At 48.0% G+C, this 117,699-nt stretch overlaps 5 protein-coding genes across 9 annotated transcripts in view; 2 read left to right on the forward strand and 3 right to left on the reverse strand.

Moving 5' to 3' along the window:
- Nucleotides 1-4,071, forward strand: part of bhlha15 (basic helix-loop-helix family, member a15) — a 12,964-nt gene extending 8,893 nt beyond the window's left edge. The window contains exons 1-3 of one of the 2 annotated variants that reach the window (XM_077000267.1): nt 1-1,251; nt 1,503-2,744; nt 3,207-4,071. The exon at nt 1-1,251 is cut by the window's left edge and continues 2,594 nt beyond it. In XM_077000267.1, coding sequence (XP_076856382.1) covers nt 3,254-3,805 — 552 coding nt within the window. In that variant the 5' untranslated portion in view covers nt 1-1,251; nt 1,503-2,744; nt 3,207-3,253 and the 3' untranslated portion in view covers nt 3,806-4,071. The remainder of the gene's footprint in view (nt 1,252-1,502; nt 2,745-3,206) is intronic. The other variant, XM_077000268.1, reaches the window with a different exon arrangement.
- A 51-nt stretch (nt 4,072-4,122) lies between these two features.
- Nucleotides 4,123-19,229, reverse strand: tecpr1a (tectonin beta-propeller repeat containing 1a). Its single transcript, XM_077000266.1, is given in 27 exon segments — nt 4,123-5,622; nt 5,740-5,859; nt 6,000-6,106; nt 6,253-6,345; nt 6,693-6,828; nt 6,972-7,146; nt 7,286-7,342; nt 7,513-7,592; nt 7,809-7,905; nt 8,339-8,406; nt 8,408-8,442; nt 8,558-8,685; nt 9,188-9,216; nt 9,218-9,346; nt 9,462-9,611; nt 9,846-10,001; nt 10,272-10,417; nt 10,538-11,070; nt 11,187-11,329; nt 16,415-16,516; nt 16,612-16,712; nt 16,862-17,036; nt 17,208-17,330; nt 17,458-17,580; nt 17,666-17,848; nt 17,946-18,206; nt 19,072-19,229. Coding segments are annotated over 26 exon segments (3,573 nt in total). The 5' UTR covers nt 18,171-18,206; nt 19,072-19,229; the 3' UTR covers nt 4,123-5,463.
- Nucleotides 19,230-22,095: 2,866 nt separating this feature from the next.
- On the reverse strand, nt 22,096-37,471 carry baiap2l1a (BAR/IMD domain containing adaptor protein 2 like 1a). Its single transcript, XM_077000270.1, has 14 exons — nt 37,003-37,471; nt 35,603-35,678; nt 35,026-35,112; nt 30,215-30,276; nt 29,470-29,541; nt 29,211-29,345; nt 27,404-27,556; nt 26,890-27,042; nt 26,459-26,579; nt 25,945-26,158; nt 24,785-24,823; nt 24,429-24,585; nt 23,113-23,153; nt 22,096-23,041 (listed from the first exon to the last, which is right to left on the reverse strand). Exons 1-14 carry the CDS (start codon nt 37,051-37,053, stop codon nt 22,969-22,971), a joined length of 1,434 nt encoding a protein of 477 aa, XP_076856385.1. The 5' UTR covers nt 37,054-37,471; the 3' UTR covers nt 22,096-22,968.
- A 7,707-nt stretch (nt 37,472-45,178) lies between these two features.
- Nucleotides 45,179-48,250, reverse strand: nptx2b (neuronal pentraxin IIb). The gene is made up of 5 exons (XM_076998593.1): nt 47,692-48,250; nt 46,448-46,667; nt 46,081-46,325; nt 45,736-45,915; nt 45,179-45,569 (listed from the first exon to the last, which is right to left on the reverse strand). Exons 1-5 carry the CDS (start codon nt 48,109-48,111, stop codon nt 45,342-45,344), a joined length of 1,293 nt encoding a protein of 430 aa, XP_076854708.1. The 5' UTR covers nt 48,112-48,250; the 3' UTR covers nt 45,179-45,341.
- Nucleotides 48,251-53,816: 5,566 nt separating this feature from the next.
- Nucleotides 53,817-108,026, forward strand: trrap (transformation/transcription domain-associated protein). Of its 4 annotated transcripts, none has more exons than XM_077000272.1 (71): nt 53,817-53,877; nt 54,788-54,969; nt 55,210-55,259; nt 55,473-55,583; nt 55,723-55,827; nt 55,923-56,006; nt 56,094-56,150; nt 56,240-56,365; nt 57,004-57,081; nt 57,236-57,324; nt 57,422-57,518; nt 58,160-58,298; nt 58,821-58,899; nt 59,611-59,845; nt 60,046-60,385; nt 60,672-60,769; nt 60,943-61,137; nt 61,255-61,446; nt 62,494-62,659; nt 63,187-63,443; nt 63,529-63,729; nt 65,272-65,423; nt 66,466-66,665; nt 66,782-66,999; nt 67,260-67,457; nt 67,553-67,813; nt 68,262-68,423; nt 68,574-68,670; nt 68,792-68,913; nt 69,485-69,655; nt 69,759-69,827; nt 71,131-71,250; nt 71,392-71,511; nt 71,635-71,799; nt 71,888-72,069; nt 72,194-72,392; nt 73,805-73,933; nt 74,119-74,385; nt 74,520-74,726; nt 74,835-74,993; nt 75,092-75,226; nt 75,315-75,425; nt 75,522-75,668; nt 77,067-77,280; nt 77,365-77,490; nt 78,138-78,284; nt 79,841-80,040; nt 80,542-80,663; nt 81,291-81,504; nt 82,800-82,979; nt 83,264-83,410; nt 84,104-84,223; nt 85,690-85,977; nt 86,236-86,373; nt 86,479-86,591; nt 86,899-87,034; nt 87,871-88,062; nt 90,608-90,803; nt 91,136-91,401; nt 91,981-92,081; nt 93,748-93,949; nt 95,709-95,870; nt 97,810-97,900; nt 99,051-99,250; nt 100,002-100,263; nt 102,546-102,771; nt 102,966-103,183; nt 105,191-105,375; nt 105,498-105,701; nt 106,985-107,179; nt 107,598-108,026. In XM_077000272.1, the coding sequence occupies exons 2-71, from the start codon at nt 54,870-54,872 to the stop codon at nt 107,880-107,882; spliced, it is 11,520 nt and encodes a 3,839-aa protein (XP_076856387.1). In that variant the 5' UTR covers nt 53,817-53,877; nt 54,788-54,869; the 3' UTR covers nt 107,883-108,026. The 4 variants fall into 4 exon arrangements, with proteins under 4 accessions (XP_076856387.1, XP_076856388.1, XP_076856386.1 ...); XM_077000273.1 differs by lacking the exon at nt 53,817-53,877 and adding an exon at nt 53,941-54,045; XM_077000271.1 differs by lacking the exon at nt 53,817-53,877 and adding an exon at nt 54,264-54,416.
- The last annotated feature ends 9,673 nt before the right edge of the window (nt 108,027-117,699 follow it).

Here is a 117,699-nt window from a genome sequence, read left to right on the forward strand (position 1 = left end):
CGTACCTGGCTCTGACAGCCAACGAACAGCCTTTGCTTTGTTACACAGAGTTCGGTTCAAATGAGGGAGAAGTCACCGGTCTTCAGAACATTTAAAGCAGGTTTTGCAATTATGGGTGACGATGCCTTTGTGTATGAATGCATGTGCATTTGTGCGTGAGAGGGAGAAAGAGAGAGAGAGAGATGGAAAGAGACAGATGCTTTAACGATTTAAGCTGACACATTTCACCGTCTACCTGCTTCGGCCAGTGCACATAAGAGCCCATTATTGTCCTCCTCTCATTTAGCATCTGCCTCATGGAAAAAGTGACTTATCCCTCGTCCACATTTTATGACGGTGCATGAGACAGGCTTTAATGCCCTGCTTCCTGCCTCAGCTCTTAGCCAATCAGAGCAGAGCAGGACTGATGACATCAGAGACAGTATGACGTCAGTCGCACACACGTAGCCCCTTCTCTCAGATCAGTGGCCACAACAGTCCAGCAGATGTGAAGGACATGTTTTATAATGGCCATCCTTTTTGTATGATTTATATCAAACAGGTCACAGTCAGATCTACTGCACACGGCACTGGCCTTATTGCATACATTCTTTTAAGTTAAAAGTATGTGTCTCTCTCAGGTGAACATTGCAGGTGTAAGGCACAGTTGGAGGAAGGCCTGCAGTATTTGGTTAGCTATTTTTAGATGTGCCCTTGAAGCAAGCCAGCTGTGGGCTTTTGCTCCTGACAGAACTGAGACACCTAATATTTGTTTATGTGCTTTTTCCTAATTGAATTATGAAACATTTGCTCCACACTGTATCCCCTTACTCTTTGTACACAGCTTTCAGTCGTCCTGCAGACGCAGCATGCAAACCGGAAAGTTATCTTTGAGCACCTGTGTGCAGACTGGGAACTTCAGAAGGTGTAATATGTAAATGGCTTGCACTGTAGCAGCCGGAATGACCGGTGATAGTGTGCTTGTGCATATGTCTGTGCTCTTTATCTGACCACTGAATGAATTAACCCTGTGTGTGTCCACAACACTTGAACTACAGCCATATTGCTATATCAGTACATGCATGCTCACATAAAATCTGTTTTCCATAGTCTCAGCTGCAAGACCAGGCTAGATTAAAAAGAACAGGATAAGGAGCCAGGGTACAGGCCTGAGTGGCCAAGCCCTACACACCAAGGACATCAGTCTGAGCTGGTGGAGGTGGGGATGGGGGTGGAGCAGAGCTGGACTGATAGGCCCTGAGAGCTTGGCAGGTGTGTGCTGCACACGTTCCCCTGAAAAACATCTTGGAAACTTTGTTACACCTTCTGGTCCACATATTTATATTTATAATAGGACTGACCGAAAGAGAACAACCGAATTAAGTAATTATTCACAAGATAAAGGGCAAGAGGGGTTACCCATAATGCCACAGTTTTAGACCACATCAGGAGCTTCTTATAGTCATACCCAAATGTGTCCAGCTCTGAACTATGGTCACAGCGTCATCCTGCTTGTATTTCAGATAGTGGTGAGGACCAAAGTGTGGAGTGAAATAGGGGATGAAGGTGTATCGAGAGCCATTACTGAAGCAACCCAATTACAATAGGAGCAACCCCACTAGTACTGAAGAAACACCAGTATAACAAAAACAGTAGAGCTGAACCGCTTCACAATGGTGGATTTCTGGAAGCATCACAAGTTAACTGTGTGGTTTTTTCCACATACATGATGATTAGCCTCTTTAATACACAGAGCAACCCTTTTGCTTTTTCCCCAGATTGCAGTTTCCTGGATGAGAAACAACAGCTATAGGAATTCAATTATTTGCTTTTAAAGCTTTTTCTATTTTCTTTTCTTTCTTTTTTTTTTTTTTTTTACAAATAAATCCCTTCATGTGGATCAGAAAAGTACATCCTTCCCTTCATGTATGTCAGATTAAAAGTTAATAATGAACTGAGAATGACTGAGTTGGTAATGGCTGGTTATTTCTTCTAACGCTATGTACATAGTACAACCTAAAACAAACTAGTGTGTTTGATTTATCTGCAATTAAAGTTTATGAATAGGGTGTTTCTAGTTCTTGTTCCAGTTTTACGAGTTTATCAAGTCCGCTTGTGAGTGAGTAAATGGAATACCGCGTGCTGCAGGATTTTAAAGTAATAGACATTTTACTTAAAAAGTAGCAAGCGTGCTTGTCCCATTTGAAATGCAAAGGTGTAGGCAAATTTAATAACGTTTGATAGCCTACTGCCGGTTTGTTAGATATTTGTAGTAATGCAGTAATCTATCCTCTGCTGGATGAGTTTCTGACCGACACCGCGGGGTAAGACAACATAAAGATTCCATTAGATGTACACACACTACTACCGCTTCAAAATTAAGCGCCAGAATAAATACTTCGTGCCAGACCCGTAACCTAGCGCGCCTAACGTAACAAATGTACAAATAATTTCCCCACTCTTAAATGCCAAATAACTATTTCCTCGCTCGTGAGCGACACGGCGAGCTTTCGCCAGCTGCACACTGCACAATTCAGTCCAAACGGAGTCCGCGTCCCATTGGCGGCTCGAGTGCTACGTGGACATAAGACAGCAACAGGTAAGAGCGCATGTGACCGTTATCGCTTCATTCTAGGAAAACAGTCACTGGCAAGAAACCAGCGTCGTGACAAAACGTTATGGAGAGTGTCATTATCACTCTTCTTTAATGATCTGTCATTTGCACTGGTGACTTTTGAAACAATTCTGAACAATCCGGTTTAACGGTAAGGCATATTTTTCGGTCACTTTCTTTCCCCCCCCCTGTATTTATCAGTTTATCAGCAAAAAGGCTTATTCACAGTGTAGTTTGTGGCGTGTCTGCTTCATCCGGAAATTGCAAGTGTTTTATATTAAGTAACATGTTAAACAACGATATCCATTTATATGTGTTTATTTCACGGGGATTTCACAGAATCGTTATTTTATCCAAATGAGGCAGAGAACTAACGTAGTGACGTGAAGTCCTCTAATACCGTGCGTTTCAGTAGTATCTCTTCCAAATTTCGATCCTGATCCAAATACGATTCAGATACGATCCAAATTATTATTATTTCTTTTCAAAATAAACTACTAACCCTAACTATTTGGCTGATTAAGCAGTTTTCAGTTTGTGTTTGTTTAAGCATATATTCTCACCCAAACCTGAATGGGCACTTAGCGGGGTTTCCATGGTGTTGCTTTGCCAGTCCCCTCACACACCAGGGCCTGCACAGCGGGCGTGGGAGCTTCTAGCATGAAGTCCAAAGGCAAGAGGTCAAAGAGGACGAGGCGCTCCTGGTCAGAGCAGGAGCACCCTGACTTCCCACTGGAGACGGAGCCGGGCTCCAGCGAGCACGAGGGCTCGGAGGCATCCCTGCGGCTGGGGGGAAGCTGGAGGGCGGCGCGGACGGAAGGTGGCGGGGGGTCCAGGGCGCGGCGTCGCCGCCGGCAACACGGCGGCACCAAAGAGCGCAACGTGCGGCGTCTGGAGAGCAACGAGCGCGAGCGTCAGAGGATGCACAAGCTGAACAACGCCTTCCAGGCCCTGCGCGAGGCCATCCCGCACGTCAGCCTAGACAAGAAGCTGTCAAAGATCGAGACGCTAACGCTGGCCAAGAACTACATCAAGGCCCTGACCGCCATCGTCCTGGACATGTCCGGCGGACGCCTGCCACACGGCGAGGGCCAGCCGGACGCCGGCGGGTCCAGGCTCCTGCAGCGCTACCAGAGGCACCTGGAGCTCGGGGACCAGGACGACCTGGCCAAATACCTGGACCAGATCCACGGCTTCAGCCACAGCAGCTAACGGCAGCTTGGGACCGCTGGAGACGGGACTGTACAGGGATCGCCGACTGCGCCTTGGGGCGCAGAGAGGACGAGACGTAACCGGAGAGGAGCTCAGAGACTGGGACGGGGTCAGGTGAAACCCTGTAGAGGAGCTCACAGTGGAACCATTGTGCTGGAGAATTTGGTTCAAAAAGATTATTCCATGTTAAATATTCTTCAGTGCTGAATCACTCCCATAGTGCCTGCCTTTTGTGCCATGACATCAGCAGACATTTCTTCTTCTATTATCCCTGAAAAGGATTTAACTGAATGCTGAATGAGTGAGTGGAAGGTAAACCTTAAAGAATATGGTATTTATTTATAGCCACTTTTATTGAAAGGGCACAGGCCATGCATACATTAACACTGGGAGGGCAGTAATGTGCCTCACAGACATCTGATGGGGATCATATTATAGCTTTTTACAGTTTTTCACATCAGTATTTTTGCAAATTAGCAACACAGTGAGCCTTTCCTCTTCTAAACATTCGCCATCACATTTCTTTATGGAACAAGTGCAGAAAAATGGTGCAAAAATATACAAACATTATTTTAAATCAACATTTAGCAGTACCAACACTTTCAAATATCTATATATTTAGTGATAAAGCCTTTTCATATTATTTACAGCTTTAACCATAAATAATGCCCTATAAATCAAGTTTAAATTCACAGACACTTCACCTTGTAATGCCAAAATAACCATACAGTAGCATTAACCATAATAAAACTGCAACATGAGAAATAAATATTCCTCTCCCTCTCATTTGTGCTACCTTTGAAAACGTGCCATTGTAAGTACCGATTAACTGTATACTAGGCATTTGAAGAGGTTTTAGATTCCTGAGAAAAGAAATATTTCCCCTATCATTGTCTTAATGCTAAGTATTGCACATGTATTTGACAGCTACACTACGAAAGCTCAGATGGTGGTCGGTGTATGATGATACATTCTCCATGTAGTCAAATGATACACCATCTTCTTGTGCTCCTTAGGATCTGATTCACATAGATCCTGTGTTCAATGGTTTAGAGCCTGAATCACATCATAGATCTTGGGTTCAGTGATTTAGAACCTCAATCACATTACTGATCCTGTGTTCAGTGCTTATGCTGAGTAGGGAAGCCTAACAATCTGTTAGCAGTGGTCAGTGAATATATATTATATACAAATTCCTGTGTGTACTTAGTTAATGATCCTTTTCCATTTAAATTTTCTGTCTGTTAAAAATGGTCTTGTCAGTGATACAGTCTGTAAACAAGTGTCTATTTGTGTTTTGCTAAATGTTTAACTGAACTTAAGGAGTACCATGTCTAAACATACACTAAGGTCCTGTGTTCTGAATACACTGTATTCTTTACCCCTCAAATTAAATAAAGAAAACAAAATCAAATAAAACCTTCACATAACCACAGACAATGACCATGACCATAAAAAGACCATAAAACAAACATGTAAAATTTAACACCATCCATACAAAAATACTATGTAAACATAGGATGAACATTTAAACATCATGTCCAACCCCTGACCCAGACCGGGAGCGCACTGCAAACCATGAGGAGCAGATCCACCTAGAGAAACAGAGAGGGGGGGGAGAGAGACACACACACTCTGGGAGGGGAAGATGTGTATCGCTAGCATCCCACAATGCTGCCGTTTATGTCCGTCTGCCCCCTGGTGGGTGGCGGTATGCAGGGAGGCAAAGCCACACCGCTGCCGTCGGTTAGCGACAGCATGTGGATGCGGGGTGCCTCCGTGGCATTGCCCCTCACGGTGATGTGGTCCCAACCACCCTGCAGGGCCAGAGACGAGACATGGACGCTTTAAACAGGTGGACCTGGGCTGTGAGAGGAGAGGGGAGGGGAGGTGAGGGGAGGAGGTTAGGGAAGGGGCTGAGAGGGGAGGCTCACCCCAATGCCGTAGTCCCACGACTGGCCTTTGGGCTCCACGGGCTGCACGCCCAGCCTGCGACACACCGTCCCGCAGCTCAAGCTCTGGCTGCCCTGCACTTTATCCGCAATGATCCACACCTGCAGACAGCAACACGTCATGGCATAACGATCCACACCTGCAGACAGCAACACGGCCCAGCGTGGCTCCGGCACCCGCGGACCACGGCAAAGGGCCGTCCCGGCGAGCAGGGATCGGGACGGGCCGCGTCCGTACACACCTGGTCCAGAGGCCCCACGGACACCTTGCGCACGTTGTTGGAGATGTGCTCCCACGAGGAGCCCTGAGGGTAGCTGGGGGTCACGCCATGGCGGTACCATAGGTTTCCTGCAGACACACGAGCCCAGGCTGAACACATTGGTGGGAGCACAGGCCTGGCGTTTAGTTAGGTGGGCGTGTTGAGAAAGGCACCAGGTGCTCATACGTGAGAGGTCAGAAGGGAATGGACAGCCTGAGTCTCAGGAGGGTCTTACCACTCTCATCCACCGCACAGACCGACGTCCTCCCCACCGATACTTGTCTGAGCTTCTGTCTGGCTGGGGAGGGGATGTGGTACCAGCAGTCTCCTGTGAGCATGTGTGTAGGACAAACGTAGACACCGTGTGAGGATGTGGGCCCATCCACATGTCACATTTGTTTCATACATGTTTATGTAACCATGTATAATAAAAATTTCTTATTCCCGATGTCTCCTGCTCCTAACAATGAACTTTAATCGCTGAAATAACTAGTAAATATAGAAATAGTGAACTGAAAACGAATGTCCCCAGTGCTGCGGCCGTCAGCATGACAAGCACTTCGATGACTCACTACAAGTAGGAAGAAGCGTTAGAATTTGCGCAACCGCGTGGCCGTGAGCGCGGTCATCCTGGCATTCCTAGCGTACCAGCGCACGCAGCCAACAATACAGCACCTGCAGGGCTGTGGGGCGAGACGGAGCCCCTGTAGAAGGTGGAGCCGTCCCGGGCGATGGCCCACACTTGGTACGCCCCTCCGATGGAGATGGACTTGAAAGGCTGGTCCGTGCCCACATGTAGCCAAGATGTGCCCTAGAAGTCATGGGGGTTGCACAACAGGCGTTCATTCAGATGGTCCGCCTTGTGTGGGTGAGCTTTTGTTTTTTTGTGTGTGTACATACTTGGGTGTATGTACGCGCTAGAGGTTGTTTGGGGGTTTAGAACAGACGTCTTACAGCGGGCGTGAGCACAGACACCCCGAGGCGGCAGAGCACGTCTCCCTTGCTGCTGATGGCCCACAGCGGCACCTGCTCCACCGCCGCCCCTGGGCCGCCTGGCCAGATGGTGATGTCACTCAGAGGGATGGGCGGGACTTCCTGCCAGGGACCGGTTGTGGTGAGTTTGCATTTCCTGCCCAGAGATAAAGGAGTGGAAGTGCACAGGGTAAACGGACGGTGAACAGAACGGGGTCAGCTGGGATCTCTGCTTGTGTAGAGAGAGACAGAGAAGAGGGTGAGGGAGGGAGAGAGAGGGGTAAGTGGACACCAACCTGGCCCAACGCCTGCGACGGACAAAGTCCTTCATGGTTTTATGACCGTGGTATGACCTGAAACAACAAATACAAGTTGCTCAACAAAACAGCAAAGGAATTCTGTTTATTGGAGACCTTTAATGCCACCATAAACTGCTACACATCACGTGCCCCGTCAGAAAGCATCAGACGACATTATGTCACTCAGGCATATATGCAACACAAAAGATGATCTGCAAACGTACGCTGGGAAGTCCGCTGCGTACTGCCAGCCCTCTCTGTCCGTTCCCCCTGCCACGCTGTAGTCCACGGCCCAGTCCGACACCTGCCACAAACACACCCCCGCCAGTACTCACCTCCTCACTCCACACCTCAACATTCCACCCCTGTGTTGTCTGTGCTGCTCATGCAATTTTCTTCACATATCAGACCACATTTTTGCAACAAAAGAGAAAAACCACTTTGAATGACCGAGGTTTCTGTTAGGCGCAGTGGCCACAATGTACTGTGAGATAACTTTGTGAAACGTAGCGTGACAGACCCATGTCCAGTGTGGGGAGGGTGGCTTGGTGGTGGTTTTCGTACACTCCTGGAGGCCTGAAGCATCACTCCACATGTAGCGGTCTGTAGGGAGACCCCTGCAGGACACACACAAGTATTGCAGTACACACACACACACTCTCTCTCTCTCTCTCTCTCTCTCTCTCTCTCCTCTCATCTCCTCTCTCTCTCTCTCCTCTCTCTCTCTTCTCTCTCTCTCTCTCTCTCTCTCTCCTCTCTCTCTCTCTCTCTCTCTCTCTCTCTCCCTCTCTCTCTCTCTCACATCTCTCTCTCTCTCTCTCTCTCTCTCTCTCTCTCTCTCTCTCTCTCTCTCTCTCTCTCTCTCTCTCTCTCTCTCTCTCTCTCTCTCTCTCTCTCTCCTCTCTCTCTCTCTCCTCTCTCTCTCTCTCCTCTCTCTCTCTCTCTCTCCTCTCTCTCTCTCACTCTCTCTCTCCTCTCTCTCTCTCTCTCTCTCTCTCTCCTCTCTCTCTCTCATTGAATCACCAAGTCCCCGCAATGCTGCATGCTTACCTGTTGGTGTAGCCGGTCACAGGATTCCATCGCTGGTTCTCGTATATGTACACACTCTTCACATCGGTCCTGCGTGTAGATGTTGTCAGTGCTGCTAGCCAGACCTGCATACAGAAGGAAAGCCTCAGTCACACACACGGGAGCCCCCACGGCCCACGATGCCACAGGGCTCGACGGGAACGCCACATTGTGTTCGAAGGAAGTGCACGACTGTGTTACCCTGAAAGAAGCCTCCACCATAGCCTCCCGTGTGGACCCAGGCGGTGTGGTCGTAGCCAACGCCCCAGACCACACCCAGACTGTTACACTCCACCACACGCAGGTGTCCTCCCACCTGACGCCAGAACCTGCCACACATCAAAACCATCTGTAAACTAAACCACAACCAACAAAATATTTTACTACATCTTTCAGTGCCACCTACATCAAACATGCACTGCTGTTCTGTATATAGTAACCATTTGTTAATTACATCTAACATCTACATCTACAGCACCTCTTGGTGTACTTCAGTGGACAGTTTCTGATGACTGGGGAGGTGGTTGCTGGCCCCTCTCCTGCCCACCCACCAGCATGTTAGTCACCAGTGTGTGGAGATCTGTTCATCACTACAATAACTCACGTTGAAGACCAGTGGTGAGTGGGGTGGTGGATGGCTGCCAAAGATTACATACAGTGCGGTGCCATGTAAATTAGAACCTGATCATATTCAGTTAAGAACTCAGAATGTTCAGAATTCAGGTGTTCAGAGTGCAGGTGTAAGGTAGGTGGGTGTGGAAGAAAATGGGCGCCATGCCAAGAGCGACGGCATTTGAAAGCGTGCCGCTGCAGTCCAGAGGAGGCACTAACATTTGGTCGCAGGGCGTGGGGCTAGGGCGTAGCCTCCAGGCTTGCTGTGGGCTCGCTCACGAATATGTCCCCTTTGCAGGTGACTGACCAGATGGCCTGTTTGGAGGGCGGGCCCCGGATGCCTCGGGAGTCGCAACAGGACACGCTGAGCAGGGCCAGCTGAGGACACACACACAGTCCCTCAAAATCACAGCACCATGATACGTCCTAAGCCATCAATAAAGGGGTCCCCCCACACGAAGATGAAGCCCCGCCCACCATGCTGCAGGCCTACCCAATCATGCATCTCTAACTCTGTGGCTGCCGCCAGGCGGATGGGCCACCTCTGCTTGGTCCTGTCGGCCGTGTAGATGGCAAACGTGTGCTTGGAATCATTCAGCACTGGCACCAGGATGGTCACTTCATTCACGAACGTGTGGAGGTACTGATGGAGGGAGGTTAGGGGGGCAGAGAGAGAAGAGAAGCACTGATCCCACTGCTTCTAAATAGCGTCCCTTTCCTGGGGGGTGCTGTCATGGCAGTATGATATACCGCCTCAATGAAACTATGCTCAGGGTTATTCCATGGAAACTGTGTCACTGCAAAAACATAACCACATGCTACTCTCCCTCACAGTTGGTGTGTGTGTGTGTGTGTGTGTTTCTGCTGTGGAAGACACCTTCTTCTCCTCGTTGAAGGTGTAGTAGATGAAAAGGATGCCATCCTTGTTGCCTTCGGCTCCTGAGAACTGCTCCAGTGCAAACTGCACATCCACCCACTTGTGAGGTTTCCAGTCCCTCCACCACTGCATGGAGCCCTTCTTCACCCAAACGGACTGGATAGGGCCAGGGAGGAAGAGGAGAGAGAGGTGAGTGGGAACAGTTCATTTTACTGCCTTAAATGACACAGATCAAACCATCTGGAGCGGTGATCGTTAGAGAAGCTGATGGACATACTCCGTAGGTAACACTTACTTTGTAGACTTTTGCATTTACTCCTGTCTCGGCACTCTACCATAACTAGAAACGACACAAATGAACCAGAGCAGCCCACCAGTGTCCCAGAGAGCGACCCCTGTGGGGTGACCGCGCGCTTTGAGGGTCACCTGCTCGATTGCCTGCTCGTAGTGTCTGAAGTTGTCCATCTCCCTCCTGGACCTCTCGCTGAGCTGCTCCAGGATCTGCTTGTGCCAGGCTGTGGTCTGCGCGGGCGTGATGGACAGCGGCATGGTCTGGAGGGCGGACGTCAGCCCTGCGAAGAGAGGATGTTCGGAAGAGCAGAGCCAAATCTGCTAAACCAGCCACGCCCGGGCTCCTTTCATTAGCGGGCCGTCAGGACCAATTGTGTCTGCGTGTGAGGCGAGTGGCTGACCTGTGGAGCAGTTGAACCACCCAAGCTGGGAGTGAGAGTCCACTGCACAGCCGCCCCCGCTGACCCAGGCCCAGATGGGCCGTTCGTCGGCCCCGTACGGTTCCTCCAGGCCCATATTGTAGTTGCCGGCGGAAGAGAGGCTGCCGGATTCAGAAGTGTCCGCCGTGGGCCCGGCGTTCAGGTGCGTCTGAGCATCCTCCAGGTCTACGTTACTCCACTGGGGGTCCAGGCCTCCGGAGCGGCTGGGTGTGAGCACCGGAGCCGAGGCTGCAACACACGCCCCCTCTCCCTCCACGGCAAGGTCCTCTTCTGGAATGGCAGGGCCCAGGGTGGCCAGCCCACCCTCTCTGTCGGACACCAGCTCTGAGATGAAGCTGTCGCTGGTAACTTTGGGAATTCTTCGTTTAGGGGCATCATCAGGCTCAAAGGTGAAAGGGGCTCCGTCAACAATCTTTTCTGATCCTGAGTCCACGTCACTCAGGCCACAAGCCTGGGACTGTACATGAACCTCACCACCAAAGAAACAACCAGCACTGTGATACAGACACACACAAAAACACATTTAGTCTGGCCCTAGAACACTAAACACAACCAACATTGGTCCATCCGTCACCCTCATGATTACTTCCTGTGGACAGCATGTCAGCACCTCTGCAGGCTACTGGCGCTGGACTGGGAACGCTCGCCGTCTCTGGCCGTGGTCACGGTCTTCCAGGCCTTCCCGCTCAGCTCGCTGGCCGTCACGCCCTGGCGGAAACACACGGCCCGCTCCTCACAGCTGATCGCCCACACCTGCAGCACGGCCACACGGGTACGAGACACGACGGCCGCAGTTTAGCTAAGTGGTGCTGCAAACAAGGCCAGCTTGGTAAGCTGTACTGAGCACTTGCTTCTCCAAGATTTTTTGTGTTTACAGTGTATCACAGAATGAGTACACCCCTCACATTTCTGCAAATATTTATGTATAAATTTTCATGGGATAACACTGACAAAATAGCACTTTGCCTCAATGAAAGGTCTGTGTGCAGCTTATATAACTGTAAATTTATTCTTCCCTCAAAATAACTCCATATACAGCCATTGATGTCTAAATCATCAGCAACAAAAGTGAGTACACCCCTTAGTTAAAGGTCCTGACGTGTCAATATTTTGTGTGGCCACCATTATTTTCCAGAACTGCCTGGACTTTACCAGAGCTTCACAGGTTGCCACTGGAATGCTTTTCCACTCCTCGATAACGACATCATGGAGCTGGTGGATATTCGAGACTTTGTGTTCCTCCACCTTCCGCTTGAGGTGCTCCAAAGATATTCTATTGGGTTTAGGTCTGGAGACATGATTGGCCAGTCCATCACTTTATACCCTCAGCCTCTTCAATAAAGCAGTGGTCATCTTAGAGGTGTGTGGGGTCATTATCATGCTGGATCACTGCCCTGCGACCCAGTCTCTGGAGGGAGGGGATCATGCTCTACTTCAGTATTTCACAGTACATATTGGAGTTCATGTGTCCCTCAATGAAATGTAACTCCCCAACACCTGCTACACTCATGCAGCCCCAGACCATTGCATTCACAAATTAATCTTGGTCTCATCAGACTAGGGTTGCAACGGTATGAAATTTTCACGGTATGATAACCGTCTCAGAAAATACCGCGGTATCACGGTTATCACGGTATCACAGTTAGTTTGTATATTATTAAAAGATACACTGACCCTTAAAGAAATTACAACAAGTTTTTTTTGTTCAATTAACTATTTATTGTAGAAACCTGGAACTATTGTATACAAAATGCCTCCTTTAAAAAAAAATAAGCTGTAAACATGTTTATATAAATACTGCAAAATTAGAGAAACCTAAATCATGGATTTCAGTACAATTATTTAAGTTTAAATTATTTAATATCTGATAAACTCAGCCTGGGTCAGTGTCTGATCAACAACTGTTGTAAACGTCCGTTGTACTGCCAAGTTAGAATATAACCAGATACTGCAGAAAGAGATGATTTATTTCTGACATGACCCTCACAATAGAGATTTCTATTTTAAGGCTTTCACACCGAGTCTGGTTTTAACATATGAAAAACAGGCACGTTAGAATTTGAAAATGAACGCATGTAAATTAATGGCGTCTTTCACATCCAGTGAAAGCAAGGACCATAAAAAGCTAGGTTTATTCTTTTCACTAGTGACCGTAGCGCGACTCCGCACAGTTCTCTCGTATTACGTTAACAAATACGAGCCTCTTGTAATTCCAGGATGAAACATGAGAAAACGTGAAGACGTTAAGATTGGGCGTTTTGAAAATAAACAACCATTAAATAATGTGATGAAAAAGCGAATTATTTCGAGTATATGTATAAATATTTAACTTTATTAAGTTTAAGGTGCTGGGAGATATTGAAACGGACCTTTAAAGTTACGTACAAGTGCTTTAATTCCACCTTGTAAAGGTGTATGAATCCTGCAAACATGACTTTGTTCATTGCGCTGAGTCGCGGCGCGCGCAAAGTTACAAAATTCGAGAGGTGCACGACCTCGCGAATCGACAGCGCGTGAGACCCTCGCGCACGGGCGGAGCCACCGCGATTACGTCATTTTCGCCGCTGACTTTAGTTTAGCTTTTTTTTGTTAAAAAAATTGTAAAGTCTGATACGCTTTCTGCCATTCTCACCGCTGTGCTGAGTAGCTGAACCAGAGCGGAGTTGCGCATGCGCGGGTTAGTTTCTCCGCTGGCTTGCTTTTTACCGGTAATAAGCAAACGCACACGGTATGATAACCGTGTATTTTAATACCGTGGTATACCGTGAAACCGGTTACCGCTGCAACCCTACATCAGACCATAGAACATGGTTCCAGTAATCCATGTCCTTTGTTGACATGTCTTCAGCTAAGTGTTTGTGGGCTTTCTTGTGTACAGACTTCAGAAGAGGCTTCCTTCTGGGGTGAATGGTCTGAGTACTGACAGGCTGGCCCCACCCCCACCTCTTCAGTCTCTGCAGCAATGCTGACAGCACTCCTGCAGCAAAGACAGCATTTGGATGCGACACTGAGCACGTGCACTCAGCTTCTTTAGACGACCAACGCGAGGTCTGTGCTGAGTGGTCCTTGCTCTTTAAAACACTCGACAATCTTGGTCACTGTGTTACAGCTCAGTTTCAGGGTGTTGGCAATCTTCTTGTAGCCATGGCCATCTTCATGTACCTCAGCAATTCATCTTTTAAGATCCTCAGAGATTTCTTTGTCATGAGGTGCGATGTTGGATCTTTCAGTGACCAGTATGAGAGAGTGTGAGAGCTGTACAACAAAACTGAACACACCTGCTCCATATGCACACCTGAGACCTAGTAACACTATCGAGTCACATGACATTTTGGAGGGAAAATGACAAGCAGTGCTCAATTTGGACATTTGGGGTGTAGTCTCTTAGGGGTGCGACTCACTTTTGTTGCTGGTGGTTTAGACATTAATGGCAGTATATGGAGTTATTTTGAGGGAAGAATACATTTACACTGTTATATAAGCTGCACACAGGCTACTTTTAATTGTGTCAAAGAGTTATTTTGTCAGTGTTGTCCCATGAAAAGATATACTTAAATATCTGCAGAAACGTGAGGAATGTACTCACTTTTGTGATACACTGTAACTCCGTTAACTGGCCAATTAAATGATTGGTAGTAATCAAATTGCCACAGTAGCAGGGCATTTAAGACTAATTATTTGAATGCACATGTCCAACTGTTCAATGTTTGGCAAAATTGTTTTTGCAACTGTTAATGGAAACTGTTAATGGCTAAATTCACAACAGGGATTTGATCCATGAATCAACCAATACATTTCCTGGTTCAATTATAAATGGTATTTAAACAGTCCTCCTCATCATGCTGTTCACATTTTGACATAATTAGACCATGATGACACCTAACAATTGATCAATGGTACCTCACCATTGCAAGGCATCAAACAGGATGTTCTCAGACAGAAGTGGCCACCAAACTTAAGAATGTCATCAGCAGGTTGCAACAGAGAAACATACTGGAAGAGTCACAAAAAGGCACAGAAGCGGAGGTCCGTTGGCCACATCCCACACTGATGACTGCTTCATTGTGAACAGGATGATGAATGCCACACAACTCCAGGCACATGTAACGGAGTTAAGAGGCACCCAAGCGTCATCTCAGACCATTTGAAATTGCTTATATCAGAGTGGTCTGCGTGCTAGAAAACCTGCAAGGATATGTTGGAGACTTTAAAGATTGGTGGCTTGGTGGTTAGCACGTTTGCCTCTCAGCACTGGGGTTTTGTGTTCAAGTCCCTATCTGAGTGGAGTTTCCATGTTCTCCCTGTGTTTGCGTGGGTTTCCTCTGGGATCTCCGGTTTCCTCCCACAGTCCAAAAACATGGAGGTTAGGTAAATTGGCTTCCCTGACAAATTCTCCCAGAGTGTGTGTCTGTGTCTCTCTGTGTGTAAATGAATGTGTGTGTGCTTGTATGCCCAGTGTTGGATGGTGCTCTGCCACTAAGGTCTAAGGCGCAATTGGCTGCCGCTTCTCGCCGGTGTGTGTGTGACTTGTACTTGTATTAAAATTGTAAAGCGCCTTGGGTATTCTGAAAGGCGCTATATAAATTGAACAATTCATTCATTCATTCAATAGTCAAATCTAGTCAATACAGAACTGCCCTACACTTTGTAACAAGCCCATAATACTCGAATAAAATCATCAATCACATCAAAGTGCCTCTGCATGAACAACGCAGGCCTAATTTCATCTTCATGGACGACAATGTTCCAGCTCATTGAGGTCACCACGTAGAGGCTTTCTGTATCTCTGTATCCGAGAACCTCAATGATCTGAGGGCTGCCCTTCAAGAATGGGCAGACATGCTTCATCAGACAATAAGTCAACTTGTAAACAGCATGAGAAGTTGTTGTAAAGCTGTAATTGATGCTCATGGTCACTTGAGTTACTGAGACATTGACATTTTTCGTTTGGGTTATACCCACCACTGTTGTTGGCTTTAGTTTCAATAATTGTTTGAGATTAAGAAATCACCAATGCATGCTTCTACTTAAATGCCCTACTTTCAAGATATAAAATATTACTGTAGTGTGAACGTTTTTACGTTTTCCATGAATTTCATGGCGAAAACCAAATCTCTCTTTTGTAAGTAGTGTATCTACTTGTCAGAACTGTATTATCAACAGCAATTACAAAGTCCAAGAGCAGGTATCACACAGTTATCTAATCTGTGTGAATCTTCTGGACACGTGTGAAAACAAAGTGCCTTCATTCTCCAAATGTTCACACTATTTCTTCACTTTCCCCTAAGCAGCAGGAACATGACAGTTGAGAAGGCAGTTGAAAGTACCGCATATCTAGTTTCGCACCAAACATCTCCCAACATGCAGAATTAGATTAAGTAATCCATGCTGACTTCAGTGTGACCATCTTCTACATGTGTATATAGCATACAGGGTAGCACAAGGTTGGCAGGATACTTTTTTGAGTGTTTTATTTAGGGGGGAGTGTTTAGTTGGTGGGAGCTAAGAGAGGAGGGTTGGTTTCAGCATTAGAGGATCCCATTCGTATCACTCAGCATTTGGGACGATCTCTCTTTCACAACCACACACACACAGAAATTCAACCCTGCCTACTTGGGCATGCAGTGTAGACAGGGTGCCATGTGTTAACAGTAAGAGCAAAGAAGCTGAGACCTACAGCACAAACACACAATCAAACAAGTGCTTCAACTAATGATCAATCAAACAAGTGCTTCAACTAATGTTCCCACTGCTGCATTCCTTAACAAAGCTCTTTTGGTGGTTTTCACCAAAAACAGTACTCTATGGAGTCTGGATTTTCATTGTTTTTTGCCTTACCTGGTCATTGAGGCCGACATTGATCATTACCATCTCCCCAACCATCCCAATCCAGCCTGAGCCACAGGGGTTGTGGGAATTCACACCCCGCCTAAACCACACCTGTTTCAAAACGGCAAGAAAAACCTGTTCAGAACTGAGTGACTGTAGTATGGGAGGGTTGAAAAGGGTGTATGATCAATGACTTATTCTCTTACTTTATGGTCTTTTGTCACAGCCCACACTACGTTGATTCCCACTGCTACATGTATAGCCCCAACTTCTGGATTTGGTGATTCAACCACGACCCATGTGGAGCCTTGCAAAGCAGAAGTGATCTGTTACTGAATTATGGCATGAAGGACACTATGAATCCACAACACATGCGCTCCACCACACCAGAAGAAGAGAAATTGGTGAACTACTGCTGAGCATCACAGTGGATGTAGCATTACGGTGCTAGCTCACCTTTTGGACAGTCTCTGGTGATGCCTTCTCTGACCAGCAGATGCCCCTCCCACAGCACTGCCCACAGCAGGTCAGATGGCCCACAGCTGACCTGCACCACTTCCCCCGGTGTGAGCACCTCCTCCCAGACTGAGCCCTCTGGGTTATGGTGGTGGATGCCATCCCGGAACCACAACTGCACCAAAACACAGCCCAGAAAAATAGTAAACGTCTGTGATATAACACATTTGCCCATTTGTTACAGCTGTTATAACTATCCAAACATACAGCAGAGGTTTTATTTTATATAACCAACATAAGTTGGAAACCCCCTTGAACAGAAAGTTGCCATGCAGTGCCAGCTGACCTTTCCCTGCAGAGAAACGGCCCACAAAGACAGACATCCCTGAGGCTCGTCCGACACCTCCCAGCCGCCACAGCTTATGTCGTTAAATGGGTCGGGCAGAGAGACCGTCTGCTCCATGGGGATCTGGTGACATGTAAACCACCCACCCACCAAAGAAAGAAAGATAAACAAGTAGCGACAAGCTGAACCAAGGTCAGGTGGACAAATTAATGTACCGTGTTACAAAGTGTTTCCACGCGAGACCACGCACCTTAGCCCAGGTGTCTTGTGACTTGTACCTCCTGTATCGTATCCATCTGCGCCGGCGGACACACGAGTTCCATTTCTTGTCTTTGGTGTACGTGGCCGGAAAGTCAATAGCGTATGTCCACCCCTAAGAATTGGAAGGAGGTGGAAGTTACAGCTAGAGGGCGCTCTAGGGCTTGTGGCATGCAGCAGCGTGGGTCCTCCCCACTCACCCCTTTCTCTGTGGGCTCTCCTTCGAAGTTCTCGTCCACATACCAGTCGGCCTCCCACTCCCAGTTCTCCGAAGGGAGCCGGAAGCCATCCAGAGGCTGATGCTGCAACCCGGTCACATCACTCCACTGCCAGCGGTCACTAGGCAACAGTCGATCCGAGAAGCCATCTACGGGGTTCCACCGCTGACACCAAGGAACAACTCAGTGACTGGCCATACGCCTTTCTGCACAGCAACTTAGCAACTTGCCGTATGTGTGGGTCATGTGGAGGGGGTGTTACCTGATTCTCGTAGGCCTCCTCTTGGTAACGTATGGGCACATCACTGGCGTGGACGTTTAGGTAGATGTTGTGGTCGCAGGCAATGCCCCAGCAGCACTGCTGCACAGCGGTGACCCGTTTAAACTCCAGCTGGGCATCGCGACACTGCTCCCAGTGCTGCCCTGCTGTGGACAGGCTATAAACCCTCCCATACACGTCTACTGCCCACAGCAAGGAGCTAGGCATGGTTTACTCAGCAGCACAGGAGAGTCACCTGAAGACCTGAAACCAAATATCCCTTTTCAACTGAGTTCAGACGCAAACATCAATGCCACAATAACACGCAAGCTGTCTTAAATGGTTGTAAATCTAATGTGTCAAGTCGGCTTTGATAGCAAAAGTGCTTTGAATCATCTAAATTCTCACCACTATTCCTAGGTGAAAGGACAACTAGGGTACTACTTTAGTGTCGTTATCAATCCGCGCTGATGTGGCACAAGGCACAATAAGCCGACAAGACCCACTAAGCACCCTGCTGGCCTACGTAGCAGATAAAAAACCTTACACACACATTAAAATGAAAGCTCAGCTGCACCAGTTGTATTGACGATAAACAAACATTACATTAAACATAATTAGCCATTACATCTGCATTGTCTTAAGTCGTAATGCGAATAAAATGTGGCATACTTATAAACAAATCTTAACTGTCGTATGCAACATTAAAGCACCTCCTTGCCAACGTATTCCCTAATAACATTAGCTGGCTAAGCTACATGGTAATACACACTTGTCATTCATTCGTTATGGCAGTTGTGCTGCTATAAATGTCGGGGAGAGGCAAAGTCAAACACGATAACTGGCGAGACAGTTCAAGGCGCCCAATTCCACTAGTGTATGTAGTTGTCATAGCGGTTACTTCTCAAAATATTAACGCGCCGGTTCAAAATGAATGGCAAGACCAATTTGCTATTTAGCTAGCTAGCTAACAGTATGTGTAGCTAATGCTAGCTAGCTAAGTGGCTAAGGAAGTTACCTAGCTTTAGGTAAACAAAACAGGATTTAACAAAAAAGGTATTAATTGGAAGTCCTCCCATTAATATGGTACTGCCTACGTATCATCTTCACTGTCACTTTAAGTGCTTACCTTATTGCTACCTGTCTGTCATACAGTCTTAGCCTATCCGCTGCAATTATCTAATATCATTTACCCAGTGTTTTTAAATCTAACCTGCAACAAATTCATATCGTTACTAGCTAGCTAGCTATTTACATCTCCATCTGCTCTAATGTGAAGCAGGAAGTGATGGGTGTGTTGGGGGTGTTTCTGTACTACAGAGACCGCTAGATGGCCCCTGAAATTGACGACTATGTTCGTAAGTGTGTAGTGAAATCTTAGGTAAACATACTGTTGTGGAAATTCTCCGTCACAACAACCAGGGTCTCTCTGTGAGAAGAGAGTGTCCGTGAAAGCAACACCCAAACTCACTAGTTTATTTCTCACGATGCCTGTACTTATATATCTTAAGGAATGGTCATGTGTTACAAAGTCATACCATTTACGGACACAGATTACACAGATGAGCTATACGTTAGCACCAGTAAATCCTGTCTAAGCACATAAATTCTGCACTCCTAGGGATAACTTACTCGTGTCGGGAACAGGTCTTCTATCTGGAACATGCCTCCATTCCCGTCTTCTTCCTCCTCTCGTCTAATCCCTTGACCACATGGATGGTCAAGCTTCCTCATTCGGTCGCACCCTATGTTTAAAAATACTGTCTTATATCAGAAACTAGCAATTTGGCATTTTCCACAACACTACATAGAATTTAAGTCTCTGACTAAATCTTCCACTGTATATATTGTAACGTTGCATAGTAAACATCAATATTTAAACCACGGACGTAATTTTGGGGGGGACTTTTTCAAAAGCCGGTTTTGGTCCCCCCCAGTTTTTACGGTTAAAACCACATATTTAAATAGCGACGAGTCCATGCCCCCCCCACTTTTGAAATAAAAATTACGTCCATGATTTAAACATAAACGTTTAACATAAATTGTAAGTGTTTTAATGTGTGGTAGTTGGTTGCGGTCTGTTTGGCTGGTAGAGAAGTTGGTTCTGAGTAGCATTTGGGGGTATTTGGTTGAAAGTTAACTGGCTATGGATATTTACCATATTTTAAATTAAATATTAAAAGCATTTCTTGTATATGTTTACTTTTATCCCTTCATTGCTTTTCCTTGAAAAATATTGACAAATTGCAATCTTTATGTATACTTCCCAATGCATTCATATGGATGTATTTTCTTTACAAATTGAATAAATTTCTAAACAATGAAAATCAATCTTTTCCACTGACCTCACCAATTTGAATGTTCAACTCTTCTCTCAATTATATAGGACAGTCACTCTCATTCCTTATTGGACTGTTCTTAGACATATATTGAAACATTTTCTTTGTTATAAAAAATACTCGTGTGTATTATTATGGGTTTAAAACATTTTTGTTACCTGAAGGTTGTCATAAAGGCCACTTATTTAATCACTTGTGCAGATCGTTTCCAGGACTGTCCTTGGGCCACGCCATGTAGCAGTATGAATCATGTCAGTATGCAGTATCTCTTCAAAACTATCAAATCAATTAGTGCTTCCACTAATAGCCATACGATGGCACTCTTTTTCATAGTACAGTCGCCCGACTATTTTATCGTCATATCATTGACAGCGCCAAAAGTTTGGATCACATCTTATATACCTTGACTAGTTTTCTCAACAGCTCGAACCAGAGAGAACAACATGTGAACCTAACAAAGACAATGTGTAAACAACAATTAATGTAACATTGAACCACTAGTCAATGTTACGCTACCTTCAGCCAGTCTCGTTCCACCATTTGTTTCATTGCCACATTGCGCCAGCAGGTGGCGGATTGAGGCGCTTCACCTTTAAGCCACGTCTCCACGTCAGTCTGGAAGTAAACAGTGAAATCAAGCGTAGACACTGAAGCACGCGACAGGGAAATAGAAAAAAACAGAGCCAATCAGAGAGTGAATGTGTGAGCTAGATTTTAGTGGCCATGCCTCTGAGCAGCACAGGGTGAAAGTCCACAAGAAATGAAAACAGGTGAGACACAGATGAGTTTTATGGTCCTTTGATATGACTGAACGGTCCAAGAGGTCTGGATGTTGTACAAAAGAATCTTCAGGTGCAAACTGCCTTCTGTCTCACTCACTCCACAAGGTGAAGCTGTGTCCTTGATTAAAATATTTCATACACACTTCTCTTTGGGGTTACCAATTGAAAGACCAGGCCAATGAAAATTAGATGATTAGATCATAAAAATTAGATTTAAAATCCAAATGAATGTTACAGGCCCTTTAAGTGTGAGAACTGTGGTTATGGCCCATTTGCAGAATACTATACACTGGCCAGTGCAAGTTCTGTTTGTGTTCAGATGCAAGTAAAAGCCCAGCCATCTCAGCCACTCTATATCAAACACAGTTTTTCTATGTTCATGTTCTCTTGACTTGTCCTGAGGCTCACACCCAAACCCAGTTACGAACAGGGAGAGGGTTTTTGTCCCTTTTCAGGACAGTGGCACAGAGGGGCAGGAGTGGGGGAGTTGGGCTGGTGGAGTCATCACACCTCAGACAAGAAGGGTATGGCACAGATGTTTAAAATAAAAAATCAAAGAAAGAAGAATACATCTTGTGACCCTTGTTGAACTCGGGTGCTTGAATGCCTTTGCAACTGTGTGAATGCATGCTGCATGATTACTGGCGCTGCAAGCCTGCTCCATTAATGGCTTTCATCTTGCAGGGAGAGAAAGAGAGGCTTTGTGCAGAGGGCTGTTTGAGCAGCTCCCATAAGCATTACTTGAGTCAAGAATAGTGAGCAGGGAATCGCTCTGAGCACCACTGACCAGGAGCTGTTAATGCTAAATGCAGCTAGACTGAGCAACTTATAATGCAAGTCATGACCTTAAGAAATCTAGTCCGAATTGCCTTAACCCTTTTCCAGTTTCTCGTGTTACTTTTCCTTTTATTAAGAAAACTTAATATATGAGGAATTATATTCCGTATTTAGAATATTCAGTAAACATGTAGTAATCAAATATAACTGGCCATTCCATGAATACAACTGACTACAAAGTGAATGAACACAAGCCACATGAAAATCTTTTATTCCAGTGTCATGTCACTTGACAGAAAAGAGCATAGATATTATTACAACAGACTAAAAAGAGTCACCCCATCCATGTTAAAATAAGACATAATGTGCACATATTGGACAGGAAAGAAGATCGGTCCCCATGTAGAGACACTGTGAATGTGCAGTAGTTTCTGAGTGGGTATAAAGACAGAGCCAGCATAGGAAGCTACAGATGAAGCCTTGTTGGTTGCCCCAAAGTCTACAGCAGGCAGGAGATTCTTTACCATAGGCAGAAATAAGCCATGGTGCAGAAATAAGCCATGGTGCAGAAATAAGCCATGGTGCATAAATGTTTTATAGATGCCTCTATTAAAATACATTTATCTAGCATTTTACACAAATTCAGATATCTGCAATTTACATATGTAAACAATCTCTACAACAGGTATAGCTTTGAACATGCATTTGCAATTCTAAGAGTTCAGTGCCGTTGTGGCCTCAAAAGGTGGCATCTTGGCAAAGGTTGCAGCTGCTGTTTCGAACACGTCAGAAATATTACGAACTCTAAGGGTTTCAACAGCCAAACAGACCAATATGGTCAAACAGTGCATTTTATTTTGGATAAAAGCTAAGAAAAGGGAGTTTTGATCTTTAGAACTATAAAGGAATTGTTTCAGAGCCAAGATCCTATTTAATGATCAAATCTAATTGTCATTTCTCAGGTGAATTTGGGCACATGCAGTTGTTTTTTGGATCTAAAAAGTACAGTTAAAAAAAAAATACATGTGCAATTAAACTTTTCTGCTGCATTCTCCCAAACCTCAACCCAGGCAGCCATGAACAGAGAACCGTAGTGAGGGCGTGATCCTGATTAGGAGTGGCGTGCCATCAGATGATTGGCGCAGACCTGTCATTTGTAACCGTGGGCCGTAATCGGACCGTGGCGAAGGGATTCCCGCCTCTGAGAAAGAACAGGTATTAAGGTCACTCACTCAGCGTCAGATTCAAAGGAAAATCGGAGGTGTTACTCACCCGAGAAAGGAAGTGGCGGAAGTGCCATTTAGCAGAGCCTCCTGGAACAAAGACACCACGGCTGTTAGCAGTTCAGCAGAACGTTCAGACCTCGCTTCAGGTGGCTGACTCAGCCATGGCGAACACCAACCCTGCCTGACTGGTTGGTTCAGGATGTCTGCTCATTGTTCTCTCACTTCAGAAGCTCCCAGCTAAGGCCGTGATGTTGACATTGTGTTGCGTTAATGATTACTGGAATTGGGAATTTTGAAGATTGTGAAACGCTGGGTCACCATGAGAGAGATAATCAATCTCTCTCCTCCCAAATCGTTTTGAGGGTTTTCATAGCTTGATGACAAGTTTTAATGGAGTTATACTTCATTTTAAGGCTTGCCTGCTGAATGACACAGTCTATAGAGTTTTTAGGGAAATGCAGGTAAGAGAACGTAGGGCACAGGTGGGTGATGCATTCATCAAATCTGTCACCCGCACTGAGAAGAGCTCGTTTTTGGTTTCAGGGCAAACCTCAGTGCACATTGCCTCCACTAGGGGGCATCCCAGTGTTAAAGATCATCACAGAGTCAGTGTCCACTAGTCAACAGCCACAGTGCCCACACGTGGAGGCACACCTGCCCACAAAAGGAGGCGTACCCCCGGCATCACGAGGAGGAGCACGTCTCTCACGTGGTCCAGAGGTGGGCAGGGCGGCGTAAGGAGAGCGAGCAGAGCGCCCTCAGACTCCAGGCAGAGCAACACTGCCATGTGCTGAAGCCGTTGAATGGCCTCCACCTGCGCATGGAGGTAAAACCAGGCAGGGAACATTTTTAACATGTCTACGTCTGTCTCTCGCATTCTCTGTACAGTGGCATACAGCGAGTCCTCCCTCAACTCTGCCTTGTTCCCCCAGCAAAAACAAAGATTACATTTTCGAAAGGAAAAAAAAAAATGTCCCAGCAGAGGAGCAGCTTGGTCCTCGAGGTCTTCACGGTGGAATTGCAGAGCTCAGAATAACTATGCAGGTGTGCCACTTCTGGCTCGTGTGTGTGTTTGCTCACACGCATGCGCAGGATTGCAAGGGGTGTTTCAGATTCATCCCCAGAGTGAAACGTGAGCTGTCGGGGATGGCCCCTCCAGGCCCCATTACTGAGGGGGTCTGCTTGAGAAGGACAGAGACTAGACACCGAAACCAGGTCAAATGAAGACCCCTGTCCCCGTTTCATAATGGCATTCATCTCAGAGTGGCCTTTAAGGACCCCTCCTGCCTCAAGGTTTGCAGATTGAGGGTGATGGCATTGTGTGGGTGGAGGAGAGGAGACGAGTAGGTGTGGGTTCTGTACCGTGTTCTGCGGCGAGGGGGTGGGGACCTTCCTGCATGAGTCACTGTAGTCAGGGGGAGGCATCAGCACAGGATGCTCTTCCTCCTCGTCTTCCTCCCCCTCTATGTGCTGCTCAGGGAGGTCCACCATAGTGAGGCTGTGGAGAGGCGGGTCAGCCCTGCTCAGACACATACGTGCATAGACACACGCACACAGAAACAGAGACACACAAACGAGGCTGCATTAAAGGCTGACACAAACGAGGCTCAGATTTTCCCCCCTTTTCATCCAAGTGTCATTTAGCAACAGGGCATTAATGCAGTGGTTTTGATTCAAAGCATGTTCTTCTGCTTCCGTAAGATTGAAGAGCGACTCACACGTATGTTCGGCAATATGATGACGGGAACCAACCCCTCCTGTAAAAGACAAAACCACCTTGCGTGAATAAGGCCTGACCCTACTTTGAACATTTCAAAATTTACTCTTGAAAAACAATGTACAGTGGTCAAAAAAAGGAAGAAATCGAGCGTCATGGTAGAGGTGGGGTTCCACAGCCCATGTGAGACGTGCAATAAGACACCGGTTGCTTAGGAACCGCCTTATAGGGACAGTGGATGTGAACGGCAAACTAGTGAGCCTTAAACTGTGCGTCAGTAATTGCGAGCTGCAGAGGAGAGAGAGAGAGAGAGAGAGAGAGAGAGAGAGAGAGAGAGAGAGAGAGAGAGAGAGAGAGAGAGAGAGAGAGAGAGAGAGAGAGAGAGAGAGAGAGAGAGAAGCACATTTGAGTCTAGATTAGGAAGGATAACCCTGAACAGACACACGGAGGCCAACTACGCCTGCTCTCTCCTGACCCGCGATGGGGAAGTGTTCATTAATAAGTGTCCCCATCTGAAAAAAAGACAGGATGTGTGCAGGCTATTATACCCAAGCTTGCTGTGAGTAATGGCTCCGAAAAGCTCTCTCGCCGCCTTGGAAACAAAGGTGACTTTGACACCAGCGCCCGTCAGCATTGCTTACTAATGGCAGGGTTTTCATTTCTTTTGTCTTTTCATCATTCCGTTGTTTTGAGAATGATGATGGGCAGTTATGTAACACAGCGCGTGGTACACTAACTGGCATCTTTTATAAAAAGGCAGGCTGCATCGAGCACGATACGTTTAGCCCGTGTAAGAAGGCGAGGCTTTTGTTAGCCAAGGGGCCAAGTCATATGACCGACCTCCAACCACAGGCTCTGCTCTGGGCTCCGCTGAAATGTCTGGCATGCCGACCGTGCCGCACCGATTTCTCTGCGCATATCAGAGGCTCAAAAATTGACACAGACAAACACAGAACAAGTTTTTCCACCTGCAGGCGAAGCTGCTAATATGAAAGAAGAGATAAGTACAAAGGGAAGAACAGCCTGGGTAGTTCTGTCCCAGCACATAGAATATATCCAACAGGTGCACCAGGATACAGTCGAACACCCAGCAGGTACAGTGGGACCCCATCACAAACACCAGACCAGCATGACCCGTGCGGGGGACACAGTGGCACTCACTGTCCGGTTCTCTCCAGTTCCCCGTATAGCCAGCCATCTCGCTCTTCCTGAATAAGCAGTGTGATGATGTCGCCGTCATCGAAGCTGAGAAGGGTCTCGTTGTTGCCAGCCGTGTGTGGGAAGATGGTCCGGACGCGGAGCTTCTTTGCCGCATTGGGGTCGCTGGACATGGATGCGGACCTGGACAGGCCGTTGCTGTCCAGACTCTCCTGGTCTGTTGATACAAGGGTGAACATTAGATAAGTGTCCATCACTAAGTGTAGATAAGTGTAGCTCTCCGGTTGTTAATCAGGTTCTAGTAGCACATTTTAATGAAAGCGCTTAAGCTGGGATCAGGAAGGCATGTTCATTTATACAGCACCTTTTGTACAGTAGTCACACAAAGTGCTGTACAACTGAGCAACGGACACATGGTTATGAATGACTGCATTACAGGCTTGATTACAGAGGAGAATGTTGATTGGGTTTAAGGGACCGATGCCTGATGTTTGCGCGTGTGTGGGTTCATCTTTGCCTGAGAATGCCTCAGAGGAGATGGGGCTTGTGGGAATCTCCTGGGAGAACAAGTTGGCCAACGGACTGGTATGAGCCTTCAGAGACGGGGCTGGGGGTGGCACCATGGTGTCAGAGTTGCTCTGTAAATCAAAGAAGTAAACCAAAATTACATTTCAAATAATTTAACAAAATAAATTAGCAATTTGTCAGAATGAAAGTTACATTACAGCAGGAATGTGACAAAAAATATGCCCCCCCCACCTCAGCCCCAAAAGTTTCAAGTCCAAGTTTGGCTTATGGCCAGAAAAGACAAATACCACATAAGAATGATAAGTGTTAATTTCTAACAATCACAGCCAGTTTTATGACGTGACCATAAGCCGTACTGCCGAAAGGCTAATGTGATCATTCTCCCAGCTGGAGGCGGGGCAGTGCCTGAGGCGGACTCACCCCGTCGAAGCGATCAGAGATGGGGGCGGTCTGCCTGTTGGGGGCGTGGCTTCGGAGGCCCTCAATCATGGTCGTCACCGTGTCGGGCACCTTGGTGGCGTCGCCGCACTTCTCCTGCCAGATGGGAACCTTGAGTGACAGCATCTCCTTGGCCTGGGAGGGAGGGACAGTGGGCAGGGTCAAAGAGGGCTCAGAGCCCAGCTACGCCGGTCGTGTACAGAACCCCACACCGTGGGACTAAAAGCATTTCACACAGTTCTCTCAGTACTAACAATGCTGACCGAAGTTGCTAAAGGCCAGTCAAATGCTAGCTAGTGATATGCAAACATGTTCATTTTAAACCCAATGAATGAATGAGTTAAACAAGTTAATAGTAAAGGACCATTGTACACTACCACTGACTGCACTTCACAATAAGGATTGATGTGCGACCTGCAAAAGAATGTTTGAGAGCCAGCACACGCACGCACACACAATTTGAGGAGTATTTGGTTACTTTGTTTCAGAAAGTCACCTTGTCATGAAAAGTTGCCATCTGGTAGGAGAAGGTACAGTGTTTGTCCACCAGGAAGCAGAACCTTCTCTTCTCCTCCAGCAGGGCCTCTCTGCAGCTGTCTGCTATGAACTTCTGCATTTCTGCCTGCCGTGAGGAGATTGCCTCCAGAAACTAAACAAGCAATTAAACAAAATGTAGACGTGAGACTGTGTAAATGTTGGGAAAAAAGCTGGGCAAGCCATATGGGTAAGCCATAATGGCCCCATTAACAGAGATGAGCACGGGCATGTTTAAAGCGTCCCACCCCTCACCCGCAGCCCACGTCCTCGCCAACACAGTCATTACTCGGTGAGTAATCCTGTCTGTGGACGTCCGCTGCCCTCTGTGAAGAGCGGAGTGGAATGCTGACGCCGACAAGAAACGCAAAGAGCTCCACTCCTCCAGGAACTCCCTTCCCCTTATAGCCCTGTGGCAGAGTTGTCATAGTGACTGTGCCGAACGGTTCATCTCCAGGGCGTCATCTCCGACTGTTTGTCTCACATATCTACTTCGCGTCTGCCTCATCTATGGGCAGGAGAGGCCCCCACTAACAATCTCGGCCTCTCCTGCAGGCGGCCATCTTAGGATTCCTGTGGAATTGTAATGAGGGTGTGGGCTTTTCATTGGGGGGAAATCAGTAATAAAGACAGGCTGGACTTAAGTGCTTAAAAGCTTAAGCTGGGATTGTATGCCTACTTTACTCCTGAAGACACAAACACTTTCTCTAAAAGACATTTACCAGGACACTTACACTAAAAGCAGGGTCCCCAACAGCAGCCGATTCTCATCAGTCCTGACTGACTGACAGCCTTTTTGACTTGGCTAGAGCAGATAGTGCTGATCAGGAAAACAAAACACGGAAAAAGCTGGTTTGAAAACCCGAAGCTGGACACACCCGCATTCAGATTCAAACTTTACAGTATTTTTCAGCCTATCCTAATTTCCATCTACCACATTTATAGTATAGAGCTGATAATTGCATACTATAATCAACATATGTTAATTAATAGACTTAGAAGGAATCTACTGTCTTACCGACACATTACAACATTACATTGCTTTTGTAGAGTCCTGACTGCATTATCTGTTTTCCCCCCCCAGAACTGCCTTTTGTAGTGCTACTGTATACACATTCTAGGTGATTACACACTACCTATGGCAAAGGATCTGGAATTAAGGTCACTGTGCTGCTCCGGTGTTTGTTTAATTAAATCTATAGATCATCTGCATAGGGGATGTCTGGCTCATCCTAGGAATTGGTGTGATGGACATAGTTCTGACTTTGCATTATATTGTTACGAGTTTCAAACCTCTCCGGAATTCAACAGCTGCTCATTAAAAACCAGTTTCCCCCCCCCGTTCACATCCAAGTATGAGAGAATGAGTCAGTATTCTTGTGCAAGGTGACTGACCAAACAGTGCAGACAGTATATTAGATTAGGCCAGGAGGAAACAACCACTCCAATATTCCTTTGAGCAGAACAGCGTGGAGGAGCACAAGGCAAAAACAAGGGCAAGGCTGCCTGTTTGACAAACATGGGACACCCTGAGGTGTGGGCGAAGGACACAGGTGAAACATTTAAAGAATGTACATAAGTCACTCGCACAATGTGCCAAGCAAATTAACCCAGCGTGGCATTAGCAGCATTGTGACATCATCAGGCCGACCAGTTTCCATTACTAATAATCCTAAGGAAAGTGCTGAGTGAGAACGTTCTGTCTGCGGAGGCGGTGATGGAACCGGATTGACGGAGGAAGCGGTCACCTATTACATCATCAAGCTAACCTCGTTCTCTTTGATCTCGTATTTGGAGGAATGTTTCCCCTGGCTTTTCCTGCGCAGCTTCTTCAGGTCCACCTGCGATTTGTCCAGCGAGTCTTGTCTCATCCTGTGTTCCGACTGGTAGCGCTTGAACGTGGCCTGGCATGAAGGAAACGCAGGAGCAGAGGTCAGTTATCTGTGGTGCATGCACATGCGCCTACACCGGGCCATGACACACGGGTGAATCCTAGCAAGGCAGACAGAGCCGCTGAATCATACTTACGGTCATGTACTTGACGTCCATTTCTGTTTTCTTCTCCAGTTCCGCCGTGATGTCTCTATGAAACCCTTTGAACTGATAAGAGCAAGAGGACTTGTCATGATGCATACATAAAAGAGTTCGTTAAGTGTGCAACATTCCATGTGCTTTCAGGAAAAATCTTAATCTTATCAGTTCCAAATGGTTAAATATTTGTCCACGCCCCGTAAATGTGGGTACCCAAGATAATCTGATCCTTTTTGCCACTATAAATTCTTAAAGGTTAAGAGAGTGGAAAAATGCTAAACATCTAGGTCACAGTGATTACCACAGCTGCAGGACAGAGCACAGACTGGCATAGATCGTACCACACGCTGTACACAACACACCAAGTTAGGAACAGACTGAGCGTGACAGACCAGTTGTGTCCTTCACCGTAAAACTAGAGGTCTGGGTTCAACAGCGTGCGCTCAGGCCTGTGAGGGATCTCCAAAGTTGGTGTCTCATATCCCTGCATGTATGTCAAACCAAAAGGTATCAGATAACCTTTCCCTTTAAAATTTATTAATTGCCGTTCCCCTCAGCATTCTCTGCTGACGGGGGAGAGTGAGACGGTGTAATAAAATGGACAGGCTGCCTCTGAGGAGTGAGTGCTCTCTCCACTGCACTCTTGGAGGTGTGGAAACGTGAGGTCTGTGAACTGCAGGGTGCCAAGCGAGGGGGGTGGGGTGCAGGTGGATGAATGCAGCGCCTACACCGGACTACTCACAGACTCCACCAGCTCCGCATGGACCTTTTTGTGCAGTTCCGAGATCTCCATCAGGACGACACCTGTCAAGGAAAACATCAGCTCAGTGACAGAGCTAAACCGGTCCCTGCGGACTCTGCAGAAAGTGCTTAGCAACATGAAGACAGTACAAAAAAAGAGGCTTGAAACAGCTTTGAAAATGTGCTTTCGAAATCCATAGGATACGTTTTCCGTTACATAAGCAAATATCCCATCAATGCACACTCCCATCAAAGTGTTGACTACGCGGGAAAACAAAAAGTACAGTGGAAGAAATCATCTACCATCCTGCAGTACCTTTTACTTTTTTTAATCGCTTGCTGAAATACGCACTCAGGACGGAGCCTATGCGACTGCAGTCGGTCAGTATTCATCTGCTCTTGTGCAGCCAATTCAAACGCCAAACCCAAACACAGGTGAAGGGCAGCAGATAGGCGCATACATGTTCGCGCGCAGTGTGCGGAGTCCAGCGCTACGGTCAGTTGCGAAAGTATAACGTAGCCTTTAACTGTGCCACAGCGGCCTAAACATTAGCATGTAAAAATTAGCATGTATTTTATCATGTAATTGCTGGTCTTGCTGGCAGCCAGAGCTCCTCTGCTAGCCTGAAGGTGCTTTATTCAACATATTATCAGCTGCCTGCCACCCACAGTCATCACAACGCTGGCTATAATTGAAAAAAAAAAAAAAATGCATCTTTCTCCCCCAGATCACACTCTTATATTAAAAACACTGCAACTGTTCTCTTCAAGCAGAGGAGGGGCTGCCTCTATGTGTGCTGCTTGTGGTGCTGGAAGGGTCATTGTAAGAACCCGCTGACTCCCCCTCCGCTGACTCCCCTTCCCCTCCTCCTCCTGATTAGCACGCTCTCAGACCTGCCAATCATCCTGACGAGGCCTGTGCTGCTCGCTGCCAGCGAGCCGAACGAGCGGGCCGCTATTCGCACAGTTCGGAAACAATAACTCTGCGCTAACTGAAAGGGCCAAGCGTCTCCATCTCGATATATGGGGTCCAAACATAACGAGAAGGCGTATCAATTTGGATCAGTCATACGAGTACACACGTGCGGTTCCACTCCCAGCTCTTGCTATGGAAACACCATGACAACGCACCTTGGAGCTCGTTTCTGACGGGCAGCAAAAAGGTTTGGTTTCTACAAAACATTACAGCTGAGTGACTCATACCTGAGGTTTGATCTGAAATCACAGATAACACAAACACCCCACTAAAACATGCCAAACTACAATTACAAAAACGGCTACCGGAAATTAACACAGCTCTGGGTGTGGCTTTAGAAGAAACTAAGGCATGAAGTTAACAGCCATATAACAACGTCTGTAAATAACTGAGAACAACAATAACGGTCACTGTCCGTCCTGTACCCAAAACACTGGAAATGAAAAACAAAAAAATAGAAAATGTCTGCTTTGAGAGCATTTACATCAATGTTCGGAGAGCCATACAGGAACCCCAGTCCTCCTCATCTCTCCCATCTCAAGGGCACAATAAGTAACTGAACAATCTTAAATAAAAATGTCACATTTAGTACCACATTTAGTACCACATTTAGTGTCTGGTTGCAAAAGCAATTCCTCTGCCTGCAACCATCAGCAGTCAAACTGTGAATGAAGATGAGTGGGTCAGTCCCACTGACAGGCCCATACCCCTGCAGCGGTCTTTCACCAACGAGGTCGACCGCTTCGCCTCACAAGAGACAAGAGAGTCTTTCTCTCCCCGCACCCTCTCTCTCAGCCTCAGTTGGGTGCAGGTTAAACCTTCCCTCACCAGTACAGAAGAGGCTTCTATGTGCTTCTGAGGTACCTGTAGTACGGCCTGCCTCAAACGATGCCTTGCTTTATTGGCTGGTGAACCAGAATCAACTGGGTGGCTAATGAACTGTCCAACTGCTGGGAGTCCTCTGAACTAAGAGGCCTGTGAATTTGAGACAGGATCACTTACACCGGTCACATATCTACCAATCACAGTAGACTTTAACTTCACACTCAATGTTTCAAATCCAAGGTGACAAAGCAGACAGGCGCCAAAAAAAATATATAATTCACCATGGGCTGCATTGTACTTGAGATTACAGGCTATTCTTTCAACAAAAGAAAATGACTGTTATACAGGAACTTTTTCAAGATCAAGCCCAGAAAGTTAATGTAGGCCATGTTGTTTTTTTTTGCATTATTAATAAATTCTTGTTCCAGGCCTTAGTTAGAAAAGGCAACAGTGGCAATGGAAAACTCCTTGAAATCTGATCAGGAAGAACGCTTAATAGGAAACAAACCATTTTTCAACAATAGCTCAACTTATTTTAACCAGTATGAGTCACCCTCTATTGAATCACTGCTATTTTGTGGTCTTTCTTGTCTATATGCTAATCTTGATACTAACGGCAATAACTTTCTAAAAAAACCCATCTGGAAAAATGATACATTAAAATATGCATACTATATTACACATATCCTGGGAAAATATTTAAATATATTTAAATATCAAGCCATATAATATGAAAAGCATTGGCTATCAACAAATGAAACCTGTAGCAGTGATAGTGGACATTTTCAAACCTTAATGAAATGTGAGCTAGAACCATGAAAGCCGTAAACATCAACACCTTACAAGGCTAGTCATGTATGAAAACTCCACCGAGTCGTCACATTCCTTTAATAAACTCAGTCTGGCCTTTGACTGTGATGCAACGTTCCTTTGTCTTCAGCATCTGAGCACTTCAGGCCACCTAAAATAACCACAAGATGCCTCCAGATAAGAAGCTTAGCTCTTCTGTTCAGGGAGAGGGGTTTCAAATGTCTGAGGAAGTACATGGTAGCGTGTTGCCATCTACGTTCAGGGCCTGAGGGCACATTCAGGGCTACGGCAGCCCGAGGTGCCCTTGTGCGTCACAGAGGCTGAGCAAACGAAACGGCCTTTCTAAAGACGGCAGTGAGAGAGAGAGCGGAGGAAGGGGTGAGGGGCACCTCGGCACAGTACCTGCCCTTTCCTGTTTAAATAAAGCACTCAAACTAAACGACACATCAGAGATTAGACATTCCGCACTTAGTGTGCTCAACCACAACCTGATCTAGCGTCTATACCAGCTTCAATATCAGAGGACATACAAGTTAAAAATAAATAAATCAAATAACACAACAACAAAGGTATTTCCTCATCCTTCATGATAGACTACAGGTGTAAGCACAGAGCAGGGGCCATTCTGGTCACATTCCAGTCCAACAGTTTCAACTGAAGCTTCCAGCTCATCTGACAGGTTATTATACTATTGGGGAACCAACAGGGAAGGAGTGCCATAATATTTCATCATACACTACCACTTCAAGACAACAAGTACGGGGAGGATGGAGGGGGGGGGGGGACAAGGGTCATGGCAGACAGGGAGATGGACAAAAGGAAAGTATCTCACATTGCTCCCTGGTTTTGTAGAGAGATACATTAGAGTTTGTTGCTCTAACTTTTGCCACTATAGTAGAAGATTATAAAATACAAAATAGTGAGGGATTTGTATGCTTCAACTCGTGAAGGGTATCAAATAAACTAAGTGTCTATCACTGGAGCAGCAAAGTAGCAGCATGCACTTTTCAACCACAGATTTTTATCAGGAATGACTTTTTATTAACAGATAAGATTGATGAGATCATGTTACTGATATTGTTTTAACTATTATCTAGGAGTCAGATGTGGAGGGCCAGCGAGTTGTTAAAGACTTCAGATTCTTTGCCTTTAACCATGATATAACAAGCGATACACATCTAACATGGTACTCACAGGTGGTTTGAAGAGGTCCTGGCAGCTCATGAAGGAAAACAAAAGATTGCCTCAGAAATGGGATGTTTACCAACCTAATCAACCTGAGATTACTGATGAAATACACAAGAAAAACATTTTAGGGAGTTTCAACAACATGTGGATATGCCACAATATTACACAGTCGCCACTGGCGATGGCAGACAGATATATCGGCAGTTTGGGAGTCCTGAGAGGGGGTAAGAGATGAGTCATGCCTCACATTTGAGCACTGTGGTGGAGGGGAGAGCGATTAGCTGAACGTGGAGGGGGGAGCACACTATTTGCACAGCGTGTTTGCTGCTGTTCTCAAATCGACTCGTGAGAGATTTCGCACCGTCTAGGAGTCGTCTGGGCTGTCTGACAGGGATTCCAGGAAGAGGAGGACTGCACAGGCAGTCGCTCTGTGCTAGTGGGGGGGGTTTAAGTTACTCTCGATGTGCATGCAGGCAGAGGTTGGTAGCAGCATGTTACACCTGCCAGTGCAAATCACAATCTGATTGCGAAATCTGAATCAATCAGTGTACAGACAAAAGGTGTTTACTTTTTTTCCCTTGCTTCTCCCAGATTTAAACAACACTAATAGCACCATGAGAGTCTCTCCAGCACCCTCAAACCACAGCTCATAAAATCAGCAAGAGTGGGCTTGCATACATCAATAGCATTTACTCAGCCAGAACTAGCACATATTCAAGCATGAAATCCTGCTTAATGGAGGTATACAAATGACAGGAAGCCTCTAAAAACACCTGCACCCATTTTCACCCCCAATGAACCAAGCAGATGCCCAGTCACTGGCAACCAACAACCCGACAACCTGGATGCGACTTGCATTTAAGTCAGTGTGTAGTCTTCCAATAACAAAAAGGCTGGGAGGGGCTTGATTGCAAACAAACTGAAGATATTCCACGATGCTTGGGTGCAACAAATCATGCACGTTAGGAAGATACAAGCGGACTACTGCTCTCTGACCAGTGCTGCCAACTCACCCAGCTCTCTTGAGACCGGCGACACCGCCGCATTCTCTCCAATCTTTGACACTGCATCAAAATACGCCTTTCCAGCGAGGGTCATGGCTGTAACAGTAAATCTCATGTTAACAGACTAAAACTTGCACTCTCGTATTCAGAGAATAACTTTTGGGGAACTGAAAAAATACATTCATAACGTCCTCGCTGCTGGCATAATCAGACATTCATTCACTCAATCACTGTTGTACTTTGTCACAAACTTTCAGGATGTTAGTGGTTTCTGATCATAACACTCATTCTCACTATAGGCGTCATATTTCTCCAGGTAAGCCAGATGCTCTCAACCCAGTCCTTGAGGACCTCCAGCCAGACAAGCTCTTGGTTCTGTTTCAGCACCGCCTAGCTGAAGGGCTGTGAAACTCTTCCTTACCTGGCCCAGTTGTGCCAGGAACCGAAACTCGGCGACCACATGGACAAGCTAAAGGTGGCTGAGGACTGGACTGAGAGCTTCTGTTCAACACCATAATTGGGTGGATAGCAAGACACCCACATGTTCTCACCTGGGCTCATGTGTATGACAAAACGAAGCAGGTACCTGTCACTGATTTCTCGTAGCTCTTCCCCAGGTTCACGAGGTTGCGTAGACCAGGATTGAACTGCTCCATCACGTTCTGACAGAGGGCAGACAGGACGAGATCCAGAATGATTACTGCTGCTGGGTCCTGCTAGCTGGCCATGTACCAAAGCTGCTGTATGCAATTAACTTTAAGAACTCCAGGGTAGGCAAAACGCCAAGCCTGCATGTCTTAGGAGGCACGTTTGAATGGAGGGTGTGGGATTAAAAGGAGAACTCCTTCTTTGGCACAAGTTAGCAAGGACTGCAAACATGGTTAGAGCAGATTTAGGCCTGTCCTTTAACTTGGCTGTAATGGCAGTGGTGATTCCTTTTGAAATATTTTATAGTAGTTTTATAGGACTCAGTCAGTCAAAACCTAAATGTAATTACGCTGAAGTGTGTTGCCAGCTGATACATTATACAACCACTAAAAGTTGATGGTCAGTAAAAATCACGAAGGAGTCACTGAGCTGTGCTAGTCAGTGAGCTGACTATTTACATCATCTTATTAACCAAAAAAATGATGTGCCAATGTTTCTTGGCCAGTATCCATACTTGTGTACATTACAAACGTAAACATTTGGAAAATATTGTAAAATGCCATGAATAAAGATACAACAAAGCTGAAGAGATCATGATGTGATGCATCAAGCTATGTGATACAAATTCATTTACATGGTCAATAAAACATCCCTGTGTTAAGAATGTATGACATCAAACAATGTTTATCCACTTGGAAAAGTAGGTCACAGGTTAGGTGTTGTGCAGCTACAGGTGCAGTACTAAGTCTTTGCATACGCCAAATGTCTAAAACAGAGGAACTGCCTTTTTAAAGAATATAGAATAACATTTAAATGAATAATTTAAGTTAATAATTAACAGTTGTTCCAAATTGAATTGCTCTTCTGGAGCAGATTTGGGGTCTACTGCTCCTGCAAGTAATAAACAGAGAACCAGGCAGTTCCATTTTCAATTCCCAAGGCACACCCTTGGCAAAACAATGGGGCGTCAGGTAAAGTATGCAATTCTTATACGCCAGATAAAACTGGTTTTCTGTAGCCCAGAAACGCAACAGAGTTGAAGGTAGAAAATTTTAAAATAAGCCATTTCAAAAGGGGCAAAATATTCGGTAACTTCAAAACAAACATGTCCATTCAACAAACTATACTAAGTTGAGCCATTACGCCTGATCTTAATCAGATTTTCCAGTAAACAATTTTAATTACCAATATTGCACCTGATATTGCGTCAATTAGGAACTTCGTCATGCAATACAGACTGAAGAAAAACTTTTTAAATTAAAAAAATACTTCCCCATTTTTGTCATTCACAATACATTTACTTTTTCACTCAAAGCAAATCATTTAAAGCGACTTTACCTTATATGTGCTTTCGGTGATTTTGTTCACGTCGTCTGGGTCTCGAGACATGTTGGCAGCAATTCCTCAAACTGAGCGAACGTTCAAAACATCCAAGTTCAAACCCTGCACTTATGCGCTTGTAACCGAGGCTTTTAATGAATAATTAAAGATAATGTCCGTTCCTACAGTCCGATGACTGTACCACTAAAGCTTTTAAAATCTAAGAAACATAACATGTGCGTCGACAACCAAGCAAACGTAACAGAGCACCACCCAACCATGCGCTCCTCACAATCCTGCAAGCAGCACTGGTTTCGGTAATCAAATCACTGTAGATAACGTCGTGCGATGGGCTCGCGCGGCGAAAGGTAGGGGCCGTGACGTCATTAGGCTCGTGTCGCTCAATGAGTTGCCCTAAGTGATTAGGTAAGTCTTATAGGTAAGCAATATGTGAACGAAGTTGTATTTCGACTAATCTCTACACTGTGTCTTTAACTGAAGGAATCCAGTCCTGTTTTCTTTCTGGAAGGGTTGCTGTGAACCGAGTACGCGGAGAACCAAGATAAATAGTGAATTAGACGCTACTCTGTAGGCTTACCTCGTTTATTCATTTGCACGTGGTTAACTATCGAATTTTCTGAATAGTGTTCACAGCCGTATTAATTTTTTTTAAGTAATCGAAAAAGACTGAAACGACACTGAAAAAATCCTTGCTAATTGTTTCATGAGAAAGGTGTACCCACATGGTCAGTTATATTATGGCGTTCATTAATTTGTGCCTGACGCCACCTTATGGTCGTGTGAATGTAAATAGCTTTTTGCCGTTCCCACTACATCTCCGTACTGTGGACTCCGTCTCACAGACTTTGGATTTACGTTCTCTGACGTTGACATTCGCGGTTAAAGTCATCACATATAATCTGTGAGACTACGCTAATGCAGCCGCATAAAGTTATCGGGCCTTAAGCTCGAACTCGTTAAATTTTTAACGTCGATGCCTAAATATACCTGACGCAGTACATAGCCGTCAGACTCGTGTGTACATGGCACTGGGAGGCTTCTCCCTCCAGAACAGGTATGCATTTTATCTTAACACATTCTGCAGAGTAAACTGCACTGTCATAGCCAGTGGATCGGTTGTTATGGAAGACGTTCAACACACCTTTGATCTCCTATGTCACACCTATGTCACACATGCTAATTAAATAGAAATATCTGATCAAAAATCATTCCTCTTTCGTTTGTCATCACATGCGTATTTGGTCAGTCCCACAAGCATTTTCAAAAACGTTTTCATTAGCACCCTTGCAGGATATGAACGGTGAGATAAGACGGCCGCACGACTCTGCAGACAATCTTGGGAATGCAGGTTTGCCTGCACGTGCAAAGAAGACCAGACATTTAGAGCCAACATCACTCTAAAGCTCTCTCTCTCTCAACTCCAAATCACTCACAGATCTCTGTTTACCAGCGCAATATAACTACAGGATGTTTCTTACACACTTGAAAGTTACGTTATGCTCTGTTGAGAATACATCTGATTTTTTGACATGTCTTCTTGTTAAGGGAAGTGATTGTAGGCCCAGGGGCCCATGTGCACTGCAGCTGCACATCATGAGGAAAGTGCACTGATGCTATGAACAGGAGACAGTGTCTCCAGGAAATAAAGAGAACTACTCAGGATCTTTCTTTATTTTTGTTAGGTGGATAAACATAAATAATGCTTGATTTGGTGGTGACTTTTACCAGTTTAAAATGGACCTTGGTGTGCTGAAGCAGCAATTTATTTTCTTTTCCACATGCTGTCAGAAGCAATGGGCTGAAAGAATCAATCGGTTACAGTGTGCTAAAGAAGCGTTTGATCTGTCCTGATTTCTCCTATCTAGAATAGAATAGAATAAACTTTATTGATCCCACAAGTAGGAAATTCAGTTCCTCCGGGGCTACGGTGTAAAGCAGCACGAACCCAGAGCAGCCCCCAGCGTCAGAAACGCGCCGCTGTTCACAGATTGGGGAGAAACATGGAGAGATAAGCATTAGGAGGAGATAAAAAAATATGATCACAGATTATTCTCGCAACAGGACAACAGTCTGTGAAAGTCTGTGAGCATGCAAAAATCCCCATAGCACATATAAGCAGTGAGAGGCGTGATACATCTAGAGGTCCATTATGGTTCATCCTGCTTTGCTGACTGCCATGTGATGTCTACAGTGTGGTAGTCGTCCAGCCATCCTGCAACATGGAGACACTTTATGTTAAAAGCCTCAACCTGAGCTAAACCTTCAGTTCTGTGGCCACTCTGATCAGCCCTCATCACTCACAGTACAGCAGTGAACAAACACCTCCAATGACATCTGTGTGCAGAGCAACAATAAACAGAGCCAAATCTATTTTTCCAATGTACAAACAAAACTGTGCAAACTATCACAGAGTCATATCACTGCCTGGTACAGAAATATACAATATAGGAATATTATTAATTAGGTAAACATGAAAGAAAGTAGCTCATCTTCATACCTCAGTTTTAAATGATGCCATTGTGCCCTTGAGCAAGACTTTAATTCCATGGTGGTACAGCAATGCTATACTACATCACATAGTTTAGAAACCTGTTTCTGACTCTGAACTCCCGCAGCATTCCTGTACACTAGTAAGCAAAGAAAAGAGAGCCTTATCCATTCCGTTGAAGCTCACATTCCTGGACAATGTCAAAGAAACTTTTTTCTAAATGTGGGGCTGAAAACATTTGATCTGAAATCAGCAAGATGATGCAAATATTAGTCAAGAAAATGTCAATGAATAACCCTCAGTTGCCGAGGTGGCATGTATACATAAGCACATGACATCCATTACGCATTTGGGTTTTAGGCCTCTGGAGCTCCAGGGAGCATGTGAGTGGGTTTTGGTCCAGAATAAGAGTCGTGAGTGGCAGGGGACTAGCATTTACAACAACGTCGGCTGTGGGGCTGCTCTGATTCAGTCATTATCTATGCATTGTTGTACCATCATGTATCAGTCAGTGGTAGGTGGAGGAGTGAAAACACAGTGAACATGAAGGACTAAAAATTTATAATACAGCAAAAGGAGTGAAATCTGACAGGCTAAAAACTACTGCAGTATCAAATGATGGTGTCATAACGCCACATTATATTCCAAACAATGAAGTGTGGCGTAGGCATGTACAAGCCTCGATGGGTCTTGAGATGGATGTAGATCAAAAGATGTAGTTCAAAAAGCTTCTAAGAATGGCCATGTTGATGTTTGTTAAGTGAACCCTTTTCTGCTTTTCTCAGATTTATTGACATGAAGGAAAAAATTTATAACTTGGATGGGGGGTCATTGGTTAAGCACAGTGAATGTAGTAAGCAGCACAGCCTAATATCCTTTACCATTTAATGCCATTTTTAAATGACTACACATGGGAGATATTCAAATGTAAAGCATGGTTTTTCATTTTCATTCACAAGAAAAAAGTAAACCTCTGACAAACTCACAGAAGTTTCTTTGAACCCTTATACTAAATAATAGGACTGCTGGATTTCTTGGATGGTGCTGAGAATTTCGACAGACGTTGCATTACACACCTGTGAATGTCACGGTGAGTCACCATAAGCCGGATCGCATCTGTAAAGGGGGGACAGACATAATGTCCCAGACTCCTGATTCTAACTATCGCCATGTTTCTCTTTGAGTGTCATTATCGTCATCTTGCTGTGTGCTTCACAAATTCTTGGAACCAGTATCTTTATCAGAAGCTCAGTAGGCTATCCTCAGCAGGGATCTCTAATGGCCCAGTTACAGGCTAGTGAATCTGAGCATTCGAGTGAATAACATTTCTTTTATTTGTTCAGCAATATGAGCATCAATATTTAATTATCAGGTGTAAAATTGAACCTTACAAAGATTTTACCTATTTTGGCTAACCTGATGTAAAGGTTTTCTATCCGTGTGGCAGCAGTAACAAATTATTTGGTACACTCCTCCTTGGTACACGCCTCACAACTGACCACTGCAGGTCTTCCTGGCATATACACTGTGGGCAGAACACCTGGAGTGCAAACCTAGAACAAGACCCTTCAGAATGTACTGATTGAAGATATTCACACAGCTTCAGAAAACTTTGAAACCTTTCGAGTGGGGTACTGGTGGCAATACTAGAGGCATGACTCCGTGTGAGGAGTTCATGCCCTGTCGGGTACAGTGTTGCTGTGAACGCCGGTTTGGATGTTTGAGGTGAGTAATAGAAGTTGCATGCTAGTCAACTACTTACAGCTTTGTCTCACTGTTCAGAGTTGCGAACCACGAGGTCCTCATTACGGATTCGATGTCATTGCATGAACATGTCCGATTATGAAGTGTTTTGTCCACTAGGGGGTGAACTTGCTAATTGAATGTTACAAGAAGATTAAATGAGCCTGGACCAAAATAGATTGTCAGTCGTCTTGTGAAAAATACAACAGAGAATTAGCAAGACACATTTTTCATTTTCATCTAAAATGTTTTTATGGATGAATGTACTTATTAATTGGTTGTTGTAATTTAGTTTGCTTTTTTCTGAATCGCTGGAAACAATTCTAAATTGCTTTTCTTCTGCAGGCACTCCTGATGGTATTGACTGCCACTTCATCAGACTTAATAATGCCTCGCTGTCTCTGGTGAGTCCACATTATGTACAGAGCTTATTTTCAATAAACGTTTTACAGTTATTTTTTCACCATTTGTTGCGATTTGATGAATAAGCCCGTGTGAAACTGCAAACACTATGTCATGCACTCTGCTCCACTCGCCGACGTCTCTTCACGTCATGTTGACCTTATGGAACTTTGAATGAAATGGCTGGGAGTGTTTACTCTGTCCCTGCTTCAGCATGTCCTGATGTTGTCCTGCGAGGTGTATGGTTGTGTTTTTTGAGAAAAGACCTTTTGACAGGGAAGTTGTGCTCCTTCCTCACAGCGTGGTGAGCTCACCAACCTGTCCTACTCATTTCAGGCTGAAAATGTCAAATGCGCAATAGGTTATGTAAGGCGTCTGCAGAAGACTGGCAATCTAAACGGTATGGAAGTCTGCACAGTTTGACTTAACTGACCATCAAGGAAACACCCACAGAAGCTCGTGTGGTTTCAGAAAGCTAACAGTGCAAGAGGGCAAGCAGGGCTCTGGGTTAAAGAGGCAGGTAGGCAATCCACCATAAAAATATTAGTTGTGCCATTGAGTCCAGCCAATTAACAACTATTCTTATCTTTGAAATGGCTGTATTTTTAAAGAGATGTAATTGGGATTTAATATGTTTCTGAACAAAAGAAATAGAATAAACAGGAAGAATTGTAGGCTGTGGGAAAGGTTGTAATTAGAAGAGTGGTGAATGCTGGATTCTGTCCAGACTGAAACAGTATGGAATCATGACCTTTGTTAAATAACCAAAGACTTCATTTTAATGATGCCGTTTGACGTCTGCAGAATGAAGTGCTTCAAGAAATTTGACCAGTACCTGAAGCCCACAGAGTGTATGCAGGGTGTCATGGGTGGAAGCCAGCACGCAAGTCTTAATGGCAAAATAGAGATTTTAATAACACAGAAGGTGCTCAAAATAAAGCTGTGATAGTCAAATAATAATTACCAGCAATATGCAATATGTAACGACACAACATATCAACACAAAAACAAACAACCCACAGGTGGCAAACCCACTAATGGGTCACACTCAACAAGACAATACAAATACTGCCACTGATGTCAGAGGCAGCCAGCAGGGGGACTCCGTACCATGACACAGGGCAGTGGGGGTTGGAGAAGGGGCGGAGAAGGGATGGAGAAGAGGTGGACAAGGGGCAGAGACAGGCCTTGTAGGGGTTAGTAGATTAGTGGGAGCATTTTTAACTGGACACATAGTAAGACCAGAAGAGCCCTGGGGTGATATGAGCAGACTTTCACGTTAAGAACATTTTTGAATAGATTGTATAGGAAGACAAGCGTAAAAGCACCAGAGTTTCTGCTTTTGTCTTGTTAAGCCAAGGCGTACAATGTTTTGAAGATGTGCAGTTCAAAAGAGAGAGATGGATCAAAGATTGAACACAAATCAGAGATGACAGAACATTGAAGCAACCATCTGATCAAGAGGCAACATGCAATCAATGAAAAGGGCCAAGGCCTGATTCACGTGGCATGCCTTGGGAACCAGTGTCACTGGCAGGTTTATGATTTCCCAAGGACACCAAACTGAAATCTGTTAGTAATACAGGATATGCACCAGCTCAAAGGAGTGTCAGTAATATCAATAGCAGACAGACCGGAAATTAGCTTGTCATGGTTTACAGTATCAAATACAGTGCTTGTATCTGAAAATAAGCTTTAATTTGATTTTGTATAACTGTGACATCTTGCTCATGTTATTACACCAAGGTGGATGAAATATCTCATAATAAATATATGCTTTAAAAGCCCTGCCAGCAGTTTTCAGCATAACTGATATAGATGACATGTATATTAAAAATGAAAGTAAAGTTAAAGTGTAGAGTGTACAGTGTAAAGTTAGGATTGTAATATATAAGGATTGACCTTTACCCAGTTTTTATTTTATTTTGACTTTATACAGAAATTTTCTAATATTCTTGATTACAAACTTGATATCTCTGTAGCTAATATAAAACATTTTCAGCTCAAAAGTTATCCTAGCACAATGGAAGACTCCAGAGTATACTGAGAACTCAAGAGTCTTTTGATCATGATTGTGCTGGCTGATAGATTGAATTTGCATTTCTTAGACAGGGTCAGTTGTTAAGGTCCATTTATCTTAGTAATGCTTTAGGCTGAATGAGCTTTAGTCTTGAGCTTTTCTTAGGCCATTAATAATAGGGTCTGTGTTGCCCTAGCTGGATTTCAAATGGAATCATTATTTCTAAAATAGGATGTAAAATCTATTGCAAGATATACTTCAGAACGTAAGTAGAAATAAGTAGAAAATCTAAAGCAAGCTATCTGTGTTGATGCATCAGATCACAGCTGTAAAATTTGTGAGATTATATCAAATTTAATAATGCACAATCACATGGAGATTTTAAGACATCTTTATTTTTAGAAATTATGTTTATACGTATTGGCAAACAGTCTCATTAGCATTTTAAGCAAACCTTTAAAATGGCACTTGACATTAAAACATAAATATCACTTTATAAAATACAAAACTACAAAATGAAAATGTAACATAATACATAAGATTACAATATAGGTTATAACTTATCTGGAGGAAAAATATAACAAAAATGTCAACAGATAATGTAAATAATGTATCCACCGCACATGTGCAATGCAGATTTGGTACAGTATTACTCGGATGAGTTTCTATAACTGGAACTTTATCTTATATTAATAGTCAATAGGAACCCTTAATAATCATTTAATTACAGCAAATATGCTTTTACATAAACAAAATGAATGAATGAATGAATGAATGAATGTGCTACAGTGAAATTTAATCTGTCAGGTTCTGGAGACAGTTCTAGAGATCACTCTGGTCTGCAGGTAAAATTCAGTGCTTTAAAAGGTCAGTCCAAACTCAAGATCCAAATACAGCAGATGGGCAGACAGATCAATAACAGAACAGAAAAACAGGAAAAATCCAGGATACCCGGTGAAAGTTGCAACAAGAGAACAAGCAGGTAAGTGAACACACAGGAACAGTTCATGAACGTAAGACAACACTAACAAGACCTTGCGACAACATTGGACACAGCATATATAGGGAGACGGAGGCACAGGAACAATTACTAATCAGGAGATATATAATGAACAGGAGGGTTATGGGAAATGTAGTCCGTGAACTGCCTGTCAAATGTAGAGGGCATGAAAGAATCCAACAGCACTCAAATTTTAAAAGGACATTCAAAAAACAAAGCTAGCTATTACCCGGATCCACTGTAACTATAGTGCCTTTCTCACAACACTGCTCTGAAAATCTCTAGGTCTGTGGTCCGCAACCAACGGACCTCGGTCCGGATACGGACCCAAATGCCATCCCATCCGGACCCAGAATAAATTGTTAAAAATATTTTTTAATTTTGACGGGAGAATTAATTTTAAACCGGAGCATTTATTTCAGGGCTATTGAAAAAACGTTCCCCCCCGGACCCCCCGGAGTGTTACGTTCCCCCCGGACCACAGGTCAGAGCTATCTGCCAAATTTGGCCCGCAGAAAAATATAGTTGATTAGCCCTGCTCTAGGTGATCTGTTACAAATCTACTACTAATAGATCAACTGAATACACTGTACAAGCAAAGACCCCCAGCATATCTACCTGAACATCAAGCATTTCGTGCTTGGTTTTGTTTTGTTTAATTTGTTTTGACTTCACTGTAGCATTCAGTTGTCATAGAGCATGTCTCCACAGAACTCATGGGGCAGCTTAGAGGCACCGCCAAACACATCCACGTTGTTGTTTTCCCAGGCAACCACGTTGCCGGGCATGTAGGTGGAACAGTTGGCCATGGCGCTGATGTCCACATGCTTCAAGACCCGGTCCCACATGTTGAAGTGGCATAGTTCGCCCACGAAGGCCTGGATGGCGTCAAAGCGCCCCCCCACCATGTCCTATGGAGGCCATAAATGACAGGCCTCGTTAAACACAGCACATTAACCACGGCTGTCTTCTGATGCAAACACTGCATGATGTGGCCTACTGTGTGATTGCTGCTGTGACAACCAGTGACTTACTAACATGAAACACTTCCTGACAAGCTTCCACTGTCATTCTCACCTGTTCCTGACCCAGGATGAGGACTCCGCCAGGTTTGATTGGGTGCCAGGAGGCCAGGTACTCCCCTGTGCCCCGCCTCTGCCCGTCCTGATAGGCCTCCCACACGCCATCTCTGGTAGTCCAGGTGATGCAGATGTGGTGCCACACCCCATCGCCCAGGTACAGCGGCAACTGCGCCACCTCCATGGGCACAAAAGGAGAAAGGAACCATTGTGAATGATAACAGCAGTCTACATATGCCATTAATCGCTCTGTACAGTGTTGTAGTGCATTAAAAGTTCAGTGCTGCCGGCCGCTTCGTTAAAGGTGAACATGTTAATATGGCAGCGAGGCGTTTATGTTCACCTTGTTGTTAATGAGCAGCTCCATGGGGTTGTTGCCCCACTCGATCAGCACAATCTCATTGGCCTGCCCGGGGACCCCGTAGGAGAAGGGGGTCCCCACGCCCGGGCTAGCACTGGACCTCAGCCACATGCACACCGTGAAGGCATACATCTCTGGCAGGCTTTTCTTCACCCGTCCGAAAAGGTAGTTCCTGCGCAGGGTGAAGGACAGCTTGAAGCCCTCCGGGGACTTGAACCCAGCATGCCCTGCAGCCCAACGGCGCCAATTAGTAACGATTCACATCTGGGGGCAAGCGTGTATTTCACAACAAGAGAGTTTGTGAACTCGTTCTGCACAACGGAGGTCCGGCATGCTTCGGCACCAGTACCTTTCTCCAGGTCTGAGATCCTGTTCTTGAGGGAGTGGAGGACGCTCTCTGTGCGCTGGCGGTGAGCGGCCGTGTCGTTGTACAGCTGCGCTTTCTCCACCGCCAGCTCCCGGTCCTTCTGCTTCAGCTGCCGCTCCAGCTCCCAGAGCCGCCGCTGTAGCAGTTCTCGCAGAGCGCTGGGGAACGCCGACCCGGAGAGGTTGGCTCGCATCCGCTGTTGCTGTGGACAAGAGGAGCCATTACGGTGCATTTAGGTTACATTTGACTGCATTGGGTAGACCAGCGTGATCATTCAGTGTGTAGGGATGCCATTATTACTTTAGTGCCCCACTACACATGTCAGTCAGGGCAAATACATAATACATAGAGAGGGTTTATTTTAACTAAAGAAAATTATACAAATCTAATATGTTTAGGCATGTTGTAAAAACACTCGGCATAGTAACATTAATGTCATGATATGGATATTTTATACATGATTTATACATTATGGCTATATATTATTCTTTAAATACAGGACCTATATTGTGTAAGGGGAAGTAAACTTCTATCAGGAAAAGAAAAGTCCAAATCAAGACAATAAAGCTTTTGTGTCTTAATGTTAAGATTATTTTGATTCATCATTTTCTTTTTACAAGATACATGTCCTTATGTCATCACACATTGCATAACAATGATATTTTGCAAACATAACATATTAAGCTGAAGTTATGAACTTTATATATGATATGAAGTTTACATATACATATTCTAAATGGGAGTGCTTAGATCAGGGACATCAGACCTGATCAGCAAAAGAATTTGATAAGACTAATTTGGATAATTTGAGTTACAATCTCTCTCACTGGGCATTACAATTAAAAGACTAAAATGATCTTTTAAGGGCTTAATTTTTTTATAAAACATATGACTTCGAGGGTATGGGTTGAAAATGGACGGTCTGATTGGCTGATATTAAATCGGCATTAGTCACTTTGTTTACTAATTATAGTGGCATAAGTACCTTTGCTGGAAGGGCGTGGGGACAAAGATAGAGCAATAAACCGGATCATCCCTATAAGCCGCAACATCTCCGTTTAATTACCAATATTGCAAATGACTCAAGCGTAGTAAACAACGTTTACTATGTAAATATATTGTACTATATGAAGTAGGCTACAGGACGGTTGGTTTTGGTTGTAATGTAATGAAGTTATCAGTTCCGTGACAAACATCAAAACATCACATAGTGACTATCGTCTTACCTCTAGATTTTGTAACCTTTCTTTTAAACTCTGCATAGTCCTCGTAAGTGCTTTAATAGTTTCGTTTGGGTCGTTGGGAACGTCATCCATTGTTTGATTATTTTTTCGCCACGTCGTGGAGTTTTTACCTGCAGGCTTACATCGAGAAAGTTTGTTTGTTAGTTCTTTTATGGTGTTCAGCTGATTGACAATCGTCTTCTTCTGCTGTACGACTGTTTCTCGCAGTTGGATGACGGTGGTCTTCAATTCTTCCTCTCGTGCTGAGCTTCTAACAGGCGCGGACTGTAATGGACAGCTCGCTACTTCTCCGATGGGGACAGCCGTACACAGAAAATGGTTTCCTTTGTTTTCTTGTCCGCATACAACCATTAAAGACGTGAACGTGCAGAAACACATCAGTTCAACTAAATGAGTCCGCATGTTTATAAATAAGCGAGGATCACGACAGCATATCTTAATTTAAGATAAATAAGGGAAAATCAAGTTGTTTTCTTTACTTTACTTAAAATACATCATCAAGTAAATCACTCGACTGAGTGCATTCCTTCGTGCACGAGTTGCTGACCATGTCTTCTACTGCAACTTTTCATGCTGCTCCTGAGCATCGCGCGCATAACGGTGCTGAAAGGACAGCTACCAACCGACTAAAGGCTCGCGCTCCCATACGTCACTTGATCTTTACATGTGATTACAAAAGATCTATAACTGCAAGATTGACATTAATTTACATCTAAATACAAGAAAACATGAGCGAGGAGTAAAAAACACCCAAGAGCGTAATCCCAGGATTTGGGACAAATGCATTTCATAACATGAATGGGGAGGACAAAAACATTTCGCCCTTCATCCACAAGACGCCAGATTTAAATTGATCAGTGAGATGTTTGTAGCAGTGGTCAATTACATTTGTATGTAATTACTATTTAACTAAAAAAGAGAATAAGACATTTGATTTAACCTACTGGCCTGAGAGACTGAGCTATGCCTGATTGATACCAGATAATTATCACATCCTTCATATGAGGTCAACTTTGATACTCTACAATTATCACATCCTTCATTAGAGGTCAACTTTGATACTCTACAATTATCACATTCTTCATATGAGGTCAACTTTGATACTCTACAATTATCACATTCTTCATATGAGGTCAACTTTGATACTCTACAATTATCACATTCTTCATATGAGGTCAACTTTGATACTCTACAATTATCACATCCTTCATTAGAGGTCAACTTTGATACTCTACAATTATCACATTCTTCATATGAGGTCAACTTTGATACTCTACAATTATCACATCCTTCATATGAGGTCAACTTTGATACTCTACAATTATCACATTCTTCATATGAGGTCAACTTTGATACTCTACAATTATCACATTCTTCATATGAGGTCAACTTTGATACTCTACAATTATCACATCCTTCATTAGAGGTCAACTTTGATACTCTACAATTATCACATTCTTCATATGAGGTCAACTTTGATACTCTACAATTATCACATTCTTCATATGAGGTCAACTTTGATACTCTACAATTATCACATCCTTCATTAGAGGTCAACTTTGATACTCTACAATTATCACATTCTTCATATGAGGTCAACTTTGCAAGGTTGTCATGTCGGTGACTTTATGACAAATTCTGGCCACGCACTCTTTGTAGCTTTGTAAAAACTGTTTACAAATTTGTTTACAAACTGATAGCAAATGTTTTGTCAACAAGGGTTTTGTCAAAGCTTTGTGCAGTAATGGAGTAGTGGTCTAATGCACACGGCCTGGCCATCTGCAGTGGTCACTGCAGTGAAAGGTGATATCAAACACAGGCTGTTCAGGACTAAGGTCCTACTTTTAGGCTAAATTAGTTTATTGGTGTCATAGCTGAAGTTGTCTTAACTGCAGTGTAACACAAAAGTTAATCTCTTTTTTGTACGGCCAGTGCTTAAAATCATAATCAAACAACTGTCAAAACCCTTACCTGGGGTGACCTGTGGGGTTCCTTAAAAAGTGCTATATAAATATAACTTCATTCATTCATTCATTCATTCATTCATTCATACAGTGATGGTCCCCAATATGCTCTAATGGTTATAGTGTTCGCTCTAATGGTTATAGTGTTCGTCCTCAGCCTTAGCCTGCTTTCTTTCCTGGCATTTATGGTTTCCATTTCCAGAGTGTTTTTCTGTTTGAGTAGAGTCAGCTTCAAGCTGATACACTGACCCACAAATTGAGTCTTGCCCTTTGACATAGCTTATAGTCCTTGTTTTGCAACATAACTCCTTCATAAACAACATACCTTCCAGTCATTCTATATAGATTATGTGTCTCTGAGTGACTCATTCAGAGCTGGGCAACTGAAAAGAAGGAAAATCCTTTGCACTGGTGGGTTTGACATCAGATAAAGGTGAAGATGCAATCCGTTCTACAGAAACCTACAACTGAATCATTAGCCACAAGGTCCGTTCAAGTCCTGAATCATGACACTGATAGCCCCACTGAAGGAACGCATGCTGTTACATGTAACTGAATCACTGACATAATAAGGTACAAATTTCACAGTACATCAACCCACATAGGTATTTAATCACCCCAAATCTATTATTTACGCCTTGTGCTGAAGTTGTTCTTTAGCAGCTGTGACAATAAGGAGAGTAGGATGAACCATTATTACCAGAGTCCATGCAGCAGTCTCGACACCTATGGGGAAGTGAACAGCCTGCAGTTCACATCCCCAGACGTTATCACTCCTCCCTCAGTGTCAGGAGTCATGAGTTCATTTACTGTGATGCCTCTGAACAAGCCTAAGGATCATATAAGAAACAAATAGAGAATGAGCTCCTCACATCACCTTCAACACAGCCAGATATAGAATAGCACCCAAGAAAACTCTATCCAGCTCATGACTGGAATTACTTGCTGATATATCGGAAATTCACTTGGCAAAGCTTAATCACACAGAATTGACCTTGAAAATGGATTGCGTCGTTTTATGGCCTGACTCCATGGCAGTACTGACATGGGTCAAATCAGAAACACGCAGTTATAAACCTTTAATTGCCGACTTCTTAAAGGCCCAGAAGACAGGCACTACGGGGAACCCAAGAGCACCACGGCTGATGATAAGCCGTCGTACAATCTCTTCTTTAACGTTATGTTTTAAAAGTTCTGTGTTCATTAGTAAATGCATAAATGTTGGCCAGCATGTGCACTACCAAGCCTTGACTTGATTCATTAGCAAAGACTATGAGGAAACTTTAGATGAATTCTACCTTGGTTTCTAGGAGAGGGAAATAAAATCTATCATGGCAGCACTTTATGAAACATTAGGCAATCAGACAGTCAGAGACTGAGGGCATACTCATTTCAAAACCACTGCATGTATCATCAGACATGGATCCAGATCCTTTTACCCTGAATACGAGGTTAACAGGGAGGGCTGGGTGCACCATTACCCCAAGTCAGGTATGAGGACTCATAATCGGAGACAAAGGATACAGTTTTCTCACAATCCTACACAATATTGTACATGAATATATTAAATATGCTGAAATAATAGTAGTTATGGGTCAGAAATAGCTGTGGTGAAAGCTTCACCAGTAATGTGTAAACTACAAAAAGGTGACAAGGTGTAAAAACCACATTCTAGTTGTTCTTTTTGTAAGCTACTATTAAAGAAATAGAGAGATCCAAAATAATTAACACCACCCATGTTTGGCAGCCAGACATGACATCATCACTCCTACCACACATCCTGCTACTTATGTCATCAGTCCAATAGTGAGAAACCAGGTAAAGTGTCTTATTGGGAAATCTGAACACAAAGTACAGACCATTCCCAAACCACTATTAGCGATCACCCAGAAGAATGATACTTACGGTCTCAGTTGTTTTGAACAGACAGTGTAACCTGATGTTGTGTACATTAATGATGCCACTGAAGAAGATATATCAAAAGGAACATATTATTTTTAACACATAGATAGATTGATAAGTCAATGAAAAAAGTACAGACAAGAATAAATAATGTATGTTCCTGAGGCTACAGTTACCAGGAAAATTACTAGTCCACTAAGTAATGTTCCTTTTTAAAAGAGCACTTGAATCATTTCCTATATTAGAGTAAGCCTGTTGGATAATATATCTGAACAGACCTCTCCAGGCTGTTCATTGATAGCTCTCTTTTGGGGTGTCATAACAATAACATCCAATAGATATCCAGGTCTTTATAGTGAATGAGCAAAAATGTTATCTGGGAACCTGTGGGACTGACATTTGTGAGTACTATCTATTCTATCACACACTGTAATGGTAAGCAGGGGCTGGTGTGGGATTTGAAATGCTGACACTATGAACTGGTGACCCTCCCTGATAAGACCATGAGAGGAATGAGTCCTCCAGTGTTAAGAGGTATTTTGGGACATTTTGGAACATTTAAACATAACATTTTGTTCCTGATGATCTGGGACAGAATCTAATTTTGAACTGAAATTATCAGAAGAAAAGTTCATTTACCACACTGTGTGCATAAGGAGAGTGTTGCTAGTCCACAGATTCTGGTGCAGATTCTGAGATCTGAAGTCTTTATTTGTTTTCAACATTAGAAATCAAAGTGTCAAATATATGTTTCTGTTCCAACAGAAGGTTATTAAATAGTTTTTTCTTTTTTTCTTTCACTTTAATTTTTATAATAAAGTGTATAGGCCTACATGATTTTATTGAAGTACATTGAACTGTCTCCCACTGAAAAATACATTTTAAAGGAAACTGAAATAACTTTATGTAATTTGTTGTAGATGTTCTTGAAATGACACATTTATTGACCTTAAAATATAGATATACTTTGCATAGAAATATTTGGCAAAGACAAAGCTTATTAAAGAACCTGTAATATTTCATTTAAAATTCAAAACCTAATCTAGGCTTTTGTGATATCTAGAGATTTTCAAAGTTGAGGGCCAACCGGACACCTCTTATTTCCACAGTGATTATTTGATGGTTTATGTGAAACTATCATATTAATCTACTTTCCTTTGAGGCCGGGGGGGGGGGGGGGGGGGGGGGGGGTGAGGACAGGAAGTCATCACTTCATTTCCACAGCTCAACAATGGAGCCATTGAAATGATAATGCAACCTTTCTACCATCTGGATCATTTATTGTGCTCCAGCAGAGTTGGTGTGATAGTACAGAAGATTCTGAATGGCTTGCCTGAATTCATTAACCAAAGACATTGGCTAATTGAAAAGAAATAAACATTTCAGGTCTTGTTTCCTTTTGTCAGTTTTTTAAATAATATTGTCGAATAAGCTAGCTGCAGTCCCAGTAGGCTGACAACGTAATTTACAACATATACTTATCACTATGAATCATCTATCAGATAAGGAATGTGTAGACTATTCCAAAAGTAATTGTAATGTGCAATAGTTAAAGATGAGGGGTAATAATATATAGTACCTGAGGTTTCCCGATAAAGGGTGTTTCTGATACAGTTCCTTTATCAGATGGCAAAGTGCATCGTGTTCTTCAACTCTGACTGTGTGACAACCCACAATGCTACAGCACCCTCATGTGGTATTTTAATGAACTTACATGAATGCAATGCGTAGATTAATAACTTTGCCATTTATTGTCTGAAGCCCACATTAGCTAATAAATTAATTGTAGATTTCTGCTACTTAGCAGAGTTTTGGATATGTACTGAAAGACAATATATTTAAGTTGAAATAACGTTGTTCGTCAATATCATTTCCAGAAAAATATAATTGCAAACATATTTACGCATAGATAATCTACGGTCACGAAAGTTGTATATATTTGCTGTGAAGTAGAAAAGGCAAGAAAGCTTTATCAATCAAAATACAAAGGAAGTGGAAGACCATCGTTTTTGATGGTCTTCTTACTTCTCCTATTTTCTAAGTATCCTTCCGCAAAGAACTATTTTCCGTTGTTTAAAATAATATAAATGCATTTCTGTACACAATTGGCTATCAATTACTGTTAGATATTGGCAGTGTTATTTACAACATACATATATAATTTCGTTTCGGAAATACTAATATCTACATTGATCATTCATCAACAAACAAGCGTATTTCGGGTTTCTTCAAAACCTTCCGCTCTAGTTGACTCGATGTGAGCGGAAGTACAAATAAAACCATTTCCTTGTGCCATTTGTTGGTAAGTCCTTGGATGCGTTTCTTTTATTTAATGCAAATCATGGGGGCATTTTGCACTTATACTGTTCACATGTGCATATATGTGTATTGGTGTATGTTCTCTACTAAGGGATTAAATGGATTTGAATGAGACTGACTGGGAAATTGTTAACGACAGGTTAAGCAGCAAGTAAGATGTCCTAGCTGGCTATGCTAGTTAGCCACAGCGAATTGTGAGCAGTCTGGTTGTTAGTTGCAGCCTATAATTTTAGGGATAGAGTTTTAGAAGGTGCATATGCAAGCAGACTTGACGTCTGTACATAACTACTTTGCACCAACATTTTCCTCATTGCCACTAGCTTTATTTAAATATACTCGCACGGTTGCTTTTTAACTGCAGTGATGTCATCTTAATGCGCCTGACTGCAGTTGCCGCTAGGCTAGCTCTGTTAGCATTAGCACAGCCTTATTTTTGGCGCGTCTGCTGTTTTCGAAAACTACACCTAAAGTTGTTTTAAGTCCACAGGCCTATCTTCTGTTGACGTTTTATGGGGGTTACGAGTAAGTTGTCGAAGGACAACAGGGGTTTACCGTTTGGTCTGATTGTTAAGCTGAAATTAACGTTAGCCAGTCTATGATGGCTATAATACATGTAATACCGCCGCTCGCAGCTATGAAGACACGGGGTCGGAGCTAGAAAGATTACAGTTAGTTAGTTACATTGTTGTTCGTATAATGCATTTTGGTATCTAATTACCGGTACGCCGTTTAATATTAGTTGCAAACAGTTTGCAGTATTGCGAGTTGATGCGCAGAAATAACACGTAGTCAATTGGCTAACGAGTACCTTTAGGTGTATTGGCTTTGCTTGTGGTTGATGTGAAATGCAAGTGACTAATCGTTACATTCTGTTTTGTGTAAACGTCATTCAGGCGGCATGAATTTCAACTGATACCGGTGCAGACACTTGTCTGCTTCTAGCCAAGCGCAATCCTGTCTCTCCCGGCCGCCACCATGGCCTTCGTGCCCACGCCCAGCCCCACTGTGGTGGACCAAACCACCCTTATGAAGAAGTACCTGCAGTTCGTGGCTGCCCTCACGGACAACAACACGCGTGAGTACTTGGAACAGTCACACACCTGGGATGTCATGTTGCATAAGTTATCCGGGACTATGGTGTGAGCAGTACGCTTCAGACCAAGCTGAAGTGTGTGCGGATTAAGTAAGGTCTGGGAATATTCCTGGATATTTGAATGATTAAAAATGAATCCTGAAAAGATCTTAGAAGTCTCCACATGAAATAAACTGAAATGTACCCTGCCTTATCGTCTCCTCTCTCTGATGCAACTTTTAGAAGATGAAACCAAATTGAAAATGATGCAGGAAGTCAGTGAAAACTTTGAGGTAAGCTCTTAATTCACGTTCCCTCAAATGTCTTGTCATTGGACATATTGTCCACTAAGTTTCTTTTCTATCAATGCCTTGATTAATGCTTTAGTCAGTTAGATTTCCTAAATGAAAATTTTCTTAAATATTACAATATTTGGAAAGATGACCTATAATGTTATGAACTGAAATGTCGATGGTAATTAAATGTGTTTTTGTATATTTTTACAGAACGTGACATCGTCTCCTCAGTACTCGACTTTTCTGGAACATATCATCCCTCGCTTTCTCACATTCCTTCAGGATGGAGAGGTGCAGTTTCTGCAGGAGAAGCCCACCCAGGTACCGTATCACCCCCCCCCCCCCCCCCCCCCCCCCCCCCCCCCCGACACCGCCCCTCTGCTGCTCCTCCTGGCCCTCACCCCCTTGCTTGTCTGTCGATCGGGCCCAGTCAGGCTCTGACTGAGATGTTCTGTTGCAGCAACTGAGGAAACTGGTCCTCGAAATCATCCACCGCATCCCTACCAACGAACACCTGCGCCCTCACGTGAAGAACATCCTGTCTGTGATGTTTCGCTTCCTCGAGGTTGGTTGGAGCACGCTGGCACCACCTGAGGTTCTACACCTGTCTTCTTGGATTTAATACAACTGCTGTTCTTGTTTTGGTTGTTTGTTTTTTAGATTGAAAGTGAGGAGAATGTGCTCATCTGTCTGCGTGTCATCATCGAGCTGCATAAACAGTTCAGGCCTCCAATTTCTCAAGAGGTGGGACTCCTGCCGTGTGGCCATCTTCTCTGTCCTTTCGTTCATGTGGTAGAGCAATTAATGAAATTGAGTTTGCTCGCTTCACAGATTCACCACTTCCTGGATTTCGTGAAGCAAATCTACAAAGATCTGCCCAAAGTAGTGGTAAGCTGCTACAACGTTGAGTGCTGTAAGCTCTGGAGTCTGTTCTGTCTGCACTGTTTTTTTACATCATGACCTCCGAACCTCCTTAGACAAGGTACTTCGAGAATCCTCAGGTGATAGCGGAGAACACCGTGCCCTCTCCAGAGATGGTGGGCATGATCACCTCCGTGCTGGTGAAGACGGCCCCCGAGAGAGAGGACAGCGAGACCCGCACGGTCAGTGCCGCAGGCAACACTCCTGCTTTGCAGCCCTGTTCTTAAAGTACATTCACTTTTTTTGTTAATGGAGACAGGAGGCACAATGATGAGGGCGATGTACTTTAACCCAGATAATGGTACGCGTGTGCGTGCACACAAACTTTAAAGTGCCATCAGACCTGGGTGCTGAAAGTAAAACTGATAAGATCTGAGTGTCTCAGCTGCTTCTCTGATTGTTCTTGGACTTGTACCATTACAGCATGTGCAGGTCATGACTGATTTTCATGGATTCTCTGAATGGCTTTTTTTGCTACTGCCACTAGAGGGCACAGTCACCTCAAGTTGATTACCTACTAATGCATTTTAGCGCAACCGCGCTCATGATCTAGTGTGTGAAGCCTAAGAAACGGCATGTAAATTGCATCCCATAAAGCTACTTGATAATCCATTAATGTCTCCGCAGATAGACAATGCAATCATTATGCTATTGGGGGGGGGGGGGGGGGGGGGGGGTTGGAGGCACTTGAAATTAATTAGTTTCTCCGTCATCCTTTATTAGTAACAGCTGGTGCACCTTTAAGCAGCCGGGCTCTGTGCTGTATGTGAGTGATGCCTTTGCCCCAACCTGCTTCTCATTTGTCTCTTTTGGGCTCCAGCATACGATAATCCCGCGGGGGTCGCTGTCGCTCAAGGTGCTAGCAGAGCTGCCCATCATCGTGGTGCTCATGTATCAGGTGAGGCCGCCTGACACGGAGGAGCAGAGAAGGCTCAGTGAGTTTCTGTGAGTTTCTGCGCCGCTTCTGTGGAAACTGTTTTCTGATTGGTTTTGTGTGTGTGTGTGTGTGTGTGGGGGGGGGGGGGGGTTCTTTTTTTTTCCTTTTTTTGCAGCTCTACAAGCTGAACATTCACAACGTGGTGTCTGAGTTTGTGCCCCTGATCATGAACACCATCATGCTGCAGGTGTCGCCCCAGGCTCGGTCGGTGTACTCCTCCAACAACACACCAGCACACATCCCTTCTGTTTGGAAACCAAACGTGCATTCATTCTGGATTTCTGCCTACATCTCATTCCAGGCAACACAAGCTATATAACAAGGAGCTTTATGCAGATTTCATCGCTGCTCAGATCAAGACCCTGTCCTTCTTGGCTTACATCATCCGCATCTACCAGGTACTGTGGGCGTGGCGGAGCTTCAGCCCATGTGCATGTGCTGTTGGCCAAGGAACACCGGCGATGTCTAACATTTCTGAACACCAACTTTTAATGGCGTTTTATTCCCAATGCAGAGAGCTGACATTGATGTATTCACTGTACTGAAAACTGGAATCCAATTACACTAGTGCAGTAATTAACCTAGAGTACCTAGAGTTGAGTATACCCGTGTTGGACAGTCCTGTTAAGTGTTACAGCTCACACACACACCAGTTAATTAACCATAGCAAATAAAATGTAATTGATATACAAATTTTATATGAATGTGGAAAATCTTTTCTTCATATTGTGTATGAATTATATTTGAGATAATTCTAAATTTGCAAGGAGGAGCAAATGCAATCATTTTGCTCTTAATGTAGAACCCTGATGTAATCGAGTCTCCCACTGGAGAGGACTCCTTAATGTAGAACCCTGATGTAATCGAGTCTCCCACTGGAGAGGACTCCTTTTCATCCTCAGCAGCTTTACTTGATGTGATTGGTTGTTCCTGCGAGCTGCTCTGTCATGCTGAGTGAGGTGTGTGTGTGTGTGTGTGTGTGTGTGTGTGTGTGTGTGTGTGTGTGTGTGTGTGTGTGTGTGTGTGTGTGTGTGTTCAGGACCTGGTGGGGAAGTACTCTCAGCAGATGGTGAAGGGCATGCTGCAGCTGCTGTCCAACTGTCCCCCTGAGACCGCCCACCTTCGCAAAGAGCTGCTCATCGCCGCCAAGCACATCCTCACCACAGACCTTCGCAGCCGTGAGTGGCCCCACCCCCGCCACACCCAGCTTGTGCCCCGCCCCCCTGCTCTGGCCACATCCCACTCACACTTCTGTGTTCGTTGCTTACACACCTCCTGTATGCTGTAACAACCTCTCTTTACTCATTCCACGTGACCAAAGAAACACAAAGTTCAACCGTTTTGGACGTTGAAGAACATGAAGAATGGCTTACAGCACTTTCACTTTGAAACAAACTGATTTATTTGGATACGTGAGAAGTCCTGTGAAGACTTCACAAATTAATTGCTAAATTGACAGATCCACACTGGTGATTTCCTGCAGTCTTCCCTGTGAGCTTTAGCTCTCAATCAATAGCAGTTGAAAAAGGAACGTGATACACTCTGCCAAATCATTAGCGCTGTGGAGAATAAATGAATCGATGTCAAGCGCTAACTACAAAGATGCTGCATTGATGTGTTTTGTGGCTCGGGCAATGCTTATACTTTCTGGGATGCTGAGAGAGTTCGATGGCACCTGATAAAGACTATTTGTCTTGCAGAATTCATTCCATGCATGGACAAGCTTTTCGATGAGTCCATACTCATCGGCTCGGGCTACACAGCGAGAGAGACTCTGAGGTAAGAGTGTAAGGCGGGGTGAGGGGGATGGTGATATGGGGGGGGTGGTTACGATTCAGAATCAAAGCTTCTTATTTGAAAACTAGATGGTTGAAGCTTCCTCCATGTCCTGTGTTTACGCTAGAGTTTGCCATGGCCGTCGACGGCGCCTCGGGGTGTTTGTAACTCTCCTCACACGGCCTCTGGCCGCCGTCGCCGTGTCTATCCAGACGTCTCCATGGACAGGGAGGGCCCCAGTGGGCTGTGCTCAGAAAATGTGCAAATAGCCGGCTAATGGTGCGCGGCATGAATCCCCGGAGGGCCACGGAGATCCAGGTGCCCGTCTTAGAGTGGCAGCTTGTCATCGCTGCCACAAAAGGGGTTGTGGTGGACCTGTCACGCCACCGGGCACTGTCCATCAACCTTTCCCAGGCGTCTCGCGGCTCACGGTCCCGCGAGGCTCCGCCATCAGAATCTGGCTTGACTCCCGATCTATCAGAATCATTATCAGCACTTTTTCTGGCTGGCCACTTCAGTGATCTGCCCAGCCTCGTTCCCTCAAGTGTCTAGTCTAGCAAGGTTTTTTTTCCCCCACCAAAGCACTTGTTGAATCAAGAAAGTGAAGTGCTGTTTGCATTTGACCTATTTTTCCTGGTGGATGGACCAGAGTCATAGATTTAAGCAGTGAATGGTCTTGTAATTGTGCGCTCACTAACCCAACTGTGTTTCCAGACCCCTGGCCTACAGCACCCTGGCGGACCTGGTGCACCACGTGAGACAGAACCTGCCCCTGACGGACCTCTCGCTGGCTGTGCAGCTGTTTGCCAAGAACATCGACGACGAGTCTCTTCCCAGCAGCATCCAGACCATGTCCTGCAAGTTGCTGCTCAACCTGGTGGACTGCATCCGCTCCAAGAGCGAGCAGGAGAACGGCAACGGCAGAGACATCCTCATGAGGATGCTGGAGGTACAACCAAAATGGGGCGCGCTGTTTCACAGAAATGTTGCTTAAACCGCCATGCAAAACACTACTGTGTATTTAAAAATTATTTATATATATATATATAAATAAAAACAAGTAATTTCAAAAATTCTTTTTTTTATTTTTTATAATTTTTTGCTATGTGTTCTGGATGAGAAGTTTTTCTGCTAATGTACTTCCACTAGGTGTTCGTGTTGAAGTTTCACACCATTGCACGTTATCAGCTTGTATCCATCTTCAAAAAGTGCAAGCCCCAGTCTGAGATGGGCACAGTGGATCCCGGCGCATTGCCAGGAGTGCCAGCCACGCCCACCACCACCACCACCACCACTCCTGCTTTGCCTCCGCCTGCTCCTCCCACGCCAGTCCCACCGGCTCCGCCCACTAGTACCACTTTTGACCGAGTGGGGGAGAAAGAGGATAAGCAAACTTTCCAGGTATCTGACTGCCGCAGCTTGGTGAAGACCCTCGTTTGCGGGGTGAAGACCATCACCTGGGGCATCACCTCCTGCAAAGCTCCAGGAGGTGAGACTCACCACTCATTTTAGAAATTTTAACATGTGATGGAACTTCACCTCAGAATATGCACAGAGTACGTAACTATCAATCAATCAATCAAATTTAATTTATACAGCGCTTTTTACAACAGTTGTTGTCACAAAGCAGCTTTACAAGTGCCAAGTCCTAGCCCCCAGTGAGCAAGCCATGGGCGACAGTGGCAAGGAAAAACTCCCTAGTTTTAGAAGAATGTGTGACCGTCTTCTCTCCTTTATTGATGGTGAATGGTTACGTCTTTTGGTCTACATTACAGAAGCTCAGTTTATTCCAAACAAACAACTTCAGCCCAAAGAGACGCAAATCTACATCAAGCTGGTCAAGTATGCCATGCAGGCTTTGGATATCTACCAGGTACGACCGTCCCCCAATTACTCTACCACAGGCTGTAAAACTGAGTTATTGCATATGGATGTCGTTTGATGAGAAGATGTGTAGAGTTGTGGATTAGTGATGTACTCATCAGAGGTAATGCTGATGGCGGAGTTCTACAGCCTATCACAGAGCCAGCCCCACCTTTTGCCTAGGTACAGATTGCCGGCAATGGGCAGACGTACATCCGCGTGGCCAACTGTCAGACCGTGCGTATGAAGGAGGAGAAGGAGGTCTTGGAGCACTTTGCGGGGGTCTTTACCATGATGAACCCGCTCACTTTCAAAGAGATCTTCCAAACCACCGTGCCCTACATGGTCGAGCGCATCTCCAAAAACTATGCCCTGCAGGTAGGCCCACGGCTTGGAACCATGCCCTGAAGGTGGTAGCCACTCTAGAAATTGAGGTTTGCTGTCCTTTTTCTCTCATTTCGGTCATGCTTGTTGTGTGAAAATCTCTCTCCTTAGATTGTGGCGAACTCCTTCCTGGCCAACCTGTCGACGTCCGCCCTGTTTGCTACCATCCTGGTGGAGTACCTTTTGGAGCGACTTCCTGAGATGGGCTCCAATGTGGAGCTGTCTAACCTCTACCTCAAGCTCTTCAAACTTGTCTTTGGCTCCGTGTCTCTGTTTGCTGCAGAGAACGAACAGATGCTAAAGGTTAGAAATTGTCCGCTTAACCGAGGTCTGACACTTAACCGAGGTTTGATGCTTAACCGAGGCACTTTTTTTTTTTTTTTTTATTGCTGAAACTTTAAAAGAAGGCATTGAAGAACCAGAGCTGAACCTCTGTCCCGGTTGTTGGTTGGCCGAGATAGCCCCTCAGAGTAGGACAGCTGGACGGGCCACTTGTCCATTCAGTACGAGTTTTTTTTTTGGGTGGGGGGGTTGGCCAATCGGGCTGAGGGATCTTTCCTGCCCTTTTAACCATGACGACACCGCGGCAACTGTGCCAGCATCCTCGCCACATTAATTTTAATGCGCTCTGTCAGCCCCTCAGATGAAAAATGGCAGTTGTGCCTCAGATTGACAGCAAGGACTCCCGTGAAGGTCGTGGGGAAGCGGCTGCGTGCGGAGGAAATCACTGCAGTCTCCGTCCCCACGACTCCCAGCTTTGGAGTTTTTTCCGAGTGTGATCTGATATTCTGAAAAATTAATTGACTCGCTCCCTTAAGTTGTCACATTTCAAGCTGACAACTGTAATTCAGCCTTCAGGTTATTAGTGCCGCGCGACGGCCTCGTAAAGTGTGCTGCTTCCTCAGCCGAAGTGAGAAATTAATTTCAAAGAAAGCTTAGTTGATGGTGATGCCGAGCTTCGTTTGTCCCAGTCTGCATTACGGTTGCCATCATTTCTGGACGTTTCTCTGAGTGCCGCTTGGCCTTCATTCGGAAAAGACTAATCTGTCATTTCCAGTGGCATCGTTTTATCCCTTCATTCTAAAGCCAAAGGCTCAATCTCTATACACGGTTCCCACTAGTCACAGAATGTCTTGAATATCATGGAATTTTAAAAGTCTGGATTTAAGCCTTTCATTCCTCGCACCCATTCAACAAAGATGGCTTTCTCCTCCCCATTCATTACAGCTCATGGAATTTCTGATTTGTAACCAGTGAAAACTCAAAGAATTGAGCATTTGATTTAGAATAGGGTTCATTTAATTTTCTCAGAAGTAATATTGGGTTGGGTTCTTGTTTATCTCTCTCTAGCCTCACCTCCACAAGATCGTGAACAGTTCCATGGAGCTTGCCCAGTCGGCCAAGGAGCCCTACAACTACTTCCTGTTACTCAGGGCTCTGTTCCGCTCCATTGGAGGGGGGAGCCACGACCTGCTGTACCAGGAGTTCCTGCCCCTCCTGCCCAACCTCCTGCAGGGTACGTAAGACACACCGCACACTCTCTTACCCCTCCTGCCCAACCTCCTGCAGGGTACGTAAGACACACCGCACACTCTCTTACCCCTCCTGCCCAACCTCCTGCAGGGTACGTAAGACACACCGCACACTCTCTTACCCCTCCTGCCCAACCTCCTGCAGTGTACGTAAGACACACCGCACACTCTCTTACCCCTCCTGCCCAACCTCCTGCAGTGTACGTAAGACACACCGCACACTCTCTTACCCCTCCTGCCCCCAGCTGCTGATTTAGTGCAGGTTTGTTTGTTTTAACTCCATATCTGTACTTTCCCTGCCTTTGAAATGTGCTGGGCTTGGATTACCAGTTCCAGTCTGACTAATCAACAGGGCGTAGCTAGTTGTAAATAATTTCCCTTTTTTTCATTTCACAGACGGAGGTTTAGATCGATTTAAGTATTGCCCCAGAACTCACACTCCCTCATTCTCCCTCCCTCTCCCGTCCCCTGTCCACGCGCCCCTCCTGACGGGCGGTGTTTGTCCTCTCAGGCCTGAACATGCTGCAGAGTGGCCTCCATAAGCAGCACATGAAGGATCTGTTTGTGGAGCTGTGTCTGACCGTACCCGTCAGGCTCAGCTCCCTGCTGCCTTACCTGCCCATGCTGATGGACCCGCTGGTGTCCGCCCTCAACGGCTCGCAGACTCTCGTCAGCCAGGGCCTGCGCACCCTGGAGCTGTGTGTGGACAACCTGCAACCCGACTTCCTCTACGACCACATCCAGCCCGTCCGCGCCGAGCTCATGCAGGTATGACCGTTGGCCCTTTTGAAGATCAAAAGGACTTTGAGTCTTTTTCTTTTTAAGGAATCTTTTCCCTCGCTCCCCCCCTTAGGCCCTTTGGCGGACATTGAGGAACCCGGCCGAGACCATCTCTCATGTGGCCTACCGAGTCCTGGGCAAGTTTGGCGGAAGCAACCGGAAGATGCTGAAAGAGTCGCAGAAGTTGCAGTATGTGGTGACGGAGGTGCAGGGGCCCAGCATTAAGGTGGAGTTCACGGACTGCAAAGCCTCCATTCAGCTGCCCATGGAGAAGGTAGGGCTGCTTGTGCATGGCTCTCCAACCGGAGTCTTGTTTGTTGACGGGCTCAGATTTGAACCGAACTTTGACGCGAGATGGCTTCCTATTGGCTGTGGGGTTTGGGTGTGTGAGGGTGGAGCCAGGGCTCCTCATATCATGATGAATGCTTGCCTGAGAGGAGGAGGTGGCATGTTCCCCGGGTAATTAAAGACCATCAGGCTGTGAGCTGCTGTCCTCTCAAACCCCCCCCCCCCATGCCCCCCCGTCTCCACTCCGTGCAGGTGGGATTATTTTCTGTGGCTAATGGCTCTTCCCACTGCCGCTGCTTGGCGAGACACAGGCTGTCATTTCTGTAATTGTGTTTGCGCCTCCAAGATGGATGCCTCCCCCTCTGTCCCGCCGCCACAGTGGAATTGCATTTGCATGTGGGCCGGTGGGCGGCAGATGTGCTTGGCCGGGGCCCTGGGGCCCAACTACGTCTGTTTGGATTAGGGAAGGTCTGAGTGTAGTCAAGACCCCCCCACACCCATAACTCACGCTGTCCCCCACAGGCATCGGCCCTCCTCCCCAATAACGTACGTGTGCAGGTAGTTCTCTGCAGGTGATTTTTTGTTTTTGTTTTGTTTTGCCCCAAACCCTTCACAAGGTTTGGTGATGCAGAGCTGCTGTGTGAGCGCTCCAGTCAGGGCTGCTCCTGCACCATCCCCCCCCCTGATTAATCTCCTCCATTCTCTCTGTCGCCTCAGAGGTGTGGCTCGTATTCCTCTTGTCTGAGCACGGCCCCGTTTAAATAAAGTTTAGCTTTCAAATGAGGCAAGCGAGCCTCTGGCCCGGCACGCCACGGGTCCCGCCGTTTGTCTGCTCGGTGCCACGAGGCAGGGGCCGTCGATTTAGCAGCGAAGACGCTCAATAAGGTCCTGCTGTCGTGTGGGGGAGGGACTGACTAAAGAGGCTAGCGGTCCCGCAGCCTGAGACTTTGAGCGGCTGAGAAAAGGCGTGAGTGTTGCAGACAGGTCTCTGGTGGAGCGTGCGTGTGTACAAGGTTGGGTGACCCATAATAATGTCAACAGAGCACAACAGCTCGGATCCCCCTGTAACTGAATTATGGATCCCCCCCCCCCCCCCCCACTTTTATATGCTCTTCAGTTAACCATCAAGATGAATATATTAACTTCGAGGAAGGAAAAAACTTTCAGAGGAACGTTTGCTTTGCTGCTGTCTGCATTGACTTCACCGAGTCGTACAGAGCGCTGTCCTCTAGCCTGGGCTGTCGGACGTCTCCGCTTGTCTTGTGCGGCTTGAACAGCGGTGTTCACCCAGGTGTATTGGACTGGCGTGCGTGATCAGTTCTGAAGCACCTCCACAGAACAGCTCCCGATTCAACTAGGAACGCGCCGTCTCATAGCTGGCCGCGCTCTGGTGTAATTTCCTTCTTCGTGTTTGTTATGTTTGAGCGCCGCCATTGTCCAGTCGAGGGGTGGTTTTCATTTAGTGTGAATGGCCCCCAGGGGTTTTCGTCATTGTCTTTTCCTTTATGTCCCTTGGCATCTTCCACAGGCTATAGAGACGGCTCTGGACTGCCTGAAGAGTGCCAACACGGAGCCGTATTACAGGAGACAGGCCTGGGAGGTCATCAAGTGCTTCCTGGTGGCGATGACCAGCTTGGAGGACAACAAACACGCTCTCTACCAGCTCCTCGCCCACCCCAAGTAAGACCCGCCACACAGCCACCCTCTACTGGTGCAGCAAACCAGTAGCATTTCAAAGTAGGTAACAAAGCACCTGTAACAAATGCAGTCAGAGGTCAGTTCCTGCCCGAGTCTCAACACACAGACCAGGTTGTGCTGTGAGGAAGTGCAGATTAGCTGAATTAGAGTTTTATATGGGATCTTCAGGAGCAGGTTTGGAGACCTTTGTTATGCAGGCTCAATTTAGACTAGATTTAGATTTGGTTTAGGCTGGGATTAGGATCAGTTATGTATGGATTTCTGAAAGCTCTTTGATGCTTTTCTACCAGTTCCCAGCACATACACCATCCACACTTCCCAAAACCCTGGAGTATGCCAGCTCAACCACACACACACACACACACACACACTCCCACAGGGCACCCTGCCGTCACCGTCCGCTTCCTCACAATGGTTAATTACTCAGAGGCTCGTCCCACAGCTGTGAGCGGACTGACGGGGAGGGTCATATCACCCCAGCATTGATCTCCACGCCGGGGCTAATTGACTTTCTTCTCTGTCTATTTACCCCCCAAAAGCCTGCGCCCCCCTAGCTGATATACTGAAGTGTGTCCGTTACGAAGGGGCAGTGCGGTCGGCACTGTCAGTGCTGATTCACGACGTCCCTCTTCCTGCACGCCTGCGCCGGTCGCCATGAAAAGCCTTTTCAGGAGGCAGAACGCTCTCTTAATATCACAAATGGCAGCCTCGCATAATGGCGGCCCGTCCGAGTGGCGTTTGAATTGATCTGCCAATCCCCTCCCTTCTCCAGCCCTGAAGCTGGTCCTTTTAAATAAAGATAATGAAACTGAGCAATCTGTCACTGCCGCCGCCAGCGTGTGCCGTTCTGAGACACCAGCGCGAGCATGGATAAAATACTCGCCCCCCCGGTAGTATCCCCATCAGCTGGGATAAATAACGAAACGCCAGCTCAAATGCCAGGTGACGTTTCCCACTGGACCGCGGAGTTGGGATTGCCCGATGTCTGGCACGAACGTTGCTACAAATGCCTTTTCCTCCTCAGTTTTACAGAGAAATGGATCCCCAACGTGATCATCTCGCACCGGTACAAGGCGCAGGACACACCGGCGCGCAGGACGTTTGAGCAGGCCCTGACGGGGGCGTTCATGTCTGCGGTGATCAAAGACCTGAGGCCCAGCGCGCTCCCCTTCGTGGCCAGCCTGATCCGCCACTATACCATGGTGGCGGTGGCCCAGCAGTGCGGTAAGAGCTCCTCCCCTGCCTCGGCCCAGCGCCCATCCAAGATCCTGTAAGGCGGAGCGACCAGATGCAGGCGGAGGTCACGGCCCGCCTCACCCAGACCCATCTCCCCCTCACAGGTCCCTTCCTGCTACCCTGCTACCAGCTGGGAAGCCAGCCGACCACGGCCATGTTCCACAGCGAGGAGAACGGCTCGAAGGGCATGGACCCATTGGTGCTGATCGACGCCATCGCCATCTGCATGGCCTACGAGGAGAAGGAGCTGTGTAAGATCGGGGAGGTGGCCCTAGCCGTCATCTTCGACGTCGCCAGCATCATCCTGGGCTCCAAAGAGAGGGTGAGGTCACGCGCTGCCCTTGAACATTGGTGTTCTGACTTTATTTTGGTGTGTGTTAACACCTGTGTGTGTGTGTGTCTGTGTGTGTCTGTGTGTGTGTGTGTGTGTCTGTGTGTGTCTGTGTGTGTGTGTGTCTGTGTGTGTCTGTGTGTGTGTCTGTGTGTCTGTGTCTGTGTCTGTGTGTGTCTGTGTCTGTGTGTGTCTGTGTCTGTGTGTGTCTGTGTCTGTGTGTCTGTGTGTGTGTGTGTGTGTGACTCCAGGCGTGCCAGCTCCCTCTCTTCTCCTACATCGTGGAGAGGCTGTGCGCCTGCTGCTACGAGCAGGCCTGGTATGCCAAGCTGGGAGGAGTGGTGTCCATCAAGTTCCTCATGGAGCGCCTGCCTCTCATCTGGGTGCTGCAGAACCAGCTAACCTTCCTCAAGGCCCTGCTCTTCGTCATGATGGACCTCACAGGCGAGGTAGGGCCCCTCCGCCCACGCCCATCTGCATCTGCCCGGTTCCGTCCTCTCGGCTGAGCCAAAACCAACCCCCCACCACACCCTCCCCTCCGCAGGTCTCCAACGGCGCGGTCGCCATGGCCAAGACCACGCTGGAGCAGCTGCTCGTGAGGTGCGCCACTCCGCTGAAGGAGGAGGAGAAGTCTGAGGAGGTGCTGAGCGCCCAGGACAAGTCCTTCCACCTGGTGACGCACGACCTGGTGCGCGAGGTCACCTCGCCCAACTCCACCGTGCGCAAGCAGGCCATGCACTCGCTGCAGGTGCTCGCGCAGGTCACCGGCAAGAGCGTCACCGTCATCATGGAGCCACACAAAGAGGTCAGTGTTGCTGGAGCCTGTCGATGGTAGAGTTAGAGGTCTCCAGTGCTCCACAGTCCGGTGGGAACAGGTGAACTTTGCACATATGTCAGGGATGTCCAGTGGCTCTGGAGATGCAGGAGCTCTGATTGACTTGAATCTTGTGTTGGAACATTGTTGGATAAACCAGGTGTAGTGGTAGTAGGTCTAGTAGATCTGAGTAGAACATTGTTGGATAAACCAGGTGTAGTGGTAGTAGGTCTAGTAGATCTGAGTAGAACATTGTTGGATAAACCAGGTGTAGTGGTAGTAGGTCTAGTAGATCTGAGTAGAACATTGTTGGATAAACCAGGTGTAGTGGTAGTAGGTCTAGTAGATCTGAGTAGACCGTGTTGGCATCGAGCGCTCCAGCTCCCCCTGCTCTACGGGAAATACATGAAAGATTGTTTATTGACTTGTTTGCTGTCAGGTGCTACAGGACATGGTCCCGCCTAAGAAGCACCTGCTGCGCCACCAGCCTGCCAACGCCCAGATCGGCCTGATGGAGGGCAACACCTTCTGCACCACCCTGCAGCCACGCCTCTTCACCATGGACCTCAGCGTGGTCGAGCACAAGGTCTTCTACACCGAGGTGAGGCCTCCTTAGCCCACGTGATACCTCGCTCCAGAGTTCAGCACGGGCTCACGGCGCCTCCGTCGGTCCGAGGTGTCGTGTCCCGTCGATGTGGGGCGTTTGGGCCTTGGGCCGTGGGTTTGACGGGCGTGTTTGTGGCGTGTGCAGCTGCTGAACCTGTGTGAGGCAGAGGACGCGGCCCTGATGAAGCTGCCCTGCTACAAGAGCCTGCCCTCCCTGGTGCCCCTGCGCATCGCCGCGCTCAGTGAGTCTGGCTCCCGCTCACGTGTGTCGGGCCGCGCTAGACCACGAAGGTGAGCGTGTGTCTCACGTGAGTCTTGTGTGTGTGTGTGTGTGTGTGTGTGTGTGTGTGTGCGTGTGCGCAGATGCCCTCGCGGCGTGCAACTACCTGCCCCAGTCCAGGGAGAAGATCATCGCAGCGCTCTTCAAGGCCCTCAACTCCACCAACAGTGAGCTGCAGGAGGCTGGCGAGGCCTGCATGAGAAAGGTGAGCTCTCCCACAGCACTGGTCGGTGTGTGTGTCTCTCTCTCTCTCTCTCTCCCTCTCTCTCTCCTGTCTTCCTACCTTTTTTCCCCTTTTTCTTTTTCTCTCACTCGTTCTCTCGCCCTCTCCCTGCCCCACTCTTGCTAATGAGTTCTGCCAGGAACAATCAATACAGGATGGAGTGAGGCAGGCGGAGGGGAAAATGAACGTGGCTGTGATGCTTCATCTGGCCATGGCTGGCCGGCCCAGCCTGCTCTCCTGCCCTCTCCCCTACTAATGGAGATACAGCGGCCGCCCAGTTTTTCTGTGGCCTGCTGTTGACTGGATGAGGCTGCATGCTGGTTGTGGTTGTTCTTTTTTTTAATGTTTGACCCGCGACCTTCCCATCAATCCCATTTTCCCCCAGAGACAAGACCAATGAGATTCTCTTACCTCTTTTAAAGTCACCTATTACAAGTGTTTGATAATAGCACATGTATTGTGATTAAAAATGTTGACTACTCTGATGTATATGATCATTTAGCCCAGACTATGACAGTAGTGTGGAGTGAACGTGCAGCGTGTGTGTCCTCAGTTCTTGGAGGGCGCCACCATCGAAGTGGATCAGATCCACACTCACATGCGCCCTCTGCTGATGATGCTGGGTGATTACCGCAGCCTGACCCTGAACGTGGTCAACCGCCTCACCTCCGTCACCCGCCTCTTCCCCAACTCCTTCAACGACAAGTTCTGCGACCAGATGATGGTGAGTCCCAGGTGCTCGCCGGACACGCCCAAAGGGCGGACGGTACAGTGCACCTTGATGTCAGCAATGACACTCTCGTTTTGTTTGTTTGGTTTGGTTTCAGCAACACCTGAGGAAGTGGATGGAGGTGGTGGTGCTCACCCACAAAGGAGGCCAGCGCAGCGACGGCAGTGTAAGTACAAGCTGGCGTCTCTCGGGCGCGCCGGGCCGATCCGTTATTGGGAGTTGGGCCGGTGTCCTCGGAGTTCCTGCTTTAGGATGAGCCGCGTGTAAGCGGAGAGCGCTGGCGCGGGCCGAGGTGTCTGAACCACGAGACGTGCCCCCTCCCCCGCTCTAGCGCGTCTCACAGAGACGAGAGGTGCGAGTGGCCGTATTACAATCAATGATTAATTAGGCGCCAGCCTCCCCGGGGTGGGCTTGGTGGCCAGGCTGTGAGCGGGGCCTCGTTATCTGGCGGCTAGATAACCTTGTAGGGGAAAGAAAAGGTGAGGGGAGGCTGCCTGCTGTTTGACACTCCTCACAAATAGCTGCCATTGTTTCCGGCTTTGTCTTTGCACCCAGCCACCCCTGAATATATTCTAATTACATGCAAATTGGCCCCCTTTATCCCTGTACCTACTTGATGTATCTGCCGCAGGGACAGGTCAAGGAGGCGGAGTCAGCTGCGGCAGGGGTGGGGCTTGTTTTTATATATACATATGAGTTGTGTATATGAGTTTGCATGGAGGAGCGATCTTAAGATGGAAGGGATATATTTTCTTTTCTCGTCATGTTTAACTGTAATTAGTGACGTGGGTGAGCAATAACCGTTAGAAGTTCGTTAAGTTGAAACGCGTTGTTCACCCTTCATCGTCTGGGCTAGCACAGGGTTCAGGACTCTTCAGACACGCCCACTCTGTCATGACACGCCCCTCCCCTCATTCACACGCCTCCCGTCAACTAATGTTCTGCACTCCTCTCCTGTGGCGTTGCTGATTGTGTTCGTTGTCTCCTGTTCCGGAGCAGCCTGCCATGGAGGGTGTGGAGGTGAGATGGTGTCAGGAGGCCCTCACTGGCCCCGCGCTCTCCCTGTGCTTGTGGTCCCCCCTCCCCTCCGTCTCTCTCTCTCTCTCTTTCTCTGTGTGCTGGTCCAGTGCTCTGTAACTGTGTCCGTGGTGGTGTGTTCGACTCCTGAATCTCACTCTGGTCCCGAGCTGGGGACTCTCAGTCTGCCATGGTTCTCTTTGAATTCAATGTTTTGTTTGAGTGGAATTGGTGTTCGTTTTACTTGTTGAATTAGGAAAAAATTAGATGTTAAATTTTTCGTTTCTGTAAAGAGCCCGTGAGGGTTTTTCTGTGCCCTTCCTTTCATGTGTGAGGAATTTTCCCAGTGTTCCTCACTGTTCTGTGTGTACCATTGGCAACTGCAAGTGTCCAGTACTGGGTTGCCGGTCACTGACAGAGTGACATCTCTCTTCTTCCTCCTTCCTTTGTAGGAGATGAAGATCTGCTCAGCCATCATCAATCTCTTCCACCTGATCCCAGCTGCTCCTCAGACTCTGGTCAAACCCCTGCTAGAGGTGGTAATGAAGACTGAGAGGGCCATGCTTATTGAGGTACAACTTCATTTTTCTTCATGATGTCTTTATGGATACACTTTTTTTGTGGTATTTTTATCAGATTTTTTTTTTCTTGGTTTTTTTATTTATTTATTTTTTGTCATTGTGCCTATAAATTTGTGTCTGTGTGTTAACCAGGCTGGCAGCCCCTTCCGAGAACCTCTCATCAAGTTTCTCACACGGCATCCATCGCAGACGGTCGAGCTGTTCATGATGGAGGCCACCCTCAACGACCCTCAGTGGAGCAGAATGTTCATGGTGAAGGCTTCAGAAAATCACTATTCATTTATGTCTGGTTGTTTATTTCTGGACACATGTCATGGTGTTTGCCTTGTCCTAAGAGAATTGACAGTTTATTTTGATACGACTTTTTCATTTTAGAGTTTTCTGAAACACAAAGACGCCAAGCCCCTTCGAGACGTGCTGGCCTCGAACCCGAGCCGCTTTGTCCCCCTGCTGGTTCCCGCTGGTACTGCGGCCACTGTGCGGCCCGGCTCGCCCTCCACCAGCACGGCCCGTCTGGACTTGCAGTTCCAGGCCATTAAGGTGGGCCAGAGAGTCTTGCTGCACCCTTCTGAGGCGTGCCAGCTTGGTGCGGGACTCTCCTGTCAGCCATCTCCTCTCTCTCCTTCAGATCATAAGCATCATAGTGAAGAATGAGGAAGGCTGGCTGGCCGGTCAACACTCACTGGTCAGTCAGCTCCGCCGCGTGTGGGTCAGCGAGACTTTCCAGGAGCGCCACCGCAAAGACAACATGGCCGCCACCAACTGGAAGGAGCCCAAACTGCTGGCTTACTGCCTGCTCAGCTACTGCAAGTATGTGTTAGGCGTTCCACCCTCAAACCCAATGTTTATGGAAATGACTACCATTTATGTGTAAGAAAGCAGAGCTTGGCGTGTTGGTCTGGAGCTCAGTGGCCGGCTGCCGTTGCTTTCCCAGACGGAACTACTCTGAGATCGAGCTGCTCTTCCAACTGCTGCGCGCCTTCACCGGCCGCTTCCTCTGCAACATGACCTTCCTGAAGGAGTACATGGAGGAGGAGATCCCCAAGAACTACACCATCACCCACAAGAGGGCGCTGTTCTTCCGCTTCGTCGAGTTCAACGACCCGCACTTCAACGACGAGCTCAAAGCCAAGGTGAGGCACGTGGGGTCCCAGGCTGGGATCTGGGAGGGCCAGGAGAAGGAAGCCCGTCTGGGGTCGCAATGCTGTGTGAGTGGAATCGAGCGTGCGGCAAGAATGGAGACCGGAGGTTGCATCCCCGGGGATTTAACGGGGCTTGGGGACTGTTAAATCGCTGGATGAAAATCGTGCCCTTCATTGTACGGTGAGGTGGCTGACTTTGCCGTGACCCTTTCTCTTCTGCTGGTCTCCAGTTATCGTGGGCGTAAATGATTCCATGACATGGGCCGCCGGTTCTGTGCCCCGTGGACGGCATTCTAATGGGCAGCACCACACTTAAGCCACCGCCCTGTCTGCCACCTTTTGAGTTCAGAGCCCGCCGTCTCCGCGGTCACGCTTCCTTCACTGATCCGCCGTGCATGCCATTCCTTATGAATATGCATTGGGTGAGAGACTGCCAATCAGGAATGCCATGAATATTCATCATCAGGTCACTTTAAGGGCTGTTGCACACAGGATCCACGCTCGTCCCCAGTCAAACCTCTGGACCAGACGGCACGAGCCAGTGAGTTCTAGAGCAGCGTGTGAAGAGCCTTCAGTTCATTTTGGTTATTGTTCCTCTCACTTTACCCACAAACCCTCACCACAAACTTGGAAGCCGCTTGCTACACAGCACCTACTGTAATACAAGTAAGGGATTTGCAGAGAGTGGGAGTTTGCAGAGAGTGGGAGTGTCTGTTTTGAGGCCGTGTGCGCTGCCGTAATAGTGTGTAATAGTCCGTGTCGCTCCATCAGTCATGATAACGGCGCAGGGGCTCATTAGGGTGGTGGATAATGAAGGCGCACCTGCAGCCCGGTGGCCCACCCCAACACCGCCGCCTCGCGCACATCGTCATTTGTTTCTCCACGTGACGCGGATCGCGTGCGGATCGGGGCTGCGCCACATAGTGTGGCGCATTCCCGCCCTCGCTGGAGAGACGGGCGGCGCTGGTTTCGTCTGCTGGTCTGAGTCGGCGTGGAGAGGGTCCGTGCAGTCATTGATAACCCTCTGCTGCGTGAGGTTCCTGGGCTCCGGTGATGTCAGAAGCGTGTCTGCAGGGGCGCTGCGTTTCCCGCACACTTCAAGCGCCGCTCCGAAGGAGAACGACGGGTTCACGCCGCAGCCCCTCGTGCCGCGGTGATTAGTACTTCAGAGCCGTAGATCCAATTCGGAACCAGTTTGTCTCTCTCGCGCAAATAGCCGCGTTATCCCACCGGAGACGCCTTGGTTCTGTCCGCTAAGCAGATTCGACACTCCGGCACTAATGAAGTCGGCTGTACTGTTGAAACGTCACGTCCGTGTCTCTGCTGACCCGAGATGCCCGCGTCAGTCGGCCTTCGATTGTCGTTTAATTGGTGGCTTTTGATTGGCTGTTTGTGCTTGGCAGGTGCTGCAGCACATCCTACACCCGGCCTTCCTCCACAGCTTTGAGAAGGGCGAGGGCGAGCAGCTCCTGGGGCCGCCCAACCCCGAGGGCGACAACCCCGAGAGCATCACCAGCGTCTTCATCACCAAGGTAACCACCCCCCCAGTTCTTGTGACCTAGGGTCCACTGTGTGTAGGGGCTAAAGCCGTGGCCTCAGTAAAGGTTGTTTTGGCTTCAAAGTGATTGTCCCATATCCTTCTGGACAGCTGCCCCCTCCCCCAGGTTTCCATATTCCCGGGTTCTGCTAAACCGCCCTTGGCCCCGTTCCCATGCAGGTGCTGGACCCAGAGAAGCAAGCGGACCTGCTGGACTCGCTACGGATCAGCCTGCTGCAGTTCTCCACGCTGCTGGTGGAGCACGCGCCCCACCACATCCACGACAACAACAAGAGCCGCAACAGCAAACTGCGGCGTCTGATGACCTTCGCCTGGCCCTGCCTGCTGCCCAAGGCCTGCGTGGACCCCGCCTGCAAGTACAGCGGACACCTGCTCCTGGCCCACATCATCGCCAAGTTCGCCATTCACAAGAAAATCGTCCTGCAGGTTCGAGACGTCCCGTCTCCCTCTCGCAGGGCAGAACGTTCTGTCCTCAGAGACCGCACGTGTATCACTATAATTGCGTTTTTACACTGTTTAAAACCTGAGAACCGCGTACGTGTGTGTGTGTGTGTGTGTAGGTGTTCCACAGCCTGCTGAAGGCTCACACCATGGAGGCGCGGGCAATCGTGCGGCACGCCATGGCCATCCTCACCCCGGCCGTGCCGGCCCGCATGGAGGACGGTCACCAGATGCTCACACACTGGACGCGTAAGATCATCGTGGAGGAGGGACACACGGTCCCACAGCTGGTCCACATCCTGCACCTGATCGTGCAGCACTTCAGGGTACGGCACTCCGGACACGCCCACGCCGATCCGGGCGTCTCTTAGTGTCTACCACACTGAAACGTGTGTGTGTGTGTGTGTGTGTGTGTGTGTGTGTGTATGTTTCAGGTATACTACCCCGTCAGGCACCACCTTGTGCAGCACATGATCAGCGCCATGCAGCGTCTGGGCTTCACCCCCAGCGTCACCATTGAGCAGAGGAAGCTGGCGGTGGACCTGGCCGAGGTGGTCATCAAGTGGGAGCTGCAGCGCATCAAAGACCAGCAGGTTTCCACGCCCCCTTCACACGCACCAGCTGCGCAGACACGCCGAGCCTTTCCCACCGTCCCACCGTGACGCCCTCCTGTCTTGTTCTCCCGCTGTAGCCGGAGTCGGAGGCGGATGCCGGCACGGGTGGAGAGGGCACCAGCTCTGCCTCCGCCGCCGTGAAGCGGGGCGCGTCCGTGGACTCCAGCCAGGACGTGAAGAGATTCCGCACAGCCACCGGCGCCGTCGGCACGGTGAGGCCCTGCCCGGCCACCTTCCTACGCCTCTGACCCCTGACCTCCCGCTGGTGTTTGCTGACCACCCGCCCCTCCCTCTCCACAGGTGTTCGCCCGCAGCCAGTCCATGCCCGGCACCGAGACGCTGCTCGCCAAACCCGTGGAGAAGCAGCACACGGACACTGTGGTCAACTTCCTCATCCGCATCGCCTGCCAGGTGGCCAGACTCTTGACTCCGCCCTCCCCCCACTACCCATCAGCCCCGCTAACGTTTTCTTCACCATTTAGTGCTAATGGCGCTCCACTCGTGCAGGTGAACGACAGCGCGAGCGTGGCAGGATCCCCCGGCGAGCTGCTCTCCCGCCGCTGCGTCAGCCTGATGAAGACGGCTCTCCGCCAGGACATGTGGCCCCGCGCCGAGCTGAAGCTGCAGTGGTTCGACAAGCTCCTCATGACTGTGGTGAGGAAACCCGCCTTGAGCTGCTCCAGCGTCCATGTCGGGGGGTCAAACGCACCGTCCCGTCTGGGGGGCGCCTCATGCCGTCTCTGCTGCAGATTGCTAACCGAGTGTTCTCTAAATTCCGTCCTCTCTGAAAGTTTGCCTCCACTCCGTGTCTCCACAGAGTTCTCCTTGTTCTCCTTGAGCGGCAGGCGTCGGCCATCGTCGGCCCTGTCCGCCTCTCTTCCTCATTCCTCCTCATTCTTTCCACTGCCTTTCCAAAAGCAGTTTTGATGAGAGCTAAATCGATACCCTCTGGCTTATGACTGATTTTGCTCTTTCTCTCAGGAGCTCAGGGCTGTGACTAATTCTCTTGTCATCTGCGAGGCTGGCTCTCAGTCAAGCTGTCTGTCAGGGTTCCTCCTCTCTCCCTCACACTTTTTCTCCTTACCCTCGTCTCTGCTGCCCCTCCCCCCATCCCTGTCATACTACCTTCCAGTCTCCCAGATATGCGCAGATATCGATGTCCTCTTCAGGCCCTGACACGCGTGGTCTTCCTCAGGCTTCACTCAGGCCTGTGATTGAAGTGCACAGATGGGGCCCAAATCCCCAGCGTGCAATACGCTGTCCAAGCACAGAGCCGTCGCCGCCCTCCTGTAACCGTAGACTCCTGCAGTTTGGCCTTGGGCTGTCGTGAACACCAGAAAACAGCTAGTTTTTCTCACTCTGCGCTGAATGGCTGGTGGCTGTCCAGGCAAGGGCGCAGTCTGAACTCTGGATCTGCACAAATGAGTTATTTTTGTCTCCCCTGTATTTTGTGGGTGACCTGGATTTTTGTGTGTAGAATTCTTATTTAGTGTGGGCACATGTTGGCACACAGTACTGTTCACACACAGGCCTGTGAGGGTACAGATTTATTCTTACCATGATGAAAAACCAACTTTATCTCTGTGGTTTGGAGGTTTACATCCCCCCCCTCCACCCCCCAAAAATGGCCTCTCTAAAACCGAAACAGGTCAAGAACAGCTTGTAAATGAACGTGGAAAAGCAGTCAAATTTTATTCTTCAAATGGCTTACACTTTAGGCAAAGTTACTGCCATAATAATTAGGCTGTAGCATAAATCCCTCCCCCCCAGCACAATATAAAAACTGAACATATAGAATAATCTACTTACCGACAGTGACTAAGTCGGTGTAAAAAGTGGAGGAAGTGCTTGTTGTACAAGTACTCGATGTATCCTGTTCATTCATTATTCCAGACTTTGTGTTTCCTGCCATGAAATCAACCATGTCCTTTTTGTCCGTGTAAGGGAGGGTCACTGTGGATTGACGGTATCACCAGATTGGTATCACCCCCCCCCATCCCACACTGCTCTTCTCAAATCCTGCAACCTCTTCTCTCCACCCCTCCCCCACAGGAGCAGCCCAACCAGGCCAACTTCTCCAACATCTGCACGGGCCTGGAGGTCCTGAGCTTCCTGCTGACCGTGCTGCAGTCCCCCGCCATCCTGGCCCACTTCAAGCCCCTGCAGCGGGGCGTGGCCGCCTGCATGGCCTGTGGGAACACCAAGGTGCTGCGTGCCGTGCACTCTCTGCTCTCCCGCCTCATGAGCGTCTTCCCCACCGAGCCCAGTGAGTATTGGCCACGCCTCTCCGTCTGCCTGGTGAGAAGGGATAGATTCAGGAAGCACCCAACGTTCCTTTTTGCGTTGGCAGGCACCTCTACCGTGGCGTCCAAGTACGAGGAACTGGAGTGTCTGTACGCGGCCGTGGGGAAGGTGATTTATGAGGGCCTCACCAACTACGAGAAGGCGACCAGTGCAAACCCCACTCAGCTCTTTGGTAAGACACATGGTGCTAATGCCATGGTGGGGGTGTTTAATGCCGTCATCAGTTCAGCATGTAGGAGCCATTTCATGCCGATCTGAGCCATTCAGTAACTTTCAGTGACTCGTGAAAGACTTTTAAGAGCAGTTATATTTGTGAAACTAAGACAAGGGGACGGGTATTTATGCAGTACTAACATTTCCTCTGACATTTCCTACCACACGAAAGAAAAAGAAAACCCACAATTTCTCAGTTTACACACAGCAGGCAGTTTCTTAAGTCCCACAAATGAACAAAAGGCGATAAAACACTATTGGATTACAATCTAAAGTTAGTGGTATTTGATATGGGCCCCGAAATGGCACTGCTCGTCAATAAATGCCTCCCTGGTGGAGGCGTATGGTTACATCCCCTCCGCTGATATGATGCATGTCTCTCGCCGGGGGTGATCTTTACATTTGTCTCTCGCTCTCCAGAGACCCGAAGAAGAGTGTTCCTCATCCCCTCTACACCACCTCCTCCTTCAACTCGCTTTCTTTAAAATGACCTTGTAATGCAAGTCATGCGTCATGAGAAGTTGCCCGCGGCGTCATTTGCCGACCCTGGCGGTACCGTCGCAGTGGTGGAGCTGATGTTATCTGGTTTCTTGCTCCCTTTTCCAGGAACACTGATGATCCTGAAGTCGGCCTGCAGCTACAACCCCAGCTACATCGACCGCCTCATCTCTGTCTTCATGCGCTCGCTGCAGAAGATGGTGCGGGAGCACCTGAGTCCGCAGGCCAACCCTGGAGCCACGGAGACCACCGCAGGTGGGCGGAGCACCGTCGACCCAGGCCACACCCCTTCTCGTGACTCGCTCCTGTTTGATAAATGGGGGCTTGTGGCACGGTGTCTAGTGCACAGAATGAATTTTCCTGCTTTCTCTGAATTCCCACTTTGAGTTAAGGTGATGTTGCGTGGGGGGCCGACTTAAACGCTGACCTGTTTCATAAGCACTTGGTCTCCTTCTGCCACCAAACCATCTGCAGGTGCTCAGGCCTATATAACACACACACACACACACACACACACACTCATGTGACATGTCCCCCATGTCCCTGCTGTGCTATGAAACTGATGCCCCAGAACTGCTCCAGGTTTCTGGCCTCCACACGGTGTCTGCAGGCTTTCCCCGGAGCCCACCTCCTTCCTGCCGCACTGCGTGCAGTCACGTGCTCGAGCTCAGCAGGTCGTTCCCGAGAATGAGCCAGAGCGAGACAAAATCGAGCCACTCAGTACCTGGAAGCAGGATGGGAGGGGGAGGGGGGGGCAGCATGTCTCGCTTGTGCTGGCTGCGATTGACCACTGGGTGCTGCAGAAGGACCAGTGTATTGCCTCTGAAAAAATGGCTCTAGAAAGCTCCAGCGTTGTCCAGCGCATTAGAACCTCCGGCCCCTCATCCCGGACTCCTGACCTTTCTGAGATGCTATCGTGGCGTGTCGAATGAATCAGACACTGTTGTATTCCAGGACCCAGGCAGGCGAGGCAGTGCCTATTCTCGTCCATGTCTGTGTCTCGCTGCGGGGTCACCGTGGCATCGGGGGGTCACCGTGACCGCAGGGTCCGAGACCCAGTGCGGACCCCGCGGAGAGCTTCAAATCAAGCGCTGGCGTGGTTTCCGTGCTGCGACGGCGGTGCTGATCAGCACGCGGCCTTATCCACTCTCGAAATCAAGCGGAAAATGCATTCAGATGCCCGAGCGTGTCTGCAGCCGCGAGCGTCCCCGGCCACGGCCCTCCCCACCCAAACGCTCCCCGGCTAATAGTTTTGCATTTCATGCTTAGCGTCAGGGTTGTCTGTTTTCATTTTTGGATGTTGGGTTGTAGCTTTGTCATCGGGGGGCGGAGGGCTCGTCAGGCTCACGGCTGCATGGAATTTGTCATTGTTTAAATTTGAAAATGAACCTCTAGCAAGTCTGCTTTCATATTCCTGTCATTGAAGTGTCCTGTTCAGATTAGGGCTGCCTGCCGTACTGCATGTTAATCATTTATTTACCTTGTAATACTGATTTTAAAGACTGCTGCCATATATAAATTAGCCACTTAACAAATCTCTTTTTGTTAAACAACTTGTTACTGACTCTATGCTTTGATTATAAATTCATATAATTTATGAACCATAAATCATTTTGGTCAGATATTACAGCCAGTGTGGTTTTTTTTTTATTTATTTATTTTTTAATATATACATTCCTCTGTTGTGCTGTTCTGCCCATCTGTGGAAGGCTCTTCTGATGTGTGTGTGTGTGTGTGTGTGTGTGTGTGTGTGTGTGTGTGTGTGTGTGTGTGTGTGTGTGTGTGTGTGTCTGCCTGCCTGCCTGCCGTAGTGACGAGTGAGCTGATCATGCTCAGTTTGGACCTGGTGAAGACCCGGCTGTCAGTCATGATCATGGAGATGAGGAAGAACTTCATCCAGGTCATCCTCACCTCTCTGATCGAGAAGTCTCCAGACCCGAAGATCTTGCGTGCGGTGGTAAAGATCGTAGAGGAGTGGGTGAAGAACAACTCTCCCATGGCTGCTAACCAGGTAGATCATCAGGTCCAACCCACACTGCATGTTTTAGTAATAGAAGCCCTGTCAGCGGTGTTGCCGGGCAAGATCCACTCTGCCTGGTATTAGATCACCGAAGGGGCATTTTGAATGGCTGATATAACTTGACGCCACACAATTTGTGCGATGGGTTGTACCGTGCCGCTGTTGTAGCTGTGATCAGTGGGCGGCCGGCTGCCTCCACCCGCGCGGCCTCTTGCTCGGCCCAAGGCAGTGGAGCAGTCAGTGAGAGAAAGGGTTGGAGCAAAGGTGTGTGCCCCCCCCCCCCCCCACTTCCCCACCCCCCGCTAGAGGCAAGATAAATGGACTGTATCAATCTGTTCCCCTCCCCCCCCTTCCCTCTGTGCTCCATGTCCTCACGCTTTCTCGCTCGCTCATTCTCTCTTGCTGACTCTCGCGCCCCATCCCTCTCTCTCTCTTTCTTTCCCCGTCTCTCTCTATATCTCATTCTTTCCCCGTCTCTCTCTCCTGGCCCAGATGCCTAATCTCAGAGAGAAGTCCATTCTGCTGGTGAAAATGATGACCTACATCGAGAAGCGCTTTCCGGACGACCTTGAATTGAACGCCCAGTTCCTGGACCTCGTTAATTACGTCTACAGGTAATTATGCAGATTAATCACGGGGTCTGCAGCCACGGTGGCCCCTCCATCCATCGCCATGGCGACAAGGCCACCGCTGGCTGGCGGGCAGCGGAATCTGGCTCCAATGGCCTTGGGCACGCTTTGGTGTTTTAAGAGGCAGGTGGCATGAATGGGTCTGGGCACTAAGCATTAGTCAACAGCGATTCACCCTAGTGTGGTGACCCCTGAACCAAACTCTCTCTTTCCTGCCCCATTTTAGAGACCCCATAAACATCTCTCTCCTGGGTTTTCATATCGGAGATTAAATGAGAATCGCAAGATCTACAGTCACTCGCGTTATTAGAAATGCCTGGCGCTATATAAGGTCACCTGCCTTGTTGGGTCCATTCTGGTCAGCTACAGACTAATATGTTCACAGATTCATGTGCTCGTGTGTTGCCATGCACAAAATTAATCAGCCCTTCCATCACGTATTCTAGTCACAGCGCTGATACTGACCTGATATCTGGGTAGTGGACCATTCCTAATGTAGCAGCGAAATTGACTGGACCAGAGGTGCTAACTGTATTCCTACAAGGTTTCTCTAGTAAATAAAGTGGAAGAATGAAATCGAGCGAGTTCTTCCCCTGCGCTGCCCCTCCCCAGGGATGAGAGCCTCTCAGGAAGTGACATCACATCGAAGCTGGAACCGGCCTTCCTGTCGGGCCTGCGTTGCGCTCAGCCGCTGATCCGGGCGAAGTTCTGCGACGTGTTCGACTCCTCCATGAAGCGGCGTGTCTACGAGAGGCTCCTTTACATCTGCTGCTCCCAGAACTGGGAGGCCATGGGTAGCCACTTCTGGATGAAGCAGTGTATCGAGGTATGACCCGCTTCTCCAGAGATGCGCTCGCTTCTCAGGCACTGACCTTGTCGAAGAGAATGAAACTCTTCTGTTTTCTTGACACAAAAGGACTATTTCTTTTTTTTTTTTTTTTTTTTTTTTTTGTGTGTGCACTACAGGGGGCTTACATATATGAATGCAACAGGTCTCACACGATGTGCTGGAATGTAAAGTAACTGAATTGATCTTTAAGTATGGGAATATGTGCCCACTTTTTTATATATATGTGTGTGTATTATCAGTATGTCGCTTTTTACAAACCTTACAACACAGCAAACGGATCTGAGTACGCTTTAGTGTGAAACCGCAGTTATCGTTTAGCCTATCTTCAGTATTTCGGAACATTCATGACAGGGCTGTTATTTTTTGATGTTTTTAATTGAATTAACATAAGTGTTTGTTTCCTAAATCTTAAAGCAAAGTGTTATCCAAGGCTGTCAGCATTCTGCTAAGATTGTGTGAAGGTTGAAATACGATTATGTAAGAGTGAAGAGGAGATGGCTGGTGTAGGGGGGACTGGGTCGCTGACGTGGCCTTTCACTGGTGCACATTTCTCTTGTTTGGTCCTTGAAAACGGCAACAAAAATTTAGTGTTCCAAGAAGTCCTTGGAACTTGTGGCACTTCATCCTGAAGCATCTGTACGAACTCTGACACACACCATCTGCAGAGTCTCTCTCTCTCTCTCCCTCTCTCTCACTCTCTCTCTCTCCCTCTCACTCTCTCTCTCCCTCTCTCTTTCTCCCACACACACACACACACTCCCTCTCTCTCTCCCTCTCTCTCTCTCTCTCTCTCTCTCTCTCTCTCTCTCTCTCTCTCTCTCTCTCTCTCTCTCCTCTGCTTAATCCTCCATTGAAGACTCTGTGTGATTTCGTCCAATCTCAGTCATCCCCAGCTTTGACGTTTGGTGAGGGGGCACAGCTCAAGCTGTGGGGTGGGGGGAGTGTGGTGTGAGGGAGGAAAAATCCCCATCCTGAGTGCTTGATCAATGCGACTGCATGCTGGTGAATTATTAATGGTGACGTACGGACACACTGTCCCGGTGCACACACATCACCACGCCCCCTACCCTGGTTGCCCCGCCCCCATCCTGGCCATCACAGGTTCAGCCATGTGTTGTGCCGAGTAGCAGTAGCCACGGGACAGGCTTGCAGTGGACATCGATACTGGTTCCCATGTCCACTGTGGGGTGTGAGGGATGGGCGGGTGAGGGATGATGGAGGCGGAGCTTGGCCTGCGTTGACCCGCCATGCGTGTTCTCTGTGGCCCTCAGCTGCTGCTGGCCGTGTGCGAGAAGGGTACGGTCATCGGCACCAGCTGCCAGGGCTCCATGCTGCCCTCCATCACCAACGTCATCAACCTGGCCGACAGCCACGACCGCGCCGCCTTCGCCATGGCCACACACATCAAGCAGGAGCCGCGCGAGAGGGAGAACAGCGAGACCAAAGAGGAGGTGCGCCCCCTTCTGGCCAGGCCACAAGTGCTGCTTCATCTCACAGCCCTCACAGACGTTTATCAACACCACCTGTAGTTTTAGAAGTTGACTAAGTTCATATGACCCACTCTCTGGGTTCAACTGCACAACCCGTCACGGCTCAAGAAGTTCCTCCGGCCATGTATTGTTTCCTAGGTTTTGCGCAGGCAGAGAACTCGAGACTTTAGGAGACCTTGGGTGTTGTCTGCTCGTTGACCGTTTGAACCATCTCCTCCATGTCCTCCATCTCTCTCTCTTCTCAGGACGTGGAGATCGACATCGAGCTGGCTCCTGGTGACCAGACCAGCCTGCCCAAGACCAAGGAACAGGCGGAGCGTGACACGGGCAACCAGCTGCACATGCTCACCAACCGCCACGACAAGTTCCTGGACTCCCTCCGAGAGGTCAAGGTGAGCGGCCGCCTCGGCGTATGTCTCTCGGGGGATGCGTGACTCGGTAAAGGACTGGAAGGAACAGGAAACGTGGGTTGACATGAACCGTGACTCGTTAAGCTGCGCACGCCGTGACGTGTGACCGGCGCGTGTGACTCCAGGGGTGCGTCTCGCTCTAGGGTCTTTCTTCTTAGTTTGGGCTCCCACGCTTCCCTCCGGCCCAGATGCTCTCCTGCGGGCATCGCCGTTAACGAGCACTTGACGAGGGCCTTTGATGAGCTTCTCCCCTGGCGAGGGGCGCGCAGGCATCGATCGGCGGTTAATCCCTGCCACGGATCTGTTTTACACGCACCGCTCAAGCGGATAAATGAAGAAGTGTGGAGTTTGCAGGCCTGACCTGCCCACAGCTCACACACACCTTCCACATGTGCCGAAGTCCAGTTACAGCCTTTTAGATGAGAGAGGATACAGGACCACAGGATTTAGATGAGAGAATTTGCACCTTCTGTTTATAGCATGCAGTAAGATGACTCGTTGGATGAAGGTGGGGGAGGGGATTGTTGGTGCTGGAGTTCTCAGCTCAAAACATGTTTGCAGTTACTACCATCATGTTTTATCAACATTTGTCTTATGGAGTGTGGAGAAACGTGTGCAGGTTAACGCACATCGGCCTAATGTCGGAAGAATATGACCCGTGTGTGCGTTTCTTAGACGGGAGCGCTGATCAACGCCCTGGTGCAGCTGTGTCACATCTCCACGCCGCTGGCTGAGAAGACGTGGGTGCAGCTCTTCCCCCGCCTCTGGAAGATCCTGTCAGACCGGCAGCAGCACGTGAGTCCCGCACTGCCCTGCTGCACCAGGGCTCTCAACTGGAGCTCTGACAACCTAGCAGCGATCGTCCCGCTGCTTAGCACGACCTCCAAGCCTCTAAATGTTTTGAGGAGTCCAGTGTCTGTGGCCAGCTTGGTTGCTGTCAGTAACATTTAGCTAGATAGTGCAAGATGAATATTTAGCTGTTCACATAGTTTTAGTTCCAAAGATGTTGTGTTTCTTTGGGGAAATTGCTTTTATTTTGAAAAAATGAAGTAGTGAGAGAGGAAAAAAAGTAAAAGCAGAGGGTTTGCGGAGTTAGAGTGAATAAATAGAAAGAGAGACTGCTAGAGAACTCCTCTCCATCCTGTGTCCAGTCACTCATACCAAATAACTACTCTTACATTAGCTAGAGTCGCTGAGGCAGGGAGCTAATTTTACACAGACGTATGTAAATCGCTGAGCTGAATTTCGCAGAGTTTCTACCTGTGACTATAAAAAGTTCTAGCTTGTATAGTTATGTTAATGCTACTAGTGTTAATGTGCATCACTAACATTAGTGTTGGTGAGCAATTTAAAATGAAAGATGTATAGGATGTTGGCTAGCTAACAACTTTCCATTTTGATACATCAGTAAGTCCATAAATCAATGACACTGGGTTGTATTTCCCTGGTGTTGCCTTTTAAACAATTCATAGCTAGTATGATATACCATAGGTAATGGCTAGCTAGCATTCTCAGAGGTCCCATCTTCTTTATGAAAGTAAGGTGTAGATCTACTTTTAAGTGGTTTCTTGCGCACAAGAAATAAATCCATAAAGAACAATGTATTACTCAGCATTATTTTAACGGTTTAAGTTGCACATTCAAGGGGGACTTTTAAGTTTGACCTCAGAAACTCAAGTGATCATGATTCATATCGCAGCGTTGGCCGTCCTGCAAGCCCTTTGTTCCTAATGGTGTCGGAGGTCATGCATCTGCCCTCGCACCAATGAGATGGCGAGGCTCAGAGGAGTCAGGCACTCTGACACTCTGCCCTCTTCCACAGCACCTTCACATGTAGGCCATGGTAATGAGGGGGAAATTCATGCATTTATGCTAATTTCAAGTAGTTTAATGGGCCAGATGTCTTAAGCATTAAGATTCTAATTAAATAGCTTTGATTCGCAATGATGAGAGCTATGAATTTTTAAACGGCATCTCCAAATTAGAAACGGCGGTGCTTAATGACTTTGTTTTGGCTAAGTGGCAAGGAGGAACAAGATCAAAGTAGGTCACATGTTACAAGATCTGTCACATGAATATGACACTCTGACAGTCATTTAAACCATGACCTTTTTTTTTGTTGCTGTGCATTATTTGTGGATATGCATTGCCGAAGGAGTTCTTCTTAAAGCCATTTCAGCCGCCTTATCCGATTAACCTCCACCTTCGACTGTGCTCTGTGAATGCTGAATGTGACCCGACGTTGTCCCCGCCCACGGCAGGCCCTGTCGGGGGAGATGGGCCCGTTCTTGTGCAGCGGCAGCCACCAGGCCCAGCGGGACTGCCAGCCCAGCGCACTCAACTGCTTCGTGGAGGCCACGTCGCAGTGTGTGCCGCCCATCCCCATCCGGCCGTGCGTGCTGAAGTACCTGGGCAAGACGCACAACCTGTGGCTGCGCTCCACGCTGATGCTCGAGCAGCAGGCCTTCGAGAAGGGCCTCAGCATGCAGATCAAGCCCAAGCAGAGCACCGAGTTCTACGAGCAGGAGAGCATCACGCCGCCCCAGCAGGTGGGCTACCTGGGGCCCGAGGAAGTGGGGCTCTCACAGCAAGGGGTGATGGCGTGAACTCCCTGCTGCTTTCTTGGGGGGTGTTCAGAATATGCATTGGGTTCTGCAGTGACCTCTGTGCAGGTTCAGGAAAGGAGGATTTTTGGGGGTGATGGTGGCTTAATGCAAATATGGACTTCTAATTGTCAGTTGTGTGGTCTTGCCGTGTGTGTGTGTGTGTGTGTGTGTGTGTGTGTGTGTGCGCGTGCGCACCCTCAGGAGATCCTGGACTCGTTGGCTGAGCTGTACTCCCTGCTGCAGGAGGAGGACATGTGGGCGGGTCTGTGGCTCAAGAGGTGTAAGTTCCCCGAGACGAGCACAGCCATCGCCTACGAGCAGCACGGCTTCTTCGAGCAGGTGAGCGAACACGGTGTACACGCCCCTTCGCGCTGCGCCCTACCAGAAGAGCCAACCTGCAGCCCCCTCGTGTCCTCATTCTAACTCCATTTCCACCGCCACCAGGCGCAGGAGACCTACGAGAAGGCCATGGAGAAAGCCCGCAAGGAGCATGAAAGAAGCAACACCTCCCCTGCCAACTTCCCCGAGTACCAGCTCTGGGAGGACCACTGGATCCGGTAGGTTGCATCACCTCGTTTATTTATTTATTATTTCTTGAGTGAGATGACGTTTGCCTCCATCTGCATGGTGCCTAACGCTCCTCCAGTCAGCAGCTCTGATGCCAGACCTCATTCGTCATCTCTGGAAACGGGCCGCGTAGCTCCAAACTCCCTCTAAACCCTCGCCGGATTTGGCCGGAAACATCGGATTCCTCCCCCACCGAATCTTGCAGCCCGTCCAAAAGATTCCCAGAACTTGACGGGGCTGCGCGCTCGGTCGTGTGTGGATGAAGCCTCACCGTGGTTTCTGTTCGCTCTCCTCCAGATGCTCTAAGGAACTGAACCAGTGGGAGCCTCTGACGGAATACGGCCAATCCAAAGGCCACAGCAACCCCTACCTGGTGCTGGAGTGTGCCTGGAGGGTCTCCAACTGGGCAGCCATGAAGGAAGCACTAGTGCAGGTAACGCCACCCCCACCCTCAACGCCACCCCCAACCCCCCCATATCTTTGGATGGCTGTGACATCCTATGCTTCCTATTCCCGCCAGACCTGGGATCAGTGATCTTTTAAAGTTGTGTACCATACACCCTATGGTTATATCCACCTGTGACTGGAGTTCAGGGTCACACTTGTGTAATGGATCAGCAGAATGGTGCTTCTCACCAAGCACAGGGATTCTGTGCTGCTGTTCATGGCACTTGAGGAGTGTGGTGCCTGCCGGCGGTTCTGGGACTTCACTTTTAGAACAAAGTCAGGGCTGTGGGGTGGAGAACTGGGTGAGGGGAGAGGCAGCGTCATGGAGCTTGACACATTATAAATGGTCTTGGCTCCTGTTCAAGGAAACTTGGATGGCGTCCACTGAGGTTTCTGTCCTAAGGTGGCGTCTAATTAAATTGTCCGGCGGAGCCCACTTCTCCGCTTCCTCTTAGCATTTGCTTTGCATCTAATATTTAGAGATGCACGCTTGAATAATCGCTCAAACATCTGCTGAGAAGCCATTTGTTTCCGCGGTAGCGCGGGTTCCCGGGAAGTCCAAGCGCGTCCCGTTTTTGATTAAAGCGTTCCCGGCTCGCCCGCCACCGTCGGGAGATGGATCAAGGCGTCCGCCGTGCACTCTGACCCGCGGCTGCACCGGCCCCGCTCCGAAAAGTTGGGGGTTTTCATATTTATGAGCGAAAACGTTGCGCTTTTTTGCTTTCGTTTTGTTTGTTTAAAGATTGCAAGCACAGAAATGTTTAAAGGTTTGCTCCTGTGTATCTGCCTGCGTTTACGTGTCTGTCCCTGCTGGTGCGTCAGGTGGAGCTGAGCTGTCCTAAGGAGATGGCGTGGAAGGTGAACATGCACCGCGGGTACCTGGCCATCTGTCACCCTGAGGAGCAGCAGCTGAACTTCATCGAGCGCCTGGTGGAGATGGCGAGCAGCCTGGCCATCAGGGAGTGGCGCAGGCTGCCCCACGTCGTCTCTCACGTGCACACGCCGCTGCTGCAGGTGAGCGCACGCCAGCCTGTGTTTCTGGGACAGGGGAGAGCGGGCACACGTGAGCTCCCCTTCACACCCGCGCTGGTTCACGGTCAGCCGCCAGTAACAATGACTCGATCAACAATCGTGAACAATCGCTCTATTATGGGATGTGGTCAAACCCGCTCCATGCTTGTCGCTGAAATAATTGCTTAATTTTTTTTTTTAACCTTTTAGTGTATTTGTACTTCCTCTCGCCGTTCTGCCTCTCCCTGCCGCCGTGACCTCTGAACCCGTCCTGGAGTGACGGCGCGTCTCAATTGGGCCATTGTGACTGTGAATAGGTGCCCGGTATTAATATTCGGAGCTGGCGGCGGCTTCCTGGACGGCGCAGGCATAAGCCGACAGCGAGCACAATAACGGAGGTGATGTGTGGCGGGAGATTAGCGCCGCCACACTCCTGAGCCACAGAACCAGCAGCTCCGCTCGGCCTGGTTGGAGGGGCTCATCACACCCTCCCTGCTCTTCTGTGCAGTAATTGGATGCTTTAATTAATGGGAGACATGGCTGTCACAGGGCTGCTGCTGCTGTTTGTTGTTGTTGTCGTCTTCTGTAGTCTGTGAGAGTAACTCTGCATTCCAGTAACGACCTGATGGCTGATTCCACGTATAAGTTGTTACATGTGCACGGCCGTGCGTGGCATTGGCACAGAGGCCTCAAAGTGGTTCTTCCGGCCGACTCCGCAGTTGTGAGCTGAGCCACACCCCTCTGGTGCTCACTGCAGTCTTGAATGCCCCGCCTCCACACTCCTTCTTTTTTGGCGGCCACGCCCCTCCCGTTTTGGTGGCCACGCCTCCTCGCCGCTCCGCAGTGGAGGCGTTAGCCACCGCAGGCCTGAGTGTGTTGCTGGCATGCGGAGTGGGCCGCTGCGGCTCTGCCCGGATAAGTGGGCCTGCTTTCTTCCCTCTGCCCAGGTACTGGGGCGGGGGGGCAGGCAAAACGCCTCCTACCAAGTTCAATAAAAGCGATTAAAAGTGACAGGAGAGGCAGGCAGTGGTGGTAAGAGCGTGCGAGCGAGCGCGTGCAGCATTAAGTTTAAAATGGCAGTAATTACTTTTCCTCTCATCTGATAGCGTTTGATTAAATACCTGCAAGAAAATTGCATTTACATGATGAATGGGCAGTCGGAATGGAGGGTATAATGTGGCATCAGCTGATATTAACTGATAATTGTAAAAAATATATATATATTGTATTTCCTAATTTATTTTGTTTCGGGAGCTTTGATTTGGTGGCGGGACTGATTTTGAGACATTTTTATCATTTTAAACATTGTTACCTTTTGAATATGTTATCAGGCCGCTGCTTCACCCCCTCTGTGTTGTGCTTGAATTGGTGTTTTGGTTGACTGATTCATTGTTATGGGGGAGGAGCGAGCAATCCAGCGTTTGTGTAGTAGTCATTCTGTCATGTTGTAAATCACCAAGAGGCTATGTAGCACTTCTACCAGCCTTTCAAAATGATTAAAAAATGTGTGTCTGTGTGTGTCTTTGTGCGTGTGAGTGTATGCGCCCATGTATGTATGTGTGCGCTTGAGTGTCTATGCCTGTTTGTGTGTCTGTCTGTGTGTGTCTGTCTGTGTGTGTCTGTCTGTGTGTGTCTGTCTGTGTGTGTCTGTCTGTGTGTGTCTGTCTGTGTGTGTCTGTCTGTGTGTGTCTGTCTGTGTGTGTCTGTCTGTGTGTGTCTGTCTGTGTGTGTCTGTGTGTGTGTGTGTGTGTCTGTGTGTGGCTGGGAAGGGGCTCGTTTCAGCACAGCCATTAAATCTATCGATTCACAGCATGGTGTGTTGAGAGTAATCAGTCATACACAGACTGTATTTCTGAACCGTGGCATTTTGCAAGTGCACGGCCTGTTCAGATTTCTGCCTCAGTGTTTGGCCTGTGTGAGGATCATTACACACGAGGGCTAAGTACACTGAAGCCTGGGCACTCTCTGTTGCCCCTCCCCCCTCTCCTCAGCGTAAATGGGTTGGAAGACACTTTGATCCGTCCATTTTGCCGAGCCATCTCGGGCTTCATTTTTGCCAGATTTTTTTTTTTTTTTACCTCCTTCTTCGAATAAGTATCATAAGCCTTCAATCTGAACGCAGTAATAGGGTTGGAGATTCTTCCATGTGAAGGTGTGGGTTCTGAGAAGTGTGTGCACAGGCAGAGGGGGAGGGGCCTGTGAGGTGTGTGCAGAGGGGGAGGGGCCTGTGAGGTGTGTGCAGAGGGGGAGGGGCCTGTGAGGTGTGTGTGCACAGGCAGAGGGGGAGGGGCCTGTGAGGTGTGTGCACAGGCAGAGGGGGAGGGGCCTGTGAGGTGTGTGCACAGGCAGAGGGGGAGGGGCCTGTGAGGTGTGTGCACAGGCAGAGGGGGAGGGGCCTGCGACTTGCATGCACAGGCTGGGCTAAATGACACAGCATCTCCTTTTCAGTTCACTTGTTCAGAACCAAGACGTTACTTATTTAACCCCTGCATTGCAAGGCCACACTGCTGGGTGGGGAGGTTTCTCACCCCCTTCTCCCTCATGGCAGGCCGCCCAGCAGATCATCGAGCTGCAGGAGGCTGCGCAGATCAACGCGGGCCTGCAGCCGGCCAACCTGGGCCGCAACACCAGCCTGCACGACATGAAGACGGTGGTGAAGACCTGGCGCAACCGGCTGCCCATCGTCTCTGACGACCTCTCTCACTGGAGCAGCATCTTCATGTGGAGACAGCACCACTACCAGGGTACAACACGTGGGCCGGGCGTCCTGGGTTAAGAAACGTCTCCAGTAGTGCAAAACTGGTGTTTTTTTGGTCCAAGGAGTGTCACAATGTGCCCCATGAGGTTTATCTACACAGTGCACCTTTTAGATCCGTCCGGCTAAGGATGGTAATTGTCTAGAATTAATTGAGGGGCGTTGGGTCACATTTTGTTTGTTTTGTTCCTCAGAGTTTGGCTTGTGTACTGTTGTAAAGTAGTTGCCTGTTTACAGTTTGCTTTTCCAGCACAGTAATGTTTTTTTATTTCTAGCTAGAGTGTTTGAGTGCTAAATTTTAATTCTCCCTCTTGACTGCAGCCATAGTGTCGGCGTACGAGAGCAACACTCAGCACGACCCCAACACCAACAACGCCATGCTGGGCGTGCACGCGTCAGCATCCGCCATCATCCAGTATGGCAAGATCGCCCGCAAGCAGGGCCTGGTCAACGTGGCCCTGGACATCCTGAGCCGCATCCACACCATCCCCACCGTGCCCATCGTGGACTGTTTTCAAAAGATCCGGCAGCAGGTGAAATGCTACCTGCAGCTGGCCGGCGTCATGGGCAAGAACGAATGTATGCAGGTGAGCCGAGCTTGGATGTCAGTCTCTCCCCCCCCCATTTGTTTTCTTGTTTTAAGCGGTCGTTTGGAATTGGGTCCAAAGGCTTGCCTCGACGGCCACGTCATTCCCGTGAGGAACGGTGTTCCAAGCCTGTTTCCGATTCTGTTTTCACCGTTCCTTTATTGGATCTTCTTGCACTTTTGGTTTTAACAAGGCTCTTCATCCAAATAAGGCTACTTCTCTTGCTACTCAGGGAAGGGGTCGGCGTCCCATTGTCAGTCCCATGGAGGTGGGGTTTGGTGGGAGGGGTACTAGAGAAAGAGCCTGGGTGGCCCCTTAAACCTGATTAATGGGTTTGGCCCAGCTGAGCAGGTCATTAAGGTGCCACTGGATTTAATAAGAGGTTGTCCCAAGCCCGGCCCCCATCGCATCACCTCTGCTGCCTCTTACCTGAGCCTCCCTCCAAGTTCCCGACACCTGCAGGGTGATGAGGGAGAGCCTGAACTGAACTTTTTTTTTTTTTTTTTTTTTTTTTCCCCTGCACTGGTGTTTGGTTACCAGTATGTTAATGTTCTGATCTGTTTTTATTTGTGCGCTCAGGGGCTGGAGGTGATCGAGTCCACCAATCTCAAGTACTTCACGAAGGAGATGACTGCTGAGTTCTACGCTCTCAAGGGCATGTTCTTGGCACAGATCAATAAGTAAGAGCTGATCGGTGTCTCTGAAGCGCTTCTGTCTTTCTCTGCTCATCTGCCTTCTTTTCCTCTGTTTCTTTTGAGCTCTCGTTTCACTTTTTTCCTTGCTTTAATTGACTTAGCTCAGGCCCGACTTTCTCTGTTCTCCACTCTTCAAGTCCAGTTTGGATCGACATTAAAGCATTGGGTCGACGGTCTGTGAGGCAGCTCGGTCATTAAAAGCACAATCTTTAAAATAAACGTTCCCAGAGAAGAGGCATTATGGGGAAGATAGATAAACAGCTGTTTCTATTTTTCCTCACTAACGATCACTCCTAAACCATTAGGCCAATAATGAGGCCAAAGCAGTCGTTAACAGCCAATCCGAGTAGATGATGAGTAATTAACCTTCCATTCTGCGTCCCAGGATGGAGATAATGGATCTGGCCTCTCATATAATGATGGACACCACTGGTCAAACTCGTATCTGGAGACATTTTGAGTGTTCACTTCAAAGCCCCAGGGATGCAGTTTGGACATTACCAAAGGTGCTTGGAAATGATTGACATTTACGGTTATTCAAACAGAACTCCAGAATTGCAGAACTCCGAAGCAGCTGCTGTCTGTTCACCATTGGCGTCCATTCAACTTCCTCCCCTTCCATATCCCAATGGTTCTTTCCAAGTATGGGTGTTCATGTCCCATGCCCATACGCCCTCGTCGTGGGTGAAATGGCAGCGATCCTCGAGGGCACTGCTGAATCGGGACGCCTTATTAAACACCCCGCGCCGAATAATTAACTCAGTAGCAATTTGTGGAATCTCTGGGATCAGCAGAACTTTCCCCAGCCTCAGCAGTGCTTAATGTAATCATTGCATGTTCACTCTTCAAATATTAACAGGGGATTTGATAAAGAAATAGCGCTGGCAGAGGCCTTTGGTACTTCATTGAACAGGAGGAATAGCTGCTGGTGCCAACTTGGGGGGTGTGTGCATGTACACGTGTGTGTGTGTGTGTGGCCATTGTCCAGAACGGCAAGAATGCTTCAATGGATCTGGGCTCCCCTGGTTCCCATCGCAATCAAACCCAATCGGATTGCGAGCGGCGCACTCATTACTCGCTCCCATTAAAAGCGGGCGGCGCGGGAGCCGTTTGGCGCCGGGCGCTAGCAGGACAGTCGGCTGGGGAGCGCGGTGTTGAGCGCTCACACTGAAGCTCCTCCCCATCTCTTGCGGTCTCTCATGGTCTTTCATGAGCAGCTCTCCAGCTCCACTCTGAGTGTGGCACTGCAACAGGCACCGGGGAAACGCTCTCCCAGCATGCAAATGGGTGATGAATGAAAACATTGGCTCCGTCTTACAATATCTGTGAGATGTCTACTAGAATCAGTCACTTTGTCATAACAGTTTACCAAGCTCATGTCTTCCCAGTGTAATGAAGTGGCATTTTCTTATACTTGCGCATGCATATTCATACAAGTCGTCGTATTACCATATGTACACAGTTTCCTGTTGAATGCGTTTTTATTTGAGCCATTTAACAGCTTTCATTGATTGCGATACACTTCTGCACAGCCACATTGTAACTGGACACCATGAGCTATTGTATGAACTCACATCAAAGTTTAGTTTACCGGTCCATCCACACCGATCCCTCATTAATTACCGTAACCTCTGTTCTCTCGTGCGTACAGGTCGGAGGAGGCCAACAAAGCGTTCTCGGCGGCCGTGCAGATGCACGACGTGCTGGTGAAGGCCTGGGCCATGTGGGGCGACTACCTCGAGAACATCTTCGTGAAGGAACGCCAGCTGCACCTGGGCGTGTCTGCCATCACCTGCTACCTCCACGCCTGTCGCCACCAGAACGAGAGCAAGTCCCGCAAGTACCTGGCCAAGGTGGGAGCGCTCCGCCTCACCCCCAACCTGCGCTACACGCGTTGCGTCCTGCTCCGTTCCCTTCCCAAAGACCTCCACCCTTCCCTTCCACCTCCTGCGTCACGGTCTCTCTTTGAAGCTTCAGTTCGATGATCTTCCGACTGTTCCAGAGTTGCTCCCTACACATCTTTTGGATCCTACTTTGTACAGAACAAGCGCGCTTTGCTGCTCGAGGTCCGTCTGCTGCAGCTCTGTTGTTCTTCTCTTACATGGCTAAATGTTCATTCTGACTTTAGACCCCCGCGACCCCACTCTGTTACAATTACTCCCACCCCTACAAGCCCTGCTGTGGTCTCCCACCAGCACCCAAAGGTTAAGAGCTTAATTCCACCCCTGTCAGTCCAATCTAACCAGCTCTCCACAGTCTCACCCCGCCACCACACAACCCCGAGACGCCTGCCTCAGTCAATCAATAAAACCCTGTGTGTTCTGCTCTCGGTGGGTCAGGAGAGAGGCCAGCCTCCCTCCCAGCCCTGCCCTTTCACCCCGGAGGGCCATCACCCAATCTCTAGTCTCCAAGTCTGTAGTGTCCAGCAGATACAACATCCAGAGGTCTTGTTTTATAGTTTGGGTCCTTTTAAAATCTGTTTGCAACAAAATAAAACTTGGCAAGAACTCTAGTGATGTGATTTTGGCCTAGCATTGCTGTGACTTGCTTTATCATTTCACTAAATAAAAAAATGTAAAGAACGCACCCCTGACAGGACCTGCAGCTGAATGATTTGTGACGTTGACCTTGAATCCTACCAATCGGATTTTCTCCATTTAATGTGGTGCAATCGCGTAACTTCCATGTGCGCTGGTATTAAATGCACCGTCACCGACCGAGTAAGTTCTCCTGTTTTTGTGAAACGGGGCGCATCTCTCGCCAAACTGGGTGAACCGTTCTGAAATGAAGCCGGTCGCAGGCGAGGAGATGGACCATGGATAATGGATGCGGTTATATTATTAGAGCTGATGTTCAGTCATGTATGAGCAGTAAACACGTCTGCGTGCCCCCGGGCCGGCGCCGTTTGGTGAAGCAGGCTGCGTTACAGAGGGCTGGCGGGGCACGGGCAGAGCGGGTGGATTATGGAGGCGACTCTGCTCCTACATGAAGCTGCTGGCACAGTTTAGAGGTGATGAATGAGAATAGATGCCCAGTGATTATCAGCAATTACCCACAAGCTGCGTGGCCCCGGCAGCCCGTGGTGGGGATCAGCGGTTAATGTCTCCATCATGCCCCCCGAGGATAGAGCTTCACCTGCTGCCCCCGTCCCCAAACCCCGGCCGCCATTTTCAGGAGTTTTCGCTAAGCGGTTGGAGGTGTCGGGGTTCACAGTGGAGCATCGCGACATTAGCCATTCCATGAGCCATTAGGCCCAAGCCCGTTCCATGCAGCCGAGTGCACAGCTCAATTCGGAACCGAATGCGAATGAGATTGGAGCGCCACTGTGAAGATGATTGTGACTCGCTGCTCTAAGGCGTATGCTTGTGAAAAGGTGCTCCCCTTTAGATGGTCAAACGGTTCTTTCCTTAGGGTCAGTTCCACACACACGGATGCAGCACCAACGGTAGCTTCACTAATGTAGTTAACTCATTGGCTTGAGCACAACCTGAGTCTGGGAATATCCATCCCTCGCGGTGTCAAACGCTTGGGTCAAGGCCACTTAAATGTCTCGATATGGTGCTTCTGTGTTGTGAGGACACATGTTCATCTCCGTGCTCTCTTGCCCTGCAGGTGCTGTGGTTGCTGAGCTTCGACGACAAGAACACGCTGGCCGACGCGGTGGATAAGTACTGCATCGGAGTGCCGCCCATCCAGTGGCTGGCCTGGATCCCCCAGCTCCTCACCTGCCTTGTGGGCTCGGAAGGCAAGCCCCTCCTCAACCTCATCAGCCAGGTGCGCACCTCCATTATCCGCCGCGCTAATTCAGCACCCTGGGGGGGGGGGGGGGGGGGGCAGACAGACAGGCAAGGGCTTGCTGCCTGAAATTATGTGAACCGAACAGGCAGGTTTGTGTTTTTTTTTTTTTGCCGTTTGTTTTTAAATTGCATGCGTCCCGGTGCGTTATCTCCTAATACGCTCGCAGGTGTTTGAACTGGAGTGCCGTATCACGGCGCCTGTCCATGTGTACATGCCCATCACTGAACTAATCAAGATTAATTTCTTTTATTCTTTCCAAAGGGAGCGGCGGTGTCCGCAAATTCAATTTATCAAATTTGTCGTTTTATTGCCTTTCTTCCGCCCCCTAATTATTTATGCAAACCACTTATTATTGAGTTAATATTAAACGTTCTGAACCTGCAGGAACGGTGCCTCAAATTAACTTGGGTGGAGTGATTTCCCCTCTTTGATGGAGTATAATTTCTGAGCTATTTATAAAACACCTCAACTTCAAAGAGTGGGCTGCTGGCCCGTGGGTGTTGATCCCTATCCCCTGGAAGCCAGACCAAAACATCTGAGCTCTTAACCCACCTGAAGAGATCACCTTCTCCTTCCGCCGCCTGTGTCCAGGCGTTTAGTATGCAACTGGGCCCCCTCTCCACTCACAAGCATGTATGCCAACACTGTGACTCTTCTAATCTCCCAATTTCAGCTCAAACGCTCTTGCACGTCGAGAAGCCTTTGCCGGGAGATTAAGGCCACTTAAACCGATAAGCACCAAATGAAATGGAAATGTTTGTGTGCCGGCATCTCAATTAAGAGTTGTCAACGCTCGTCCAAGCACGAAGGTTCCTCCCCCCCCCCCCCCCCTAAAAGGACGGCAGTGAGTTTGATCTGGAGCCCTGTCACTGCGTAGCCCTGATGTGGGGTGGGGGGTGGGTGATGGGCCTGGGGAGAGATGCTACATGTTGGAGTGAGATCTGCAGTGAATGGTGCGCCTTCAACTCGGGGCTCTGAATAATTTAGCCACTGCTCTGGTTGGCGGGAGGTTTTAAAAACACCTGGTGAAAAATTGATGACCGTGAGGCATGGGGTACTTGGAGATGAAACAGAAGCAAAGATGGGCCAACTCATTTACACACACACACACACACACACTTTGGAACAAGTGCCCTAAAATATAACAGGCCACATCTCCAGTTATAGGGCTGATCTCTTACCCTTTTTCCTCTTTCATTTTTAATGCACTGCTTAACAAGCTCTTAAAGGTGGGACCTTGGGCATGGCCGTGGAGCACGGCAGCAGAGCCGTCCTCGTGGAAGCTGGTGTCTTTTTACACCTAAAGGCTCGAGCCGGCCCCCCTGTCACCATGGATCCGGTGTACACCCTTAATGGTCCGCTGCGGTACGTGGCCTGCGGGAGCTGAGAGGAGGTTCTGGGGTCGTGCATCGTCTCCTCCGCCTCCTCTACCGGTGCGGGCAGGGCGTGATGTGGGCGGGGCATGCGAAGGTCGAATCTCGTGTGAACCATGCGGGCCTGTAGGTCACGCGGGGCTGGGCTGGACTGGAGCGAACAGGAAGTGCCCCGCTCGTGCGGGTGTGGAGCCCAGTGGGTTTAAGCACTTGAGCCCGTTTGCTCCTGCAGATGTTGTCCTCAGGTGTGGGTGCCTGCGCGGGCCCCCGCTAAGCCTGTTCAAGGGTACGGCGGATCTGCGCAGGAAAAGGCTCCGTCCACACTTGACAGGCTTTTACCGAGCGGCAGATCCAGCCGCGCGCTTAATCTGCCCTTGACGTTTGTCCATCTCGCCACGGTTTCGGTTTTCGGAGAACCTGTCCTATCGCGCAGCGGTTTGAAAACATGTCGGCGGCACTGGGGCCGCCACATCACTTCTGCTCGCTCGTGAGCCGGCCACGCTGGGACTATCTGGTGCCTGATCTGCGTGTGTGTCCCTCAGGTGGGACGAGTCTACCCACAAGCCGTGTACTTCCCCATCCGCACGCTGTACCTCACGTTGAAGATCGAGCAGAGGGAGCGGTACAAGAGTGGTGAGTGCATCGCCCCATGGCCCTATGGGAAATATCTTCATTCTCACTTTAAATGGGACCTTTAGAAATGTTACTCCTGCAGAATGCTGTTTACTCTTTTATGTGTGAGATAGGGGTGTGTGTGCGTGCGTGTGTGTTTTAGGGCTGCCACAAATTATTATTTTTATAGTCGACTAATCACAGATTAATTTTTGATTAGTCGACTAATCGGATCGTACGTTAATTGAATATAAAACGTACACACTAGAATGCAACTGCTATTATATAACCATCATTAGATTTCAGCTATATGCTAACCAAAAATAAAAACAATTAAGATAAACCTTTAATAAAATATGCAGCTTGTTGCAACAATTATTAAAATAAGTATAAGGCACTGGCTTAAAAAACACAAAAATAAATACATTAATAAAGAAATTATTTTTTTAGGTTTTTCTTTCTTTCATTTGTCTCTGGCATAAAACTTAGCTACATTTAAATCAAATTAGGTAGGTACCTGAAACTAAGGAATTATTCACAAAAATAAAGTTTTGGTCTCACTGACGTTACAGAAAACACACAAATGCGTGCTAAGGCTAATTAAACAAATCGCTATCACTAATGTTAACTTTTACAGCTACCACGATAAGTAAGTACCAAGTTAACGCTCTGTTTACGGTAACTTTACAGAGATGACGGTCCCTCTTCATCATTGTCACAATCAGCCACAATATGCTTCAAGTGCTCGTACATCGCGGTTGTGCTGCCGTGGAAGGAAAGTTCTGCCTTGCAGATATCGCACGCGTTTCGGAACCCGTCTACGGAAAATGATCCCACACTTTTGAGTTCCGTAGCCGGGTAGCCATGATACCAGTCTGTATAACGTCCTGGGATGTCGTCCACTGTCTACCCCTGTTTCCACTGCTGCGCATGTGCGTCAAGGACAGAAAGGCAGACGAAGCAGTGGAAACTGCCGCAACAGTTCAGAGAGAGAAAAAACCGCCGACGCATTGACTATTAAATTAGTCGTCGACTATTTTAATAGTCAACATAATCATGACTAGTCGATTGATCATGGCAGCTAGTGTGTGTGTGTGTGTGTGTGTGTGTGTGTGTGTGTGTGTACACTGTTGCTCATTATTCCCTATTTGTCTGCACACGTCTTCCCCAGACTCGGGCCAGCAGCAGCCAAGCTCTGTGGGGGCTCAGAGCCACTCTGCGTCAGACCCGGGCCCCATCAGGGCCACGGCCCCCATGTGGCGCTGCAGCCGCATCATGCACATGCAGCGTGAGCTGCACCCCACCCTGCTCTCCTCCCTGGAGGGCATCGTCGACCAGATGGTGTGGTTCCGAGAGAACTGGCACGAGGAGGTGAGTCGCACCACGGAGTTGCACTCTGTCCCTGGAGAGCTCACGCCTCCCCTACAAAACCCACCGTGATCTGCCGAGGAACCCCACATCGGGGACGGAGTAATTTGAAAATCTGCAAATCTGCAGAAGTCTGCAAGAAATGCTCCGTTTCACTGCCATGCATCTAAACCGTTTCGGGCCTCACGGACCCAAGCGCTACGCTTCCATCTCCATTCAGAACCCACATCACGTGCGATACACACAAAGCCACAAAGTTCCTCAGTTACAGCATTAAATGCTCCTGTAGCCATCTATACCTGGAGGTTTGGTCCCCCCAAACCCCCCACGCTAACGCCCCCTGACACAGCCGTCTGGGCTCGGTGATGCTGAGAGGTGGCTCTCCGCTGCTCGGCCGAGGCTTTTGGTCTGATGCTAATCGGCGAGCGTGGCGCTGTGATTGGCTGTGGCGCTCCCGGGGCCGCACGTCAGGTGACTGAACGGTGCGGGATGGTAGCAGATGCACCGATGCGTGGGGGCTGCACGGGGACAGGTGGAGGCGCTGGGTGGGGACCGGACACGTTGTCCTATGGGACGACGGACGGCAGGGGTGTGGGTGGGGATGGGAGGATGGGTCAGGGAAGGTGTAGCAGACATAGGTGGTTATCGTGTGCTATGGGGCAGAGTAGTGAACACGTGTTTGTGAAGAATGTGTTTGTTTTTTAAACTGCACTCGAAAAGAAACCTCTGACTCTTCCCTCCTCTTCCTCCTCAGGTTCTGAGGCAGCTCCAGCAGGGCCTGGCCAAATGCCACTCGGTAGCGTTCGAGAAGAGCGGGGCCGTGTCCGACGCCAAGATCACACCACACACGCTCAACTTCGTCAAGAAGCTAGTGAGCACGTTTGGCGTGGGCCTGGAGAACGTCTCCAACGTGTCTACCATGTTCTCCAGCGCTGCCTCAGAGTCCCTGGCCCGCCGCGCACAGGCCACCGCTCAGGACCCCGTCTTCCAGAAGATGAAGGGCCAGTTCACCACAGGTCAGGACACACACACACACACACACACACACACACACACTTATTTGGCTTTCTGTAAGTACATAGCAGCCGTGTGGTCTTAAGCTTCTGCCTCTCTGCCTGTGCCAAATTTGAGAGGTCCTCCATTAATGAAAATGACGGAGATGGAGCACCAGCGGTGGAGAAGAGGCTTTAAGTCATGAAGCTCTGAAAGAGGCACAGTAAAAGCCCCTATCGATTACCTCCTGTCTTCAGTATGGACGCCGATTACCATGGCCATACATGGATATGGACAGGGGCCCACTCAATCACACTGATGCGGGGTGGGGAACGGGACCTCAGGACAGCTGTTCATGGCTCTCCTTAAGTGTCTCGTCCAGTCAAGAGCGGCTGCAGTGTGTTAACAAGCCTGGCTCACAAGACAACTGGGGCTGTGAACCATGTTGATTCGATTTCTATGGTGACAGAAGATGACCTCAGGATGGACGGAGGTTGTGAGTGTGGGGCAAGGGCGGGGTGAGTTCAGAGAGTTAAAGGAGTGTTCCCTGTCCAAGTTGCAAATTCGGAAGAGTGCTTTCCCCCTCTTGCCTAGGGAATATCTACAGAATCTTTTGTTGGAGAAACTCTGTGTTCACATAGAACGCCTAGCAACCTTGGTGTTTACCTTTAAATCCTAAATGGCAAATGCCTTTGCATTGCTGAATTATGGCCTACCCCCTCCCCACATTACGCAACGTCCCAGCCACCTCCGTCACACCTGGCACTGATGCGCAGTGAGGCATAGGTGTGACCCGGTTATGTTCAAACAAAACCCAAACTCCACCTGTGCGATGGCGGGTGTGTGTGAGACATGTCCTGAGGGGACTATAAGAGGATCAAGGGCCTGGCGCCACCCTGGTGCCGCGTGGCAGCTGTGGGTGGTGGGGGTGGTGCGGCTGTGATGGTGCTGTCTGTTTATTCACATGAGTGAATGCTCAAGTTTATTCACTCGGCCGCACCTCACATCATTTGGCGAGTGAAACCCTTTAATCCAATCGCGGCTGGCCCATTTGCATGTTTTGTTGTCTTCTCAGACTGACGGGCGGTGCGTGTGCACATCGGGCGCGATTCAATTAATTCGGCTCGTCTCCTCCTCCAGGATCCCCCGCCCTCGCGGGTTTGCAACTCCATCCATCACGGCGCGATAGAACACGGAGCAGCCATTACTGGCCACCGCTTTTTAAGAATCGCACTCGCTCGCTTTGTGAGGAGAGTAATGTTGCGCGTCCGGCGGCCCGGGGGGGGGGGTTATGAAATATGCATCGCCAAAGCTAAGCCGCAACCGTGGAGGTGCAGAGACGTCCCACAGCTGGGGCTGTGGAGGCGGAAGCAGGAGGTGGGTGTAGCGGCAGGGGCGGGGCTGACCTCTGCTCACTCTGGGCCACCCCTCATTCACCCATTGCTCTCACTGACCTGGTGGAGAGCAGCTAGACACACCTTCACCCTGTTTTGGTGGAGAAAACGCCTGACCTGCTTCAGTGCTTAGTGTCCACGGGGCACTATAACTTCTTCACTCCTATAAATCTCGGTCCAGATTACAGGCCACGTTATCTAATCCAGTGGCCGGCAAGATGGGAGGTGCCCATGTTCCTCACAGCAGTTTGCTTCTAAACAAAAATGGCACAGAGAGCAGTCAGGTGTCGTGCGTTCTTTAAGACTTGGCATGACAGTGTGCAGCAGCTGAAGTTCAGTGGACGTACGCAGAGATGACCAACCCAGCTAGAAGGCACTCTGAATTCCACCTCGACCAAACAGACGCGGGGAGGGGGGGGCAAGAGCGCCGTGTTCCCTCCGGGGTGTCTCCGGTCCAGGGGTGTTCTCTGAAACGCGGAGCTGAGATGAAAGGGCGTACCAGATCAGCGGCGCGGGTCTTGACCTGCTGGATGAAGGTGCGGTCTGAGGTTTTCTCTGGAGGTGGGACCATGCCTCCCCATCAGCTGGCCCTTTGCTCCGCCTTCCTCATCCACGGTGGCAGTAGAAGCTGACTTGCATTAAACCTTTAATCCTGTCCCTCTCGGTGCCCCTTAGGCTCTTTGCCCTGACGTCACAAGAACAGCCTCCAAGGAAGTTCACTGCGGCGCTTGCATCCTGCTCCATAGATAACGTGTCTTTCTTCTCTCTCCCCCCCACCCCGATCCTCCTCTCTGCAATTTCTCCCCCTCTCTCTTCTCCCTCCTCCCTCCTTCCTCCTTTGCGATCTTTTCTCCCCTACCAATCTCCCCTCCTCTCTGTCCCATCTGTCGCCGTCTGCCGCATCTCCGCAGACTTCGATTTCAGCGTGCCCGGCTCCATGAAGCTGCACAACCTCATCTCCAAGCTCAAGAAGTGGATCAAGATCCTGGAGGCCAAGACCAAACAGCTGCCCAAGTTCTTCCTGATTGAGGAGAAGTGCCGTTTCCTTAGCAACTTCTCGGCCCAGACAGCCGAGGTGGAGATCCCAGGGGAATTCCTCATGCCGAAGCCCACACACTATTACATCAAAATAGCCAGGTGAAGAAAGATCACGCACCCACCCCCAACTCTCAATTACACAAATACACACACGCGTGCACACACACACTCACTAACTGAAGGATGTTTTAAGGAAGTGTGTTTTGCCCCATAGTTGCTGCCTTGACTCATTGCAGCCCCAATAAAGCCATCCTGCAGCGATTAACCCAATCGGTGTCGCTCACCCCCCACAGGTTCATGCCACGGGTGGAGATCGTCCAGAAGCACAACACGGCCGCCCGTCGCCTCTACATCCGCGGGCACAACGGCAAGATCTACCCGTACCTGGTGATGAATGACGCCTGCCTGACGGAGTCTCGGCGGGAGGAGCGTGTCCTGCAGCTCCTGCGCCTCCTCAACCCCTGCCTGGAGAAGAGGAAGGAGACCACCAAGAGGCACCTGTTCTTCACAGGTACCAGCTGCTTGCATCAGGCTGAGCTGCTTCACACAGACATGGACACTGTGGTCTAGTCAGGTGTTGGTGCTATGAAATGGCAGCCATGCCAGAGTAAGGTGGTTAATTGGGTGGGTGGTTTGATTACTGGGTGTAGACTATATTTGAGGTTAATTTTAGGCCTCATGTCCAGAAGCTTGGCTTAACAGTGTGAAACAAGGACCTTTTTGTAATGTTATCCGAATGCCTAAGAGCCGTTTACTGTTGAATCTTCCAAGAATATACTCCATGTTTGGGACTACATATTCAACTTGAGCCGCACTCTTCCAGCCCAACTCTATGGCCTACTTGCTAGGTGGGTGGGCGGAGTTTGGGGGGTGGGGGCAGATATGGGTGAGAGCGCGGCATGGCAGAAGAATAGCCTGGTTCCACGGCGCCGGGAGACAACGAATAAGAAACGAGTCTTGGGCCTCCCGGCGGAAATGGCCCGAGCGAAGTGGAAACCGTCTTTCTCCTGATGGATGCATTCACGATGAGACTTGCTCAGTTCGGAGGTCAAGGGCGGCACGCATCGCAGCTTCCCTCCCCCGCTTGTGATGGGGCACCTTTTCTCTTTCGCACAGCATCTCCGTCTTTTCTTTTAGTGCCAGACCGCTTCATCATTCTACGCCGGATCCGAGGGGGCCGAGCTGTTGCCTGTCCCTCCATTCCTCTTTGTTCCAGTCGCCTTCCGTAGCGTCTCCTAATGATTTATTTCTCCTCCTAAAACAAACGCCTTCCTGCAGCATGTTGGACGCTTCCCGCAGACAGACAACACCTCCCCTCCCAGGGCGCTCTCCCCTTCGCAGGTGTGTTCTCGCCAGCGCTCTCTGCCGCGGATTGCTTTGGTCTAAAAATGATATGACTGGGGAATTGCATGGTCTCAGTTCGCATGCTGCGTAAATGGGAGCGTTGTATCGACAGAGGGGGCTCCGTGCAAATGTTGAGAGCCTGGATACTGGCCGAGCTTCAGTTTCTGGTATATTTTGCTGCACTGAGATTTTCACAGTCCGTCTTTCCATGTGCCTCAACATGCACCGCCTCGCTAATGCGTCACGCTGCTACGTCGTCAGAAAGCAGTTCAGACATCGTTCTTATATACACCGTTTAGCCAAAGGTAGAAGAGTATGTGGTCGGTTAATCACACCTTTACGCAATAGACCAAAACCCACCGCCCTCATCATCCCATACATGTTCAGTGGGGGAAGTTTGAGCTCCTGTGCCATCCACACCAGTTTCTCCACAAGTTTCTCCACACCAAACGTGTCGCACCATGTCTAAGTACCTTGCAGCCGTGTTTAAACAGGAAAGGACCTCAAACTGTAGCCATGAAGTTAGAAGCATATAATCGACTGAAATGCCTTCGTATGCTGAAGCATTAACATTATCCTTCCCTGGAACCAACCATTATCCTTCCACTAAGCTGATGTTAGCACTGTGTGTTCTGATGGGTAGCGTTCTCTAGGTATCTATCAAACCCGGCTTCGCCCATGAGATTGCCACAACACTGCTGCTTAGACCAGTGGCATTATACCACTGACTCTTGACCTTGTGCGTGGTGGTCTTGGACACCACTTGGTGTCCTCGCTCTGTAGGTTGGTTCATGGCTAAGCTCTTGCTCCTAGACGGTTTCCCTTCACTACAGTAATCATTGGATTGGGGCAGGTCCAGCAGGGCTAAGAGTTCACAAACGGACCTGTGCTCACCAATTTCCTGTGCTAAGTGTATGAAATCAAGCACATGACTCTGCAGTTTCCACAAACATTAGCAGCAGAATAGGTTCAACCAAAGAGCAAACAGGAGAACTCCGGAACTTGGTCAGGGCTGGGGTCCATATATTTTTGGCCTTTCAGTGCAGCCTTGTGCGGAGATGATCGTAGCCGCGTCCTGATGAGCTGCACTACGCCTGTGTGTCGGGCTTCGTGTGCTAGCCCGTCGTCTTCCCTGAGCAGAGCCGCGTCCTGACGCCCTGTGTTGTGCCTCCAGTCCCCAGAGTGGTGGCAGTGTCGCCGCAGATGCGTCTGGTGGAGGACAACCCGTCGTCCCTCTCGCTAGTGGAGATCTACAAGCAGCGCTGTGCCAAGAAGGGCATCGAGCACGACCACCCCATCTCACGCTACTACGACCGGCTGGCCACGGTGCAGGCCCGAGGAACGCAGGCCAGCCATCAGGTAAAGTCGCTCCGGCCCGGCCTCCACGTGGGGGGCCCAGACCTCGCTGTCTGGCGACACGCCCTGTAGCCCTCCGCGTAGTCGGGTGGAGGCACTGATGCCCTCCCTGTGTGTGGCCGCAGGTGTTGCGGGACATCCTGAAGGAGGTGCAGGGTAACATGGTCCCGCGCAGCATGCTGAAGGAGTGGGCCCTGCACACCTTCCCCCACGCCACCGACTACTGGACCTTCCGCAAGATGTTCACCATCCAGCTGGCCCTCATCGGCCTGGCCGAGTTCATGCTGCACCTGAACCGCCTCAACCCAGAGATGCTGCAGATCGCTCAAGTGAGTGTTACACACACACACACACACTCCCTGATACAATGTGCACATAAAAGGTCTCTATGTAAAAGAACAGCCCAATCAGTAGCCGAGGCCATCATGATGTCAGACGTCCTCTCGAAGGCCTGGTGCTTGTATACACTGCTAGGTTGTCGAGGAGAGGCATCCATGTCTGATGGAGTCTGATGGGGCTGAGGTCTGAGACTCGCTGCCGCATTATCGAGTGGCAGATGTGTATATCGCAGCGTGCAGCATCGAGGCTGACAATGGACACGTTCCAATAGGGCGGTGCCACAGAGGAGCCCCGCCCCTAGCAGCAGCTGGAGACTGCCGAGCGCATCTCGACGTCTTTATTAGAGCTATCGTCAGACGGACACGCTGTCCTGCTCTCCTGATCTGCCTCTCCCTTGACAGGCAGCTAAACACCAGCATTAAAGGCCCACGCTGTGTCTTCCACTCTGTAGATCTCATTAGGTGCAGGGAGATTAGAGCCATGCTGGCTGGACTTGTGTGTGTGTGTGTGTGTGTGTGTGTGTGTGTGTGTGTGTGTGCGCGCGCGCACTTCTGTCCACTTCCTGAGAAACTGTTTGGTTTGTGATTGCTTTGAGATTTGCCCGTAGTCAGGCCTGCACAGAGAACCCTCTTTGCAACGTCCCATATTTTGAGGACATTTGCATATTTTGGTTGATTTTTGTTTAGGAAAATATTGGGGAAACATTACAGTACCTGCTCGTTTAGGAAAATGTGTATTACAATAGAATAGTAGTAATAGTGGTGGTGGTTATTATTATTCAGGGAGCCTTTCTATCTGTGAATCCTCCTCCATGTCCAGAGGACATGGCTTTTACCTCCACACTTACCCTACAACTCCATTTTGCCTTTCTGGAATAAGTGCCTTATCTCTGAAATGCTCAACAAGGACTGGCCTAAACACGCAGTCAGTGGCTTACAGTTCCCACCATGATGCGCACGTGCACGCGTGCGTGTATGTGTGTGTGCACAGCGTCCTGATGGGAATGTGGAAGCCACAGTAGCCCGACGGCCTCCACTGCTGCTCGGACATCAAAGTGTATCTTCGAGCACGTTGCTATGCGGTTCATCTCATGTTTGACAGGCTCCCTGTGAAGATTTTCTGGAGTCTGAAAGTTGAATCATGGCATTTATTGTTTACCCGTGGGAAAACCTTCTGGCTTCCCCGTGAATTCTGGACAGAAGGTGTTTTGTGCAGTGTGTAACACTTCCAAAGCCTCTGCCATTCTGAGACGCTGCCGTCTTCCCTTTGTCAGGACACGGGGAAGCTCAACGTCTCCTACTTCCGCTTCGACATTAATGACGCTACTGGTGACCTGGACGCCAACCGGCCCGTGCCCTTCCGCCTGACGCCTAACATCTCAGAGTTCCTCACCACCATCGGTGTGTCTGGGCCTCTCACGGCTTCCATGATTGCCGTGGCCCGCTGTTTCGCCCAGCCCAACTTTAAGGTACCACCCGCTTTTCTCCACATGATGAGGGGACAGTCGTTTGTTCATTTAAATTTGTGTTTGTGCCATATTTTTGTCAATTGTGATTTTTACACCCCAATCGAAATTTGTCCTCCGCTTTTAACCCATCTGTGCAGTCAGAACACACACACACACACACACACACACACTAGTGATTACTAGGGGGCTGTGGATCAAACGTACCCAGAGCGGTGGGCAGCCCTAGCCCGGCGCCCGGGGAGCAGTTGGGTTTAGGTGCCTTGCTCAAGGGCACCTCAGTCATGGCCTGTCTGGGAATCGAACCCACGACCCTCCGGTCACAAGACCAGTTCCCTAACCGCCAGGCCATGACTGCCCCTGTATGGCTTCTGGTGGTTAATAAATGGCTCCCCCCACCCCGTCCCTCCTGTTCCTGCAGGTTGACGGCATCCTGAAGGCGGTGTTGCGGGATGAGATCATCGCCTGGCACAAGAAGACCCAGGAGGACACGTCCATGCCGCTGTCCCCCGCCGGGCAGCCAGAGAACATGGACAGCCAGCAGCTGGTCTCGCTGGTGCAGAAGGCCGTGACCGCTATCATGACGCGCCTGCACAACCTGGCCCAGTTCGAGGGTGGCGAGAGCAAAGTCAACACACTGGTGGCTGCCGCCAACAGCCTGGACAACCTCTGTCGCATGGACCCTGCCTGGCACCCCTGGCTTTAGGCCACCAGAAACCCCTCGCATGGCTGTGAAGCCGTCACTGTGAAGACGTTTGGTTCAACATCAGGGTTTAACGTGTCCCAAGTGGCACATCTGGAAGAAAAAAAAAAAGAAAAACAATACAAAACACCCAGCTTTAACAAGCAGGGCATTTCTGGAGAGAATGATGAAATAATGTACAAACTGTAATTGGGGAAGGAAGGCGAGTTGTTACATTAGATGTGTACTATTGTGATTTATGTTATTGATGTCAGTAGAGGGCTTCTGGGGGAGCGTTTCCTGCAGTGCTTAAATGCAGCTTTGTTCTTGGGCAGATAAAGGCTATTGTTCACCCCATCGTGCTTAGCCGTGTGCTTTTGTTGGGCCTCCTACGGTTTATGGTATAACGTCGCAGCGAATCGGGACACGGCCTGCGAAACCAAGACCTCCAGTTCTGCCGCCTTTTTTATTCCTCCCGGTCAGGGAGGGCAAATCCCAGCAGAGTTCATGCAACGTGCCATGTGATGTCACCGCACTACCTGCCCCGCCCACTCCGACTCCACACTCCGTTAAGAGGGGGCGTCATCGTGGATCGGATGGCCGCTTGTGTTGAGCAGTTTTCAGCTTCACGCTATTTTGTGGTTTTATCACTACTCTGGTTTATAATGACATATTTCTATAAAATGTGCATATGTAGTGCTTCTTTTGTACCTAGACTTTTTTTTCTGTACATCATGCGAGTAAGGTCATTTTATCCGTCTCCACCACTGTGTTGTGTAAGATTCCACTGGTTTATTTTGTTTTAATCCTGTAATGGCTATTTTTGGTGTTTACCCTGTCTGCACTACTGTCAAAGCCCAGCGTCTCAGTTATGCTGTCTGCAGTTTGGCAGGGCTGTATTTATTCTGTGAAGGCAAAGCACATTTACCTGTTAGCATTAAGAAATAAGCAATAGCCTCAAAGACTGGTTTTCCATTTTACCCAGGCAAATGGACCGGATTCGTCTTTCACAATACCAGCCATAGCAGCTAAACACAAAATGATGTAGTTGTCATTCGCTAATATTAAGTTTCCACACTGTCTTTTTTTGGATGGTGCCCTCCTGACATGTTTCTATATTGCTGGTATGCCTAGACTCATTTTTGTATATGTCCCTGCATTTTGTAAAGGTACACAATTGTGCCAATCCAAGGATTGTTACGGAGCAATGTAAATATGCATTTTGTTTTAATAAAATGCTCTTTTTAGAAAACAACAAATTGAGAAGTCAACCTAATGCCTAAGCACTGCATCACCCCGTTTCCAGTCATTCTATTGTTGGCTTTAATCCAAGCATGTGGGCAATTGCTGCTGCATAGGCGGAGTCTATAGAGGTGGTCACCTTAAGATGTGGGATGGGTGGAGTCTACAGAGGTGATACCTGCAGGCTCTGAGATGGGTGGAGTCTATAGAGGTGGTCACCTTAAGATGTGGGATGGGTGGAGTCTACAGAGGTGATACCTGCAGGCTCTGAGATGGGTGGAGTCTATAGAGGTGGTCACCTTAAGATGTGGGATGGGTGGAGTCTACACAGGTGGTACCTGCAGGCTCTGGCATGGGCGGAGTCTATAGCTATTGGATGGGTGGAGTCTACAGAGGTGGTGCCTGCAGGCTCTGGCATGGGCGGAGTCTACAGAGGTGGTCACCTCAAGCTGTTGGATGGGCTCTGATGCTGTGCAGTGGGAAGGTGAGTATCAGCTCGTGGCCCTGCTGCCTCCTCTATCTCCTGTAGTGCCAGTGTTTGTCCAGCGTCCCCGCTGCCCTTCACCAGTGGCTGCATGTCCTGCACCCTTCCACGTCTCCGTGCGCCACTGTAGCCTTCTCCCTCAGCCAGGACGTCTTGTGGCGTCCCTCCTCCTCACTGCCTCCAAATCTTGCTTTGGTTGCCGTTAGACCGAAGCCACTGAAACCCATACAGCCCTAACCACAGTAATGCTGTAGCCGCCCAGGACCTGAGCCCCAGACACGCCCACAACCTCCTTCCACCTGAAATGGGCCGTAGCTATACATACATGACCAAACCAAAATGACTCGAATTGAAATATTTGTATTAAGAGTCTGCCTGCAGCCACTCTGGCTGCGAGGAAGCACAGGTGAGACGCGCGAGGTCCCGTCTGGAGTTTGGGTGTGTCTCCCCAGCCTGAAGATGTCTAGACTGATAACTGAGGAGAGGCTGATTGATGGACCCCCTCGGGGAGAACAGGCCTTCTGATTGGCTGAAGCACTGCTCTCTCTCTGCCTGCGCCAACGTCGCCAGAGAAACGACGTCCTCCATGACCTCATCTGTCTGCAGTCTGCAATTGCATTGAGGTGTTTTAATTAGTTCAAATGAAAGATCAGTTGATACTGATGAAAAGTGATTTGAGGTGAAAGATTATATTTCTGAAGCTTTACAGACGAACAGAGTTCACTTTTCAAATAAGCAATATGATCATTTCTCGAGGGAAACTTAAAGTTGCCGCACAAGTCATTGAAAATTAAGCCGCTAAGTGGGTCTCTGTGAAGGCCGGCTTCGATACTTTGAATGTTGGTGACATTTACGTTTGGAAAGTATTTCTTGAGATTTTGTTACAGTAAATATTCAGACGATGACGTACGTGAGACTGAGCAATTGGCCCATTTTATCTGGGGGTTTTGTTCTTGCAATATGGTGGTGTGGGTCGTTTCACACCTGACTTGACTGCAGGCTCAATTTCTGTCATGCACTTGGCGGACGGCGGATATGTGTCCGTCGGAAGAGCAATCACCGGCTGCGGGACATGGTCTGTGTCCTCCCCGACCTTCCCGCAACAGTCCGGTAACAGGACATCCTGACCCATGACCCATGAACTAAACCAGATCACCTTCAACAAAAGGGGACAACCGGGATAATTACACAAGATTCTCTCCTAGAGGATGAGGCAGCATATGACTTTCATTTATGAATTAATAAGCTGACCTGAATATTGAGGAACCACAATTCACAGACAGCGATTTCCAAGGTGAAACTTCTGCATAGCGTCAAGTAGTGAGTCATTTGAAGGACTGTAGCGCGGCTGAGCTGATCCACGACCGCCGCTTTCAAATCTGAGACGGCTCATACGTCGCTGAGTCTGGCAGGACGTTCTTCACTGAACCATGCTCTCTGATACGTTTGCGGTGGATGCTTGACTGGAGATACCAGGCATGAAATTTCATTTTGGGCTACATATAGGCTGACATCCAGAGAAAATGCCTTTGACTGGACTGAAATACTTTTGCAACTACAAAAGCTGGAAAAGCCTTTCCAGATTTTTGTTTGTATTGTCTAAAAAAAGTGCATTTCTTATCAGACATTTAGTAGTATAGTATTTGAGGATTGCTTTATTTAAATCCCTTAAATAGTACATAGATGCACAGTAACCAAAAATCTGATCGGTAAAAACGGTTCTGTTATGCTGCCAAAATCTGACATAGAGAAATCTGAAGCTCAGGTTTGCACTGGCATTTCCTATAGTGTGTAGGGCTTTCCATCTGTTGCTGCAAGACACTTGCTGAATTCCATCAAGGCACTTAATGGATTTCATTTCATTCAATAACCCCCCAGCTATCAACTTGTATTCACGTCAACATGCAGCACTGACTCGGAGACCAAAGCAAATTGGACCGTTAGAATGCCTCTGTAACAACCGTGACGTGTCATGTCATGAACTCAGGAGCGTTTTTCTGTGTGTCTTATGCCGTGATCCTAAAAACGTCCCCTTTTGTTGTATGCGCTCTTATTTAATGGCGCCATACAGAGCAGACCTACTCCACCGTTTGTAGGCAGGGGGCCAGCCTTCTGCAGCGCTCGTCTTTAGCGGTGTCATGTTCTAAGAAGCTTATGTTTTGAATGTTGGCTTTACGTCTGAGGGATCTGAGCGAATGACGCATCGCGCTGCTTTGTGGCGCCTGACTGCTTTGTTTTCCACATGGTTATATACTGCACGGCAAGACACCCTGCTTAACCGTTGTTTGAAACGAGCCTATCCCACACAGTGTGGAGATCGAGTGTTTTTCCTCAACTGCTGACTCCCCTTGCTGCGGTCTGTCTTTGGGTGCTTGTCAGATACACCTCTCACATCCTAAACCAATTAAGCGCTCCCCTCTTCTAGTGTCCTGATCTCTTGGCAGGTTGGGGGGGGGGGCAGTTGTGTTTCTGACAGGACTGCCCCTCCTCCACCCCACACCGTCCTCCCGATGCTCTGATTTAATTTGTTTGGTAATATGAGGATTGGCATGTTCAGCCCAGATTCGCTGCAAAGTGAAATTGGACAAGGGCATTGGAGCTTCACCATGTAAAACTGTCTCACCTTGACAGCAGCCTGAGTGGGCTGAGAATTGCCTGCAGAGAGCACCTGAACAGACCGAGCACACCAATTCATTTAGCCCCCGCCGAGGGGATTCCAGTCAGAAGACGGCATTATGAAGATTGAGGTAAGTGGGCAAATCCGCACGCTGTGTGGAAGACAGAAGAATACCCCGAGCTGTTAATTCCCGGAACAATTTGACACCAGGGCTGTGAACTTTTTCCAAAACTCTATAGCATTGTGACAATGCAGGCGTTTCTCTTTGTGCTGTATGTATAAGGTACGATAGCTGTTGTCTCAGAGCCATAATTCACATTTGCCTGAACCTCTCTGTTTGCAGCTCCGGAGTGGAGGTGCTGATGTAGCACACTGAGGATGTAATCAGGTTACTCTGACCTGCGCTCCTGAACCCCAGCTTCCATTAATCGGGTTGATTCCAGCTTGTCACGTCCGATGTCTCCTGTCATCGGTCATAAAGCCCTGACTGACAATGATGCGTTCTTCTGAAAATGTGGAGAAATATATATATATTATTTGCTGAGTAGTGTTTGATATGACAAACCCATCAAAGAAGTGGATGAGCCCTGTTTTTATTCTCTCTCTTTTGCTCATTTCTGTCTCACTTTCAAATTTATTCCAGTTGTTTCTGCCATATTTTCTCCAACCTTTCTGATAAGGCAAATGCTCCAATGAAACTTCATACTGGATCATTTTTGATCAACTGGACACACTTTACTGTCAAGTGTTTATAGAAGCACGCCAGGCACACAACTGCACAGATGTCAGGTGGTGTGTCGCGTGACAGCTGAGAGGGCGTGGGTCTCCTGTCACTGACGGTATGTAGCACAGCTGACACTCAAGCCTAAAGCTCATGGCACACCTAACTGACTACCAGTCTCTGCAGATGCAAGGAAACCTCTGAGAACCCATTGGAATTATCTGGATTTCTATATTAATAGCTCCTAGAATGTGATCTGATAGTAAAAATAAAAACTACGAAGAAATATTTAGATCATTGTTTAACAAATGGTTTAAATGATCAGTGTCAATTATGGAAGGAGCATGTGAAACTCAGCGATAAAATAATAAGCCACATTTTTACTCATCTCTACAGACCACCTGGATGTTCCCAAGCACAATGATCTGAGGATACAAGAGACAAATTGTTTTGGTAAACATATACAATTTATAATTGGAGAAACACAAGTTAAAGAGCACCCTGACTTGTCGTTTACAGACCATTTTATTTTTTATTCCAGTTTCTCCATATCCCATGGTGTGATATCGACTATCCGAAGGTGCTATGTCCTCTCAGGAAAGGATACAAGCCACAGTTCCTTTCTGGTGTGGGACTTAGAGAAAAAGGAAACTCTTTTAGTTGCCAAGAATCAGCATATCAAAATTACATGCTGCACAGTCAAATGTCATGACCACAGTTAAAGAAAAATGAATGTAAAACAAATTTGTTTTGTTAAAGGAAATTGAAATGGAAAGAGAACACTAGTGTGATTTAGTGTGTGCCTGCTCTTCTCCCTCGGGGCCTGGCGTGCCTCCATTCTTTACACTCCGTTTCAGGAAACACTACAGCTGAACATGAGGGTAACTGTTATGTCAAGAGTACCACAAGATGATGCTTCGCTGGCCATTAAATATAAGGCTTCGCATAGTTTTTCCATTAGTAACCTGTGTTGTTTAAACCATTTGTTCAGTATGGCTTTCTAAAAATGTTGTGTATTGTTAAATGGGACATTCATTTGTTTTTTGTCTTTGGTTATTATTATGACTTTATCTTCATGAATATCAGATCAATTTCAGGACCCCTTTATGCAGAAATCAAAATAACTTTCCTACTAACCAAAATGTCCAAACTGCTTTATTTGGTCAGTAGCAATAACACTACTCTGTTATGGTGGTCATATAAAATGCATGAAAGCCTAGTGGGAATTGCCCCCCCCCCCCAGGTACAGAGAGGCTGTATGGACAGAGGCGCCGGTGTGGTAGTCTGCCCCTCAGAGGCACACCCGCGGCATCTTAAGTCCGGCTCATTTCCACCTCCAGTGGAGGGAGACGGCCGCTTCAGGCTTGGTGCGAAACTTGGCCCTCAGGAGATATACCTAATCACAGCCAATCACTCCACCAGGCAGATGGAGCGGACAGTTGCTACCTTGAACTTCCTGGTGGTGAGTTTTGTGCTTAGTGGGAAGACACTGGAGTTAATATGGCATTCAGTAGTATGTCATTCAGTAGTATGTTATTCATTAATCATATAATCAACACGCACGTTATATGTTTCGTTGTAGCAAAACAAGCCTTTTATACCACATGATCATGTAAAATTGCTCTGTGGAACGTTTTCTTCAGATGGGTGTGTTTAGTGAAAAGTTTGTCCATTTGAGAAACACTTGCTCCGCATTATAATTCTCAATTCTTATTTGTTTTTATTTTGTTGTTTATGGACTGACTTGATTTGTGTCCTCTTCTTGACCACTAATGGTAGTTTATCAGACACTGTTTCTGATGAAGCATCTTAAGAAAGAATTATTATTATTATTATTATTATTATTATTATTATTATTATTATTATTATTATTATTTGGTTGTTGTCAGTAAGTGAAGTGCTGTTGTATTTGTTTGTAATGTTTTCAGCTCCCATCACCCTGCTGAACCAGCAGGGCGTCGCCGTGTTCACAATCTCCTCGACAACGTTCCCGCTTCCTGGGATTGCGTTCTTAATGAAACACATTCCTCGCCCCATTTCTCTTTACGGCCTGTAATGATTATTAAACATAGCCACAGTGCAGTTGGAAGGCACAATAAAACCTAATGTAGTCACTGGTTTATCTGAGCTTGATCAAAGCACCCAAACCATGTGAATCCGTGATTAAGCCTTTAATTGCACCTTTCATTCTATAGTACGCACACAATCATTTTGCATGGGTGTGCAGTGGTTATAAAGTACCAGGGAACACAGTCACCAGTATTACATATGCTGGTGACACCAGTGTGTTGTATGGAAACCCTGAAATTGCTGCTTTCAAAATGTTACAGATTTCTTCTGTCTTACAGTAGCTATGTACAGTAATCCCCCCCCCCCACACACACACACAGACACACATGGCAATTAGAGATTATGTATATATTTATAATATTAAACTATTTACAAATATCAAGCATGCACGTTTGTGCTGACAATCTGTGCATGGAAAGTGCAGCTCACTTCATCTTGCTATTTGATTTCCATAAAATAAACATCACACTACATCAAAAGAGCACTCGCTGATCTCTCCATATGCATAAACCATTAGCTTCTATTACAAACAATGTATTCAACCTAATGAGCAAAGCATCTCTCCCTAGAGTGCAGCACGAACAACAGGAAAAACAACTAAAGCTCGTTTACAAATTAGCAAGGCCTGCTCGTCACATCTAGGCCAGGCCTCTTACTGCTCCGCGTCAGGTACCGTCTCCACCAGCTACCAGTGCGGCTCTGTCAGCCTGCTGGGGCCAAAATTTGGGATCAGCCTATGATGTTGACAGATCATCTGGTTTTACACAATGCATGACGAATGAGAACAAAAACCTGTAAACGTGACTCGTGGTGGGTACACTACTGCAACATGCTGTGACCCTCAGGTTATCTTACTATACAGTCATGATGAAAACAGTTCAAGGTCAGGCAACCCAGCCGTGATCACTCTCCACCTCTTTTCCTCTGAAGGGTTTGATCCAAAATAAGTGAAATGTACGTTTCTATTTCTAACGGTAAGCTGTCATCGTGTAATGGCATGACTAATGTGATCCCTATTGCCTTGACAGGCACAACGTATTTCCTAATACTCTCTGAGGGGACCGAGCTCAGCGGTTCTTCTCTGTCTAAGTGATAGCTATCCAAGTGCATTCAAAGGGACTTTTAACACATTCGATTTTTAGATCCCTATCTCTGATTTGGTCTCATTGTCGAGGTTCTTTTAAGTTTTAGGTGGTCATCTAGTGCTTAAGCACAGCATTCCCTCATCACCACTGTACCTTATCGTTTTGAGAGCGAGTAGCAGGACTACTCCCATCTTGCAGAGAAACTGTGTGTGCCCTTGGCGATTATCATCAGAGCCGAGCTCTGCTCCGTCTACTCGGGAACAGATGAGAGGTGTCCCCCTGACACCATGCACCTTGTGAGCAGGAGTCCTTTAGCAAATGAATGTCAGACATTTGTCATGGGAAACGGAGGTGGCGGGATTTCATCGCACAGGTGCAACCAGCTCTTAAACTGGCTCTTAATGGTGCTTCATGGGCATTTTCTCCAAAAGTTAACAAGGCGAGGGAAGAGCGGTACCTAGTGAGTACAGACACTTCATCGAAGGCTGGTTTTAGCTTAAAGGCCACATTACCAGACACCTTTGGGGAGGTTGGCGGTTGAAATGCTGGTTGTGCTGAAGAGGTGCAGGCACATGCATCCTGCTTACTCAAACACTACTTCAGTGCAGCACGCATGCCGTCTCCACTCACTATAGCACTGCTGTAGGGCAGGAACAGCTGGAGGACGGAGCTGAGGGAGATACAGCTAAAAATGTCTCAGGAGACTTGACTGAACCGCCCCCAACACGCACATACGCACGCACGCACGCGTCTACTCGCCAGCAAATAGGAAGCGTCACCCTGACACAAGGCACCTTGTAAGTCCCCCCTTTAATAATAATTAATATCGCGGACACACGCACGTACTGCCCTTACACACCAGTTTTTTGTAGGTGCAGAGAGTCCATTAGCTGCTCTAAGGGCTGGGGTTGTTTTTTTTCAGCTGCTTTGCTAGTTTGTGGAGTTCTGCGTTAATCTCACTTCTGCCCTTCAGACCAGTGCTGGCTTCACCTCAGCACAATTATTCAGGAATAAACCACTGCTGCTGATCGCGCGGTTTATGTGAGGTCACTGTATCTTACTTTCTTCAGTTTAGTTCCAAGCTAAAAATGGAGGTTGGCTGAATCATTCGTGTTTCATTCATTTTCAGAATGCTCAGAAAAGCCGCAGAGCTCCAATCATTGCTGAAAGTTTGTACAAAATAGATGAGGTAATGATGCATTATTCGACACAGAATGGACTCTTTGTCAGTAGGGCCAGAATGATGTTATTTAGAGTCAGATTATGGAAATGCCTATAGTCAATTAATACGCTAAAAGCCCTACTGTGGCTACTGCAGCCTACTTTGATTTCTGTAGAGACAACATCCCATAATTCAGGCATTGATTAGGAAGCACACTAGAATGGCTGGGGCGTGCAGATAGTTGGCTTTAATGTGGTGCATGCGGTGTAGACTAATGACTAATCAAAAATGTTTGTTGTTATTATTACAACAAATTCATACAAAAGTCAGTCAGATTATCTACTGGCAAGGGACAGTTTTTTTCTTGTTTCTACATAAGTACTGATATTGTTGCTTAGAACTTTTCTTCCCTGCAAATTGCACAGTATTAAAAGAAAATGAGGTGCCTTAATTAGAAGAG

The sequence above is a fragment of the Brachyhypopomus gauderio genome, chromosome 3 (genome assembly GCF_052324685.1).
Source record: "Brachyhypopomus gauderio isolate BG-103 chromosome 3, BGAUD_0.2, whole genome shotgun sequence".
Classification (NCBI taxonomy): domain Eukaryota; kingdom Metazoa; phylum Chordata; class Actinopteri; order Gymnotiformes; family Hypopomidae; genus Brachyhypopomus; species Brachyhypopomus gauderio.

What these genes read in the sequence shown, in the direction of transcription:
- baiap2l1a (XM_077000270.1), bottom strand. Translation starts at nt 37,053, where the DNA reads ATGTCTCGAGACCCAGACGACGTGAACAAAATCACCGAAAGCACATAT. An exon ending in ATGCGGAGCTGGTGGAGTCT is followed by an intron (nt 29,542 to 30,214) that starts GTGAGTAGTCCG and finishes TGCTCTTATCAG; the next exon opens with TTCAAAGGGTTTCATAGAGA. An exon ending in TCCGCCACTTCCTTTCTCGG is followed by an intron (nt 23,042 to 23,112) that starts GTGAGTAACACC and finishes GTTCTTTCTCAG; the next exon opens with AGGCGGGAATCCCTTCGCCA.
- nptx2b (XM_076998593.1), bottom strand. Translation starts at nt 48,111, where the DNA reads ATGCGGACTCATTTAGTTGAACTGATGTGTTTCTGCACGTTCACGTCT. An exon ending in AAAGGTTACAAAATCTAGAG is followed by an intron (nt 46,668 to 47,691) that starts GTAAGACGATAG and finishes TCTTGTCCACAG; the next exon opens with CAACAGCGGATGCGAGCCAA. An exon ending in GATCTCAGACCTGGAGAAAG is followed by an intron (nt 46,326 to 46,447) that starts GTACTGGTGCCG and finishes GTTGGGCTGCAG; the next exon opens with GGCATGCTGGGTTCAAGTCC.
- trrap (XM_077000272.1), top strand. Translation starts at nt 54,870, where the DNA reads ATGGCCTTCGTGCCCACGCCCAGCCCCACTGTGGTGGACCAAACCACC. An exon ending in AGGCTTTGGATATCTACCAG is followed by an intron (nt 60,770 to 60,942) that starts GTACGACCGTCC and finishes CCTTTTGCCTAG; the next exon opens with GTACAGATTGCCGGCAATGG. An exon ending in CCTGCCCAACCTCCTGCAGG is followed by an intron (nt 62,660 to 63,186) that starts GTACGTAAGACA and finishes TTGTCCTCTCAG; the next exon opens with GCCTGAACATGCTGCAGAGT.